Here is a 144,179-nt window from a genome sequence, read left to right as displayed (position 1 = left end):
AATTGCAATCATGAATATTATAAGGATTTGATTCAAGATTTTAACCAAAATCCATCACACATATATATGCAAACTATTTAGACCTGGAAAAAAACGAGGGCAGCCTCCAAACCCTAATCATTCATTCAAAAGAGGCAAGCAAACTAGGGCACTGAGAGATTTCCTCTTGGGTGAATTTCAATCCATTCAAATCGTTCATTCACACCCTTGAGGTTCTAAGGATTCAAATGGAACCCTTGCTCCGGCCAAAGGCGTATCAGAAATCGTGTTTCGCTTAAACTTTGTTGGTAAGTGAGGTAAGTTCGAATCTGTGGCTCTATATGCTCCCAGTCATTGCTAACATTCCAGGTCCAATCAAGTGCATTATTGGAGCGTGATTAACGTTCTACATGGGAGTTTTAACGCAAGAACTCGCGTTCACCATTGTTGAAGCTTCAACCTGTTTGAATCATGTTTTCCAGGACTTTTTAGTAAAAACGAACATCGCCAACAAATCCAGGGCATGATTTAACATAGGACTGGGTTCTTGTTGTTTTGTTTATCGTGTTTTTCTGCAGGCTTGATTGTTCCAGAATTAGCTACGAGAAAGCATGGCAGACATCGTGGCAAAATCAAGGCTTTTTCGTAGCAATTTTTCGAGTTCTAAAAGTGTGAAGATGATGAACGGTACGACCCCACACGCGGAGCTACTCGATTGGATAGTCAATGGTGCTCGTTTCTCTTTCCGTGCGTGGCAAAATCTGGCTAACTGGTCAACTAATTCAGACTCATCTCTCTTACAGCGATTGGACGGTCTTTCATAAAGGGGGGCCCAGTTCGACTTCTATTTTGAATATTATATTTTATTAGTTTTTTATACTTATTGATTCAAGGTATATTTTTAACAGCGAAGACATCCAGCATCAATGGCCAAGAGAATCATGTGTGAAGCGTTAAGACCCAAGTTCAATCTAGGAAGAAGACAAGTTTTTCTCTCAATTAAAACACACAGATCCAGTATGCCCAGGCTGCGCGCGTCTACAACGCACCCTCAGATCAGCACCACGGGATCCTTGCCATCCCAGATCCACGTCTACCATCCAGTGGTACACCATAGATACGCAAACATGATTCACACCATATTGGCACCTGGTTTCTTTACTATTTATTATTATTATTATTACTTATTTTATTTGCTTTTTATTTATGTCTTAAACCTTTTTTTTTATTTAAAAAACCTTGTTATTAATTAAACCTTTTTTGACACACCATTTAAATATCATTTTTTTTAGAAAATTTGTTTTTTTAATTCAATTAATTTAATTAGGTTAGTTTAATAATTAAGTTTAGGTTAAATAATTTTTAGAATAATTTTAGTTAAACAACTTAGGAATAATTTTAGGTTTTTTGTTTAGCCTTTAATCAAAACCATGTGACTATCAGTAATGTAAGGGTTGTCTATCAAACTGTAGATCAAATGGTAGGTTTAGGTTTTTACCCTCTTTTGTTCCACAAGGCTTTTTACCCTTAGGTTTGCCATTAGGTTTGTTAACCCTGGTTTTTTAAAACTTAATTTATTTGCGAATTTCTTTTCTCATCCCACACTCTATGATTGTCGTGTGCCTTTATTTTAATTTCTCTTTATTAAATTTTGGTTTTATTATTTATCCTCTTATTTGCCTCAATACTATTGCTTGCTATTATAAATCATGTAACTGCTCACAGGTTGTATTGCTTGCTTAGAATATTCTCCTTTATTTTTCCTCACATTTTTTTTACCAATTATGTAACTGCATTCGGGTTGTATTGTTGTGGCCATAAGGCTTTATTTTCCGCCTTTTATTTTCTGTTATAATTATAAACTTGTGTTATTTTCTACTATAATCGTGTGGTTAGTAAATAGGGAGTGGCAACTAATAATTGAACGTAGCTCATAAACTGCAAAGATAAATATTCGAACTGAACTCACGTGATTGGTGCACACACTCACCTTTAAGGTAACCACTCTTATGCTGCCTTCTCGATCAAAAATAGCCAAGTCCCTCGGATATAGGGATACCTTAGCTTGCTGCCTTCGATTCAAAATCACAATGTCCCTCCGATAAAAGATCATAGTCCCTTCGAGTTGCCTACGATAAATATGATCTCGTCCCTTGATAAAATGGTGATAGTCCATTCGAATGCTAAGGTATCCTTATTGTTTCCTAAATGACTATTATATCCTTCCTCGGGACTACCTGCCCTCTTTATGGTAGGGAAAGTCTTGTGGCGAACGATTATTCTTGATGACCCTTCGATGACCCGCACATCCAATTGAAAGACTTCCTGCCCTCTCATGGTATGGATAGACCCTTTCGCCCGAAAGACTTAAAGAACAAGAAAGACAATCTTCGGGTAGGTGCTCTTAAATGCTTCCTCAATTCAAACAAATTCAAAATTACTTTTCACACCTCCTTTTCAAAACAATTCAAAAAGGCTACGCTTATTTACAAGCTAAAGTCCTTATTCAATTTTTTTACTATACACACATGAAACTTCTTCAAACAATTCAAACAAACAAGTGAGCTAAGCAATTAAGAGACCGTGGATACAAAGGGAAAAATTTCAGGCATATAAGTCCTCTAGACGTGTGAAACTCATGGCCACAGGCATATAGACCTCCTCGGGGGAGGCTTTTTCTTCTTCTACGTTCTTAGTCTCTCGGGCCTCCTACTGAGCGTCGTCTCCCCGTATTCTCCCTTCTTGGTATATTGCATGAGATGACCATCTTTGGTCAAGATCTCAATGGCATCCTTGAGGTGGATGCAGTCCTCTGTAGTATCCCTTGAGCTGGAAATCGGACCCCAGCCTAGCGAAACTCTACGTTGGCGCATTTAAAAATAATCTTCTCACGCGATGCGACAAGAAGGGTGTAATCGCGTAACTGAACTGTCGGTCATTTGTAGTCCTGGGGGACACGGGACCTGTCTTCCTTTTTACTTTCTCCTCCCAGACGGGATGTCGGAGGGTCTTCAGATTTTGAGGACTTCGCGCTCTCCTGGTGTTGACAGTCTCGGGCAGTGTTGGCCGCCTCCTTTTCCTTGTATTGAATGTAAGCCTGGGATTTAAGGAGGAGGGCATCCAGGGTGGCGGGAGTCTCGATGCCAACCTATTTGGCAAAGTCGCTACAGGGATGTAGATTGTGTTCAAGGAGGTAATTCTTCATGTGGTCAGTCGTAAATACCTGGACAACTTCTTTGTTGAACCTCTCGATAAATGCCTAGAGAGATTCAACATTCCCCTATATGATTGCTTTTAGTGATGCTTTTGACTTCGAGTGACGACAAAAAGTTATGAAGTATCAAGAGAAGACTCTTGATATGATGGATCCGTTGGGAAGACTCTTGTACCAGGCCATGTCTCCCTTCCTTATCGTGGTAGGGAATAGCATTTACTTAATGGCGCCCCTGACGCCACGATAATCGAGCAGACTAACGTACGTGCCCGAAAGGGGAGGCTTATCCAGTCCCTTAGGTATTCAGGTAGCCATGACGTTTTACGTTCCTCGTGGGTCGTCAACCTTGCAGGAACTGGGAGATCGAGCAAGAGATGCACAACTCTACAATCTTGGCGGGGATTTGGGCTTCTAGATCGATCTTTTAGAGTTGTTCGCCGAGTCTCTACTTGTGGATTCTCTTTAATTTTTTGGATGCATGAGAGAGCTAGTTATGTCGGGGAGAGTTGCGATCATGCTTCTTGGCGGCCTAGGACTCTAGCTCTCCTCAGTTTGGGTGGTGCTCCCTAGGTCGCGGAAAGGGACTCTGAGACTGTCTTCGGTGTCTCCACGGGGGAGACTTTGATTGGCGTGATACTTCCAACTCCCTGATTATCTCGTTATGTTGGAGGATCAGAGAGATAATCTTGTTGAGCGCCTCGACCAAGACTGCGAGGACTGGATCAGCATTGGTCGGAAAGGAGATTTGATGAGAAGATTTTGGCGCGTTATCTGGGACTTTGTTGGACTTGCCAGCATTAGTGTTATGGGCTCCAATATCACGAGCATTATTCGAGGAAGGAGATGCAGACTCATCGTCCCTTTTCCGAGGGATTACATCTTCCAGGAAAGGGTTGGCGAGGCCGAGGCTAGATTTGTGCTCAGGAGAGATAATGGTAGTATGAACATTGCGGTCATCGTCGGGACGGGCCATGATATTATTTTTGAAGGTTGCTTTGGTTTTTGTTCCCTGAGGAGTAGGAAGACGGGGAGAGAAATGATTCCCACAGACGACGCCATTGACCTGCAAGGTACTCCGACGATCAAGAAAGTAGGATCACATATGGGTTTGAGTGTTTCTAGGATTTGAAATTGTGTTGCCTGACTCTAGCGCTTGGCCATTGGTCCATGTTTTGAGTTTGTTCGTGGATCTAAGCCAAAACGCGTGACTTCTTGGATTCTATGAGTATATTCAGGAATCTGGGAGGCTGTCCAAAACTATCCGTTGTTCAAACAAAGAGATACTTATGGGCGGCAGGGTGCCTGGCGAGCATAGCTCGATCGCTCGTCCCCGGTGGAGGAGCAGAGCGTATGTCTTGCTGCTGACACAGACGCATGTCTAGTCGAGGACATTAGTGGTGTGTTGTCCTCGGGCAGGTGGAGTCGTGTCCTCGATAGAGAGGCAGGAGGAAAAGGGACTTCCTTTGCCCTTAGCTGACTGGGCCAAGATGATTGAGCCGTTTTAAGTGCATAAGTGGATTGGATCATGTCTATTCATTGGGCCAGTCTGGAACAATAATAATTTGAGAACATATATGATGTTTTGAAAAATAAAAAACAATATGCTATAATATACTAGTATATTAATGTATTATATTACTTATTTATGTTTAATTTTAAATGTGTTAAAATATAGAGGTAGTCCTCCAAAACTATTATCTCTAAAATCAATTCGGAAAAAAATCATAAACGTATTGATCCAATCTAAATTGATTGTGGGAGCCTAGAAAATGGATCCGCAAATGAAATTGCAGATTTTACAATAACCCACATATAGGCTATATCGTCTTCTTCTTTTTTTGAAATAATGAGCTTTTGATTAATTCAAAAAAACAATAATTACAAGCGATTCAATGGAGATCCTGTAACACCTCAAAATTTAGATTTACTTATTTAATGTATTATTTGGTTATTTTGGTGATTATATGAGTCATTGTGATTTATCGATGAGTATATGTAATGTTTATGTGATGTGTGATGCCTAAGTGTGATGCCTAAGTGTGATGTGTGCGGGGTAGTGGAATTAAGTTGTTAGTTAGATTATTAAAATAGATAAAATTCTAATTAGCATTACTATCTCATTAAAATAAAATAAAGGAGATAATCTGGGGCGAATACAGACCTTGCATATTAGTGTGGCTGAAAATAAATAAAAAACAGTATTATTTAATGCAATCATTCATAATAAAATTTGTCTACTAAATAGGATGAATTAGTAAATATAAGTGAGAGAAAATTGTTAATAAATAGGAAGAATTAGTAAATATGAGTGAAGAGAGAAATTGGAGAGGTGGTGACTCTATTTCAAAAATTGAAACAGATCGGTCGACCGAATCAGAAATCGGATGGGCCATTGGTCTCATTTGATTGTTGGACAAAGTAAGCTATTGAATTAGTGAGAATTGGTCATAACCGTCCAAAACAGATAAAAACTAACGAACCGACGATTTTGGGAAATTGACGAGTTAAATGCTTGTTTTTTCTCACACAAAACAATGTCGTTTTGATAATTTATTTTAAGAGAATAAAATTAAATAGAAGCAAACTTGTTCAAAACTTATTTGGAACAACTTCCCCTCTTTAAAATTAAATGTTTTAGACAACGCAAATATTTTGTTATTCAGATTATTTTGTAATTAGAGTTTGTTTAAAGTTTATTTAAATTTATATTTTGAACTATTTTGTTGTATGCAATGATTGTGTTTAGAATTTGAATTTAAATAATCAACTTATTAAATTATGATATTTTAAAAATTAGAAATTTAGTAGGTGTTTCGATTAGTTTTAAAGATTGTATCATTCAATTCAACCGATTTAATAATTATATAAATTTGTTATATAAATCGATTTATTAAATTGAATTATTCAATTTAATCAAGTTAAATCATGTAATTTAATTAGTGATCAAGATAATTTATTCGATTTCAATTAAAAGATTTTATATATATATATATATATATATATATATATATATATATATATATATATATATATATATATATATATATATATATTTATATGGAAAAAACTGGTGTGGCTAAAGCAACACCATGCCTTAATGTACATCCGCCCCTGGAGATAATGTGAGGTGGAGTTAGTAAGGGTAAAATAGGGATACCATATTAGGGGTCCTAAGGCTAACTAAGTAAATAGAGGAAATGGGGAGAATATTCATTCATCATAAAAATTTTGGAGAAGCATGAAAGAAAGAAAGAAAGAAAGAAAGAGAGTTAGGGCAAGAAGAAAAAAAGGAGAATCAACCGTAGAATTTGGGAAGAGAATCAAGCTAGCTAATAATCTAAGGTAATGAGGGTCATCCTAATTATTATATTTGCCTTAAGGGGTTGATAATTGTAGGTTGGGTTGTGTATTTGATGATCATGATGAACTAGAACGGTGATTGTTTGGATTATGTTGTTTGTATGTCATGTGATGTTGTTAATTGAGGAATTGGTGAATGATGAAATGAACTAGAGTCAAATCCACCATGTTTTTGGATTTGAAGTAGGCATGGTAACAAAATCCGTACCCATCCGAACCCGCCCCGAAGTTGACGGGGAAAATTTGCTTTGCTTGGGTTTGGGTTTTTCCCGATTATAAAATATGAGGAATGGAGACATTATTACCCACCCCAAATTCGACCAGAACGTGCTCCGTTTATTTCACTGTGTATATTATTATTTATTTTTTATAATTTAGAATATTAAATATGCAGTTAATGTCTTGATATTTTGATTTGTATTTATTATTTGAAATGTATTTATAAAAAAAATTAATTGCTTTATTTTATTATTTATAATTTAATTTGATTTTGGAAAAAATATGTATTTTTATTTAAAAAATTTGATTTCACTTAATGGATGGTGACAGGGCGGGGATACCCGAACCCGTTTGCTTCGGGTTTGAGTTTTAATTCTACATCCCCGTTTGGGTTCGGGGCAGAGAATGCGGATTGTTTGGGAATTTGTATTTGGATTTGAGGGAGGCAATAACCGGCCCCGATCCGCCCTGTTGTCATGCCTAATTTGAAGGTCTAGGGTTTGATGACAGGTATTGGAGTTGTGATGAAAAAATGTGATTTGATGTTTTTAATGACAAATACATGTTAGAACTAGGTTAATAAGCCTTAAATCACTGGAATATAATGATTAAAACAGGTTTTGGGTGGAAAAATTGGAATGGTATGAGGCTGTTAGCGTATAATTTTTCTGCAAAAGTTGAAGAGCACGCTTAGCACGGTGGAGAATGCTTAGCGCGAAACCAAAAGAAACACAGGGGCCACGCATAATGGAGCGCGTGTAGCGTGGGCAGGGGTCGCTTAGGCCAGGCCAGTGGAACGAAAAATGTTATTTTTGAAAAATGAAATCGGATTATGGAAGCTTATGATTTATACGAATTTTCAAGTAATTTTCCAAAATTTAATAAGTATGTATGGATGGGTTTAGAGAGCCGTTTACATGGAACTTGATTATGCGATTACATGTATGTATATGCTTGTTGTAATTCTATGAAGTTGTGATGATTGAATAACATGACAATTATGAAGTGTGTATTGTTTTGATCGAGATGGATGTGATAATCGTGTAGTTGAGATGATTATGTGATATGATGAATTAATGAATTATGATGTCATTTTGACTACTCGTGGTCGTTGATTATTGTGAAATTGTGCATCATACATTCATAGCATATTATAGGACGATAGTCCAGTGACGTCTGCAGGAAAATGGTCCAGTGGTGGCATCAATCCCAATGTGAAAATTGAGTGCGATATTCTGAAGTATTCTGTTTCCAAGCATGAATCGTCTTATTGGCGGGGATCTTTGGAGAACGGTGACTGAGTCACTAGTGAAGTGTTAGTACAACGTGCATAAGTCTATTGGTGTTGCATTGCATTGTTTGTGACATTGCATGATTGAATGATGTTTAATTATTCGTGATGCAAATGATGAATTAATTGATAAGTGTGATTGAATTATAAGATGGTGTTCAAGTGTAAGTATGTGAAGCATGAGGATACGTTGTATCGGTGTACGGGTCGTTGTTGATTATTTGTGTACCACTACTATATTTATTCCGTATGTCTTATATAATAATTATGAGATACTCACCCTTTATGTTTGAATGTTTCCTCCATGTAGGTAACGCGCAGGTAATCGGGAATAGTCTGCGGAAGTTAGAGGATAGCTTCATGGAGTCATTTTATCGTTTGTTTAGAATAAAACGGGAGTCTTCCCCTGATACGTAACATCGGGGTTGGGATCGTTGTTTTTTTTGGAACTATTATGTTTCTCTTTAATTGTTTTATTATGATGAATTACTTTTCATGGCATTTTGATATTTTGGGTTATGGAACTTGAACGATGAAGTTATAAATGATGTTTTATAAAGATATCTTCAAACTATGAATTTCACTGCGATACAATTGATGTTATTATTATGTTATTAAGAAGTGTTTGAATTACATGGTTTTGAGAACCCATGTTACAGAGCGGGACGATTATTCATGAAGGTGACACCCCCGTGTGGAGGTTTTATTTGATTTAATTTGTATCATATTGCAAATATTTTACGTGGGTTAGAAGGGTGTTACATTAGTGGTATTAGATCAGGTTGGTCCGTCCGACTAGGTTATTGAGTCTAGAGTTTGATAGTTGATTACTGTCGATAGTTATTCTAACCTTGATGCTAATTTTGGTGTGAACTGAGTATGGCTGGGAGAAACGACGTTGCGATTGCTTCTTCCTTGGAGGTTGTGGCTCAGGCTATGCAGAATCAGCCTTATGCTGGAGTGATCAGCGAGTCACAAAGCTTGAGTACCTTCCAGAAGGAGACTCCGCCTACTTTTTGAGGTTTGTATGATCCATATGGAGCACAAGAGTGGCTTAAGTAAATCGAGAGGATCTTTCGAGTGATGGATTTATCTGCAGCATAGAAGGTACGTTATGGTACTCATATGCTGGATGGAGAAGCAAATGACTGGTGGGTTGTTTTAATTATGGTGAATATGGTCATATCAACACCCAGTTCCATACGCAAATGAAGGATGCTAATGCTGCCAAGACCAATGGTAGAGTGTTTGCTTTGAGAGGAACAAAAGACTTCAAGAAGGACAACTTGATTCGAGATACTTGTTTAATTAACAGTGTCGAATTGGTTACTATTGTAGATACTGGTGCTACTCATTCGTTTATTTTGCTTGATTGTGCTACTATGTTGGGATTGGAATTGTATTTTATGGATGGTAGTATGGTAATAGATACTCCTGATAATGGTTTTGTTACTACTACTTTTGTTTGTAAAGGATGTCCTTTGACTATCTTTGATAAGAGTTTTGTGAAGCATTTGGTTTGTCTACCCTTACACCAAATCGATGTGATTCTTAGGATGAACTGGTTGAAGTACAACTATGTTCATATAAATTGTTTCAATAATACGTTGAGGTTTCCAAAGTTTGGTAATGGTGGAGGATTGATGTTGTTGACTTCTAAGCAAGTGAGTGAATGCCTTAGAGACGAGGTCGTGATGTTTGCAATGTTCGCGTCGTTGCAAAGTGACCGTGAAACTGCAAGTGTTGAACTTGTGATTGTCTGTGAATTTCCTGAGGTATTTCCATATTATATAAGTGATTTGCCCCTAGAACATGAATTAGAGTTTTCTATAGAGTTGATGCTAGGTACGAGTTCGGTATCGATGGCTCTTTATAGAATGTTGGCTTTCGAGATGAATGAGCTGAAGAAGCAATTGGAAGAGATGCTCGAGAAAAAGTTTGTTCGACCGAGTGTTTCATAGTGGGGTGCGCCTGTGTTGTTGGTTAATTAGAAAGACGAAAGTACTAGATTGTGTGAGGACTACAGGAAGTTGAACAAAGTGGCTATCAAGAATTAGTATCCACTTCCAAGAATTGACGATTTGGTGGATCAATTAGTGGGTACTAATGTTTTCAGTAAGATTGATTTGAGATTGGGTTATCATCAGATTCGTGTTAAACTGGATGATATTCCGAAGACGGCTTTCCGAACGAGGTATGGTTATTATGAATATATTGTGATACCATTCTAGTGTCGAATGATCCAAGTGTTTTTATGGAATATATGAATCGAAATTTCCATTCCTATTTGGATAAGTTTATGGTGGTGTTCATTCATGATATTTTGATTTATTCCAAATCGGAATATGAACATGTTATGGTGTTGCAAGTATTGAAAGAGAAGAAGTTATATACAAAGTCGTCTAAGTTTGAGTTTTGGGTGAAGAAAGTGAGTTTTCTTGGCCACATGATTTCTAGTGGTGGAATTTATGTGGATCCTTCTAAAGTTGATGTTTTGTTGCAGTGGGAGAATCTAGAGTCTGCGACTGAGATTCGAAGCTTTCTTGGTTTAGTTGGTTACTATCAAAGGTTCAAAGAAGGATTTTCTAAGTTTGTGGTACCATTGACTCAGTTGACTCGAAAGGGTCAAGCTTATGTATGAGATGTTGCGTGTGAAGGGAGTTTTGTGGAAATGAAGAAAAAGTTGGCGACCTCTCCGGTATTAATTTTGCCTAATCTGAGTGAGTCTTTTGTAGTGTATTGTAATGCGTCAAAGATGGGCCTTGGTGGTGTATTGATGCAAAATGGAAAAGTTGTTTCTTATGCTTCTAGACAACTTAAAGTTCATGAGACGAATTATCCTATGCATGACTTAGAGTTGGTCGATATGGTGTTTGTTTTGAAAATTTGGAGACATTATCTTTTTGGCTCTAAGTTTGAAGTGTTTAGCGATCACAAAATTTAGAAGTGCTTATTTGATCAGAAGGACTTAAACATGAGGCACAAAAGATGGATTGAATTGCTGAAGGATTATGATTTTGAATTGAGTTACCATCCTGGTAAAGAAAATGTGGTGGCTGACGCATTAAGTAGAAAGTCTTTGCATATGTTGATAATGATGATGATGGTGCGTGAATTAGAATTAGTTGAACAATTCATAGATATGAGTTTAATGTGTGAATCAACTCCTAATAGTATGAAATTGGGAATGTTAAAATTGACGAGTAGTATCCTTGACAAAATTCGAGAAGGGCAAAAATCCAAATTGAAATTGGTTGAGCAGTTAACATTGATTAACCAAGGTAGACGAGGTGAATTCCGAGTTGATGAGAATGGTGTGATGATATTTGGGAATAGAGTGTGTATTTCAGATGTTTCAGAACTTAAGAAGAGTATTCTTGAAGAAGGACGTAGAAGTGGCTTAAGTATTCATCTAGGTGCTACGAAAATGTACCAGGACTTAAAGAGATTGTTTTGGTGGCCTGGCATGAAGAAAGATGTTGTTGAGTTTATTTATGCTTGCTTAACTTTTCATAATCGAAGGTTGAACATCAGAAACTTTATGGGTTAATGTAACCGTTGAACATTCCAGAGTGGAAGTGGGATAGTATTTCCATGGATTTTGTGACGAGTTTACTGAAGACCGCCAAGGGAAATGATTCTATTTAGGTTATATGGATAGGTTGACTAAGTCTGCTCATTTCTTACCAACGAATATTAACCATCCTATTTCTAAGTTAGCTGAGATTTATATTGAAGTGATTGTCAAATTGCACGGGATACCATCGAGTATTGTGTCTGATAGAGATATGAGGTTTATGTCAAGGTTTTGGAAGATTTTGCAAGATGCGTTGGGTACTACATTAAGATTGAGTTTGGCGTATCATCTGCAGATGGATGGTCACACCAAGAGGACTATTCATTCAAGAATTTTTTTTGAGGTCTTGTGTGTTAGACCAAGGAGGATCTTGGGATAGCCATTTTCCATTGATTGAGTTTACTTACAACAATAGTTTTCATGCGAGTATCGGTATGACACCGTATGATGCATTGTATGGTAGAAAGTGTAGAACTCCGCTGTGTTGGAATGAATCAGGAGAGTTTGATGTACTCGGACATGAGATTGTTGAGGATACCATTAAAAAGATAAGGATGATTCGAGAGAGGGTGAAGACTTCTCAGAGTCGTCAAAATATTTATCATGATAAGAGGAGGAAAGCACTTGAGTTCTAGGTGGATGATCATGTATTTTTTAGAGTTACAGTGGTAACTGGTAGGGGTGGAAAAACGGGCCAGGTCCGCCGGGTCGGTCCGTTTGACTCGCCATTTTGGACGGGTTGGGCTGAGGTTTTCAGCTCGGTACCTTAAGTTGGCCCGCCCCGCCTAACCCGCTTAAAAAAGCGGGGCGGGGCGGGTTTTGCCCGCGGGCTTTTTTTTAAAACTTTTTATTTTATTTTAGAATTAAAATAACTTTAACTATAAAAACAACACTCTTCTCTTAAGATTATGTTGACTGATGATTGAATTATAATTATAATATTATTTCTATAACTTTCTAATACAAGTGTTGATTGAAAATTTTGAAATAAAATAACACTTATATGGTATGCATATTTATTAAATTCTCAATACATTAGCTTACATGTATTTTTTAGAAATAGATGTTGATTTTAAGAACATGAAGGATTTGATTAGTGTATACGTGGGACAAATTTATGATTTAACTATTAAAAAATGGTCAATATTAGAGTCTATATGATATAAAAATTGAGAAAGTTAGGTGCTGATATTTTATGCAATACTATTTTATGCATTGTGATGTATTATGCAATGTAATATTACTGTTTGTCTTGTGTAAATTCTTAATTGAATTCTTTTAGTAGTTACTTTTTATGCATTGTGATGTATTTATTTTTATATTTTTTTTTATTGTGCTTGAGTTTATTTCATTTTTTTTGTTGTAATTGGTCTTTAAGACATGTTGAAGTTATATTGTGTGTTGTTAAGAAAAATCTTTTATCGACCTCTTTGGTAATAATAAGAAATTTATAAATTATTTAGTAAATCAAATTGTAAAATAAATTAATAAAATTGGCGGGCCCGCCCGCCAACCCGCCAACTCGTTAGTAAACGGGGCGGGCTTGACTTTTGATCTCGGACACCTAAGTTAGCCCGCCCCGCCCCACCCCGCTTTTGGACGAGCTTAAACGGGGCGGGCTGCCCGCTTTACCACCCCTAGTAACTGGTTTCGGTAGAGCTTTGAGGTCGCAAAAGTTTACGCCGTGTTTTATTGGTTCGTATCATATTTCATAGAGGATGGGTGAGGTGGTCTATCGGATTGCTTTGTCGCCGTCACTTGTGAATCTTCATGATTTGTTTCATGTGTCTCAATTGAGGAAATACATTTTGCATCCTTCACATGTGATTCAAATGGATGATGTATAAGTGAGAGATAACCTGATTATTTAAGCGTCACCAGTGTGAATAGAAGGACGGGAAGTGAAACAATTGTGAGGTAAAAAGATAGCCTTCGTGAAGGTGTTGCAGGGTGGACCAGTGGGTGAAAGTCTGAAATGGGAGCGAGAAGATCATATGACATATTCTTGTCCGTTCTTGTTTCCGCTAGGTAATTTTCGAGGGAAAAAATTCTTTAAGAGGGGGAGAGTTGTAATACCTCAAAAATTAGATTTAATTATTTAATCTATTATTTGGTTGTTTTTGTGATTATATGAGTCATTGTGATTTATCGATGAGTATATGTGATGTTTATGTGACGTGTGATACCTAAGTGTGATGTGTGTGGGGTAGTGAAATTAAGGTGTTAGTTAGATTAATAAAATAAATATAATTCTAATTAACATTACTATTTAATTAAAATAAAATAAATGAGATAATGTGAGGTGGAGTTAGTAAGGGAACAATAGGGATATCATATTAGGGGTTCTAAGTCTAACTAAGTAAATAGAGAAAAAGGGGAGAATATTCATTCAACGTATACTTTTTGGAGAAGCGTGAAAGAAAGAAAAAGTTAGGGTAAGAAGAAGAGAAGAAGAATCGACCGTAGAATTTAGAAAGAGAATCATGCTAACCTATAATCTAAGGTAAGGGGGTTATCCTAATTATTATATTTTCCTTAAGGAATTGATAATTGTAGGTTGGGTTGTGTATTGGGGTTTTATGATGAATTTGATTATCTTGATGAACTATGACGATGTTTGTTTGGATTATGTTATTTGTATGTTATGGGATGTTGTTAATTGAGGAATTGGTGAATGATGACATGAACTGTAGTCAAATTCACCATGTTTATGGATTTGAAGGTCTAGGGTTTAATGATGGGTATTAAAGTTGTGATGAACAATTGGGGTTTGATGTTTGTAATGATTAATACATGTTAGAACTAGGTTAATATGCCTTAATTTGCAGGGAAATAATGATTAAAATAGGTTTTGGGGTGGAAAACTCTGACTGGTATAAGGCTATTGGCGTAGAATTTTTCTGCAGAAATCATAAAGCGCACTTAGAACGCGCGTAGCGCGGGCAGGGGGAGCTTAGCAAGGGCCACTGGGACGAAAAATGTTATTTTTGAAAAATGATTTCGGATTATGGAAGCTTATGATTTATACTAATTTTCGAGTAATTTTCCAGATTTAATAAGTATGTTTGGATGGATTTAGAGAGCCGTTTATATCGAATTTGATTATGCGATTACATGTATGTATATGCTTGTTATAATTCTATGAAGATGTGATGGTTGAATAACCTGACAATTGGTGTTGTTTTGATTGAGATGGTTGTGTAGTTGAGATGAATATGTGATAAGATATGATGAATGAATTATGATGCCATTTTGACTATTTGTGGTCGTTGATTATTATGAAGTTGTGCATCATATATTCATAGCATATTATAGGATAATAGTCCAATGATGTCTGTAGGACAAATTGTCCAGTGATTGCCTCAATCCCATTGTGCGGATTGAGTGCGATATTGTGAAGTATTCCATTTCCAAGCGAGAATCAATCCTATTGGTGGGGATCTTTAGAGAACGATGAATGAGTCATGAGTGAAGTGTTGGTACCACATGCATGAGTCTTGGTGTTGCATTGCATTGCTTGTGACATTTCATGATTGAATGATTTTTGAGTATTCGTGATGTGAATGATGAATCAATTGATGGGTGTGATTAAATTATATGATGACGTTCAGGTGTAAGTATGTGAAGCATGAGGATACGTTGTATTGGTGTATGTGTGGTTGTTGATTATTTGTGTGCCATTACTGTATTTATTCCTTATGTCTTATAAAATAATTATGAAATACTCACTCTCTTTCTTTTTGAATGTTGCCTCCAGGTGGATAACGTGCAGGTAATCAGGAATAGTCTGCGGAAGTTAGAGGATAACTTCGTGGAGTCCTTTTGTCGTTTATTTAGAATAAAAAGTGAGTCTTGCTCTGATACGTAAAATCTGGGTCAGGATCGTTGTTTTGCTTTTTTGGAACTATTATATTTCTCTTTAATCGTTTTATTATGATGAATTACCTTTCATGGCATTGTGATGTTTTGGGTTATGGAACTTGAACGTTGAAGTTATGAATGATGTTTTATGAAGTTTAATAAAGATATTTTCAAACTATGAATTCTGCTTCGAGATAGTTGACATTATTATTGTGTTATTAAAGAAATGTTTGATTTATATAATTTTTAGAACCCGTGTTACAGAGTGGGACATTTACTTATGAAGGTGACATCCTCGTGTGGTTGTTTTATTTGAATTAATTTGTATTATATTGTGAATATTTTACAAGGGTTAAAAAGATGTTACAGATCCAGCCACTATGAAATTAAGGAAACTATGGAACTTAGAGAAATCTATCATCCTTCTAACATCAGGATAGCTATATACTTCCTTAGCTTCTTATTACTCCAACCTCTATAAACTATAGTGTCTATAATTTTCCTCCCTATTCGCATGGTAGCTTTCTTCTTGCCAAAACTTTTATTATTTATGAGATTCCATATTTCATATATGGCTTCCAATTTGATTACAGCAGCCTTTGCACTCTTTTCCTTAGTGTGATAAATTAACCAATCGACCTCCTTGTGCCAATCTTCAGGTCTATGTTGAACCTGCATCCACTCCTGAATTTCAACCCAAATCTTTTTTGTAATGGGGCATTCGAAGAACAGATGCTTTATTAATTCCCCACCTGAGCAAAAACAACATTTCATATTATCTATCATTCCAAACTTGAGTAATCCATCCTTAGTGGCTAGTCTTTCATGACATACAAGCCACAAGATAAAAACTGCATGGGGTTATGCAATATTGTCAAACATTAAGCCCCTTCATTCAACCTTTTAAGTAACTTTCTGCAATATTCTATAAACTCTGCCCATGTTGAACTTACTCCATTCCATGACTTCGTTCCACTCTCCCATATTCTTTATATCATCTCTTTGCTTAAGAATAACCTTCATAATCCAAGTGTAAGTAGGCTTAATATCAATATCCATCATGTGCTTATGCTTCATATAATAAGCTTGAATTCATCTAACCCAAAGAGAGTCGGATTTATCACTCAAATTCTATAGAAGCTTAATCAAATTGGTTTTGTTCCACATCTCTATGTCAATAATATTCAAACCACCTTGACATTTGGGTTTACATACTTTCTTCCACGCCGCCGATGACTTTCGACTACCTTCAATACCTCATGTCTACAAGAAAATACGACAGATTGATTCTATTTTTTGAATCACACATTTGGGAAATGGGAAGCATTGTAGCCAGTAGTTAGTAAGAGCAAATGTTACACTCTTAATAAGCTGCATTCTCCCTGCGTATGTTAACATCCGAGCAGTCCAATGTTTGATCTTACAGTCAATTGGATCCACTAGCGGCATAAAGTGATTACTAGCAAGATTTTTTTCTAGGTACCGGTACCCCTAAATATTTGAAAGGTAGATGCTCTTCCTGGAATCCTGTTGTGTTAAGAAAATTCGGTTTAGCTTCCAAATCAACTCCAACACAGTATAGTTTGCATTTCACGGGATTTACTACCGGCCCTGTTACCCTTGAAAATCTATTGAATACATTCATCATCATTTGAACCGATATCTTATCACCTCGCGAGAACATCACAAGGTCGTCTGCAAAGCACAGATTTGTAATACTCAATTTTTCACATTTTGGATGGTAATTGTAATTACTATTCTTCTACATTTTGAATAAGTATCTGCTGAGAGATTCCATCACCACAACAAAGAGTACATGCGATATGGGATATCCTTGTCTAAGCCTTGTCTTTATCTCCATAATTTCAGTACACTATCCATTAACATTAAATCTATAAGAAACAAATGTTACCACAACTATTATCCATTCGGTGAATTTTCTTGGGAATCCAACTTCGTTCATGATACTATGTAAGGCATTCCAATCTACCGTATCACATGCCTTCTAAATCATAGCCGATAGCATTTAGCGCCTTGCCCATTCTATTGGCTGTGATTTTGGAGATTATTTTGTAAAGAGTACTACAACAAGCAATCGACCTATAATCCTTTATCCTTTTCACACCACTATGTTTTGGAATTAGAGTGACCATTAAGAAATTAGCAGCCTTATACATTATATTATTGACAAAGAAGTATTTGACAACATTTATTACATCACTACTAATTACTAACCATGATTTCTTGTAAAAATACACCCCATAACCATCACACCTAGTGACTTATCATTGTCAATACCTTTGAGAGCTAACACTATTTCATCTTCTATAACATGCAAAGTAAGTAGGTCCATTTGGTCTACATCTAGCTGGGGGCTTACCCTCGTTGCATTTCTGTCGATCCCCTCGAGGTCTGAAGCAGCCTGGCCCATCAACTTTTTTATAAAACATCACAACTTCATTTTCTAATTCCTTATGGTTATTTGCAAAAGAGCCATCATCTTTTTTAATGTTGCACATACTCTTAAATAGTTGCTTAGCCTTTATGGATGCATGAAAATATTATTTATTTCCATCACCATATCTCAACAATTCTATTTTTTCCCGTTGCTTCAGCATCTTAGATTCCATATCCATCCATTTAATTAAATCGTCAAAGCAACTTTTGACCATTTCAATCTTGGTTGCATTCATCCTATCAATTATAAGATCTTTTTGTGTAGTGGACATAGCATTTCTAGTTGTATCAATGTTTTTTTCCATGTTTGGTAAAGGGTTACTTAATTTTCTGATAGGGATGGGAATAGGCCAGACCGGCCTATAGGGGCCTATAGTCTAGCCTATTTAAGGCCAGGTCAAGTCAGCCCTATTTGATAAAAAGGTCATGCTTAGACTTTTTTAAAAGCCTATTTAATTACATAGACCAAGCTTAGGCTATTAAAAAAGCCTATGAAGCCTTATAGGTCGGTCTATATTTTCATATATATTAAAAATAGTCTAAATAGGCTGGCCATATATATATATATATATATATATATATATATATATATATATATATATATATATATATATATATATATATATATATATATATATATATATATATATATATATATATATATATATATATATATATATATATATATATATATATATATATATATATAGAGAGAGAGAGAGAGAGAGAGAGAGAGAGAGAGAGGGGGATCATTTGACACCGGTGTCAAAGTATTAATTTTGACACCAAATCCTATCTTTTTATTATTATTAATCTAAAGGTTAAGATACATTCACTTTTAACTAACACATGAGTTTTTTAAGGAAATATATCTTAACCTTTGAATTGTTAAGAATAAAGGAGTAGGATTTGGTGTCAATTGATCCCTTCTCATATATATATATATATATATATATATATATATATATATATATATATATATGAAAAGAAGTTAAATAGTCCAGCCTAAATATTCCTATATAGGCCGACGTATAAGGCTTTTTTACGTAGTACGGATTAATTGAAAACCTTAATGAGAAAGAGGCTTTTAAATAAGATTTCAGACCAGGTCGGGCTTTTAAAAACGTCAGACCAGGCTGGAAAAAAAGAGCCTATAGAAGGCCATAGGTCAGGCTCAAGCCTTGTAAATTTATCGTAGGCCAGACCCAGGTCTTAAAAAGCCTAGCCTAACCTACTCCCACCCCTATTTCCTGATACTAGGCTGAAGTATGAGCAGCTTTTTCCATACCACAACCATTGTTCTGCCATTTACAGGAATATTCCAGCTACTCCTTACAATCTCAACAAAATTATCCAAATCAGATGGGCAATTAATGAACCTGAAGGTGTGAGTTTTAGCCTGTATCTGCGTATTATCCATGAGAACCAACATGGAGTGATCCGACGTATTGGACTCCATATTTGTCAAAGTAGCATTCACATATTGTTGCATCCAATCAACATTTCCCAGCACTCTATCTATTCTAGAATAAATAGGGTTATCTTGGTATTTGTTTGACCACATGAAATAATCACCTCTACTCTCAATTTCATATAGATCAGTATTACTTATCATATCAACTATGTCGATGTATTCTCTTTCAGATACCTCATTACCACCCACTAAATCTTCTATTTTAACAACATTGTTAAAATATCCAATAATCATCCATGACCCTTGTTGTTGAGAGTTCAGTCTCTCAATATTATGCTAGAGTTTTTTCCATAGATGAAGGTGGTTATGGGCATATATTGTTGCCAACCAGTGCAGGAAATTCCCATTTGTATCAATTATTCTGCAGTGGATCATTTGGTTTATGCTCTCAACATAGTCTATCTTAATTCGATTGACATCCCAATAGATCCATAGCCCACCATTCTCATGCCTCTCATAATTATCTCTCTCACTTTGCCCGCTTTATTCAGCCCCTGCACATTCCACGATACTATCATGGGACTTCCTCTAAGAACACTAAGGCTGGTCATTTCTTAGTGTCTCCAACAAATTCCCATGATTGACTTTTGATGTGTTAGTTGGGTCCTTACCACTATGATTACTCCAGTTAGTTCGATGTCCTTTCTTTCTAACTTCATACCATGTAGCAGTTGGAGATTCCTCTACTATTTGATTTACTATATGCTGATTATTTATAAGAGTTACGGACTGATCTTGTATACCTTATGGCTGAAGGTACTGGTTATTGTTTCTGTTATCTCCTCTCGCGATGTCTTTTCCTTTGGTGCCCATTGTTTGACAATTTTTTTTTGCTTCCCTCCACACACGTGACCAATCTTGTGACATTTAGTGTAATATGGCGGTCTCCATATTCCACCGATTGTTGCATCTTTTCACCATGTTTGTCTGTGATTGTAATTTCCTTAACAAGCTCTTATGTGATATTGATCTCAACTAAAATTCTCGCTTAAAAAATTCAGTACCAGTTTGCAGTGCATTCATGTGTCATCAAAGGTGTACCTAGTACACTCCCAATCTTTCCTAAACTTGTGGCTCCCCATAGATGTAATGGTAATTGAGGTAGCAGAATCCATATCAGGATGGTACGTAACATATATTTCTTCAAATTAAAGTTCGGTTTCCATTCAGTTAGCAGCATTGGCATGTTTCGTATTGTGTATTGGCCATTCCTCAGTACAGCATCCCCACATAGGCTAGGAGTGTGTTTGGATTGGCGGTGGACAGAATTGATTACGAGAGAATTGAGTTTGGTAGAGTTGATTTCAACAGAATTGAGTTTACAATAATTGAATTGTATAATTACCATAATGGTTCTGCGGTGAAAAAAAATAATTTTGAAAGAATTGATTTTAATTAAAATTGAGTTTAATATAAAGTGATTTATGTTTGGATATATTCACAACAAAAGTGATTTGTATGAAAAATGTTATTTGGATATTTTTATCAAAATGACTTTTGAATGTGTAAATGACGAAAAGGATAAAAAAAATATGGTAAGAATTAAGGATATTGTTCAATTTAAAGGCAAAAAAAGAAAAATTGATGGAAAGGAAGAATTAATTCTTAGACTTGATTTCAAGAAGTTAGGAATTGTAGCTTCATAAAAAAATCAATTTTGAACCACAAAAAACATAGTGGTGGCAGACTGTTTGAGAATGCCAAACACTCCAGAATTGATTTTACAAACCCATAATTGATTTTGATGTTTTCTACCGGACAACCAAACATAGACGAAGTAATTGATGAAATGAAAATTAAAGAGTAAAGAAGAAAAATTTAAAAGAGTTATAATAAATACTAGTAATATATAATAAATCTATAAATGATTCTACTAAACTCAAAAGCTAGGAATTGCAGCTTCTACTAAAATTGTTTTTGAAGGAGGAGAATTGATTTTGGAAAAGTATCCGAACAAGGAAAAAAAACAATTTTCAAATTGAAGTGGACTACAAATGCTTTTGAGGCTTGTAGAAGTCAATCCAAACATACACTATATATCATTCAAGACTAAGATATATTCATAACAATAAGTTTATCCAATTATACAGATAAAGTTAAATAACTAACATTCATGCCATTAGATTGCGTGAAGTGACCCAAAAAGTGAGGTTAAAATTACAAAATGTTGTAGCAAATATAGCATGCACAATCAGTCATTTTTAATTAACTACACCCTGAAGTTATAGTGTCAAATGACACAAGAAAGTGAGGTTAAAATTGCAAAATGTTGTTGTAGCAAATATATCATATATAAACAGCAGTCATATTTAATTAACTACACCCAGAAGTCCAAGCCTACTTTCACCCCCATGTTTCTAACAACTAAAATCAGCAGCAGGTGGGTGCAGTGGACATGAATTCCTGCAAAAGGTAAACATATAGAACATTACTAATTCATGGAGATAGATTTAAAAGTCACATGTACAAGCATGAGTTGCATTGCAAAAACTATGCTTCCAAATTCCAAAATTCGATATACAGTCATTGAAAATAAACCAGTTCTAGTGGATAAGATAAAAAGGAGGTTGAAAGCTCTATGTGAACCTAATCATACAAAAAAACAGTGATCTGTACCAGAAGAAAAAAGGTGTAAAAACTGCATAAGTAAATGCAAAAGGGAACAAAATCCTTGTAATAATTTGTAGATAACATCCGAACACAATGGTTGCATGTACATGACAACAAATCATTCATCAAAGATAAAGAACACAATGGTTGCATGTACATGACAACAAATCATTCATCAAAGATAAACAATAATAGAACTGATTCAAAGGATGCTTCTATCAATATAGTCTTAGGCTAGTTTGAAGAGTGAAGACCAATTCTTCATAATGGCAAAATCAAATATATGTAACATTATTACCATGGTGTGTTAGGTTTTAATGGCGCACGAATAGACCTTGTGTTCTCCCTTCGGTTTTCTTTGTACTTGTGCCTGGAAAGTTGTGGCATTGCTATCGGAAAGATGTGTGGCTTGAAAGGTGATGTAATACATACCACCAGCTCTCCAGGTTGTCCTTAAAATATCAGCCAGCACAAAATTTGAACCCTAGTTATAATCAAGTATACCATATTAGTTGATATATGAATGAATGAATAAACATAATGTAGTATATCCATAAGTAAATATTGGTAGTTTTGAACCTGATTCTCATTATTGTAGTTGTCTAAGGCAGCATTGCATAGGGGAGTGACATTAAGTCGACACTCATCGTCTATGGGAAGGGGAATTACACCGCCACATAGACCTGCAATTTTTGGAGGGGCGATGGCATCGAAGAGCTGTGGAGTCACTCGCAACAAGATCTTCAGGCCGTTTCAATTCCCAATCTTAAATCACCCGCGGTTTCGGCTTTGATCCCGGTTCCGTTTCAGAATCCGAATCCGATTCCGTTTCCGAAACCAATTCTGATTCGGATTCCGATTCCGATTCCAATTTGATCAGTTTACCTCTATCTTCCAAGCTTTCCGATTCCAATTTGATCAGTTTACCTCTATCTTCCAAGCTTTCCGAGGGAGGTCGGTTGACACCGAACACGCTGGTATGGAGTTCCATCGACAATATGCAGAAAGGAAGAATGACAAATCAGATATACCTAAACCTAAACCTAAAGGAAGATCCCATCATCTCTACGGTTTTTTTTTACAGTTTGGGCTGGTTTTAACTTGTTATTACCCCAGGCCCGGTAATAAACTCTAGAATTTAGAAGGAAATTTCTTTGTAGATTTTGTAGTGTTGAAAAAAACTCGATAAAACTTTAAAATGTCTTTATGAGATGTATTTTCGAACACATCTCTTAACGCATCTCAAATTAAATTTTAAAGTGTTTCAAAAATGCATCTTTGAAAAAATTCTGTTTACACATGAACGTTAAATTTAAATATTGAGTGATATTTTCAGAGATTCATTTCTAAAAATATTCTTTTTATACCATCTTATTGCATGAACTATTTCATTCACCCCATTTCATCTCATAACCAAAATCTTCCAAAAACTTCATGTCAAAGAGAGCATAAAAAACTGCAATTTAAGTTAAACTTTCCTCATTTCATCTTTGATTTCATAATATTGAAGAATGCTTTTTGGATGAAAACACTGTTGTGTCTGTTCGAAAATGCGTTTTTGAAACCCACCTAAATATTATTCGAAAATGCATTTTTGAAATTCACCTAAATATTATTTCGGAAATGCATTTTCGAAATTGTCTGTTATAGGAACATAATTCTTAACAGAATTCTGTTTTTGCCAGTTTTAGATACGGTGCATCCCGACATGTTTTCCAAAGTTGTTTCGGACAAGTTGAATGTTGATGCTAAGACGAATCAAGAAAATGTGAGTGTTCATTTAAATCGCACGGATCACGTATGGTGGATGATATGTGGTGGTTTGTGTTATTTCTGGTAAACATAATCATGCGTTAGACACCAAGCTACAAGGTCATTCAATTGTAGGTCGACTTAAGCCGGGGGAGAAAGAGATTATTTCGGAAATAACCATAATCAAAGTTGCGCCAAGAAAACATACTTGCATATTTGAAACGGAAAAGACTACAAAGTGTTTCAAATATCAAGCAGGTACACAATGAAAGTTATAAACGGGACATTACGGGCAGAGATCTGAAATGAAATTTTTTTGAAACTTTTGGACAATAACCAATATGTTTCAACAATATAGTTGAACTCTCGTCGAAATTGCATACAAGGACATTGATGTGAGGGGTATGTGGTGATTTTTACAAGTATTATAAGTTGAGTGCAACTGAGTGATAGGCTTAAGTTTGTGACGAGTGAAGTATATTTTCATATCTGATAAGTTAATTCTTTCCAAAGAATGTATTCATTTTCTATTCATATGTTTTATTTTTCGCTTTAACTTAAAACCCGTTTTTACCCGAGCTCGAAAACATAGAAATCGTTGAATGGCATTATAAAAACTATATGTGGACACGATAAATTCTCTGATAAATATTTCCAAATCTTGTGTTGCTTTCCATCTACCGCTTCAATAGCAGTGAATGAGTTGAAGACCTACATATTGTAGTTGAAGTGTGTTCTAGTATGTGAGTGTCGAAATACAATGGTTGTTAGTATTTCAAATTGGATATGTTTGTTATGTTCAATTGTTTAAGTTAGCTTGTACCCTAAGTTGGCTTGTAATGGATAGTTTTGAAAAAGCTCATTAGTTTAGTATGTTAGGTTTATTATAAATAGCATACTAGTCCCTCCTCATTGCTTACGAAAAATCCTAATTTAGGGTGAGACGGTTATTTTTTATTCTTTTAAAACTTGTAATCTTGTTTCAAATAGAAAGTAAAGAATATCAGTTATAACCAATTCCTTGTTTTTCTTTGGTAAGTGCCACTTTGAAGTGTTTTTGTATATGTAGTTTTATGGCACTTATCGTGTTTTTGTTGTATTACCGTTAAATAATTCCCAACTTAGTGTATAAATATGTTTAGTGTATCAAAAGCATGCTCGAGAGATTATCAAAAGCATAATGGTTTTCCTTGATCAAAAGCATGCTCGTCGGATTTGGAATCTCTCGAGCATGCTTTTCTGGTTTGTCGTGTTTCTGAGTTGCTTTGTAATCTATTTGTGTATGAGTTTCATCTTGTTCTTTTGTAATCGGGATTGAGTACCATTTGTACTCCTATCAATATATCTTGCTTAAAAAATCAAATATACTCATTTTGAATGTATAAACTTATAAGCTTGTATAGGATTAAAATGATATTGCCTAACAAAGGTCTAATCTAATAAAATGCAGTTTTTTTGTTGGTATTTGAAGTAGTAGTGATAGTTTAGAATGTAGTTGGATAGGGTAAAAAGCTTTGGTATATAGTTGAAAGATAGTAGCAAGTAGTGTGAGAGCTAGTATTGGAGCATTTAATATGAAAGAGCACGAGGCAACACATAAATAATCAACTTATTTTAGGAGGAGTAATAGTATGATGAAGCCTTCAATGTTATTAATATTGAACCTTAAAGGCTTGAATACAATTACACATGTGTTGTCTATTTATAGGTGTTTGAGGATGTTTCTATAATAGAACTATCTAGACTTTTGTTTGTCTTTTATACATTACATTAATATAGAATTGTTTAGGCTATAAGTTAATCTAGGATTTATTGGAATAATCTAGAAACATGTAGCAACTTTAGACTATTCTATTTTTCTCTCAACACTCCTCCTTGATGCATATTTTGGTAACTCCAAGTGTAGTTCATAGTTGTTCAAATGTGAATTTGTGAAGCTATCTCCTCCTTCATTGATATTATTATGTAATATATTTATTTTGAAAAGTAATACCTCCATCGTGATTCACTTTTGTCACACTAGTCACAATGATTGTTATTAAACTTAGGGGTGGCAAACGGGCATCCCCGCCCCGTTTAGACCCGTCCCGCAAAAGCCCGCAAAAAACGGGGCGGGCGCGAGCATATTAGAGAGTGCGGGTCTAGAACCTTGTCCCGCCCCACAAAAGTGAGGGAGGAGCGGGGAAAGCACGCGAGCTTTGAACCATTTAGGCCTAAAAATAGTAAATTTGTATGAAAAAGCTAATGCCCGCAAAAGCACGAAAAAAACAGGGCGCGGCGGGCACACTAAAGGGAGCGGGCCTAAAACCTCCTCCGCCCCCGCGAAAAAGTGCGGGTAAAACGGGCTTTCCCCGCGAGCCGTGCCCGTTTTGCCACCCCTAATTAAACTCTTTCTCATCATTGTTGAAGGTTTTTTATGAGAATCGTTATCGCTCCTTAGTTGTGCTTGTGATCCTCTTTATTTGTCTTGTTAAAGACTTATGACAATGATCACATTTGTTGTCTAGTTGCATGTGAATCTCTTTGTCGGTTTTATTGAATAATTCTGACAGAAACTACTCTTGCTTCTTAGTTGGTTATGAGTCTCTTTATCACTCTTGTATAAGACTTTTGAGAGGGACTCATTCTTGCTCTAGTAGTTGCATTTTTTTTCCTATGCTTGTACTCAAGTTGAGCCTCATAGGTCACAAGTCTCAGTTTTCTTTATCGCCTGCATTTGTGCTCTAACAAAACTCGAGCCTTATTTGCGATAGGTTTACAATATTAGTTGGACTTGCAATTAAGAGGGTCGGAATGTTAGGTTACATGAACTCCCCTCTCTCATTTTTAGGTTTGGGTTTGAATTCAAACAGAGTCGGGCCATGTAGCTACATGTACTCCTTTGTACAGTTAAGCCAGAGACCTCATTTTCTAGTTTTAATAAATATTTGGTGACAAGAAGAAATACTTTGCTACGCCCAGTGAGTGACCAAACATAGCTTTGATACCACTATTGGTATTTGAAGTAGTAATGATAGTTTAAAATGTAGTTGGATAGTGTAAAAAGCTCTTGTATATAGTTGAAAGATAGTAGCAATTAGTGTGGGAGCTAGTATTGGAGTATTTAATTTGAAAGAACACGAGGCAACACATAAGTAATCAACTTATTGTAGTAGGAGAGTAATAGAATGGTGAAGCCTTCAATGTTAGTGATATTGAAACTTAAAGGCTTAAAGGCTTGAATACAATTACACATATGTTGTCTATTTATAGGTGCTTGAGGATGTTTCTAGAATAGAACTGTCCAGACTTTTGTTTGTCTTTTATACATTACATTAACATAGAACTTTCTAAACATTGTCATATATTTTTCTAGAATGTTCTAGAAATGTGCATTCATTTCAACAGTTTTAACATGATCCAATTTATTAATTCTTTTTTTGTAATTAATTTATATAATAAAAACTTAATGAACATGCACTTTATACTGTCGTCCAATAATAAATCAACAATACGATATATCTTTTAAATAATTTTAAAATATAAAATTTATTTGACAAGATACATAGTATTTATTGGTTGACATTGTAAAATTACATTACACCGTCAGTGCATGTCCTATTTTCTCTAAAATAAATTAACTTTTATTTAAATAAGTTAATATTTATATAATTGAATGGGGGAGAAAGGTTGAGAGTGGAGATAGAGAAGCTCGGTGTAGTGATGGTGGAATCCCAACCGGAGCTGAAGAAAATTTATAATGATCTTGAGCGTTTTACCAAGGACGGTGGAAAAGGAAGGAAGGTGTTTCATAGTGTGTCAAAATGATTATTGGGTCTCTTAATATTATAGGAGGATGTAGCTTGGTTAAGAGGAGGCGTATTGGGCATATTATTGATAAAGGGAAGGTTGATATCTTTTTCATTCAGGAATCAAAGATCTCTTTGTTTTCTCAACCTCTGATTAGAAGCTTCTGGCCCAAAGAGGTGATAGATTTTTCTATCTCTGATTCTATTGGTTCCTCTGGTGGTTTGTTGATTCTTTGGAAATAGGGAGGGCTGGATGTGTTATGCAGCTTAAGTGCTCAAGGTACTTGGGAATCAAGGTGTCTTGGAAGAATAATATTTAGTATATTGTTAATGTTTATTCTGGTTGTTCGGGTGAGGCTAAGCGTTCATTATGGAGAAGATTGCTAGTGTTGAAATCCAAGTATGTTGATGAGGAATGGATGATTGGTGGGGATTTTAATGTGGTAAAAAATTGCAGGGAGAGAGTTGGGAGATCTGGTTCTGAAAATTCTACAGAGTGGAGGGATTTCTCCGGCTTTTTCGTTGACATTGCTCTTATAGATATCCCTTGTAAAGGGAAAATGTTCAGTTGGTTTAGCAGTGACGGTCGCTCCAAGAGTAAGTTGGACCGTTTATTGGTTTCAGATAATATCATTCGTTGGTGGGGTGTGGCGGGGCATCACATCAAAGAGAGGGACGTGTCAGATCATTTTTCGGTATGGTTAGTTGTGGATAAGGAGGATTGGGGCCCTTAATCATTTAAATGCAACAATGATGGTTTAGGAATAAGGAGTTCGTGAGTGTCGTGGAGAAGGAGTGGGTGGTTATAGTTGTTTCGGGCAGAGGAGAATTTGTGTTGAAGGAAAAATTACGCATCCTTAAAACTAGGCTTTGATGGTGGAATGTTAATGTTTTTGGCAAGATTGATTTGGATGTTGAAACTTAGGTTAAAAGTATGAACATGGTGGATGATTTAGTAGTGGTCAGGGAGAATGAATTGGAAGATTTAAGAAGGGATACTTGTAAGTTTTAGCGGAATTTAAAGATCAAGGAAAATATGTTTATCCAGAGATCTCGTATTCTCTAGTTAAACAATGGGGGTACCAACATTAAATTCTTTCATAGAGTCATGAATCATATGCTTAGAAGAAATCACATTGGTGGTGTTATCCTCGGTTTTTTTGTGGGATGCGAACTGACTCTTCTTTTATTTTTTTGAGTTATGAAAATCAGAGAGTCGCCACCGACTTTTATTTTATCCAATTAAGGAAAGGTTTATAAAAGAAACAGAAAAAGACCTTTAAGAGATTTTGGGTTCGGGGGTAGGTTATACAAAGGGAATGTATTAGCACCCCTTTGTATCCATGGTTATCCATGGGCTCTTAATTGCTTAGCTCACTTGTTTAAATCGTTTGTCTTGCTTTGAAATGCTTGTATGTGGTTTTAAATACTTTTGTAAAGAGTTAACTTTGTAATGATCCTTGTGCGGATGTATACAAAGTGTTTATCTTTCGAAAGATGTTTTGATGGTTTGAAAAAGATTTTTAACTTCGTAATGATCCTTGTTTGGATGTATACAAAGTGTAGTCTTTTGAAAGTTTGTTTTGAAAAAACAGTGATATGTGAAAATGCTTTTGTTGTTTTTTGATTGAGCAAGCAATTAGGAGGTATACCCTAAGTTTACAAGGTTCTTTCCCATTTCTTTTAGAAAATTTTCCTTAACTGGATACAGAAGAAAAACTTGAATTGTATTTGAAACAGTAGAATTGATTTTGAAAAGAGTCACAAAGGGATTACCCTAAGAGGTGCAAGTGTGATTGTGTTTTGTATTCAGATATGTTATCTTTGAGATTAGTGATCTAGCGCCTCAGTTATTATTCTTGACATACACGCAGTTTTATATGTACAGAAATTAAAGTGCAGGGATGTAAAATGCGGAAAGTAAATCTACGTTATTACATCGATTGTGCGAGAAATGTAAACTACGCTATTTACATGAATTTGACAACCTATACACTTATCTATGAATTTAAATTGCAATAAGATAAAGGGAAAATATTTTTGGATTTTTTATAATTGATTTTAATTAGAATTAATGCACGGTTAATTTAATTAAATGAGAAAAAAGTAGAAATAAAATTTAAACCTAAAAATTAAGTCTAAAATATGTTCATATTGCTTGTTAGTTAGTTTTAAAATAAAACTATTTTTTTTGAGATTTTTGAAATTGTTTTTGAGATTATTAAGTTAATTAACACATAATTATACAAATAATTATACACATAATTAAACTTAATGAAAAAAATATTCTAATTATGTACAAAATTAGTTCATAATATACAAACTTAATTTAATAAAAAGAAAATATTTTTTCTGATTTTTTTGATAGGTTAGAAATAATTAAAAGATAAATATATGAATATTATCAAATTAATTAAACAAAATATTTTAATTATGAATAAAAATAACATATTTTTATGTCAAAAAATAATATACTATTTTATCAAACTAAAAATATTTTTTTCATATTTTTCTGATTTTTAAAAATATTTTTAAATAATTTCACAAAGAGAATTAAATAAAATAGAAAATATATTAAATTATGATTCTGTGTGGCAAAGCTTTGAGAGTCCATGGTGCGCTGTAGCTTCTGGCGCGTTGGATGAAACTTTAATGAGATCTGAGGGCTGATGGTGCGAGGGTACACGCTAACGCGTGTTTCATGTCATACGTGATCCATCTGCAAACGAAAATCAAAACACGCGCAAACCAATTTGAATCAGCCAATCAGGAGATGACACCTCGTCGTCTTCTTCCTCTCGCCTCTACTTTTAGCAGCGTTTTTTTTACCAAAAGCGCTGTAATACACCTCCTTCATCCCTGCAAAATAACGAATAGGGGTAAACCTATACAAAAATATTTCGCGACATGTCCATTTGACTCGTCCAGATCCACTGAATTTGAATATGCCTCTGGTTTCTTTTAATTTTGCCTAAATCGAAGGATCCCATTTCGAGCTCCAAGAACCCTAAAATGGTATATGCTTCAAACCTTCATAAAAATTAAATTAAAGCTCCAGAAACGATCAGGGCACAAAACTAAACATAAATATGGGATTACATCTTATTGAATATGCATGAATAATAGTACTTTTGTAAATTTCAGTTTTGGACAAACCGTGAGCTTTTGAGCTCGATTCAGTGAGCTTCAAGGCTTGAAATTGATTTGGAAAGGTTCAATGATGTTCAGGTATCGTGTTTAAGTATTTAATTTGGATTGAATTGAGCTGAAACTTAAAATTCGAATTTCAAATTTCTTGCAAAATTTCAAGTATGATACAAGTGTGTTACAAGCATGGATTTGATTTTGAATTCGTGTGTGTCCTCTTAGTGAAGTATGCTAAGCTATTTATGAGCAATAAGAGTGCTTCAATCTTAAGCTAACAATTATTAATGGTCTTTGAACTTTTGAATTTTTTAATATATAAAGCTTTGAATTCTTTGGCCATGGCTTCATTTTTCTTCATCCTCTTGCTCTAGGCCTGCTGTACCATCTCTATGTTGCAGAAGTTAAGCTATCTTGGTGACTCAAGCTAAGGACAAAAGCTTTGCATGATTATCTTGATCCATTTCTTTTTTACTTTAACTTTAAATGTAATAAAATTAAACTAAAAAAGAAATAAAAATGTTATGGGCCTTAGGTTGGTCGTGGGAGGCCCTTAGCATCATTAGAAACATGTTTGGATCATGAAAACTTGGCCTTTTTTGGAAAAAAAACATTTTTGATCAATGTTGGTTTCATGCATTTTCCCAAAAAATAGCCAACTTCAACAAGGTATATCTCCCTCAATTTTGATCATATGAAGGAGTTCTTATACTTTTTAGAAACCTCAAGATGTCCTCTACAAGCTACTTTGGAAACTTTTTTGCATTTGGAGAATTTATCTTGATGTTATGGGCTTTGACAAAAAACCACTTTTTGTTGACTTTGAAGATGACCTGTAATGTCTTGGCCCATATTTTCCACATGGTAAACTCAATGAACATGAGACCAATTATATTTGAAAGATAATTGAATCCCATTCAAAATGATTCTTTGGTTGGAATTTTTTGGATGAATGAGGAGAGAGTTATGGCCGATCAAAGTTCAGTTGACTTTTTAGGAGAAATCCCTAATTTTGAAACTTAGAGTTTTGCCGATTTCTGAAATTTTCTTGATGAATTATGATCAACCATTGATCAAATGATGAATCTTTTGACAAATTATGGATGTTGACAAAAAAATTCATTTTTGACTGTCTGTTGACTTTTCGGTCAAACTGGTCGTCTGTTGACTGTTTGAGCTATCGATTGTGCGTCCGAGCGAATCGAAGTTTGAAAATTTGTCTGATGGTACTTTGAGACATATGGAGATCCATGAAATCCATTTGAGGTCTCAGAAACTCATTTTCCTGAAGAAAAAAAACAAAACCCTAGTTAGGGTCTGTTTGTGTAGGAGACAGTTGAGCGTACCTGATTTTTGTGCAGTGTTGAGTCATGGCTGATCTTGTGATTATCAGAAGACTTCTAGAACAAAAATCTTGGAATTTTAAAATGTGAAAGATTGATTTGACTGATGATACAAAACACGGAGAATCGTGTTGTCATCGGGTTTGACTGTTAACTGGCTGTCCGGGTATTAATGTAACAGTTAAAGTGAAAACTTAACAGTTAAAGTTAATTTTTTTCTTTTTGTTTTTGTTGTGTTAATGGTGAGAAATTATTTACATGATTTGTTAGAAAACACAAACATAATAAATAATTTTAAAATACACCGTACGCGAACGAAATTACCGTCAATAATAAGATTGAAAAGGATTTAATGCACAGAAAAATAAATATTTAACTAGCAATAAACACACATAATATTATCTTGTTAATTAAACGACGGTATAACAGATAGCACAATATTTAATACTGACAGTACAAATATTACATAAAAAATATAGCGAACAGTACGACAAACATAATGAACGGTACATTATCTGAAAGCGAAAGATACGACAAACTTTAAATATGACGATTAAAAACCCATGCTATAAACAACAGAAAATAGATGCACGGAAGTGTAAGCATCCCAGGTCCGCATTTCTCAGGACTATGCAAACAGAAGAAAGACATGATCACTGTAAAAATAGTGATGACCATAAGAAACAATGTATCCACCCACTTTGCCATTTTTGCCGGGGAAGAAGAGGAAATAAGATGATAGAAACTTGGGAGATGAATGAAATTTGATGTGAGATTTTATGGAAAAAATGAGGGGTATTTATAGAGTGAAAGAAGGATGGAGTCGTTGGGGAATGAAGTGATACCGTACAAAAAAGGAAAGTTTGAATGATAGTAGGTTTTGAAAGAAAGTGTATGGTAGGGTTTGAAAAGAAAGATGTATGGAATAAAGTTAGGATTTGATTTGAAAGAAAGAGATTTGAAAAGAAAGAAAGAGATTTGAAATCAATATAGTACAAAAATTAGTGGAAAACATAAAACCAATAATAATTTAATTGTTACCAGTACAGTCTGAATCCTCGAACTCTGCGCCTGCAAAATTTAATCCTCTACCAATTGCGTTAGTACCATTTATCTGCAAATAAATCTTAAATAAACAGCGTGTGTGAAGTGATAAACAGTACTTAGCGTTTGTGTAAGAATAAATTCAACAGCGAACCAAAATACCGTATAAAAATATTCTAAAAACTGAGTATTCATAAAATCAGGATATATATGAAACTACAAATTTTAGACAGAAGTTCGTTGCCTTCTCCTTGAAAAAAGATGAGGGCAAATTTTGGGGTACAACAGGTGGTATGGTAATGGATAGGGGAATGATGGAGTCGGTAGTGGGCATTAGAAGGGAGGTGTATCAGCATTTTGCTAATAAATATGTGGAGGACGTTCCAATTAGACCAGTGATGGATGGAGCGGTGTTTAAGAGAATTACTGAAGAAGAGGGGGCTTCTCTAGAATTTAGCTTTTCAAAGGAAGAAGTCAAGGAGGCAATTTGGAATTGTGATGGTTCGAAATCTCTGGGACCTGATGGTTATTATATTCTTTTTATTAAGAATTGTTGGTTGTTTCTCAAGGAGGACATTTTGGCTTGTTTTAGAGATTTTCATGCGGGGGTTGTTCTCTCTAAGTCGATTACATCGTCCTTTTTGACTCTTATTCTGAAGAGGGATCATCCTTTGGAATTAAATGATTACATGCCTATTTGTTTGATAGGGTGTATCTATAAAATCTTAGCTAAGGTGTTGGCGGACAGATTGGAGAAGGTTATAGGAGTAATTATATCGGATTGCCAAAGCGCTTTCGTCTTGGGAAGTAAACTTCTTGCCAAAGCGCTTTCGTCTTGGGGGGATTTGGTTGAGTTGGATGGAAACAATGATATGCCCTGGTGATATGTAGGTCATGGTAAATGGGAGTCATACTAAAGAATTCAAGGTGGAGCGTGGTTTGCGTCAAGGAGAACCTATATCTTCGATTCAATTTGTCATTGTGGGGGAAGGTTTGAAGTGCTTGGTTAATAGAGCGTTGGCAAATGGCATGTATACGGGTTGTAATATTTATGGTAAGTGCTTTATCGATGTTCTACAATTCGCAGATGATACTCTCTTGGTGGGGGATGGGAGTTGGAATCACCTTTGGCCTATAAAGTCGGTGTTAAGGAGCTTTCAACTCATTTTGGGTCTTGGAATCAATTTTCACGAAAGCAAGTTAATCGGTTTCAACTTAAGCGACAACTTTTTGGATAATGCTAGAAACTTTCTTTCTTGTAGGAGGGGGGAAAAGAGTTCTTGTTTCTAGGGATTTCAATTGGGTCTAATCCGAGAAAGCTTTCAGCTTGGAGGCCATTAGTTCTTAAAATTAAAAATAAACTTCTCGGATGGAAAGGGCGGTTCCTAAGTTTAGGCGGGAGATTATCTCTATTTTCAAATCGGTTTTGGGAAGTCTTGTAATATTTACTTTATCTTTCTTTAGACCCCCAAAGAAAATTGTTAATGGCATTTGTAAAATTCAAAACAATCTCTTTTGGGGGCGGGGCGGAGGAGAAGCGGTGCATTAATTGGGCTAGTTGAAAAACAGTTTGTTTACTAATTGAGAAAGTCTCATGTACACGGATCTACAATTTTCTAAAATTGTTCTTTCAAAAAATTGAATTTTCAAGAACCTATGAACAATTCAGTTGATTAGGTTGTTTTTTTCTTCATATAGCCCCTTCTTTCACCTGTTAAATTTTTTATGGTTGACCATTTTATAAAGTGGATCAAAGAAATTCTTTGAAAGTCTGAAAGACTGACATTAAGCATCGAGTACATTGAAAATAACAAGATAATAATAATAATAAAATAAAATGAAAAATTGGGTGGCAGAAAAAAATGTGAAATATAGTCAAACTACAATTTGTTTGTTTTATCTTCAAAAGATAGGAGAGATAAACATTTCTCCCAACATGAGAGTGTTGTCTCTTATCATCACAGAGGATTCTTTTTATACTCTCTTTTTTTCTTTTCCAATAAAATCAAAGTTGCTAGAATCGAATTTTTATTTTGATTCATTTTACTTAAATAAAATTGAAACAAAAAATCATAGAGTTTATCTCAAATTAAAATTATATTAAATATATATATATATATATATATATATATATTCTAAATGCATTAATTATTTAAAAAATTTAACTTAATTATAAAAAAAAAATACTATATAATCATAATAAAATGTAATATTCATAAACTTGTATCAAACTACATAAATTGTCCATCAAATCATAAAATGTAACATCCAAAAGATTATAAAAAAAACAATAGTTTCACAAGTTTTTCAAGTTGAAAAAAACAAATCTTTTCATTTTCATCTTCAACTTAATCAAAAGTTTAATCCTTGTACAACATCATCTTCATTAGAACATTCATATTCGACTTGATTAAATTCATCTCCAAATGTTAAAGATTCGTTAATATTATAACTAAGATGTGAACCTGAATAAAATTAAAAATCCATAGAGAAAATTTATAGGTCAAAATATAAAATGTGATTTATAAATTTTGACCAAAAAAAAAGTAAAATCAGGTCAAAGAGTAAAATTCAACGATTTTACATGATTTCACCGATTTCAAAAAAATTTAAATCACTTAATATCGTTTTTTAATATGATTTTACCTAAAAAGATTTTTACCTACGATTTAATACGAAATGCTGAACTAAAAATATAAAATCTATAGAGTTTAAGTTTTAAATCGAGATTTTAACAATAATTGTCCAATTCTAGCTATTAATTTTTTCTTGTTTTTTTATACTTTTATTTAAATAGGTTAAAGTGTGGGAAAATGCCAAGACTTCACGCTGGTAAAGAGATAGCATCTTGATAGGGCAATATTGCAGTTTAGAGCTTAAATTAGTTAAAGAGAAAAATTAAGATAACAATAGTAAAGATCCATTTGTCTGTATTTTTTTTCATTCAATAAGATGTGAATTTGTTCAGACTGTTTTTTTTTTAAAGACTTTTATAGTTGAACATTTTCAGTGAATCAAAGATATGTTTTGAAAGTCTGACATCAAACATTAAAATAGAATGTTTGATTTGCCCTCTAAAGACAAGAGAGAAACTTTTCTCCACATATCAGTCTTGTCTCTTTCTATACATTTTTTTGTTTCGTTTCATATATAGAAATAGAATGATTCTCTTATTTTAACAAATTCACTTTTTCTTGTCTTTTTTTCCTTCTTATTATAAAAATAAAATTAACGAGAACTTTAATCAAAATTACCTTGCTTGATATTTTCTTGATAAGTACAAAAAAAAACGTTACTATTTACGTAACTTCATCGTTATATTTAATGTTTTGAATTCAAAATCACCCGTTAGGTTATTAGCAATTTTTAGATTTAAACTCCCACCTTTTTTAAATTTTAAGAGAAAAAAATCATTTATTATGTTTGGTTTTATTTTAATATAAGGGAAAAAGTGATGCACTGACAGTGTAAAATTATAAAATAAGTTCACACTGTCAATCAAACACAACCATGGATCTAATTACATTACATTTTGATTTTAAAAAAATTTTAATGATATGATATTTTGTTGATTTTTTATTGGTTGAATGTGTAAAATAACTTTACACTGATAATGTATTTAATTTTAAATGTGTAATATTAATTTGGGTTAAGTATGTTATTTGTCACTATAAAATTACCAAATTTTATTTCTAGTCCTATTAAAAAAATGACATACTTTGATCTCCACAAAATTATTATGCATGTAGTTTTAGTGCCTACTGTTAAATCAATATATATTTTTGAATGATTATTTTACAGACATATTTAGAACGTTATAAAAAGTTCATCCAAAAAAAGAAACTCAAAATCTGATTTCCAAGTCGAGATTTACATTACTTAATTATCTTTTGAAATTTAAAAAAATCATATTTAATTTTTTTCATTTTAAAAAAATATATAATTTGATATAAAAATACTTTATAGTATTCCAAACACGTATGAAAAATATTATTCAAAAATTTAAAATTTTAAAGATAATTAAAGAATTTTTAAAATTTTAACAATTAACAAGGACTAAAAATGCATTCATAAAATTTTTATAAGGAGTAAAATATGTCATTTTTTTAATAGCGATTAAAAATAAAATTTAAAATATTTATATGACCGAAAATATACTTAACTCAATTAATTTAATATATTTGAACATATTTAGCTATTTAATTAATTTATTTTTAAAATAGATTCTAACCTCTAATGTTAAAATTAAAAAATTCCTTTTTATCCTTAAGTTACTTTTCAATTCACTTTTATAATAAATTAAGCCACTGCATTTCTAATAAATCAATAAGCAAAATAATTTATTTAGGGTTTATCAGATAACTAAAATAAAAATCAACAATGTTAACTATCAGATAATTCACCAATGTATATTTGCAGTGTAGCTTATTAGATAAAAGAGATCAGTGGATGAAACTTATTTGCTGGAAGAATAAACTAGAAGCTGGTGAATGGGTGGTTGGGGGAGACTTCAACTCAGTCAAAAATAGGGAGGAGAGGAGGGGCAAGGAAAATCACAGCAGAGGGGTTGAAATGGAAGAACTCAAGTGTTTTATTGACAATATGGAGCTTATTAATATGCAAGTAACTGGTAGCTTATTTACTTGGATCCAACCAAATGGTAAGGCAACGAGTAGACTAGATTGTATTCTTTTTTATGATGGATTGATATCTAAATGGGAGATAGTTGCACAAGAGGTAGGGAAGAGGGACGTTTCAGACCATAAACCGGTTTGGACAAGCAAAGTGGATTGGGGGCCTAAAAGTTTTAAAGTGCTTAGGTGTTGGCATGATCATAAGGACTTCAAAACCTTCATTCAGAAGGAGTGGAACTCGACTGTTATTAAAGGAAGCCCAACTTTCATCATAAAGGAGAAATTGAGGTATCTGAGAGGAAGATTAAGATGGTGGAATCTTAATGTGTTTGGAATGGTGGAGCTGAAGATAGAAGAGATTGTGGATGACTTGAATCAGTTGGAAGATAAATGGTTTCATCCAAATGCGAATCTAACAGAAGCGGAATTTGCAAGTAAAAGGATTTACCAAGTGTCTTTTTGGCATAAACTACACATAAAAGAGAGCATCATCAGTCATAAGTCTAGCCACAAGTGAGCAAAGGAAGGTGACAATAATACTAGGCTGTTTCATGCGACAATGAAGGCCAGACATAAGAGAAACTACATTGAATCGATAAAAAATCCTGCAGGGGTGATTGCAGATTCGGTTAAAGAGGTAAAATAAGTTATTAAGGAATTTTTCGCAGCTAAATTCAGGAGCCCAAATTCTCTAAGACCTCGACTGCAAACTGCAATGTTAAACAAGCTAAGTTTGCAAGAGAGTAGGAGCTTGGAAGAGCCATTTACCGATGATGAAATAAAGCAAGCAGTGTTTGAAGGAGATGGAGATAAATGTCCAGGACCTGATGGATTCAACTTAGAACTTCTGAAGAAGTGATGGGACATCATGATGGATCCAATTATGTTGTTCATCCAAGATTTTCACAAAGGAGGTAAGCTTCCAAAAGCTGTAACTGCATCTTTTCTTGCTTTAATTCCTAAATGTGAAAATCCACTAAACCTTGAAGAGTATATGCCAATATGTTTGATAAGTAGGCTCCTTAAAATCATATCACGAATACTAGCTGCGAGAATGAGGAATGTTATAGGCAAATTGATATCCACAAATCAAAAGGAATTTGTACCGGGAAGACAAATCATTGATGGCGTGTTGGTTACAAACGAAATCATAGATTACGCGAAGAGGAACAAGAAGGAGTGTATGATTTTCAAAGCACATTTTGCAGAAGCATATGACTGTGTAGATTGGAATTACCTGAGGTCAATGCTAAGAAGCATGGGATTTAGTGATAGATGGATGAATTGGATGGAAGTAGCGGTCTTTACAAGCTCGATGTCAGTTTTAGTTAACGGGAGTCTAACGGCAGATTTTCAAGTGACAAGAGGCTTAAGGCAGGGAGATCCTCTATCTCCATTTTTGTTTACAATTGTGGCATAAGGGTTGGCAGGTATGATGATGCAAGCTATAGACAGAGAGTTGTAAAAGAGATTCAAGATAAATGACTCAGTGGAGTATAGTTTATTACAATTTGCAGACGACACGATAATGTTTGGAGATGGATCTTGGTCTAATTTGTGGACTCTTAAGGTTGTATTGAGAGGATTCGAAATTGTTTCTGGACTGAGAATCAATTTGAATAAAATAAAATTTTATAACATATTATATTATTAAATATAACTGTATAACATCATCCTAAAAAATTTCAATAAAAATATGAATTTTTATAAAATTATTTTTTACTATTTATTTAGATTTATATAAACTAATAATAAGTTATTATAATTATAATCATGTTAAAAGTATTACAAGATATAATAGGGGTGTTTGTTTGGAAGATTAAAAACAATAGTTTCCAAGAATCTAAGATGGAAATATGAAATAATTATATTTATTATAAAGAAATATATAATTATTACAAAGAAAAAATTGTTACCGAAATTTTTTTATTTCCACAAAGCCATGAACTTTATTTCCACTCGGTTTAGTTTTCTATTATATGATATACTACTGATTAACTATTTCTTATGTTTAATGACTTTTTTTTTATATTTTGGAATCAAAGAATACTTTATTGATAATAACCAAAAAGATGATTTTAAGATCCAGCCAACGAGTGGTGTTCTCAACTATATGGAGGCCTATTAAAGAGCTATCCTTTTTATCCCCAAATTAAACATCACTCCTAAGTTTTCAGCGAGCAAAAGTTATCTCACCAAACATCATTCCTATTATAGAGCTATCTTATTTATCCCCAAACTAAACATCATGGTGGCTGTGTTTCAGTGGCTTAGAGAAATGATGCCAAGCCCTCCTTGCTTTCTTGGGCTACAAACTTTGCTCCATGCAATTGGTGATTTCCTTGTGATAGTTTCATGTCCAAACTAAAGGAAAGAGCGACAAATGACTTCCACTTTTTTTATCACATATTTTGGAACTGAAATACATTGCATTCAGAAGTTAGATACGAAGAAGAAGACACTTTTTATCAGTTGCACACGGCCGGCAAATCTGAGTAATCTCGAGCTTCAATGTTTGGCCCTAGCAACAATTTTTTCAACCGAACATATTGCAATGAAAAGAATAAAAACTCCTAACAGCAGTCAAAAGCATACACAGCACCACACAAACCACCAACCAGTCAGCTACTAGTTAAGAACAGGCAGCCAATATATCCAATTTGAGATACACATGTTAAGGGTTTGGAAGTCCACATTTCCCATATCAAATTCACTTTCCTTCTAAAACTAATATGTATTTGATATGAAAAAGTTCAATATTAAGATTACAAAAAATTTCATATATTTCATGAAGAAATACAACAAGAGACATTTTGAAAAGGACAGAAATTTATTGTGAAGATGATAGCAATAAAATTGAAGAAATGATATTGACATAAACTTGTATTCATTGCAAAAAAAGAGATATACTGCAACATAGAAAGGAGTTTGACTATGATTGATATGATACTAACATTAATTGTCTAGAAAGCAAACATCAAACTCTTCTAAACTATGCACGTGTTCTCAGCTTTTAAAATAACATAATCAAAATACTTATATGTTTCATCATAGTTTAACAATTAATTAAAACAAATACTACGAACCATTGATCACAACTCCTCGTATGGATGTCCCTCTAAATCACAATAGCTTATACCAACAACTGTCCATCCATCATTGATTAGATACCTGTTGTGAATTTTAGCTCGATTGAATTTAGCATATCCATTGTGCCCCCAACCAGATCCATGTGAGTTTTGGATAATCCAAAACTTGATCAGCTCATCTCCCTCCATTTGGGCTCCAAATCCTACAACAAGCACCCCGTGTTTCTCTATTTTGCCATTTTTAAATGTTGATGCACGAAGCGGTCCTGAATATATTCCATCCTATTATTGTAACAAAAAATAAATTATTAAATAAAATACTAAGTTAATCTAACTTTCATTAATATTACATATTTTACCCCTCGAATCAAATCCATTTCCTGAAGCCAATCTATTTCAACGATGACTGGTCCACGATATACTTCATATTCCATGTTCTTACGAAGTACCGGTTTCAAAGTTTTGATCCTCATTTTAACCTACAACAACATAAATAAAAGGTTAAGAGAAATATTTGAATATCCACAACTAAATTAAAAGCTATTTAGATACACTACAAATACGAACTATTGAATTATTTTCAAATTTTATCAAGTGTGGTAAATGATAATAAAAACCCACTTGAAAATTACTAATAATTTAACTTAATTAAAACATTGATGTAACAGATAGATTAATGGTTGATGTAACTTAATTAAACCTCTAATTTGATATACTACTGCTTCTTAGATTGCTATCTATATCATTGTCATAACAAAAGCTAGAATTTAAAAAGTAATGGTTGTGGACTATCACTCCAATAAAAAATGGAATATTTTACCCGGCGATCTTCCAAAGGTATAGGAGGCTGCAATCGTCCTAAATAAGGACAATGCTCTTCCAATACACAACCATTAAAATAAATCCATTTTAAAGTGTCAAGAATGCTACACCCAGGTTCCGTTTGGTCGACTGTTACTAAATTGTTCCACAAGTCTTGACACGATAGCACCACTCTTATTTGAGAGTCAGGGTGCTTGTGGTGCAAAACTTCAACAGCCGCACATGCCGTGAAGGCAAAACAACAATCTACACATTTAAAATTTGATATGAATATAATAACAAAATAAGATATTTCATAGATTGAAATTTGAAAATGACAAAATAATAAACCTCCAGTTTCTTGATTTTTTACTTCATTCAAGTGTCCACTTGTTCTCCAATCTTCAAAGCCCTCTTCCATTCTGAAACTAAACTAGGTGATACAGAAATTTAGAACGAAACAAAAAGTCTCAAACTTTCATCCATTTTAGAGATGTTATAGTAGTAAAAGATTAGAAAAACAAACTAAACTAGGTGATACAAAAATTTAGAACAGAAACAAAAAGTCTCAAACTTTCATCCATTTTAGAGATGTTATAGTAGTAAAAGATTAGAAAAACAAACTAAACTAGGTGATACAAAAATTTAGAACAGAAACAAAAAGTCTCAAACTTTCATCCATTTTAGAGATGTTATAGTAGTAAAAGATTAGAAAAACAAACTAAACTAGGTGATACAAAAATTTAGAACAGAAACAAAAAAGTCTCAAACTTTCATCCATTTTAGAGATGTTATAGTAGTAAAAGATTAGAAAAACTTTATCTTCAAAAGGGTAATGCTATTGAGCAAGAAATGAAACGCAAGAAATAGAAATGCAAGGATGCTATTGAACCTAGAAAGACATACAATGACCATGATTCTTAGACACTGTGTTATGAGATAATAAAATCCATTACTAAAGAGGTTCCATACCTGAACGATGGGACTTAGTGTGGTTGGAGGAGCTCTTGGTGGCACTAACTTTGTATTTCCTCTGCTGGGGAAACGCAACGCAACGCAACATTTGAAGAATCGGGCAACACATTTGTATATCAACACTTCTTTAGTAAGTACTTTAAATTTAATATATTTAATTATTTCAATTAACAATTCTTCCAACATTGTCTTAAAATAAAACGAAAAAACTTTCTATCACATAAAAGAAAACTTTCCCTGCATAAGTAAATATATTTAGATTTTTATTACGTTAATTTCTAGTTTTAGTAAGAAAATTTACTTTATTTTATTAATATTTTTACATTCTTACTTATATTAATTAAAAGTATAATTAGGGGTGTAAATGTGTAATTGTCAATCTGGTGCATTTTATTTTGTAACTCTAACATGGAAGCAACTTAGCTCCGAGGGCCTCGAGAGTGACGACGAGATAGAGATAGAGGGTCTCCTTGTATAATTGGTCAGCTGAGGACCCGGTGGTTTTGATAAAGCATGTTTGATATAGAGGGGGGTTTGTCCGCACTCAACCGTCTACTCGAAAGTTGCCTCCTTGCGGAGAAGTTTGAAAAAGGGGAGAACGTGTTTGGCATAATTTTCTACGAAGCAAGATAGGGATGTGAACATCTCGTTCAGAGTTTGAATTGACTTCTTTGATCTCGGCGGCGGGAGTTCGGACAAAGCTCTACACTTGCTAGAGTTAACTTCGATTCCTTGTATTGTTAGGTAGAATCCGAAGAATTTTTCTGTCCGTACCCTGAAGGTGCACTTTTCCGTGTTGAACCGTATATTGTACTTCCGAGCCTGGTCGAAGACTTTCTTAAGGTGGGCCGCGTGATCGGATTCCTCTTGCGATTTCACGATCATGTCTTCCAAGTATACTTCGAGCATGTCTCTAATTTCTCTTCGACAAACTTTGTTCATCATTCTTTGGTAGGTAGCTCCGGCGTTCTTCAGACTGAAGGGTATTACGTTGTAGTAATAGTTGCCCGACTCGGTCATGAAGGTCGTGTACTTCTTGTTCCCATTTGCCATGGGGATCTGGTTGTAACTAGAGTATGCGTCCATGAAGGACACAAGTTTGAAATCTACAGTATCATCAACAAGTTTATCTATGCTAGGCAAGGGATAAGCATCTTTCGGGAAAGCCTTATTGATATCAATGTAATCAATGCATATACACCATTTTCCATTTTATTTTTTAACAAGTACAACGTTGGACACCCAAGTGGTGTACTTGGCCTTCTATATAACTTTTGCCTCTATGAGGTCCTTTACAGCTTGCTCGGCAGCCTCTATTTTTTTAGGGGACTGTCGACGTCTACGCAGAGCTAGAGCCCTAATGGCTGGATCTGCAGTCGATTGGTGACGTGCGATCTCCGGGTCCAATCTGGGAATCTTTGAAGCGCTCCACGCAAAGAGGTCCGCCTTCTCCCTGAGGCAGGCTTTGAGTTGCTTCCTCATCAAGTCGGGGATGCCTGCTCCAATCTTCAAGTCTTTGCTTGGGTCGTCTCCATTATGGTCGACGAAGCTTTGTCCTTCTTCTAATCTCTCAAGTTATCTATAAAGAACCGATTGTCGAGGTCGATGGAGTCGATGCGTGGCAGTGGTTTGGATTCTTCCGCGTTGCTTGGAAGAATAGGTTTCCTTATGACTGGTGCATTCATATAGTTCATCCCCTTTGAGACGACCTAGAAGCATCTCCTCGCAGCCTCGATGTCCCCGTGTAGGGTGGAAACGACGCCCTTGGAGGTGTATCACTTCATCTTCAGGTGTACCGTGGAGAGTACGACTATCAGTTCAGCGAGGGTGGGTCTCCCGAGGATGCATTGATAGAGTGACAGATAGTCTATCACCAAGAATTATATGTTGATAGATCTGGCCGTTTTTGCTTCCCCAAAGGTGATGATCTTCTCTACATATCCCCAAGGTTTGGTGACTACATCGTTTAAAGCCTGCAGATCGAAGCCTACGCAAGGCGTTAGATGCGTTTCGTCTAGCTGCAGTATTGAAAAGAGTTGGGAATACATAATGTCGTCCAAGCTCCCTGGTCGACTAGGATTCTTTGGTCGTCAAAGGTTTCCATTTGTGCTCTGAAGGGCAGAGGGATGCTCGCTGTCATACCCTAAAATTTGTCCATCATATTTCAAAATATTTTGACTCATATGATCTTCAAATGCTCAAAGATACACAAGAAGGAAGCATGCAACCTGTCTCCTAAGCAACAAGCCTCCAACTAAGGTTTTCTCTTTTCTCAAGGAGAAATCAACTTCTGATGCCTCAAGTGGACTCCATGTCCTATCATATGTTTCAAATGATCCTCATGCCAAGTTTCAAGCTCTGATCCATAAGATTTCTCAGTCAACAGTTCAAATGGTCAACAGTCGACTAATTTGACCTAAAAGTCAACTATGGTCAAAGTACAGTCAAAATTCCTAATTTTTTGGTCAACATCAATATTTTGAAGTCACATTCATCATTTGATCAAAGGGTTGATCATGATTCATCAAGGAAAGTTCAGAAATCAACAAAACTCGAAGTTTCTAAATTAGGGTTCTTGGACTAAAAGTCAACTAAATTTTGACCAGCCATAACTTTCACATGGAACATCATAAATTCTCCATCCAAAGCCTATCTTGAAGGAAATTTAATTCTCTACAATTTTTTCTCTCACATGCCAAGGCTAAAAATGCATCAATTGAGAGATATGAGCCAAAACATTACAGGTCCTTCTAGAAGCTCGCAAAAAGCAGTTTTTTGTCAAGAGCAATATCATCAAGATAAAATCTCCGAATGAAAAATATGTTCCAAAGTGGCTTGTAGAAGACATCTTAGGCTTTCTAAAAAGTCCTAGAAGATCTCCATATGATAAAAATTGAATGAGTTATGACTTGTTGAAGTTGACCAAATTTTAAGAAAGTGCATAAAGTGACTATTGAGCAAAAATGGATTTCTTCCAAATGGGCCCATATTTCTTTGAGCCAAACATGATTCTAATCTTGTTAGAAGTCTCCTGGCCCAATCCCATGCCATTTTTATTATTGATTTAATTTACTTGATTTTTAATTCATTTTAATTCAATTTAGTTAAAATAAATAATGGAAAATCAAAGATTTGATTTTAGGTCTATTATGTGATCAAAATATCAGAGTTATGTCATCATAATTGGATCAAAATTCGTGGCAAAGAAGATTGGAGAGATATGAGCCATATTTAAACTAATTTGGAAATATTTCATAACTTTTTCAATCAAATTGCAATCATGAATATTATAAGGATTTGATTCAAGATTTTAACCAAAATCCATCACACATATATATATGCAAACTATTTAGACCTGGAAAAAAAACGAGGGCAGCCTCCAAACCCTAATCATTCATTCAAAAGAGGCAAGCAAACTAGGGCACTGAGAGATTTCCTCTTGGGTGAATTTCAATCCATTCAAATCGTTCATTCACACCCTTGAGGTTCTAAGGATTCAAATGGAACCCTTGCTCCGGCCAAAGGCGTATCAGAAATCGTGTTTCGCTTAAACTTTGTTGGTAAGTGAGGTAAGTTCGAATCTGTGGCTCTATATGCTCCCAATCATTGCTAACATTCCAGGTCCAATCAAGTGCATTATTGGAGCGTGATTAACGTTCTACATGGGAGTTTTAACGCAAGAACTCGCGTTCACCATTGTTGAAGCTTCAACCTGTTTGAATCATGTTTTCCAGGACTTTTTAGTAAAAACGAACATCGCCAACAAATTCAGGGCATGATTTAACATAGGACTGGGTTCTTGTTGTTTTGTTTATCGTGTTTTTCTGCAGGCTTGATTGTTCCAGAATTAGCTACGAGAAAGCATGGCAGACATCGTGGCAAAATCAAGGCTTTTTCGTAGCAATTTTTCGAGTTCTAAAAGTGTGAAGATGATGAACGGTACGACCCCACACGCGGAGCTACTCGATTGGATAGTCAATGGTGCTCGTTTCTCTTTCCGTGCGTGGCGAAATCTGGCTAACTGGTCAACTAATTCAGACTCATCTCTCTTACAGCGATTGGACGGTCTTTCATAAAGGGGGGCCCAGTTCGACTTCTATTTTGAATATTATATTTTATTAGTTTTTTATTTTTATTGATTCAAGGCCTCGATAGAGAGGCAGGAGGAAAAGGGACTTCCTTTGCCCTTAGCTGACTGGGCCAAGATGATTGAGCCGTTTTAAGTGCATAAGTGGATTGGATCATGTCTATTCATTGGGCCAGTCCGGAACAATAATAATTTGAGAACATATATGATGTTTTGAAAAATAAAAAACAATATGCTATAATATACTAGTATACTAATGTATATTAATGTATTATATTACTTATTTATGTTTAATTTTAAATGTGTTAAAATATAGAGGTAGTCCTCCAAAACTATTATCTCTAAAATCAATTCGGAAAAAAATCATAAACGTATTGATCCAATCTAAATTGATTGTGGGAGCCTAGAAAATGGATCCGCAAATGAAATTGCAGATTTTACAATAACCCACATATAGGCTATATCGTCTTCTTCTTTTTTTTGAAATAATGAGCTTTTGATTAATTCAAAAAATCAATAATTACAAGCGATTCAATGGAGATCCTGTAACACCTCAAAATTTAGATTTACTTATTTAATGTATTATTTGGTTATTTTGGTGATTATATGAGTCATTGTGATTTATCGATGAGTATATGTAATGTTTATGTGATGTGTGATGCTTAAGTGTGATGCCTAAGTGTGATGTGTGCGGGGTAGTGGAATTAAGTTGTTAGTTAGATTATTAAAATAGATAAAATTCTAATTAGCATTACTATCTAATTAAAATAAAATAAAGGAGATAATCTGGGGCGAATACAGACCTTGCATATTAGTGTGGCTGAAAATAAATAAAAAACAATATTATTTAATGCAATCATTCATAATAAAATTTGTCTACTAAATAGGATGAATTAGTAAATATAAGTGAGAGAAAATTGTTAATAAATAGGAAGAATTAGTAAATATGAGTGAAGAGAGAAATTGGAGAGGTGGTGACTCTATTTCAAAAATTGAAACAGATCGGTCGACCGAATCAGAAATCGGATGGGCCATTGGTCTCATTTGATTGTTGGACAAAGTAAGCTATTGAATTAGTGAGAATTGGTCATAACCGTCCAAAACAGATAAAAACTAACGAACCGACGATTTTGGGAAATTGACGAGTTAAATGCTTGTTTTTTCTCACACAAAACAATGTCGTTTTGATAATTTATTTTAAGAGAATAAAATTAAATAGAAGCAAACTTGTTCAAAACTTATTTGGAACAACTTCCCCTCTTTAAAATTAAATGTTTTAGACAACGCAAATATTTTGTTATTCAGATTATTTTGTAATTAGAGTTTGTTTAAAGTTTATTTAAATTTATATTTTGAACTATTTTGTTGTATGATATGATTGTGTTTAGAATTTGAATTTAAATAATCAACTTATTAAATTATGATATTTTAAAAATTAGAAATTTAGTAGGTGTTTCGATTAGTTTTAAAGATTGTATCATTCAATTCAACCGATTTAATAATTATATAAATTTGTTATATAAATCGATTTATTAAATTGAATTATTCAATTTAATCAAGTTAAATCATGTAATTTAATTAGTGATCAAGATAATTTATTCGATTTCAATTAAAAGATTTTATATATATATATATATATATATATATATATATATATATATATATATATATATATATATATGGAAAAAACTGGTGTGGCTAAAGCAACACCATGCCTTAATGTACATCCGCCCCTGGAGATAATGTGAGGTGGAGTTAGTAAGGGTAAAATAGGGATACCATATTAGGGGTCCTAAGGCTAACTAAGTAAATAGAGGAAATGGGGAGAATATTCATTCATCATAAAAATTTTGGAGAAGCATGAAAGAAAGAAAGAAAGAAAGAAAGAGAGTTAGGGCAAGAAGAAAAAAAGGAGAATCAACCGTAGAATTTGGGAAGAGAATCAAGCTAGCTAATAATCTAAGGTAATGAGGGTCATCCTAATTATTATATTTGCCTTAAGGGGTTGATAATTGTAGGTTGGGTTGTGTATTTGATGATCATGATGAACTAGAACGGTGATTGTTTGGATTATGTTGTTTGTATGTCATGTGATGTTGTTAATTGAGGAATTGGTGAATGATGAAATGAACTAGAGTCAAATCCACCATGTTTTTGGAGTTGAAGTAGGCATGGTAGCAAAATCCGTACCCATCCGAACCCGCCCCGAAGTTGACGGGGAAAATTTGCTTTGCTTGGGTTTGGGTTTTTCCCGATTATAAAATATGAGGAATGGAGACATTATTACCCACCCCAAATTCGACCAGAACGTGCTCCGTTTATTTCACTGTGTATATTATTATTTATTTTTTATAATTTAGAATATTAAATATGCAGTTAATGTCTTGATATTTTGATTTGTATTTATTATTTGAAATGTATTTATAAAAAAAATTAATTGTTTTATTTTATTATTTATAATTTAATTTGATTTTGGAAAAAATATATGTATTTTTATTTAAAAAATTTGATTTCACTTAATGGATGGTGACAGGGCGGGGATACCCGAACCCGTTTGCTTCGGGTTTGAGTTTTAATTCTACATCCCCGTTTGGGTTCGGGGCAGAGAATGCGGATTGTTTGGGAATTTGTATTTGGATTTGAGGGAGGCAATAACCGGCCCCGATCCGCCCTGTTGTCATGCCTAATTTGAAGGTCTAGGGTTTGATGACAGGTATTGGAGTTGTGATGAAAAAATGTGATTTGATGTTTTTAATGACAAATACATGTTAGAACTAGGTTAATAAGCCTTAAATCGCTGGGAAATAATGATTAAAACAGGTTTTGGGTGGAAAAATTGGAATGGTATGAGGCTGTTAGCGTATAATTTTTCTGCAAAAGTTGAAGAGCACGCTTAGCACGGTGGAGCATGCTTAGCGCGAAACCAAAAGAAACACAGGGGCCACGCATAATGGAGCGCGTGTAGCGTGGGCAGGGGTCGCTTAGCCCAGGCCAGTGGAACGAAAAATGTTATTTTTGAAAAATGAAATCGGATTATGGAAGCTTATGATTTATACGAATTTTCAAGTAATTTTCCAAAATTTAATAAGTATGTATGGATGGGTTTAGAGAGTCGTTTACATGGAACTTGATTATGCGATTACATGTATGTATATGCTTGTTGTAATTCTATGAAGTTGTGATGATTGAATAACATGACAATTATGAAGTGTGTATTGTTTTGATCGAGATGGATGTGATAATCGTGTAGTTGAGATGATTATGTGATATGATGAATTAATGAATTATGATGTCATTTTGACTACTCGTGGTCGTTGATTATTGTGAAATTGTGCATCATACATTCATAGCATATTATAGGACGATAGTCCAGTGACGTCTGCAGGAAAATGGTCCAGTGGTGGCATCAATCCCAATGTGAAAATTGAGTGCGATATTCTGAAGTATTCTGTTTCCAAGCATGAATCGTCTTATTGGCGGGGATCTTTGGAGAACGGTGACTGAGTCACTAGTGAAGTGTTAGTACAACGTGCATAAGTCTATTGGTGTTGCATTGCATTGTTTGTGACATTGCATGATTGAATGATGTTTAATTATTCGTGATGCAAATGATGAATTAATTGATAAGTGTGATTGAATTATAAGATGGTGTTCAAGTGTAAGTATGTGAAGCATGAGGATACGTTGTATCGGTGTACGGGTCGTTGTTGATTATTTGTGTACCACTACTATATTTATTCCTTATGTCTTATATAATAATTATGAGATACTCACCCTTTATGTTTGAATGTTTCCTCCATGTAGGTAACGCGCAGGTAATCGGGAATAGTCTGCGGAAGTTAGAGGATAGCTTCATGGAGTCATTTTATCGTTTGTTTAGAATAAAACGGGAGTCTTCCCCTGATACGTAACATCGGGGTTGGGATCGTTGTTTTTTTTTGGAACTATTATGTTTCTCTTTAATTGTTTTATTATGATGAATTACTTTTCATGGCATTGTGATATTTTGGGTTATGGAACTTGAACGATGAAGTTATAAATGATGTTTTATAAAGATATTTTCAAACTATGAATTTCACTGCGATACAATTGATGTTATTATTATGTTATTAAGAAGTGTTTGAATTACATAGTTTTGAGAACCCATGTTACAGAGCGGGACGATTATTCATGAAGGTGACACCCCCGTGTGTAGGTTTTATTTGATTTAATTTGTATCATATTGCAAATATTTTACGTGGGTTAGAAGGGTGTTACATTAGTGGTATTAGATCAGGTTGGTCCGTCCGACTAGGTTATTGAGTCTAGAGTTTGATAGTTGATTACTGTCGATAGTTATTCTAACCTTGATGCTAATTTTGGTGTGAACTGAGTATGGCTGGGAGAAACGACGTTGCGATTGCTTCTTCCTTGGAGGTTGTGGCTCAGGCTATGCAGAATCAGCCTTATGATGGAGTGATCAGCGAGTCACAAAGCTTGAGTACCTTCCAGAAGGAGACTCCGCCTACTTTTTGAGGTTTGTATGATCCATATGGAGCACAAGAGTGGCTTAAGTAAATCGAGAGGATCTTTCGAGTGATGGATTTATCTGCAGCATAGAAGGTACGTTATGGTACTCATATGCTGGATGGAGAAGCAAATGACTGGTGGGTTGTTTTAATTGTGGTGAATATGGTCATATCAACACCCAGTTCCATACGCAAATGAAGGATGCTAATGCTGCCAAGACCAATGGTAGAGTGTTTGCTTTGAGAGGAACAAAAGACTTCAAGAAGGACAACTTGATTCGAGATACTTGTTTAATTAACAGTGTCGAATTGGTTACTATTGTAGATACTGGTGCTACTCATTCGTTTATTTTGCTTGATTGTGCTACTATGTTGGGATTGGAGTTGTATTTTATGGATGGTAGTATGGTAATAGATACTCCTGATAATGGTTTTGTTACTACTACTTTTGTTTGTAAAGGATGTCCTTTGACTATCTTTGATAAGAGTTTTGTGAAGCATTTGGTTTGTCTACCCTTACACCAAATCGATGTGATTCTTAGGATGAACTGGTTGAAGTACAACTATGTTCATATAAATTGTTTCAATAATACGTTGAGGTTTCCAAAGTTTGGTAATGGTGGAGGATTGATGTTGTTGACTTCTAAGCAAGTGAGTGAATGCCTTAGAGACGAGGTCGTGATGTTTGCAATGTTCGCGTCGTTGCAAAGTGACCGTGAAACTGCAAGTGTTGAACTTGTGATTGTCTGTGAATTTCCTGAGGTATTTCCATATTATATAAGTGATTTGCCCCTAGAACATGAATTAGAGTTTTCTATAGAGTTGATGCTAGGTACGAGTTCGGTATCGATGGCTCTTTATAGAATGTTGGCTTTCGAGATGAATGAGCTGAAGAAGCAATTGGAAGAGATGCTCGAGAAAAAGTTTGTTCGACCGAGTGTTTCATAGTGGGGTGCGCCTGTGTTGTTGGTTAATAAGAAAGACGAAAGTACTAGATTGTGTGAGGACTACAGGAAGTTGAACAAAGTGGCTATCAAGAATTAGTATCCACTTCCAAGAATTGACGATTTGGTGGATCAATTAGTGGGTACTAATGTTTTCAGTAAGATTGATTTGAGATTGGGTTATCATCAGATTCGTGTTAAACTGGATGATATTCCGAAGACGGCTTTCCGAACGAGGTATGGTTATTATGAATATATGGTGATACCATTCTAGTGTCGAATGATCCAAGTGTTTTTATGGAATATATGAATCGAAATTTCCATTCCTATTTGGATAAGTTTATGGTGGTGTTCATTCATGATATTTTGATTTATTCCAAATCGGAATATGAACATGTTATGGTGTTGCAAGTATTGAAAGAGAAGAAGTTATATACAAAGTCGTCTAAGTTTGAGTTTTGGGTGAAGAAAGTGAGTTTTCTTGGCCACATGATTTCTAGTGGTGGAATTTATGTGGATCCTTCTAAAGTTGATGTTTTGTTGCAGTGGGAGAATCTAGAGTCTGCGACTGAGATTCGAAGCTTTCTTGGTTTAGTTGGTTACTATCAAAGGTTCAAAGAAGGATTTTCTAAGTTTGTGGTACCATTGACTCAGTTGACTCGAAAGGGTCAAGCTTATGTATGAGATGTTGCGTGTGAAGGGAGTTTTGTGGAAATGAAGAAAAAGTTGGCGACCTCTCCGGTATTAATTTTGCCTAATCTGAGTGAGTCTTTTGTAGTGTATTGTAATGCGTCAAAGATGGGCCTTGGTGGTGTATTGATGCAAAATGGAAAAGTTGTTTCTTATGCTTCTAGACAACTTAAAGTTCATGAGACGAATTATCCTATGCATGACTTAGAGTTGGTCGATATGGTGTTTGTTTTGAAAATTTGGAGACATTATCTTTTTGGCTCTAAGTTTGAAGTGTTTAGCGATCACAAAATTTAGAAGTGCTTATTTGATCAAAAGGACTTAAACATGAGGCACAAAAGATGGATTGAATTGCTGAAGGATTATGATTTTGAATTGAGTTACCATCCTGGTAAAGAAAATGTGGTGGTTGACGCATTAAGTAGAAAGTCTTTGCATATGTTGATAATGATGATGATGGTGCGTGAATTAGAATTAGTTGAACAATTCATAGATATGAGTTTAATGTGTGAATCAACTCCTAATAGTATGAAATTGGGAATGTTAAAATTGACGAGTATTATCCTTGACAAAATTCGAGAAGGGCAAAAATCCAAATTGAAATTGGTTGAGCAGTTAACATTGATTAACCAAGGTAGACGAGGTGAATTCCGAGTTGATGAGAATGGTGTGATGATATTTGGGAATAGAGTGTGTATTTCAGATGTTTCAGAACTTAAGAAGAGTATTCTTGAAGAAGGACGTAGAAGTGGCTTAAGTATTCATCTAGGTGCTACGAAAATGTACCAGGACTTAAAGAGATTGTTTTGGTGGCCTGGCATGAAGAAAGATGTTGTTGAGTTTATTTATGCTTGCTTAACTTTTCATAATCGAAGGTTGAACATCAGAAACTTTATGGGTTAATGTAACCGTTGAACATTCCAGAGTGGAAGTGGGATAGTATTTCCATGGATTTTGTGACGGGTTTACTGAAGACCGCCAAGGGAAATGATTCTATTTAGGTTATATGGATAGGTTGACTAAGTCTGCTCATTTCTTACCAACGAATATTAACCATCCTATTTCTAAGTTAGCTGAGATTTATATTGAAGTGATTGTCAAATTGCACGGGATACCATCGAGTATTGTGTCTGATAGAGATATGAGGTTTATGTCAAGGTTTTGGAAGATTTTGCAAGATGCGTTGGGTACTACATTAAGATTGAGTTTGGCGTATCATCTGCAGATGGATGGTCACACCAAGAGGACTATTCATTCAAGAATTTTTTTTGAGGTCTTGTGTGTTAGACCAAGGAGGATCTTGGGATAGCCATTTTCCATTGATTGAGTTTACTTACAACAATAATTTTCATGCGAGTATCGGTATGACACCGTATGATGCATTGTATGGTAGAAAGTGTAGAACTCCGCTGTGTTGGAATGAATCAGGAGAGTTTGATGTACTCGGACATGAGATTGTTGAGGATACCATTAAAAAGATAAGGATGATTCGAGAGAGGGTGAAGACTTCTCAGAGTCGTCAAAATATTTATCATGATAAGAGGAGGAAAGCACTTGAGTTCTAGGTGGATGATCATGTATTTTTTAGAGTTACAGTGGTAACTGGTAGGGGTGGAAAAACGGGCCAGGTCCGCCGGGTCGGTCCGTTTGACTCGCCATTTTGGACGGGTTGGGCTGAGGTTTTCAGCTCGGTACCTTAAGTTGGCCCGCCCCGCCTAACCCGCTTAAAAAAGCGGGGCGGGGCGGATTTTGCCCGCGGGATTTTTTTTAAAACTTTTTATTTTATTTTAGAATTAAAATAACTTTAACTATAAAAACAACACTCTTCTCTTAAGATTATGTTGACTGATGATTGAATTATAATTATAATATTATTTCTATAACTTTCTAATACAAGTGTTGATTGAAAATTTTGAAATAAAATAACACTTATATGGTATGCATATTTATTAAATTCTCAATACATTAGCTTACATGTATTTTTTAGAAATAGATGTTGATTTTAAGAACATGAAGGATTTGATTAGTGTATACGTGGGACAAATTTATGATTTAACTATTAAAAAATGGTCAATATTAGAGTCTATATGATATAAAAATTGAGAAAGTTAGGTGCTGATATTTTATGCAATACTATTTTATGCATTGTGATGTATTATGCAATGTAATATTACTGTTTGTCTTGTGTAAATTCTTAATTGAATTCTTTTAGTAGTTACTTTTTATGCATTGTGATGTATTTATTTTTATATTTTTTTTTATTGTGCTTGAGTTTATTTCATTTTTTTTGTTGTAATTGGTCTTTAAGACATGTTGAAGTTATATTGTGTGTTGTTAAGAAAAATCTTTTATCGACCTCTTTGGTAATAATAAGAAATTTATAAATTATTTAGTAAATCAAATTGTAAAATAAATTAATAAAATTGGCGGGCCCGCCCGCCAACCCGCCAACTCGTTAGTAAACGGGGCGGGCTTGACTTTTGATCTCGGACACCTAAGTTAGCCCGCCCCGCCCCACCCCGCTTTTGGACGAGCTTAAACGGGGCGGGCTGCCCGCTTTACCACCCCTAGTAACTGGTTTCGGTAGAGCTTTGAGGTCGCAAAAGTTTACGCCGTGTTTTATTGGTTCGTATCATATTTCATAGAGGATGGGTGAGGTGGTCTATCGGATTGCTTTGTCGCCGTCACTTGTGAATCTTCATGATTTGTTTCATGTGTCTCAATTGAGGAAATACATTTTGCATCCTTCACATGTGATTCAAATGGATGATGTATAAGTGAGAGATAACCTGATTATTTAAGCGTCACCAGTGTGAATAGAAGGACGGGAAGTGAAACAATTGTGAGGTAAAAAGATAGCCTTCGTGAAGGTGTTGCAGGGTGGACCAGTGGGTGAAAGTCTGAAATGGGAGCGAGAAGATCATATGACATATTCTTGTCCGTTCTTGTTTCCGCTAGGTAATTTTCGAGGGAAAAAATTCTTTAAGAGGGGGAGAGTTGTAATACCTCAAAAATTAGATTTAATTATTTAATCTATTATTTGGTTGTTTTTGTGATTATATGAGTCATTGTGATTTATCGATGAGTATATGTGATGTTTATGTGACGTGTGATACCTAAGTGTGATGTGTGTGGGGTAGTGAAATTAAGGTGTTAGTTAGATTAATAAAATAAATATAATTCTAATTAACATTACTATTTAATTAAAATAAAATAAATGAGATAATGTGAGGTGGAGTTAGTAAGGGAACAATAGGGATATCATATTAGGGGTTCTAAGTCTAACTAAGTAAATAGAGAAAAAGGGGAGAATATTCATTCAACGTATACTTTTTGGAGAAGCGTGAAAGAAAGAAAAAGTTAGGGTAAGAAGAAGAGAAGAAGAATCGACCGTAGAATTTAGAAAGAGAATCATGCTAACCTATAATCTAAGGTAAGGGGGTTATCCTAATTATTATATTTTCCTTAAGGAATTGATAATTGTAGGTTGGGTTGTGTATTGGGGTTTTATGATGAATTTGATTATCTTGATGAACTATGACGATGTTTGTTTGGATTATGTTATTTGTATGTTATGGGATGTTGTTAATTGAGGAATTGGTGAATGATGACATGAACTGTAGTCAAATTCACCATGTTTATGGATTTGAAGGTCTAGGGTTTAATGATGGGTATTAAAGTTGTGATGAACAATTGGGGTTTGATGTTTGTAATGATTAATACATGTTAGAACTAGGTTAATATGCCTTAATTTGCAGGGAAATAATGATTAAAATAGGTTTTGGGGTGGAAAACTCTGACTGGTATAAGGCTATTGGCGTAGAATTTTTCTGCAGAAATCATAAAGCGCACTTAGAACGCGCGTAGCGCGGGCAGGGGGAGCTTAGCAAGGGCCACTGGGACGAAAAATGTTATTTTTGAAAAATGATTTCGGATTATGGAAGCTTATGATTTATACTAATTTTCGAGTAATTTTCCAGATTTAATAAGTATGTTTGGATGGATTTAGAGAGCCGTTTATATCGAATTTGATTATGCGATTACATGTATGTATATGCTTGTTATAATTCTATGAAGATGTGATGGTTGAATAACCTGACAATTGGTGTTGTTTTGATTGAGATGGTTGTGTAGTTGAGATGAATATGTGATAAGATATGATGAATGAATTATGATGCCATTTTGACTATTTGTGGTCGTTGATTATTATGAAGTTGTGCATCATATATTCATAGCATATTATAGGATAATAGTCCAATGATGTCTGTAGGACAAATTGTCCAGTGATTGCCTCAATCCCATTGTGCGGATTGAGTGCGATATTGTGAAGTATTCCATTTCCAAGCGAGAATCAATCCTATTGGTGGGGATCTTTAGAGAACGATGAATGAGTCATGAGTGAAGTGTTGGTACCACATGCATGAGTCTTGGTGTTGCATTGCATTGCTTGTGACATTTCATGATTGAATGATTTTTGAGTATTCGTGATGTGAATGATGAATCAATTGATGGGTGTGATTAAATTATATGATGACGTTCAGGTGTAAGTATGTGAAGCATGAGGATACGTTGTATTGGTGTATGTGTGGTTGTTGATTATTTGTGTGCCATTACTGTATTTATTCCTTATGTCTTATAAAATAATTATGAAATACTCACTCTCTTTCTTTTTGAATGTTGCCTCCAGGTGGATAACGTGCAGGTAATCAGGAATAGTCTGCGGAAGTTAGAGGATAACTTCGTGGAGTCCTTTTGTCGTTTATTTAGAATAAAAAGTGAGTCTTGCTCTGATACGTAAAATCTGGGTCAGGATCGTTGTTTTGCTTTTTTGGAACTATTATATTTCTCTTTAATCGTTTTATTATGATGAATTACCTTTCATGGCATTGTGATGTTTTGGGTTATGGAACTTGAACGTTGAAGTTATGAATGATGTTTTATGAAGTTTAATAAAGATATTTTCAAACTATGAATTCTGCTTCGAGATAGTTGACATTATTATTGTGTTATTAAAGAAATGTTTGATTTATATAATTTTTAGAACCCGTATTACAGAGTGGGACATTTACTTATGAAGGTGACATCCTCGTGTGGTTGTTTTATTTGAATTAATTTGTATTATATTGTGAATATTTTACAAGGGTTAAAAAGATGTTACAGATCCAGCCACTATGAAATTAAGGAAACTATGGAACTTAGAGAAATCTATCATCCTTCTAACATCAGGATAGCTATATACTTCCTTAGCTTCTTATTACTCCAACCTCTATAAACTATAGTGTCTATAATTTTCCTCCCTATTCGCATGGTAGCTTTCTTCTTGCCAAAACTTTTATTATTTATGAGATTCCATATTTCATATATGGCTTCCAATTTGATTACAGCAGCCTTTGCACTCTTTTCCTTAGTGTGATAAATTAACCAATCGACCTCCTTGTGCCAATCTTCAGGTCTATGTTGAACCTGCATCCACTCCTGAATTTCAACCCAAATCTTTTTTGTAATGGGGCATTCGAAGAACAGATGCTTTATTAATTCCCCACCTGAGCAAAAACAACATTTCATATTATCTATCATTCCAAACTTGAGTAATCCATCCTTAGTGGCTAGTCTTTCATGACATACAAGCCACAAGATAAAAACTGCATGGGGTTATGCAATATTGTCAAACATTAAGCCCCTTCATTCAACCTTTTAAGTAACTTTCTGCAATATTCTATAAACTCTGCCCATGTTGAACTTACTCCATTCCATGACTTCGTTCCACTCTCCCATATTCTTTATATCATCTCTTTGCTTAAGAATAACCTTCATAATCCAAGTGTAAGTAGGCTTAATATCAATATCCATCATGTGCTTATGCTTCATATAATAAGCTTGAATTCATCTAACCCAAAGAGAGTCGGATTTATCACTCAAATTCTATAGAAGCTTAATCAAATTGGTTTTGTTCCACATCTCTATGTCAATAATATTCAAACCACCTTGACATTTGGGTTTACATACTTTCTTCCACGCCGCCGATGACTTTCGACTACCTTCAATACCTCATGTCTACAAGAAAATACGACAGATTGATTCTATTTTTTGAATCACACATTTGGGAAATGGGAAGCATTGTAGCCAGTAGTTAGTAAGAGCAAATGTTACACTCTTAATAAGCTGCATTCTCCCTGCGTATGTTAACATCCGAGCAGTCCAATGTTTGATCTTACAGTCAATTGGATCCACTAGCGGCATAAAGTGATTACTAGCAAGATTTTTTTCTAGGTACCGGTACCCCTAAATATTTGAAAGGTAGATGCTCTTCCTGGAATCCTGTTGTGTTAAGAAAATTCGGTTTAGCTTCCAAATCAACTCCAACACAGTATAGTTTGCATTTCACGGGATTTACTACCGGCCCTGTTACCCTTGAAAATCTATTGAATACATTCATCATCATTTGAACCGATATCTTATCACCTCGCGAGAACATCACAAGGTCGTCTGCAAAGCACAGATTTGTAATACTCAATTTTTCACATTTTGGATGGTAATTGTAATTACTATTCTTCTACATTTTGAATAAGTATCTGCTGAGAGATTCCATCACCACAACAAAGAGTACATGCGATATGGGATATCCTTGTCTAAGCCTTGTCTTTATCTCCATAATTTCAGTACACTATCCATTAACATTAAATCTATAAGAAACAAATGTTACCACAACTATTATCCATTCGGTGAATTTTCTTGGGAATCCAACTTCGTTCATGATACTATGTAAGGCATTCCAATCTACCGTATCACATGCCTTCTAAATCATAGCCGATAGCATTTAGCGCCTTGCCCATTCTATTGGCTGTGATTTTGGAGATTATTTTGTAAAGAGTACTACAACAAGCAATCGACCTATAATCCTTTATCCTTTTCACACCACTATGTTTTGGAATTAGAGTGACCATTAAGCAATTAGCAGCCTTATACATTATATTATTGACAAAGAAGTATTTGACAACATTTATTACATCACTACTAATTACTAACCATGATTTCTTGTAAAAATACACCCCATAACCATCACACCTAGTGACTTATCATTGTCAATACCTTTGAGAGCTAACACTATTTCATCTTCTATAACATGCAAAGTAAGTAGGTCCATTTGGTCTACATCTAGCTGGGGGCTTACCCTCGTTGCATTTCTGTCGATCCCCTCGAGGTCTGAAGCAGCCTGGCCCATCAACTTTTTTATAAAACATCACAACTTCATTTTCTAATTCCTTATGGTTATTTGCAAAAGAGCCATCATCTTTTTTAATGTTGCACATACTCTTAAATAGTTGCTTAGCCTTTATGGATGCATGAAAATATTATTTATTTCCATCACCATATCTCAACAATTCTATTTTTTCCCGTTGCTTCAGCATCTTAGATTCCATATCCATCCATTTAATTAAATCGTCAAAGCAACTTTTGACCATTTCAATCTTGGTTGCATTCATCCTATCAATTATAAGATCTTTTTGTGTAGTGGACATAGCATTTCTAGTTGTATCAATGTTTTTTTCCATGTTTGGTAAAGGGTTACTTAATTTTCTGATAGGGATGGGAATAGGCCAGACCGGCCTATAGGGGCCTATAGTCTAGCCTATTTAAGGCCAGGTCAAGTCAGCCCTATTTGATAAAAAGGTCATGCTTAGACTTTTTTAAAAGCCTATTTAATTACATAGACCAAGCTTAGGCTATTAAAAAAGCCTATGAAGCCTTATAGGTCGGTCTATATTTTCATATATATTAAAAATAGTCTAAATAGGCTGGCCATATATATATATATATATATATATATATATATATATATATATATATATATATATATATATATATATATATATATATATATATATATATATATATATATATATATATATATATATATATATATATATATATATATATATATATATATATATATAGAGAGAGAGAGAGAGAGAGAGAGAGAGAGAGAGGGGGATCATTTGACACCGGTGTCAAAGTATTAATTTTGACACCAAATCCTATCTTTTTATTATTATTAATCTAAAGGTTAAGATACATTCACTTTTAACTAACACATGAGTTTTTTAAGGAAATATATCTTAACCTTTGAATTGTTAAGAATAAAGGAGTAGGATTTGGTGTCAATTGATCCCTTCTCATATATATATATATATATATATATATATATATATATATATATATATATATATATATATATATATATATATATATATATATATATATCATATATATATATATATATATATATATATATATATATATATATATATATATGAAAAGAAGTTAAATAGTCCAGCCTAAATATTCCTATATAGGCCGACGTATAAGGCTTTTTTACGTAGTACGGATTAATTGAAAACCTTAATGAGAAAGAGGCTTTTAAATAAGATTTCAGACCAGGTCGGGCTTTTAAAAACGTCAGACCAGGCTGGAAAAAAAGAGCCTATAGAAGGCCATAGGTCAGGCTCAAGCCTTGTAAATTTATCGTAGGCCAGACCCAGGTCTTAAAAAGCCTAGCCTAACCTACTCCCACCCCTATTTCCTGATACTAGGCTGAAGTATGAGCAGCTTTTTCCATACCACAACCATTGTTCTGCCATTTACAGGAATATTCCAGCTACTCCTTACAATCTCAACAAAATTATCCAAATCAGATGGGCAATTAATGAACCTGAAGGTGTGAGTTTTAGCCTGTATCTGCGTATTATCCATGAGAACCAACATGGAGTGATCCGACGTATTGGACTCCATATTTGTCAAAGTAGCATTCACATATTGTTGCATCCAATCAACATTTCCCAGCACTCTATCTATTCTAGAATAAATAGGGTTATCTTGGTATTTGTTTGACCACATGAAATAATCACCTCTACTCTCAATTTCATATAGATCAGTATTACTTATCATATCAACTATGTCGATGTATTCTCTTTCAGATACCTCATTACCACCCACTAAATCTTCTATTTTAACAACATTGTTAAAATATCCAATAATCATCCATGACCCTTGTTGTTGAGAGTTCAGTCTCTCAATATTATGCTAGAGTTTTTTCCATAGATGAAGGTGGTTATGGGCATATATTGTTGCCAACCAGTGCAGGAAATTCCCATTTGTATCAATTATTCTGCAGTGGATCATTTGGTTTATGCTCTCAACATAGTCTATCTTAATTCGATTGACATCCCAATAGATCCATAGCCCACCATTCTCATGCCTCTCATAATTATCTCTCTCACTTTGCCCGCTTTATTCAGCCCCTGCACATTCCACGATACTATCATGGGACTTCCTCTAAGAACACTAAGGCTGGTCATTTCTTAGTGTCTCCAACAAATTCCCATGATTGACTTTTGATGTGTTAGTTGGGTCCTTACCACTATGATTACTCCAGTTAGTTCGATGTCCTTTCTTTCTAACTTCATACCATGTAGCAGTTGGAGATTCCTCTACTATTTGATTTACTATATGCTGATTATTTATAAGAGTTACGGACTGATCTTGTATACCTTATGGCTGAAGGTACTGGTTATTGTTTCTGTTATCTCCTCTCGCGATGTCTTTTCCTTTGGTGCCCATTGTTTGACAATTTTTTTTTGCTTCCCTCCACACACGTGACCAATCTTGTGACATTTAGTGTAATATGGCGGTCTCCATATTCCACCGATTGTTGCATCTTTTCACCATGTTTGTCTGTGATTGTAATTTCCTTAACAAGCTCTTATGTGATATTGATCTCAACTAAAATTCTCGCTTAAAAAATTCAGTACCAGTTTGCAGTGCATTCATGTGTCATCAAAGGTGTACCTAGTACACTCCCAATCTTTCCTAAACTTGTGGCTCCCCATAGATGTAATGGTAATTGAGGTAGCAGAATCCATATCAGGATGGTACGTAACATATATTTCTTCAAATTAAAGTTCGGTTTCCATTCAGTTAGCAGCATTGGCATGTTTCGTATTGTGTATTGGCCATTCCTCAGTACAGCATCCCCACATAGGCTAGGAGTGTGTTTGGATTGGCGGTGGACAGAATTGATTACGAGAGAATTGAGTTTGGTAGAGTTGATTTCAACAGAATTGAGTTTACAATAATTGAATTGTATAATTACCATAATGGTTCTGCGGTGAAAAAAAATAATTTTGAAAGAATTGATTTTAATTAAAATTGAGTTTAATATAAAGTGATTTATGTTTGGATATATTCACAACAAAAGTGATTTGTATGAAAAATGTTATTTGGATATTTTTATCAAAATGACTTTTGAATGTGTAAATGACGAAAAGGATAAAAAAAATATGGTAAGAATTAAGGATATTGTTCAATTTAAAGGCAAAAAAAGAAAAATTGATGGAAAGGAAGAATTAATTCTTAGACTTGATTTCAAGAAGTTAGGAATTGTAGCTTCATAAAAAAATCAATTTTGAACCACAAAAAACATAGTGGTGGCAGACTGTTTGAGAATGCCAAACACTCCAGAATTGATTTTACAAACCCATAATTGATTTTGATGTTTTCTACCGGACAACCAAACATAGACGAAGTAATTGATGAAATGAAAATTAAAGAGTAAAGAAGAAAAATTTAAAAGAGTTATAATAAATACTAGTAATATATAATAAATCTATAAATGATTCTACTAAACTCAAAAGCTAGGAATTGCAGCTTCTACTAAAATTGTTTTTGAAGGAGGAGAATTGATTTTGGAAAAGTATCCGAACAAGGAAAAAAAACAATTTTCAAATTGAAGTGGACTACAAATGCTTTTGAGGCTTGTAGAAGTCAATCCAAACATACACTATATATCATTCAAGACTAAGATATATTCATAACAATAAGTTTATCCAATTATACAGATAAAGTTAAATAACTAACATTCATGCCATTAGATTGCGTGAAGTGACCCAAAAAGTGAGGTTAAAATTACAAAATGTTGTAGCAAATATAGCATGCACAATCAGTCATTTTTAATTAACTACACCCTGAAGTTATAGTGTCAAATGACACAAGAAAGTGAGGTTAAAATTGCAAAATGTTGTTGTAGCAAATATATCATATATAAACAGCAGTCATATTTAATTAACTACACCCAGAAGTCCAAGCCTACTTTCACCCCCATGTTTCTAACAACTAAAATCAGCAGCAGGTGGGTGCAGTGGACATGAATTCCTGCAAAAGGTAAACATATAGAACATTACTAATTCATGGAGATAGATTTAAAAGTCACATGTACAAGCATGAGTTGCATTGCAAAAACTATGCTTCCAAATTCCAAAATTCGATATACAGTCATTGAAAATAAACCAGTTCTAGTGGATAAGATAAAAAGGAGGTTGAAAGCTCTATGTGAACCTAATCATACAAAAAAACAGTGATCTGTACCAGAAGAAAAAAGGTGTAAAAACTGCATAAGTAAATGCAAAAGGGAACAAAATCCTTGTAATAATTTGTAGATAACATCCGAACACAATGGTTGCATGTACATGACAACAAATCATTCATCAAAGATAAAGAACACAATGGTTGCATGTACATGACAACAAATCATTCATCAAAGATAAACAATAATAGAACTGATTCAAAGGATGCTTCTATCAATATAGTCTTAGGCTAGTTTGAAGAGTGAAGACCAATTCTTCATAATGGCAAAATCAAATATATGTAACATTATTACCATGGTGTGTTAGGTTTTAATGGCGCACGAATAGACCTTGTGTTCTCCCTTCGGTTTTCTTTGTACTTGTGCCTGGAAAGTTGTGGCATTGCTATCGGAAAGATGTGTGGCTTGAAAGGTGATGTAATACATACCACCAGCTCTCCAGGTTGTCCTTAAAATATCAGCCAGCACAAAATTTGAACCCTAGTTATAATCAAGTATACCATATTAGTTGATATATGAATGAATGAATAAACATAATGTAGTATATCCATAAGTAAATATTGGTAGTTTTGAACCTGATTCTCATTATTGTAGTTGTCTAAGGCAGCATTGCATAGGGGAGTGACATTAAGTCGACACTCATCGTCTATGGGAAGGGGAATTACACCGCCACATAGACCTGCAATTTTTGGAGGGGCGATGGCATCGAAGAGCTGTGGAGTCACTCGCAACAAGATCTTCAGGCCGTTTCAATTCCCAATCTTAAATCACCCGCGGTTTCGGCTTTGATCCCGGTTCCGTTTCAGAATCCGAATCCGATTCCGTTTCCGAAACCAATTCTGATTCGGATTCCGATTCCGATTCCAATTTGATCAGTTTACCTCTATCTTCCAAGCTTTCCGATTCCAATTTGATCAGTTTACCTCTATCTTCCAAGCTTTCCGAGGGAGGTCGGTTGACACCGAACACGCTGGTATGGAGTTCCATCGACAATATGCAGAAAGGAAGAATGACAAATCAGATATACCTAAACCTAAACCTAAAGGAAGATCCCATCATCTCTACGGTTTTTTTTTACAGTTTGGGCTGGTTTTAACTTGTTATTACCCCAGGCCCGGTAATAAACTCTAGAATTTAGAAGGAAATTTCTTTGTAGATTTTGTAGTGTTTAAAAAAACTCGATAAAACTTTAAAATGTCTTTATGAGATGTATTTTCGAACACATCTCTTAACGCATCTCAAATTAAATTTTAAAGTGTTTCAAAAATGCATCTTTGAAAAAATTCTGTTTACACATGAACGTTAAATTTAAATATTGAGTGATATTTTCAGAGATTCATTTCTAAAAATATTCTTTTTATACCATCTTATTGCATGAACTATTTCATTCACCCCATTTCATCTCATAACCAAAATCTTCCAAAAACTTCATGTCAAAGAGAGCATAAAAAACTGCAATTTAAGTTAAACTTTCCTCATTTCATCTTTGATTTCATAATATTGAAGAATGCTTTTTGGATGAAAACACTGTTGTGTCTGTTCGAAAATGCGTTTTTGAAACCCACCTAAATATTATTCGAAAATGCATTTTTGAAATTCACCTAAATATTATTTCGGAAATGCATTTTCGAAATTGTCTGTTATAGGAACATAATTCTTAACAGAATTCTGTTTTTGCCAGTTTTAGATACGGTGCATCCCGACATGTTTTCCAAAGTTGTTTCGGACAAGTTGAATGTTGATGCTAAGACGAATCAAGAAAATGTGAGTGTTCATTTAAATCGCACGGATCACGTATGGTGGATGATATGTGGTGGTTTGTGTTATTTCTGGTAAACATAATCATGCGTTAGACACCAAGCTACAAGGTCATTCAATTGTAGGTCGACTTAAGCCGGGGGAGAAAGAGATTATTTCGGAAATAACCATAATCAAAGTTGCGCCAAGAAAACATACTTGCATATTTGAAACGGAAAAGACTACAAAGTGTTTCAAATATCAAGCAGGTACACAATGAAAGTTATAAACGGGACATTACGGGCAGAGATCTGAAATGAAATTTTTTTGAAACTTTTGGACAATAACCAATATGTTTCAACAATATAGTTGAACTCTCGTCGAAATTGCATACAAGGACATTGATGTGAGGGGTATGTGGTGATTTTTACAAGTATTATAAGTTGAGTGCAACTGAGTGATAGGCTTAAGTTTGTGACGAGTGAAGTATATTTTCATATCTGATAAGTTAATTCTTTCCAAAGAATGTATTCATTTTCTATTCATATGTTTTATTTTTCGCTTTAACTTAAAACCCGTTTTTACCCGAGCTCGAAAACATAGAAATCGTTGAATGGCATTATAAAAACTATATGTGGACACGATAAATTCTCTGATAAATATTTCCAAATCTTGTGTTGCTTTCCATCTACCGCTTCAATAGCAGTGAATGAGTTGAAGACCTACATATTGTAGTTGAAGTGTGTTCTAGTATGTGAGTGTCGAAATACAATGGTTGTTAGTATTTCAAATTGGATATGTTTGTTATGTTCAATTGTTTAAGTTAGCTTGTACCCTAAGTTGGCTTGTAATGGATAGTTTTGAAAAAGCTCATTAGTTTAGTATGTTAGGTTTATTATAAATAGCATACTAGTCCCTCCTCATTGCTTACGAAAAATCCTAATTTAGGGTGAGACGGTTATTTTTTATTCTTTTAAAACTTGTAATCTTGTTTCAAATAGAAAGTAAAGAATATCAGTTATAACCAATTCCTTGTTTTTCTTTGGTAAGTGCCACTTTGAAGTGTTTTTGTATATGTAGTTTTATGGCACTTATCGTGTTTTTGTTGTATTACCGTTAAATAATTCCCAACTTAGTGTATAAATATGTTTAGTGTATCAAAAGCATGCTCGAGAGATTATCAAAAGCATAATGGTTTTCCTTGATCAAAAGCATGCTCGTCGGATTTGGAATCTCTCGAGCATGCTTTTCTGGTTTGTCGTGTTTCTGAGTTGCTTTGTAATCTATTTGTGTATGAGTTTCATCTTGTTCTTTTGTAATCGGGATTGAGTACCATTTGTACTCCTATCAATATATCTTGCTTAAAAAATCAAATATACTCATTTTGAATGTATAAACTTATAAGCTTGTATAGGATTAAAATGATATTGCCTAACAAAGGTCTAATCTAATAAAATGCAGTTTTTTTGTTGGTATTTGAAGTAGTAGTGATAGTTTAGAATGTAGTTGGATAGGGTAAAAAGCTTTGGTATATAGTTGAAAGATAGTAGCAAGTAGTGTGAGAGCTAGTATTGGAGCATTTAATATGAAAGAGCACGAGGCAACACATAAATAATCAACTTATTTTAGGAGGAGTAATAGTATGATGAAGCCTTCAATGTTATTAATATTGAACCTTAAAGGCTTGAATACAATTACACATGTGTTGTCTATTTATAGGTGTTTGAGGATGTTTCTATAATAGAACTATCTAGACTTTTGTTTGTCTTTTATACATTACATTAATATAGAATTGTTTAGGCTATAAGTTAATCTAGGATTTATTGGAATAATCTAGAAACATGTAGCAACTTTAGACTATTCTATTTTTCTCTCAACACTCCTCCTTGATGCATATTTTGGTAACTCCAAGTGTAGTTCATAGTTGTTCAAATGTGAATTTGTGAAGCTATCTCCTCCTTCATTGATATTATTATGTAATATATTTATTTTGAAAAGTAATACCTCCATCGTGATTCACTTTTGTCACACTAGTCACAATGATTGTTATTAAACTTAGGGGTGGCAAACGGGCATCCCCGCCCCGTTTAGACCCGTCCCGCAAAAGCCCGCAAAAAACGGGGCGGGCGCGAGCATATTAGAGAGTGCGGGTCTAGAACCTTGTCCCGCCCCACAAAAGTGAGGGAGGAGCGGGGAAAGCACGCGAGCTTTGAACCATTTAGGCCTAAAAATAGTAAATTTGTATGAAAAAGCTAATGCCCGCAAAAGCACGAAAAAAACAGGGCGCGGCGGGCACACTAAAGGGAGCGGGCCTAAAACCTCCTCCGCCCCCGCGAAAAAGTGCGGGTAAAACGGGCTTTCCCCGCGAGCCGTGCCCGTTTTGCCACCCCTAATTAAACTCTTTCTCATCATTGTTGAAGGTTTTTTATGAGAATCGTTATCGCTCCTTAGTTGTGCTTGTGATCCTCTTTATTTGTCTTGTTAAAGACTTATGACAATGATCACATTTGTTGTCTAGTTGCATGTGAATCTCTTTGTCGGTTTTATTGAATAATTCTGACAGAAACTACTCTTGCTTCTTAGTTGGTTATGAGTCTCTTTATCACTCTTGTATAAGACTTTTGAGAGGGACTCATTCTTGCTCTAGTAGTTGCATTTTTTTTCCTATGCTTGTACTCAAGTTGAGCCTCATAGGTCACAAGTCTCAGTTTTCTTTATCGCCTGCATTTGTGCTCTAACAAAACTCGAGCCTTATTTGCGATAGGTTTACAATATTAGTTGGACTTGCAATTAAGAGGGTCGGAATGTTAGGTTACATGAACTCCCCTCTCTCATTTTTAGGTTTGGGTTTGAATTCAAACAGAGTCGGGCCATGTAGCTACATGTACTCCTTTGTACAGTTAAGCCAGAGACCTCATTTTCTAGTTTTAATAAATATTTGGTGACAAGAAGAAATACTTTGCTACGCCCAGTGAGTGACCAAACATAGCTTTGATACCACTATTGGTATTTGAAGTAGTAATGATAGTTTAAAATGTAGTTGGATAGTGTAAAAAGCTCTTGTATATAGTTGAAAGATAGTAGCAATTAGTGTGGGAGCTAGTATTGGAGTATTTAATTTGAAAGAACACGAGGCAACACATAAGTAATCAACTTATTGTAGTAGGAGAGTAATAGAATGGTGAAGCCTTCAATGTTAGTGATATTGAAACTTAAAGGCTTAAAGGCTTGAATACAATTACACATATGTTGTCTATTTATAGGTGCTTGAGGATGTTTCTAGAATAGAACTGTCCAGACTTTTGTTTGTCTTTTATACATTACATTAACATAGAACTTTCTAAACATTGTCATATATTTTTCTAGAATGTTCTAGAAATGTGCATTCATTTCAACAGTTTTAACATGATCCAATTTATTAATTCTTTTTTTGTAATTAATTTATATAATAAAAACTTAATGAACATGCACTTTATACTGTCGTCCAATAATAAATCAACAATACGATATATCTTTTAAATAATTTTAAAATATAAAATTTATTTGACAAGATACATAGTATTTATTGGTTGACATTGTAAAATTACATTACACCGTCAGTGCATGTCCTATTTTCTCTAAAATAAATTAACTTTTATTTAAATAAGTTAATATTTATATAATTGAATGGGGGAGAAAGGTTGAGAGTGGAGATAGAGAAGCTCGGTGTAGTGATGGTGGAATCCCAACCGGAGCTGAAGAAAATTTATAATGATCTTGAGCGTTTTACCAAGGACGGTGGAAAAGGAAGGAAGGTGTTTCATAGTGTGTCAAAATGATTATTGGGTCTCTTAATATTATAGGAGGATGTAGCTTGGTTAAGAGGAGGCGTATTGGGCATATTATTGATAAAGGGAAGGTTGATATCTTTTTCATTCAGGAATCAAAGATCTCTTTGTTTTCTCAACCTCTGATTAGAAGCTTCTGGCCCAAAGAGGTGATAGATTTTTCTATCTCTGATTCTATTGGTTCCTCTGGTGGTTTGTTGATTCTTTGGAAATAGGGAGGGCTGGATGTGTTATGCAGCTTAAGTGCTCAAGGTACTTGGGAATCAAGGTGTCTTGGAAGAATAATATTTAGTATATTGTTAATGTTTATTCTGGTTGTTCGGGTGAGGCTAAGCGTTCATTATGGAGAAGATTGCTAGTGTTGAAATCCAAGTATGTTGATGAGGAATGGATGATTGGTGGGGATTTTAATGTGGTAAAAAATTGCAGGGAGAGAGTTGGGAGATCTGGTTCTGAAAATTCTACAGAGTGGAGGGATTTCTCCGGCTTTTTCGTTGACATTGCTCTTATAGATATCCCTTGTAAAGGGAAAATGTTCAGTTGGTTTAGCAGTGACGGTCGCTCCAAGAGTAAGTTGGACCGTTTATTGGTTTCAGATAATATCATTCGTTGGTGGGGTGTGGCGGGGCATCACATCAAAGAGAGGGACGTGTCAGATCATTTTTCGGTATGGTTAGTTGTGGATAAGGAGGATTGGGGCCCTTAATCATTTAAATGCAACAATGATGGTTTAGGAATAAGGAGTTCGTGAGTGTCGTGGAGAAGGAGTGGGTGGTTATAGTTGTTTCGGGCAGAGGAGAATTTGTGTTGAAGGAAAAATTACGCATCCTTAAAACTAGGCTTTGATGGTGGAATGTTAATGTTTTTGGCAAGATTGATTTGGATGTTGAAACTTAGGTTAAAAGTATGAACATGGTGGATGATTTAGTAGTGGTCAGGGAGAATGAATTGGAAGATTTAAGAAGGGATACTTGTAAGTTTTAGCGGAATTTAAAGATCAAGGAAAATATGTTTATCCAGAGATCTCGTATTCTCTAGTTAAACAATGGGGGTACCAACATTAAATTCTTTCATAGAGTCATGAATCATATGCTTAGAAGAAATCACATTGGTGGTGTTATCCTCGGTTTTTTTGTGGGATGCGAACTGACTCTTCTTTTATTTTTTTGAGTTATGAAAATCAGAGAGTCGCCACCGACTTTTATTTTATCCAATTAAGGAAAGGTTTATAAAAGAAACAGAAAAAGACCTTTAAGAGATTTTGGGTTCGGGGGTAGGTTATACAAAGGGAATGTATTAGCACCCCTTTGTATCCATGGTTATCCATGGGCTCTTAATTGCTTAGCTCACTTGTTTAAATCGTTTGTCTTGCTTTGAAATGCTTGTATGTGGTTTTAAATACTTTTGTAAAGAGTTAACTTTGTAATGATCCTTGTGCGGATGTATACAAAGTGTTTATCTTTCGAAAGATGTTTTGATGGTTTGAAAAAGATTTTTAACTTCGTAATGATCCTTGTTTGGATGTATACAAAGTGTAGTCTTTTGAAAGTTTGTTTTGAAAAAACAGTGATATGTGAAAATGCTTTTGTTGTTTTTTGATTGAGCAAGCAATTAGGAGGTATACCCTAAGTTTACAAGGTTCTTTCCCATTTCTTTTAGAAAATTTTCCTTAACTGGATACAGAAGAAAAACTTGAATTGTATTTGAAACAGTAGAATTGATTTTGAAAAGAGTCACAAAGGGATTACCCTAAGAGGTGCAAGTGTGATTGTGTTTTGTATTCAGATATGTTATCTTTGAGATTAGTGATCTAGCGCCTCAGTTATTATTCTTGACATACACGCAGTTTTATATGTACAGAAATTAAAGTGCAGGGATGTAAAATGCGGAAAGTAAATCTACGTTATTACATCGATTGTGCGAGAAATGTAAACTACGCTATTTACATGAATTTGACAACCTATACACTTATCTATGAATTTAAATTGCAATAAGATAAAGGGAAAATATTTTTGGATTTTTTATAATTGATTTTAATTAGAATTAATGCACGGTTAATTTAATTAAATGAGAAAAAAGTAGAAATAAAATTTAAACCTAAAAATTAAGTCTAAAATATGTTCATATTGCTTGTTAGTTAGTTTTAAAATAAAACTATTTTTTTTGAGATTTTTGAAATTGTTTTTGAGATTATTAAGTTAATTAACACATAATTATACAAATAATTATACACATAATTAAACTTAATGAAAAAAATATTCTAATTATGTACAAAATTAGTTCATAATATACAAACTTAATTTAATAAAAAGAAAATATTTTTTCTGATTTTTTTGATAGGTTAGAAATAATTAAAAGATAAATATATGAATATTATCAAATTAATTAAACAAAATATTTTAATTATGAATAAAAATAACATATTTTTATGTCAAAAAATAATATACTATTTTATCAAACTAAAAATATTTTTTTCATATTTTTCTGATTTTTAAAAATATTTTTAAATAATTTCACAAAGAGAATTAAATAAAATAGAAAATATATTAAATTATGATTCTGTGTGGCAAAGCTTTGAGAGTCCATGGTGCGCTGTAGCTTCTGGCGCGTTGGATGAAACTTTAATGAGATCTGAGGGCTGATGGTGCGAGGGTACACGCTAACGCGTGTTTCATGTCATACGTGATCCATCTGCAAACGAAAATCAAAACACGCGCAAACCAATTTGAATCAGCCAATCAGGAGATGACACCTCGTCGTCTTCTTCCTCTCGCCTCTACTTTTAGCAGCGTTTTTTTTACCAAAAGCGCTGTAATACACCTCCTTCATCCCTGCAAAATAACGAATAGGGGTAAACCTATACAAAAATATTTCGCGACATGTCCATTTGACTCGTCCAGATCCACTGAATTTGAATATGCCTCTGGTTTCTTTTAATTTTGCCTAAATCGAAGGATCCCATTTCGAGCTCCAAGAACCCTAAAATGGTATATGCTTCAAACCTTCATAAAAATTAAATTAAAGCTCCAGAAACGATCAGGGCACAAAACTAAACATAAATATGGGATTACATCTTATTGAATATGCATGAATAATAGTACTTTTGTAAATTTCAGTTTTGGACAAACCGTGAGCTTTTGAGCTCGATTCAGTGAGCTTCAAGGCTTGAAATTGATTTGGAAAGGTTCAATGATGTTCAGGTATCGTGTTTAAGTATTTAATTTGGATTGAATTGAGCTGAAACTTAAAATTCGAATTTCAAATTTCTTGCAAAATTTCAAGTATGATACAAGTGTGTTACAAGCATGGATTTGATTTTGAATTCGTGTGTGTCCTCTTAGTGAAGTATGCTAAGCTATTTATGAGCAATAAGAGTGCTTCAATCTTAAGCTAACAATTATTAATGGTCTTTGAACTTTTGAATTTTTTAATATATAAAGCTTTGAATTCTTTGGCCATGGCTTCATTTTTCTTCATCCTCTTGCTCTAGGCCTGCTGTACCATCTCTATGTTGCAGAAGTTAAGCTATCTTGGTGACTCAAGCTAAGGACAAAAGCTTTGCATGATTATCTTGATCCATTTCTTTTTTACTTTAACTTTAAATGTAATAAAATTAAACTAAAAAAGAAATAAAAATGTTATGGGCCTTAGGTTGGTCGTGGGAGGCCCTTAGCATCATTAGAAACATGTTTGGATCATGAAAACTTGGCCTTTTTTGGAAAAAAAACATTTTTGATCAATGTTGGTTTCATGCATTTTCCCAAAAAATAGCCAACTTCAACAAGGTATATCTCCCTCAATTTTGATCATATGAAGGAGTTCTTATACTTTTTAGAAACCTCAAGATGTCCTCTACAAGCTACTTTGGAAACTTTTTTGCATTTGGAGAATTTATCTTGATGTTATGGGCTTTGACAAAAAACCACTTTTTGTTGACTTTGAAGATGACCTGTAATGTCTTGGCCCATATTTTCCACATGGTAAACTCAATGAACATGAGACCAATTATATTTGAAAGATAATTGAATCCCATTCAAAATGATTCTTTGGTTGGAATTTTTTGGATGAATGAGGAGAGAGTTATGGCCGATCAAAGTTCAGTTGACTTTTTAGGAGAAATCCCTAATTTTGAAACTTAGAGTTTTGCCGATTTCTGAAATTTTCTTGATGAATTATGATCAACCATTGATCAAATGATGAATCTTTTGACAAATTATGGATGTTGACAAAAAAATTCATTTTTGACTGTCTGTTGACTTTTCGGTCAAACTGGTCGTCTGTTGACTGTTTGAGCTATCGATTGTGCGTCCGAGCGAATCGAAGTTTGAAAATTTGTCTGATGGTACTTTGAGACATATGGAGATCCATGAAATCCATTTGAGGTCTCAGAAACTCATTTTCCTGAAGAAAAAAAACAAAACCCTAGTTAGGGTCTGTTTGTGTAGGAGACAGTTGAGCGTACCTGATTTTTGTGCAGTGTTGAGTCATGGCTGATCTTGTGATTATCAGAAGACTTCTAGAACAAAAATCTTGGAATTTTAAAATGTGAAAGATTGATTTGACTGATGATACAAAACACGGAGAATCGTGTTGTCATCGGGTTTGACTGTTAACTGGCTGTCCGGGTATTAATGTAACAGTTAAAGTGAAAACTTAACAGTTAAAGTTAATTTTTTTCTTTTTGTTTTTGTTGTGTTAATGGTGAGAAATTATTTACATGATTTGTTAGAAAACACAAACATAATAAATAATTTTAAAATACACCGTACGCGAACGAAATTACCGTCAATAATAAGATTGAAAAGGATTTAATGCACAGAAAAATAAATATTTAACTAGCAATAAACACACATAATATTATCTTGTTAATTAAACGACGGTATAACAGATAGCACAATATTTAATACTGACAGTACAAATATTACATAAAAAATATAGCGAACAGTACGACAAACATAATGAACGGTACATTATCTGAAAGCGAAAGATACGACAAACTTTAAATATGACGATTAAAAACCCATGCTATAAACAACAGAAAATAGATGCACGGAAGTGTAAGCATCCCAGGTCCGCATTTCTCAGGACTATGCAAACAGAAGAAAGACATGATCACTGTAAAAATAGTGATGACCATAAGAAACAATGTATCCACCCACTTTGCCATTTTTGCCGGGGAAGAAGAGGAAATAAGATGATAGAAACTTGGGAGATGAATGAAATTTGATGTGAGATTTTATGGAAAAAATGAGGGGTATTTATAGAGTGAAAGAAGGATGGAGTCGTTGGGGAATGAAGTGATACCGTACAAAAAAGGAAAGTTTGAATGATAGTAGGTTTTGAAAGAAAGTGTATGGTAGGGTTTGAAAAGAAAGATGTATGGAATAAAGTTAGGATTTGATTTGAAAGAAAGAGATTTGAAAAGAAAGAAAGAGATTTGAAATCAATATAGTACAAAAATTAGTGGAAAACATAAAACCAATAATAATTTAATTGTTACCAGTACAGTCTGAATCCTCGAACTCTGCGCCTGCAAAATTTAATCCTCTACCAATTGCGTTAGTACCATTTATCTGCAAATAAATCTTAAATAAACAGCGTGTGTGAAGTGATAAACAGTACTTAGCGTTTGTGTAAGAATAAATTCAACAGCGAACCAAAATACCGTATAAAAATATTCTAAAAACTGAGTATTCATAAAATCAGGATATATATGAAACTACAAATTTTAGACAGAAGTTCGTTGCCTTCTCCTTGAAAAAAGATGAGGGCAAATTTTGGGGTACAACAGGTGGTATGGTAATGGATAGGGGAATGATGGAGTCGGTAGTGGGCATTAGAAGGGAGGTGTATCAGCATTTTGCTAATAAATATGTGGAGGACGTTCCAATTAGACCAGTGATGGATGGAGCGGTGTTTAAGAGAATTACTGAAGAAGAGGGGGCTTCTCTAGAATTTAGCTTTTCAAAGGAAGAAGTCAAGGAGGCAATTTGGAATTGTGATGGTTCGAAATCTCTGGGACCTGATGGTTATTATATTCTTTTTATTAAGAATTGTTGGTTGTTTCTCAAGGAGGACATTTTGGCTTGTTTTAGAGATTTTCATGCGGGGGTTGTTCTCTCTAAGTCGATTACATCGTCCTTTTTGACTCTTATTCTGAAGAGGGATCATCCTTTGGAATTAAATGATTACATGCCTATTTGTTTGATAGGGTGTATCTATAAAATCTTAGCTAAGGTGTTGGCGGACAGATTGGAGAAGGTTATAGGAGTAATTATATCGGATTGCCAAAGCGCTTTCGTCTTGGGAAGTAAACTTCTTGCCAAAGCGCTTTCGTCTTGGGGGGATTTGGTTGAGTTGGATGGAAACAATGATATGCCCTGGTGATATGTAGGTCATGGTAAATGGGAGTCATACTAAAGAATTCAAGGTGGAGCGTGGTTTGCGTCAAGGAGAACCTATATCTTCGATTCAATTTGTCATTGTGGGGGAAGGTTTGAAGTGCTTGGTTAATAGAGCGTTGGCAAATGGCATGTATACGGGTTGTAATATTTATGGTAAGTGCTTTATCGATGTTCTACAATTCGCAGATGATACTCTCTTGGTGGGGGATGGGAGTTGGAATCACCTTTGGCCTATAAAGTCGGTGTTAAGGAGCTTTCAACTCATTTTGGGTCTTGGAATCAATTTTCACGAAAGCAAGTTAATCGGTTTCAACTTAAGCGACAACTTTTTGGATAATGCTAGAAACTTTCTTTCTTGTAGGAGGGGGGAAAAGAGTTCTTGTTTCTAGGGATTTCAATTGGGTCTAATCCGAGAAAGCTTTCAGCTTGGAGGCCATTAGTTCTTAAAATTAAAAATAAACTTCTCGGATGGAAAGGGCGGTTCCTAAGTTTAGGCGGGAGATTATCTCTATTTTCAAATCGGTTTTGGGAAGTCTTGTAATATTTACTTTATCTTTCTTTAGACCCCCAAAGAAAATTGTTAATGGCATTTGTAAAATTCAAAACAATCTCTTTTGGGGGCGGGGCGGAGGAGAAGCGGTGCATTAATTGGGCTAGTTGAAAAACAGTTTGTTTACTAATTGAGAAAGTCTCATGTACACGGATCTACAATTTTCTAAAATTGTTCTTTCAAAAAATTGAATTTTCAAGAACCTATGAACAATTCAGTTGATTAGGTTGTTTTTTTCTTCATATAGCCCCTTCTTTCACCTGTTAAATTTTTTATGGTTGACCATTTTATAAAGTGGATCAAAGAAATTCTTTGAAAGTCTGAAAGACTGACATTAAGCATCGAGTACATTGAAAATAACAAGATAATAATAATAATAAAATAAAATGAAAAATTGGGTGGCAGAAAAAAATGTGAAATATAGTCAAACTACAATTTGATTGTTTTATCTTCAAAAGATAGGAGAGATAAACATTTATCCCAACATGAGAGTGTTGTCTCTTATCATCACAGAGGATTCTTTTTATACTCTCTTTTTTTCTTTTCCAATAAAATCAAAGTTGCTAGAATCGAATTTTTATTTTGATTCATTTTACTTAAATAAAATTGAAACAAAAAATCATAGAGTTTATCTCAAATTAAAATTATATTAAATATATATATATATATATTATATAATATTCTAAATGCATTAATTATTTAAAAAATTTAACTTAATTATAAAAAAAATATACTATATAATCATAATAAAATGTAATATTCATAAACTTGTATCAAACTACATAAATTGTCCATCAAATCATAAAATGTAACATCCAAAAGATTATAAAAAAAACAATAGTTTCACAAGTTTTTCAAGTTGAAAAAAACAAATCTTTTCATTTTCATCTTCAACTTAATCAAAAGTTTAATCCTTGTACAACATCATCTTCATTAGAACATTCATATTCGACTTGATTAAATTCATCTCCAAATGTTAAAGATTCGTTAATATTATAACTAAGATGTGAACCTGAATAAAATTAAAAATCCATAGAGAAAATTTATAGGTCAAAATATAAAATGTGATTTATAAATTTTGACCAAAAAAAAAAGTAAAATCAGGTCAAAGAGTAAAATTCAACGATTTTACATGATTTCACCGATTTCAAAAAAATTTAAATCACTTAATATCGTTTTTTAATATGATTTTACCTAAAAAGATTTTTACCTACGATTTAATACAAAATGCTGAACTAAAAATATAAAATCTATAGAGTTTAAGTTTTAAATCGAGATTTTAACAATAATTGTCCAATTCTAGCTATTAATTTTTTCTTGTCTTTTTATACTTTTATTTAAATAGGTTAAAGTGTGGGAAAATGCCAAGACTTCACGCTGGTAAAGAGATAGCATCTTGATAGGGCAATATTGCAGTTTAGAGCTTAAATTAGTTAAAGAGAAAAATTAAGATAACAATAGTAAAGATCCATTTGTCTGTATTTTTTTTTTCTTTTATAGTTGAACATTTTCAGTGAATCAAAGATATGTTTTGAAAGTCTGACATCAAACATTAAAATAGAATGTTTGATTTGCCCTCTAAAGACAAGAGAGAAACTTTTCTCCACATATCAGTAGGGGTGGCAAAACGGGCCCGGCCCGTTGGGCATGCCCGTTTTACCCGCACTTTAGTGCGGGGCGGGCCAAGGTTTTAGGCCCTCACCCTCTAATGTGACCGCCCCGCCCCGCCCCGTTTTCAACGCGGGCTTTTGCGGGCATGTGCATTTTCATAAATTTTTATGTTTTTAGGCTTAAAAGGTGCAATGCCCGCGGGCTTTGCCCGCCCCGCCCTCACTTTTTTGCGGGGCGGGGCTAGATTTTAGGCCCACATCTTCAACTATGTCCGCCCCGCCCCGCCCCGTTTATTTGCGGGCTTTTGCGGGGCGGGCTAAACGGGCGCGGGCATGCCCGTTTGCCACCCCTACATATCAGTCTTGTCTCTTTCTATACATTTTTTTGTTTCGTTTCATATATAGAAATAGAATGATTCTCTTATTTTAACAAATTCACTTTTTCTTGTCTTTTTTTCCTTCTTATTATAAAAATAAAATTAACGAGAACTTTAATCAAAATTACCTTGCTTGATATTTTCTTGATAAGTACAAAAAAAAACGTTACTATTTACGTAACTTCATCGTTATATTTAATGTTTTGAATTCAAAATCACCCGTTAGGTTATTAGCAATTTTTAGATTTAAACTCCCGCCTTTTTTAAATTTTAAGAGAAAAAAATCATTTATTATGTTTGGTTTTATTTTAATATAAGGGAAAAAGTGATGCACTGACAGTGTAAAATTATAAAATAAGTTCACACTGTCAATCAAACACAACCATGGATCTAATTACATTACATTTTGATTTTAAAAAAATTTTAATGATATGATATTTTGTTGATTTTTTATTGGTTGAATGTGTAAAATAACTTTACACTGATAATGTATTTAATTTTAAATGTGTAATATTAATTTGGGTTAAGTATGTTATTTGTCACTATAAAATTACCAAATTTTATTTCTAGTCCTATTAAAAAAATGACATACTTTGATCTCCACAAAATTATTATGCATGTAGTTTTAGTGCCTACTGTTAAATCAATATATATTTTTGAATGATTATTTTACAGACATATTTAGAACGTTATAAAAAGTTCATCCAAAAAAAGAAACTCAAAATCTGATTTCCAAGTCGAGATTTACATTACTTAATTATCTTTTGAAATTTAAAAAAATCATATTTAATTTTTTTTCATTTTAAAAAAATATATAATTTGATATAAAAATACTTTATAGTATTCCAAACACGTATGAAAAATATTATTCAAAAATTTAAAATTTTAAAGATAATTAAAGAATTTTCAAAATTTTAAAAATTAACAAGGACTAAAAATGCATTCATAAAATTTTTATAAGGAGTAAAATATGTCATTTTTTTAATAGCGATTAAAAATAAAATTTAAAATATTTATATGACCGAAAATATACTTAACTCAATTAATTTAATATATTTGAACATATTTAGCTATTTAATTAATTTATTTTTAAAATAGATTCTAACCTCTAATGTTAAAATTAAAAAATTCCTTTTTATCCTTAAGTTACTTTTCAATTCACTTTTATAATAAATTAAGCCACTGCATTTCTAATAAATCAATAAGCAAAATAATTTATTTAGGGTTTATCAGATAACTAAAATAAAAATCAACAATGTTAACTATCAGATAATTCACCAATGTATATTTGCAGTGTAGCTTATCAGATAAAAGAGATCAGTGGATGAAACTTATTTGCTGGAAGAATAAACTAGAAGCTGGTGAATGGGTGGTTGGGGGAGACTTCAACTCAGTCAAAAATAGGGAGGAGAGGAGGGGCAAGGAAAATCACAGCAGAGGGGTTGAAATGGAAGAACTCAAGTGTTTTATTGACAATATGGAGCTTATTAATATGCAAGTAACTGGTAGCTTATTTACTTGGATCCAACCAAATGGTAAGGCAACGAGTAGACTAGATTGTATTCTTTTTTATGATGGATTGATATCTAAATGGGAGATAGTTGCACAAGAGGTAGGGAAGAGGGACGTTTCAGACCATAAACCGGTTTGGACAAGCAAAGTGGATTGGGGGCCTAAAAGTTTTAAAGTGCTTAGGTGTTGGGATGATCATAAGGACTTCAAAACCTTCATTCAGAAGGAGTGGAACTCGACTGTTATTAAAGGAAGCCCAACTTTCATCATAAAGGAGAAATTGAGGTATCTGAGAGGAAGATTAAGATGGTGGAATCTTAATGTGTTTGGAATGGTGGAGCTGAAGATAGAAGAGATTGTGGATGACTTGAATCAGTTGGAAGATAAATGGTTTCATCCAAATGCGAATCTAACAGAAGCGGAATTTGCAAGTAAAAGGATTTACCAAGTGTCTTTTTGGCATAAACTACACATAAAAGAGAGCATCATCAGTCATAAGTCTAGCCACAAGTGAGCAAAGGAAGGTGACAATAATACTAGGCTGTTTCATGCGACAATGAAGGCCAGACATAAGAGAAACTACATTGAATCGATAAAAAATCCTGCAGGGGTGATTGCAGATTCGGTTAAAGAGGTAAAATAAGTTATTAAGGAATTTTTCGCAGCTAAATTCAGGAGCCCAAATTCTCTAAGACCTCGACTGCAAACTGCAATGTTAAACAAGCTAAGTTTGCAAGAGAGTAGGAGCTTGGAAGAGCCATTTACAGATGATGAAATAAAGCAAGCAGTGTTTGAAGGAGATGGAGATAAATGTCCAGGACCTGATGGATTCAACTTAGAACTTCTGAAGAAGTGATGGGACATCATGGGGGATCCAATTGTATTGTTCATCCAAGATTTTCACAAAGGAGGTAAGCTTCCAAAAGCTGTAACTGCATCTTTTCTTGCTTTAATTCCTAAATGTGAAAATCCACTAAACCTTGAAGAGTATATGCCAATATGTTTGATAAGTAGGCTCCTTAAAATCATATCACGAATACTAGCTGCGAGAATGAGGAATGTTATAGGCAAATTGATATCCACAAATCAAAAGGAATTTGTACCGGGAAGACAAATCATTGATGGCGTGTTGGTTACAAACGAAATCATAGATTACGCGAAGAGGAACAAGAAGGAGTGTATGATTTTCAAAGCACATTTTGCAGAAGCATATGACTGTGTAGATTGGAATTACCTGAGGTCAATGCTAAGAAGCATGGGATTTAGTGATAGATGGATGAATTGGATGGAAGTAGCGGTCTTTACAAGCTCGATGTCAGTTTTAGTTAACGGGAGTCTAACGGCAGATTTTCAAGTGACAAGAGGCTTAAGGCAGGGAGATCCTCTATCTCCATTTTTGTTTACAATTGTGGCATAAGGGTTGGCAGGTATGATGATGCAAGCTATAGACAGAGAGTTGTAAAAGAGATTCAAGATAAATGACTCAGTGGAGTATAGTTTATTACAATTTGCAGACGACACGATAATGTTTGGAGATGGATCTTGGTCTAATTTGTGGACTCTTAAGGTTGTATTGAGAGGATTCGAAATTGTTTCTGGACTGAGAATCAATTTGAATAAAATAAAATTTTATAACATATTATATTATTAAATATAACTGTATAACATCATCCTAAAAAATTTCAATAAAAATATGAATTTTTATAAAATTATTTTTTACTATTTATTTAGATTTATATAAACTAATAATAAGTTATTATAATTATACTCATGTTAAAAGTATTACAAGATATAATAGGGGTGTTTGTTTGGAAGATTAAAAACAATAGTTTCCAAGAATCTAAGATGGAAATATGAAATAATTATATTTATTATAAAGAAATATATAATTATTACAAAGAAAAAATTGTTACCGAAATTTTTTTATTTCCACAAAGCCATGAACTTTATTTCCACTCGGTTTAGTTTTCTATTATATGATATACTACTGATTAACTATTTCTTATGTTTAATGACTTTTTTTTTATATTTTGGAATCAAAGAATACTTTATTGATAATAACCAAAAAGATGATTTTAAGATCCAGCCAACGAGTGGTGTTCTCAACTATATGGAGGCCTATTAAAGAGCTATCCTTTTTATCCCCAAATTAAACATCACTCCTAAGTTTTCAGCGAGCAAAAGTTATCTCACCAAACATCATTCCTATTATAGAGCTATCTTATTTATCCCCAAACTAAACATCATGGTGGCTGTGTTTCAGTGGCTTAGAGAAATGATGCCAAGCCCTCCTTGCTTTCTTGGGCTACAAACTTTGCTCCATGCAATTGGTGATTTCCTTGTGATAGTTTCATGTCCAAACTAAAGGAAAGAGCGACAAATGACTTCCACTTTTTTTATCACATATTTTGGAACTGAAATACATTGCATTCAGAAGTTAGATACGAAGAAGAAGACACTTTTTATCAGTTGCACACGGCCGGCAAATCTGAGTAATCTCGAGCTTCAATGTTTGGCCCTAGCAACAATTTTTTCAACCGAACATATTGCAATGAAAAGAATAAAAACTCCTAACAGCAGTCAAAAGCATACACAGCACCACACAAACCACCAACCAGTCAGCTACTAGTTAAGAACAGGCAGCCAATATATCCAATTTGAGATACACATGTTAAGGGTTTGGAAGTCCACATTTCCCATATCAAATTCACTTTCCTTCTAAAACTAATATGTATTTGATATGAAAAAGTTCAATATTAAGATTACAAAAAATTTCATATATTTCATGAAGAAATACAACAAGAGACATTTTGAAAAGGACAGAAATTTATTGTGAAGATGATAGCAATAAAATTGAAGAAATGATATTGACATAAACTTGTATTCATTGCAAAAAAAGAGATATACTGCAACATAGAAAGGAGTTTGACTATGATTGATATGATACTAACATTAATTGTCTAGAAAGCAAACATCAAACTCTTCTAAACTATGCACGTGTTCTCAGCTTTTAAAATAACATAATCAAAATACTTATATGTTTCATCATAGTTTAACAATTAATTAAAACAAATACTACGAACCATTGATCACAACTCCTCGTATGGATGTCCCTCTAAATCACAATAGCTTATACCAACAACTGTCCATCCATCATTGATTAGATACCTGTTGTGAATTTTAGCTCGATTGAATTTAGCATATCCATTGTGCCCCCAACCAGATCCATGTGAGTTTTGGATAATCCAAAACTTGATCAGCTCATCTCCCTCCATTTGGGCTCCAAATCCTACAACAAGCACCCCGTGTTTCTCTATTTTGCCATTTTTAAATGTTGATGCACGAAGCGGTCCTGAATATATTCCATCCTATTATTGTAACAAAAAATAAATTATTAAATAAAATACTAAGTTAATCTAACTTTCATTAATATTACATATTTTACCCCTCGAATCAAATCCATTTCCTGAAGCCAATCTATTTCAACGATGACTGGTCCACGATATACTTCATATTCCATGTTCTTACGAAGTACCGGTTTCAAAGTTTTGATCCTCATTTTAACCTACAACAACATAAATAAAAGGTTAAGAGAAATATTTGAATATCCACAACTAAATTAAAAGCTATTTAGATACACTACAAATACGAACTATTGAATTATTTTCAAATTTTATCAAGTGTGGTAAATGATAATAAAAACCCACTTGAAAATTACTAATAATTTAACTTAATTAAAACATTGATGTAACAGATAGATTAATGGTTGATGTAACTTAATTAAATCTCTAATTTGATATACTACTGCTTCTTAGATTGCTATCTATATCATTGTCATAACAAAAGCTAGAATTTAAAAAGTAATGGTTGTGGACTATCACTCCAATAAAAAATGGAATATTTTACCCGGCGATCTTCCAAAGGTATAGGAGGCTGCAATCGTCCTAAATAAGGACAATGCTCTTCCAATACACAACCATTAAAATAAATCCATTTTAAAGTGTCAAGAATGCTACACCCAGGTTCCGTTTGGTCGACTGTTACTAAATTGTTCCACAAGTCTTGACACGATAGCACCACTCTTATTTGAGAGTCAGGGTGCTTGTGGTGCAAAACTTCAACAGCCGCACATGCCGTGAAGGCAAAACAACAATCTACACATTTAAAATTTGATATGAATATAATAACAAAATAAGATATTTCATAGATTGAAATTTGAAAATGACAATATAATAAACCTCCAGTTTCTTGATTTTTTACTTCATTCAAGTGTCCACTTGTTCTCCAATCTTCAAAGCCCTCTTCCATTCTGAAACTAAACTAGGTGATACAGAAATTTAGAACGAAACAAAAAGTCTCAAACTTTCATCCATTTTAGAGATGTTATAGTAGTAAAAGATTAGAAAAACAAACTAAACTAGGTGATACAAAAATTTAGAACAGAAACAAAAAGTCTCAAACTTTCATCCATTTTAGAGATGTTATAGTAGTAAAAGATTAGAAAAACAAACTAAACTAGGTGATACAAAAATTTAGAACAGAAACAAAAAGTCTCAAACTTTCATCCATTTTAGAGATGTTATAGTAGTAAAAGATTAGAAAAACAAACTAAACTAGGTGATACAAAAATTTAGAACAGAAACAAAAAAGTCTCAAACTTTCATCCATTTTAGAGATGTTATAGTAGTAAAAGATTAGAAAAACTTTATCTTCAAAAGGGTAATGCTATTGAGCAAGAAATGAAACGCAAGAAATAGAAATGCAAGGATGCTATTGAACCTAGAAAGACATACAATGACCATGATTCTTAGACACTGTGTTATGAGATAATAAAATCCATTACTAAAGAGGTTCCATACCTGAACGATGGGACTTAGTGTGGTTGGAGGAGCTCTTGGTGGCACTAACTTTGTATTTCCTCTGCTGGGGAAACGCAACGCAACGCAACATTTGAAGAATCGGGCAACACATTTGTATATCAACACTTCTTTAGTAAGTACTTTAAATTTAATATATTTAATTATTTCAATTAACAATTCTTCCAACATTGTCTTAAAATAAAACGAAAAAACTTTCTATCACATAAAAGAAAACTTTCCCTGCATAAGTAAATATATTTAGATTTTTATTACGTTAATTTCTAGTTTTAGTAAGAAAATTTACTTTATTTTATTAATATTTTTACATTCTTACTTATATTAATTAAAAGTATAATTAGGGGTGTAAATGTGTAATTGTCAATCTGGTGCATTTTATTTTGTAACTCTAACATGGAAGCAACTTAGCTCCGAGGGCCTCGAGAGTGACGACGAGATAGAGATAGAGGGTCTCCTTGTATAATTGGTCAGCTGAGGACCCGGTGGTTTTGATAAAGCATGTTTGATATAGAGGGGGGTTTGTCCGCACTCAACCGTCTACTCGAAAGTTGCCTCCTTGCGGAGAAGTTTGAAAAAGGGGAGAACGTGTTTGGCATAATTTTCTACGAAGCAAGATAGGGATGTGAGCATCTCGTTCAGAGTTTGAATTGACTTCTTTGATCTCGGCGGCGGGAGTTCGGACAAAGCTCTACACTTGCTAGAGTTAACTTCGATTCCTTGTTTTGTTAGGTAGAATCCGAAGAATTTTTCTGTCCGTACCCTGAAGGTGCACTTTTCCGTGTTGAACCGTATATTGTACTTCCGAGCCTGGTCGAAGACTTTCTTAAGGTGGGCCGCGTGATCGGATTCCTCTTGCGATTTCACGATCATGTCTTCCAAGTATACTTCGAGCATGTCTCTAATTTCTCTTCGACAAACTTTGTTCATCATTCTTTGGTAGGTAGCTCCGGCGTTCTTCAGACTGAAGGGTATTACGTTGTAGTAATAGTTGCCCGACTCGATCATGAAGGTCGTGTACTTCTTGTTCCCATTTGCCATGGGGATCTGGTTGTAACTAGAGTATGCGTCCATGAAGGACACAAGTTTGAAATCTACAGTATCATCAACAAGTTTATCTATGCTAGGCAGGGGATAAGCATCTTTCGGGAAAGCCTTATTGATATCAATGTAATCAATGCATATACACCATTTTCCATTCTATTTTTTAACAAGTACAACGTTGGACACCCAAGTGGTGTACTTGGCCTCCTATATAAATTTTGCCTCTATGAGGTCCTTTACTGCTTGCTCGGCATCCTCTATTTTTTTAGGGGATTGTCGACATCTACGCAGAGCTAGAGCCCTAATGGGTGGATCTGCAGTCGATTGGTGACGTGCGATCTCCAGGTCCAATCTGGGAATCTTTGAAGCGCTCCACGCAAAGAGGTATGCGTTCTCCCTGAGGCAGGCTTTGAGTTGCTTCCTCATCAAGTCGGGGATGCCTGCTCCAATCTTCAAGTCTTTGCTTGGGTCGTCTCCATTATGGTCGACGAAGCTTTGTCCTTCTTCTAATCTCTCAAGTTGTCTCTAAAGAACCGATTGTCGAGGTCGATGGAGTCGACGCGTGACAGTGGTTTGGATTCTTCCGCGTTGCTTGGAAGAACAGGTTTCCTTATGACTGGTGCATTCATATAGTTCATCCCCTTTGAGACGACCTAGAAGCATCTCCTCGCAGCCTCGATGTCCCCGTGTAGGGTGGCAACGACGCCCTTGGAGGTGTAGCACTTCATCTTCAGGTGTACCGTGGAGAGTACGACTATCAGTTCAGCGAGGGTGGGTCTCCCGAGGATGCATTGATAGAGTGACAGATAGTCTATGTCCAAGAATTATATGTTGATAGATCTGGCCGTTTTTGCTTCCCCAAAGGTGATGATCTGCTCTACATATCCCCAAGGTTTGGTGACGACATCGTTGAAAGCCTGCAGATCGAAGCCTACGCAAGGAGTTAGATGCGTTTCGTCTAGCTGCAGTATTGAAAAGAGTTGGGAATACATAATGTCGTCCAAGCTCCCTGGTCGACTAGGATTCTTCGGTCGTCAAAGGTTTCCATTTGTGCTCTGAAGAGCAGAGGGATGCTCGTTGTCATACCCTAAAATTTGTCCATCATATTTCAAAATATTTTGACTCATATGATCTTCAAATGCTCAAAGATACACAAGAAGGAAGCATGCAACCTGTCTCCTAAGCAACAAGCCTCCAACTAAGGTTTTCTCTTTTCTCAAGGAGAAATCAACTTCTGATGCCCCAAGTGGACTCCATGGCCTATCATATGTTTCAAATGATCCTCATGCCAAGTTTCAAGCTCTGATCCATAAGATTTCTCAGTCAATAGTTCAAATGGTCAACAGTCGACTAATTTGACCTAAAAGTCAACTATGGTCAAAGTACAGTCAAAATTCCTAATTTTTTGGTCAACATCAATATTTTGAAGTCACATTCATCATTTGATCAAAGGGTTGATCATGATTCATCAAGGAAAGTTCAGAAATCAACAAAACTCGAAGTTTCTAAATTAGGGTTCTTGGACTAAAAGTCAACTAAATTTTGACCAGCCATAACTTTCACATGGAACATCATAAATTCTCCATCCAAAGCCTATCTTGAAGGAAATTTAATTCTCTACAATTTTTTCTCTCACATGCCAAGGCTAAAAATGCATCAATTGAGAGATATGAGCCAAAACATTACAGGTCCTTCTAGAAGCTCGCAAAAAGCAGTTTTTTGTCAAGAGCAATATCATCAAGATAAAATCTCCGAATGAAAAATATGTTCCAAAGTGGCTTGTAGAAGACATCTTAGGCTTTCTAAAAAGTCCTAGAAGATCTCCATATGATAAAAATTGAATGAGTTATGACTTGTTGAAGTTGACCAGATTTTAAGAAAGTGCATAAAGTGACTATTGAGCAAAAATGGATTTCTTCCAAATGGGCCCATATTTCTTTGAGCCAAACATGATTCTAATCTTGTTAGAAGTCTCCTGGCCCAATCCCATGCCATTTTTATTATTGATTTAATTTACTTGATTTTTAATTCATTTTAATTCAATTTAGTTAAAATAAATAATGGAAAATCAAAGATTTGATTTTAGGTCTATTATGTGATCAAAATATCAGAGTTATGTCATCATAATTGGATCAAAATTCGTGGCAAAGAAGATTGGAGAGATATGAGCCATATTTAAACTAATTTGGAAATATTTCATAACTTTTTCAATCAAATTGCAATCATGAATATTATAAGGATTTGATTCAAGATTTTAACCAAAATCCATCACACATATATATGCAAACTATTTAGACCTGGAAAAAAAACGAGGGCAGCCTCCAAACCCTAATCATTCATTCAAAAGAGGCAAGCAAACTAGGGCACTGAGAGATTTCCTCTTGGGTGAATTTCAATCCATTCAAATCGTTCATTCACACCCTTGAGGTTCTAAGGATTCAAATGGAACCCTTGCTCCGGCCAAAGGCGTATCAGAAATCGTGTTTCGCTTAAACTTTGTTGGTAAGTGAGGTAAGTTCGAATCTGTGGCTCTATTTGCTCCCAATCATTGCTAACATTCCAGGTCCAATCAAGTGCATTATTGGAGCGTGATTAACGTTCTACATGGGAGTTTTAACGCAAGAACTCGCGTTCACCATTGTTGAAGCTTCAACCTGTTTGAATCATGTTTTCCAGGACTTTTTAGTAAAAACGAACATCGCCAACAAATTCAGGGCATGATTTAACATAGGACTGGGTTCTTGTTGTTTTGTTTATCGTGTTTTTCTACAGGCTTGATTGTTCCAGAATTAGCTACGAGAAAGCATGGCAGACATCGTGGCAAAATCAAGGCTTTTTCGTAGCAATTTTTCGAGTTCTAAAAGTGTGAAGATGATGAACGGTACGACCCCACACGCGGAGCTACTCGATTGGATAGTCAATGGTGCTCGTTTCTCTTTCCGTGCGTGGCGAAATCTGGCTAACTGGTCAACTAATTCAGACTCATCTCTCTTACAGCGATTGGACGGTCTTTCATAAAGGGGGGCCCAGTTCGACTTCTATTTTGAATATTATATTTTATTAGTTTTTTATACTTATTGATTCAAGGTATATTTTTAACAGCGAAGACATCCAGCATCAATGGCCAAGAGAAGCATGTGTGAAGCGTTAAGACCCAAGTTCAATCTAGGAAGAAGACAAGTTTTTCTCTCAATTAAAACACACAGATCCAGTATGCCCAGGCTGCGCGCGTCTACAACGCACCCTCAGATCAGCACCACGGGATCCTTGCCATCCCAGATCCACGTCTACCAACCAGTGGTACACCATAGATACGCAAACATGATTCACACCATATTGGCACCAGGTTTCTTTACTATTTATTATTATTATTATTACTTATTTTATTTGCTTTTTATTTATGTCTTAAACCTTTTTTTATTTAAAAAACCTTGTTATTAATTAAAACTTTTTTGACACACCATTTAAATATCATTTTTTTTAGAAAATTTGTTTTTTTAATTCAATTAATTTAATTAGGTTAGTTTAATAATTAAGTTTAGGTTAAATAATTTTTAGAATAATTTTAGTTAAACAACTTAGGAATAATTTTAGGTTTTTTGTTTAGCCTTTAATCAAAACCATGTGACTATCAGTAATGTAAGGGTTGTCTATCAAACTGTAGATCAAATGGTAGGTTTAGGTTTTTACCCTCTTTTGTTCCACAAGGCTTTTTACCCTTATGTTTGCCATTAGGTTTGTTAACCCTGGTTTTTTAAAACTTAATTTATTTGCGAATTTCTTTTCTCATCCCACACTCTATGATTGTCGTGTGCCTTTATTTTAATTTCTCTTTATTAAATTTTGGTTTTATTATTTATCCTCTTATTTGCCTCAATACTATTGCTTGCTATTATAAATCATGTAACTGCTCACAGGTTGTATTGCTTGCTTAGAATATTCTCCTTTATTTTTCCTCGCATTTTTTTTACCAATTATGTAACTGCATTCGGGTTGTATTGTTGTGGCCATAAGGCTTTATTTTCCGCCTTTTATTTTCTGTTATAATTATAAACTTGTGCTATTTTCTACTATAATCGTGTGGTTAGTAAATAGGGAGTGGCAACTAATAATTGAACGTAGCTCATAAACTGCAAAGATAAATATTCGAACTGAACTCACGTGATTGGTGCACACACTCACCTTTAAGGTAACCACTCTTATGCTGCCTTCTCGATCAAAAATAGCCAAGTCCCTCGGATATAGGGATACCTTAGCTTGCTGCCTTCGATTCAAAATCACAATGTCCCTCCGATAAAAGATCATAGTCCCTTCGAGTTGCCTACGATAAATATGATCTCGTCCCTTGATAAAATGGTGATAGTCCATTCGAATGCTAAGGTATCCTTATTGTTTCCTAAATGACTATTATATCCTTCCTCGGGACTACCTGCCCTCTTTATGGTAGGGAAAGTCTTGTGGCGAACGATTATTCTCGATGACCCTTCGATGACCCGCACATCCAATTGAAAGACTTCCTGCCCTCTCATGGTATGGATAGACCCTTTCGCCCGAAAGACTTAAAGAACAAGAAAGACAATCTTCGGGTAGGTGCTCTTAAATGCTTCCTCAATTCAAACAAATTCAAAATTACTTTTCACACCTCCTTTTCAAAACAATTCAAAAAGGCTACGCTTATTTACAAGCTAAAGTCCTTATTCAATTTTTTTACTATACACACATGAAACTTCTTCAAACAATTCAAACAAACAAGTGAGCTAAGCAATTAAGAGACCGTGGATACAAAGGGTACTTTAAACCTTCCCTTTGTATAACTTACCCCCCGGACTCAAAATCTTTCAAAGGTCTTTCTTGTTCTTTTTGCCTTTCCAAATTTGATAAAATAAAAGTCGGTGGAGACTCATGCTATCCGCACATTTCAAAAAATTCAGTTCTCCCACCGTATTACACTCGCGTTGGGAGAACCACCTGGGAATTCCTCTCTCTAGAACGCGATTGGGATAGAGTTTACCTGACTGGTGTCAGGGGTGGAATTTTTATTTGATCTTGCAGCGATGAGTTCCTCGAACGGCCTCTTCACCGAGCCCACATTCATCTTGTTGCCTCCCCCGCCGGATATGGCCATATCAGAGGGAAAAATTTCCCATGGATTGTGCGCAACCAAGTAGGAGGGGAATACAACTTTATCGGGACACATAAGTCCTCTAGACGTGTGAAACTCATGGCCACAGGCATATAGACCTCCTTGGGGGAGGCTTTTTCTTCTTCTACGTTCTTAGTCTCTCGCGCCTCCTACTGAGCGTCGTCTCCCCGTATTCTCCCTTCTTGGTATATTGCATGAGATGACCATCTTTGGTCAAGATCTCAATGGCATCCTTGAGGTGGATGCAGTCCTCTGTAGTATCCCTTGAGCTGGAAATCGAACCCCAGCCTAGCGAAACTCTACATTGGCGCATTTAAAAATAATCTTCTCACGCGATGCGACAAGAAGGGTGTAATCGCGTAACTGAACTGTCGGTCATTTGTAGTCCTGGGGGACACGGGACCTGTCTTCCTTTTTACTTTCTCCTCCCAGACGGGATGTCGGAGGGTCTTCAGATTTTGAGGACTTCGCGCTCTCCTAGTGTTGACAGTCTCGGGCAGTGTTGGCCGCCTCCTTTTCCTTGTATTGAATGTAAGCCTGGGATTTAAGGAGGAGGGCATCCAGGGTGGCGGGAGTCTCGATGCCAACCTATTTGGCAAAGTCGCTACGGGGATGTAGATTGTGTTCAAGGAGGTAATTCTTCATGTGGTCAGTCGTAAATACCTGGACAACTTCTTTGTTGAACCTCTCGATAAATGCCCAGAGAGATTCAACATTCCCCTATATGATTGCTTTTAGTGATGCTTTTGACTTCGAGTGACGATAAAAAGTTATGAAGTATCAAGAGAAGACTCTTGATATGATGGATCCGTTGGGAAGACTCTTGTACCAGGCCATGTCTCCCTTCCTTATCGTGGTAGGGAATAGCATTTACTTAATGGCGCCCCTGACGCCACGATAATCGAGCAGACTGTCGTACGTGCCCGAAAGGGGAGGCTTATCCAGTCCCTTAGGTATTCAGGTAGCCATGACGTTTTACGTTCCTCGTGGGTCGTCAACCTTGCTGGAACTGGGAGATCGAGCAAGAGATGCACAACTCTACAATCTTGGCGGGGATTTGGGCTTCTGGATCGATCTTTTAGAGTTGTTCGCCGAGTCTCTACTTGTGGATTCTCTTTAATTTTTTGGATGCATGAGAGAGCTAGTTATGTCGGGGAGAGTTGCGATCATGCTTCTTGGCGGCCTAGGACTCTAGCTCTCCTCAGTTTGGGTGGTGCTCCCTAGGTCGCGGAAAGGGACTCTGAGACTGTCTTCGGTGTCTCCACGGGGGAGACTTTGATTGGCGTGATACTTCCAACTCCCTAATTATCTCGTTATGTTGGAGGATTAGAGAGATAATCTTGTTGAGCGCCTCGACCAAGACTGCGAGGACTGGATCAGCATTGGTCGGAAAGGAGATTTGATGAGAATATTTTGGCGCGTTATCTGGGACTTTGTTGGACTTGCCAGCATTAGTGTTATGGGCTCCAATATCACGAGCATTATTCGAGGAAGGAGATGCAGACTCATCGTCCCTTTTCCGAGGGATTACATCTTCCAGGAAAGGGTTGGCGAGGCCGAGGCTAGATTTGTGCTCAGGAGAGATAATGGTAGTATGAACATTGCGGTCATCGTCGGGACGGGCCATGATATTATTCTTGAAGGTTGCTTTGGTTTTTGTTCCCTGAGGAGTAGGAAGACGGGGAGAGAAATGATTCCCACAGACGACGCCATTGACCTGCAAGGTACTCCGACGATCAAGAAAGTAGGATCGCATATGGGTTTGAGTGTTTCTAGGATTTGAAATTGTGTTGCCTGACTCTAGCGCTTGGCCATTGGTCCATGTTTTGAGTTTGTTCGTGGATCTAAGCCAAAACGCGTGACTTCTTGGATTCTATGAGTATATTCAGGAATCTGGGAGGCTGTCCAAAACTATCCGTTGTTCAGACAAAGAGATACTTATGGGCGGCAGGGTGCCTGGCGAGCATAGTTCGATCGCTCGTCCCCGGTGGAGGAGCAGAGCGTATGTCTTGCTGCTGACACAGACGCATGTCTAGTCGAGGACATTAGTGGTGTGTTGTCCTCGGGCAGGTGGAGTCGTGTCCTCGACAGAGAGGCGGGAGGAAAAGGGACTTCCTTTGCCCTTAGCTGATTGGGCCAAGATGATTGAGTCGTTTTAAGTGCATAAGTGGATTGGATCATGTCTATTCATTGGGCCAGTCCGGAACAATAATAATTTGAGAACATATATGATGTTTTGAAAAATAAAAAACAATATGATATAATATACTAGTATACTAATGTATATTAATGTATTATATTACTTATTTATGTTTAATTTTAAATGTGTTAAAATATAGAGGTAGTCCTCCAAAACTATTATCTCTAAAATCAATTCGGAAAAAAAATCATAAACGTATTGATCCAATCTAAATTGATTGTGGGATCCTAGAAAATGGATCCGCAAATGAAATTGCAGATTTTACAATAACCCACATATAGGCTATATCGTCTTCTTCTTTTTTTGAAATAATGAGCTTTTGATTAATTCAAAAAAACAATAATTACAAGCGATTCAATGGAGATCCTGTAACACCTCAAAATTTAGATTTACTTATTTAATGTATTATTTGGTTATTTTGGTGATTATATGAGTCATTGTGATTTATCGATGAGTATATGTAATGTTTATGTGATGTGTGATGCCTAAGTGTGATGTGTGCGGGGTAGTGGAATTAAGTTGTTAGTTAGATTATTAAAATAGATAAAATTCTAATTAGCATTACTATCTAATTAAAATAAAATAAAGGAGATAATCTGGGGCGAATACAGACCTTGCATATTAGTGTGGCTGAAAATAAATAAAAAACAGTATTATTTAATGCAATCATTCAAAATAAAATTTGTCTACTAAATAGGATGAATTAGTAAATATAAGTGAGAGAAAATTGTTAATAAATAGGAAGAATTAGTAAATATGAGTGAAGAGAGAAATTGGAGAGGTGGTTACTCTATTTCAAAAATTGAAACAGATCGGTCGATCGAATCAGAAATCGGATGGGCCATTGGTCTCATTTGATTGTTGGACAAAATAAGCTATTGAATTAGTGAGAATTGGTCATAACAGTCCAAAACTGATAAAAACTAACGAACCGACGATTTTGGGAAATTGACGAGTTAAATGCTTGTTTTTTCTCACACAAAACAATGTCGTTTTGATAATTTATTTTAAGAGAATAAAATTAAATAGAAGCAAACTTGTTCAAAACTTATTTGGAACAACTTCCCCTCTTTAAAATTAAATGTTTTAGACAACGCAAATATTTTGTTATTCAGATTATTTTGTAATCAGAGTTTGTTTAAAGTTTATTTAAATTTACATTTTGAACTATTTTGTTGTATGCAATGATTGTGTTTAGAATTTGAATTTAAATAATCAACTTATTAAATTATGATATTTTAAAAATTAGAAATTTAGTAGGTGTTTCGATTAGTTTTAAAGATTGTATCATTCAATTCAACCGATTTAATAATTATATAAATTTGTTATATAAATCGATTTATTAAATTGAATTATTCAATTTAATCAAGTTAAATCATGTAATTTAATTAGTGATCAAGATAATTTATTCGATTTCAATTAAAAGATTATATATATATATATATATATATATATATATATATATATATTTATATGGAAAAAACTGGTGTGGCTAAAGCAACACCATGCCTTAATGTACATCCGCCCCTGGAGATAATGTGAGGTGGAGTTAGTAAGGGTAAAATAGGGATACCATATTAGGGGTCCTAAGGCTAACTAAGTAAATAGAGGAAATGGGGAGAATATTCATTCATCATAAAATTTTTGGAGAAGCATGAAAGAAAGAAAGAAAGAAAGAAAGAGAGTTAGGGCAAGAAGAAAAAAAGGAGAATCAACCGTAGAATTTGGGAAGAGAATCAAGCTAGCTAATAATCTAAGGTAATGAGGGTCATCCTAATTATTATATTTGCCTTAAGGGGTTGATAATTGTAGGTTGGGTTGTGTATTTGATGATCATGATGAACTAGAACGGTGATTGTTTGGATTATGTTGTTTGTATGTCATGTGATGTTGTTAATTGAGGAATTGGTGAATGATGAAATGAACTAGAGTCAAATCCACCATGTTTTTGGATTTGAAGTAGGCATGGTAACAAAATCCGTACCCATCCGAACCCGCCCCGAAGTTGACGGGGAAAATTTGCTTTGCTTGGGTTTGGGTTTTTCCCGATTATAAAATATGAGGAATGGAGACATTATTACCCACCCCAAATTCGACCAGAACGTGCTCCGTTTATTTCACTGTGTATATTATTATTTATTTTTTATAATTTAGAATATTAAATATGTAGTTAATGTCTTGATATTTTGATTTGTATTTATTATTTGAATGTATTTATAAAAAAAATTAATTGCTTTATTTTATTATTTATAATTTAATTTGATTTTGGAAAAAATATGTATTTTTTATTTAAAAAATTTGATTTCACTTAATGGATGGTGACAGGGCGGGGATACCCGAACCCGTTTGCTTCGGGTTTGAGTTTTAATTCTACATCCCCGTTTGGGTTTGGGGCAGAGAATGCGGATTGTTTGGGAATTTGTATTTGGATCTGAGGGAGGCAATAACCGGCCCCGATCCGCCCTGTTGTCATGCCTAATTTGAAGGTCTAGGGTTTTATGACAGGTATTGGAGTTGTGATGAAAAAATGTGATTTGATGTTTTTAATGACAAATACATGTTAGAACTAGGTTAATAAGCCTTAAATCGCTGGGAAATAATGATTAAAACAGGTTTTGGGTGGAAAAATTGGAATGGTATGAGGCTATTAGCGCATAATTTTTCTGCAAAAGTTGAAGAGCACGCTTAGCACGGTGGAGCATGCTTAGCGCGAAACCAAAAGAAACACAGGGGCCACGCATAATGGAGCGCGTGTAGCATGGGCAGGGGTCGCTTAGCGCAGGCCAGTGGAACGAAAAATGTTATTTTTGAAAAATGAAATCGGATTATGGAAGCTTATGATTTATACGAATTTTCAAGTAATTTTCCAAAATTTAATAAGTATGTATGGATGGGTTTAGAGAGCCGTTTACATGGAACTTGATTATGCGATTACATGTATGTATATGCTTGTTGTAATTCTATGAAGTTGTGATGATTGAATAACATGACAATTATGAAGTGTGTATTGTTTTGATCGAGATGGATGTGATAATCGTGTAGTTGAGATGATTATGTGATATGATGAATTAATGAATTATGATGTCATTTTGACTACTCGTGGTCGTTGATTATTGTGAAATTGTGCATCATACATTCATAGCATATTATAGGACGATAGTCCAGTGATGTCTGCAGGAAAATGGTCCAGTGGTGGCATCAATTCCAATGTGAAAATTGAGTGCGATATTCTGAAGTATTCTGTTTCCAAGCATGAATCGTCTTATTGGCGGGGATCTTTGGAGAACGGTGACTGAGTCACTAGTGAAGTGTTAGTACAACGTGCATAAGTCTATTGGTGTTGCATTGCATTGTTTGTGACATTGCATGATTGAATGATGTTTAATTATTCGTGATGCAAATGATGAATTAATTGATAAGTGTGATTGAATTATAAGATGGTGTTCAAGTGTAAGTATGTGAAGCATGAGGATACGTTGTATCGGTGTACGGGTCGTTGTTGATTATTTGTGTACCACTACTATATTTATTCCTTATGTCTTATATAATAATTATGAGATACTCACCCTTTATGTTTGAATGTTTCCTCCATGTAGGTAACGCGCAGGTAATCGGGAATAGTCTGCGGAAGTTAGAGGATAGCTTCATGGAGTCATTTTATCGTTTGTTTAGAATAAAACGGGAATCTTCCCCTGATACGTAACATCGGGGTTGGGATCGTTGTTTTTTTTTTTGGAACTATTATGTTTCTCTTTAATTGTTTTATTATGATGAATTACTTTTCATGGCATTGTGATATTTTGGGTTATGGAACTTGAACGATGAAGTTATAAATGATGTTTTATGAAGTTTTATAAAGATATTTTCAAACTATGAATTTCACTGCGATACAATTGATGTTATTATTATGTTATTAAGAAGTGTTTGAATTACATAGTTTTGAGAACCCATGTTACAGAGCGGGACGATTATTCATGAAGGTGACACCCCCGTGTGGAGGTTTTATTTGATTTAATTTGTATCATATTGCAAATATTTTACGTGGGTTAGAAGGGTGTTACATTAGTGGTATTAGATCAGGTTGGTCCGTCCGACTAGGTTATTGAGTCTAGAGTTTGATAGTTGATTACTGTCGATAGTTATTCTAACCTTGATGCTAATTTTGGTGTGAACTGAGTATGGCTGGGAGAAACGACGTTGCGATTGCTTCTTCCTTGGAGGTTGTGGCTCAGGCTATGCAGAATCAGCCTTATGCTAGAGTGATCAGCGAGTCACAAAGCTTGAGTACCTTCCAGAAGGAGACTCCGCCTACTTTTTGAGGTTTGTATGATCCATATGGAGCACAAGAGTGGCTTAAGTAAATCGAGAGGATCTTTCGAGTGATGGATTTATCTGCAGCATAGAAGGTACGTTATGGTACTCATATGCTGGATGGAGAAGCAAATGACTGGTGGGTTGTTTTAATTGTGGTGAATATGGTCATATCAACACCCAGTTCCATACACAAATGAAGGATGCTAGTGCTGCCAAGACCAATGGTAAAGTGTTTGCTTTGAGAGGAACAAAAGACTTCAAGAAGGACAACTTGATTTGAGGTACTTGTTTAATTAACAGTGTCGAATTGGTTACTATTGTAGATACTGGTGCTACTCATTCGTTTATTTTGCTTGATTGTGCTACTATGTTGGGATTGGAATTGTATTTTATGGATGGTAGTATGGTAATAGATACTCCTGATAATGGTTTTGTTACTACTACTTTTGTTTGTAAAGGATGTCCTTTGACTATCTTTGACAAGAGTTTTGTGAAGCATTTGGTTTGTCTACCCTTACACCAAATCGATGTGATTCTTAGGATGAACTGGTTGAAGTACAACTATGTTCATATAAATTGTTTCAATAATACGTTGAGGTTTCCAAAGTTTGGTAATGGTGGAGGATTGATGTTGTTGACTGTTAAGCAAGTGAGTGAATGCCTTAGAGACGAGGTCGTGATGTTTGCAATGTTCGCGTCGTTGCAAAGTGACCGTGAAACTGCAAGTGTTGAACTTGTGATTGTCTGTGAATTTCCTGAGGTATTTCCATATTATATAAGTGATTTGCCCCTAGAACATGAATTAGAGTTTTCTATAGAGTTGATGCTAGGTACGAGTTCGGTATCGATGGCTCTTTATAGAATGTTGGCTTTCGAGATGAATGAGCTGAAGAAGCAATTGGAAGAGATGCTCGAGAAAAAGTTTGTTCGACCGAGTGTTTCATAGTGGGGTGCGCCTGTGTTGTTGGTTAATAAGAAAGACGAAAGTACTAGATTGTGTGAGGACTACAGGAAGTTGAACAAAGTGGCTATCAAGAATTAGTATCCACTTCCAAGAATTGACGATTTGGTGGATCAATTAGTGGGTACTAATGTTTTCAGTAAGATTGATTTGAGATTGGGTTATCATCAGATTCGTGTTAAACTGGATGATATTCCGAAGACGGCTTTCCGAACGAGGTATGGTTATTATGAATATATTGTGATACCATTCTAGTGTCGAATGATCCAAGTGTTTTTATGGAATATATGAATCGAAATTTCCATTCCTATTTGGATAAGTTTATGGTGGTGTTCATTCATGATATTTTGATTTATTCCAAATCGGAATATGAACATGTTATGGTGTTGCAAGTATTGAAAGAGAAGAAGTTATATACAAAGTCGTCTAAGTTTGAGTTTTGGGTGAAGAAAGTGAGTTTTCTTGGCCACATGATTTCTAGTGGTGGAATTTATGTGGATCCTTCTAAAGTTGATGTTTTGTTGCAGTGGGAGAATCTAGAGTCTGCGACTGAGATTCGAAGCTTTCTTGGTTTAGTTGGTTACTATCAAAGGTTCAAAGAAGGATTTTCTAAGTTTGTGGTACCATTGACTCAGTTGACTCGAAAGGGTCAAGCTTATGTATGAGATGTTGCGTGTGAAGGGAGTTTTGTGGAAATGAAGAAAAAGTTGACGACCTCTCCGGTATTAATTTTGCCTAATCTGAGTGAGTCTTTTGTAGTGTATTGTAATGCGTCAAAGATGGGCCTTGGTGGTGTATTGATGCAAAATGGAAAAGTTGTTTCTTATGCTTCTAGACAACTTAAAGTTCATGAGACGAATTATCCTACGCATGACTTAGAGTTGGTCGATATGGTGTTTGTTTTGAAAATTTGGAGACATTATCTTTTTGGCTCTAAGTTTGAAGTGTTTAGCGATCACAAAATTTAGAAGTGCTTATTTGATCAGAAGGACTTAAACATGAGGCACAAAAGATGGATTGAATTGCTGAAGGATTATGATTTTGAATTGAGTTACCATCCTGGTAAAGAAAATGTGGTGGCTGACGCATTAAGTAGAAAGTCTTTGCATATGTTGATAATGATGATGATGGTGCGTGAATTAGAATTAGTTGAACAATTCATAGATATGAGTTTAATGTGTGAATCAACTCCTAATAGTATGAAATTGGGAATGTTAAAATTGACGAGTAGTATCCTTGACAAAATTCGAGAAGGGCAAAAATCCAAATTGAAATTGGTTGAGCAGTTAACATTGATTGACCAAGGTAGAGGAGGTGAATTCCGAGTTGATGAGAATGGTGTGATGATATTTGGGAATAGAGTGTGTATTTCAGATGTTTCAGAACTTAAGAAGAGTATTCTTGAAGAAGGACGTAGAAGTGGTTTAAGTATTCATCTAGGTGCTACGAAAATGTACCAGGACTTAAAGAGATTGTTTTGGTGGCCTGGCATGAAGAAAGATGTTGTTGAGTTTATTTATGCTTGCTTAACTTTTCATAATCGAAGGTTGAACATCAGAAACTTTATGGGTTAATGTAACCGTTGAACATTCCAGAGTGGAAGTGGGATAGTATTTCCATGGATTTTGTGACGGGTTTACTGAAGACCGCCAAGGGAAATGATTCTATTTAGGTTATATGGATAGGTTGACTAAGTCTTCTCATTTCTTACCAACGAATATTAACCATCCTATTTCTAAGTTAGCTGAGATTTATATTGAAGTGATTGTCAAATTGCACGGGATACCATCGAGTATTGTGTCTGATAGAGATATGAGGTTTATGTCAAGGTTTTGGAAGATTTTGCAAGATGCGTTGGTGTAATACGGTGAACTGACTTTTATATCGAAATGTCGCGGTTAAGCATGAGTCGCCACCGACTTTTATTTTATCCAAACAAATTCGGAAAGGCAAAAAGAAACAGAAAAAAACCTTTAAAGAAATCTAAGTTCGGGGGGTAATTTATGCAAAGGGAAGGTGTAAGGCACCCTTTGCATCCATGGTTATCCATGGGCTCTTAATTGCTTTGCTTGCTCGTTTGTTTTTAGAAAAAGGTAGATGAAAGAAAAAGTGGACTTTAGCTCGTAAATGAGCGTAGCCAGTTTTCGAAGAATTGTGAGAAAGAATATTAAAGATGAGCATTGCAAGGCAATTAGGGGCAATTACCTTAAACTCAGATGATAGGTCTCTTTTTAGCCTTTCAGAATGAAAGGGTCTATCCTTGCCATAAGAGGGAAGGAAGCCTTTCGTTTGGAGGTTGAAGGGTCATCGTGTTATCATTCGCGTTATCATTCGTCCTAAGACTGACCCATGCCATAGAGAGGCAGGTAGTCTAAGGGGAAGGATCAGAATAGCCTTTCGTAGGCAACCAGAGGATACCTCAGCCTTTTTCCGAGGGTCGAGGTCATGTTCGTGTATCGAAGGCAGCATCATTTTAGGGTCTCATGACCTTTTATCGAGGCAACATGGCTGAGGTATCCTCATATTCGAGGGACTGGTTATTCTGCAAAAAACACAAGGCAACAAGGCAACAGGCAACAAGGCAACATAGAGGGTTACCCAAAAGCGTGCGTGTGTGCACCAATCACGTGATTTGATTCAGTTATTTATCTTGTAATTAATCATTCTAGGTTCAATTCGAGGTTATCACTCCCTAAATTACTAGCCACGCAGATAACATAAAGGCAAGAAACAGTAATACGGGGGAGGGGACAATGAAACCAGTGGATCCCTTAATCAGGGTTTGACACAAGTAATAATAAAGCAGGAAAATATAAGGCTAGGGTTCAGGGTTACCAAACTCGTAGCTTTGGCAATCAACAACCCTGAAAATGCAAACCAATAAATAAATAGTGAGTGTATGGCTAATTCAAAGGCGAACGGGATTAACCCTAAAATAAAGAATCAAGAAATTAAAAGAAAATAAATAAAATTATACAAGAAAATACTTAGCTTTGCATTTGATCTGATATGGTCAGAGTCGGAGGTTGCCTCTGAGGTAAACCTGAACAATGGCAAAGGCAGAAGAAAAATAGAAGGAGTGAATGTATGCACAGTTCAGAAAATATAAGGGCAAACCCTAAAAATCAGCAAGGAAACAAAAAAAAACTTTGGATAAATAAAATACTTAGCTTTTGTATTTTGATTGGGCGCACAGTCGGAGCGTATTTGAAGAGTCAACCCTGAAAAGACACAAAATAAATATTCAGTGTAGTGGGATGTTCGTAAATCCTGGTTAGAGTACGATTTAAATAAGAAAATAATTTAATTAATTATTGGTCGAACGACCTAATTAACTAAATCGAATCGAGAAAAATAAAATTGAGTATGAAATATATTTTTTAGGATTTTTTGGAGTTAAAACAAAGTAAATATGAGATTTCGAAATAATTGAATAATTAAATGTAATATAAGAAGTAAAAATAAAAATAAATAAATGAATTATTAATTAAAATAGAAAAAAGTTTTGAAAGTAAAACATAATGGTTTTTATAATAAAAAAAAACAGTTAATATATATATTAAATAAGTTTTATTAAAAAATTGAAAATTTCTTATCTCTTGATTGTGCGTAGCATGGCTGAGGGCGCATATGATGGAGCTTCGTCCAGATATCCTTGGATCTGACCTTAAATCGAATCCAGTGGTTGATGGCTGATGGTGCACCACGCGTGTGTATGCCTTCATCACACTGGATCTGCAAATGATCAACTAAAAAAAATAGCGTAAAAAAAATAGCGTGCAAAATTGACATCCCCACGGGGAATCGAACCTACTCCCTGCTGATACACCCTCATACGCCTCAGCCAACTGTACCAGTGACACTGGTTGCAAATTAACTGAAACAATAAGAATATATAGAAAAAACATTTTTTCAAATATACCCAACGCGCGCTTCCCAACTCGTCTTCCTCGTTGGATTTTTTGGAAACGCAGACATTATAGGCAACGGTTTTCAAATGTTTCCTCAGCCCTGCAACATCATAAAACACTATGCAAGCAACAAAAATCGAAACCAAATCCATGGATCAATTTGTTTTGGTTTCCTGAACATGATGATACTATTAACTCGGTCCAATTAAGCCTAGCACGGGAACCCCTGATTCGGAGCTTCTGAACCCTAGTCATGGCGGAATCTCAAACCTACACTTAAACTTCAATTGAAACATATGGAAAGCCTCGAAATCATATCAATAACACAAATATGCACTCAAATTTCATTCATTATGCGCGATTTATCGAGAACGATTCTAAGTTAGGGGAGCCAAACCGTGAACGTACCTGCGATTGTTCTGAGTGATTCTCTCGTGGGTAAGGATTGGACTCGCTCCAGAAAACACCAAGGAGTTGATTGGGAACCTTCGCTAGGCCTAAATCATAAGGCAATGTAGAATCCGAATGTCTTTTTTTTCTCTGAAACCTTGAGTTTTTGTTTTTGTTTTATGGACTGCAAATCCTTGTGATTTCGACCCCCATACCTCAGAGTATGATCCTGTACTTATAGTGGACTGATTTAGGGCAACAATTGTAGAAAAAATATTGATGAATCAATCTTTGTAAATTTGATGGGAAATTGATTTTGAAAGTTCCTAAATATGCTCCTATCTCAATCTTTTCCTTCCAATCCCTTCTTGAACGAAATTATATTGGTAATACCACTTTAATAATGATTGAATTTGATCCATATAGTATCTCTAATCAAATATTTGATTTTTCTTTTTGATTTACATGATTTACACCACATTTAAATGAATAAAAATTCATATAAAATTTAATTAAATCATATAATTTCGTGGGAATTGGATTGGATGTCTTGGATATCTTGAGTAACAAGATTGGATCATAAAATCATGGGCCTCTTTGTAAAGAAATCAATTTTGAAGCTTTTTTGTTCACATTTTTTCCTTCAAAATTAGCCAACTTTGACAAGGCACATCTCCCTCAATTTTTTAGGTATGGAGGTGTTCTAGGACTTTTTAGAAACCTCAGAGAGTCCTCTAACCAATGCTTTTGGTCTCATATCAAAATCATTTTCCATGCTCCTTGTGTGTCCTTTTGAAAAAAGTGGCTTTTTGTTGACTCTTGAAAAGGACCTGTAATGTTTTGGTCCATATCTCTCAAATGAAGCATTTTTAGACTTGGCATGTGAGACACAAATTTGTAGAGAATCAAATTTCCTTCAATGTGAGCTTTGGATGGAGATTTTCTGATGCTGGTCAAAGTTCAGTTGACTTTTCCTATACAAAACCCTAATTTAGAAACTTTTTGATTTGTTGGTTTTTTGATCTTTCCTTGATGAACCATGATCAATTCTTGATCAAATGGTGAATTATACTTCAATATGAGGATTTTGACAAAAAATCAAGAGTTTTGACTTTACTATGACCATAATTGACTTTATAGGTCACCCAGTCGACTGTTGACCTTCTGAACTTTTGAATGACCAGAACTTTGAGATAGACCTTGATACTTGTCATAGAGGTAGTGTGAAGTGTATTTAGCCATGTGAGATGCTTTGGGACCATTGATTCACTGATTTTCCCTTGAATAAGTCAAACCCTAGTTTCAGAGCCTTGTGTAGGAGAATATGTTTAGGAGCTTTGCATATGGATTTGAAACTTGAATAGGAGAAATAATGTGGGCAAATTTTGGGGTATGACAGCTGCCCCTGTTCAATTATCTTAAACCTGAAGATGTAGAGTGGTTTGTGTGCCAGTCGGTATCTGAAGGTGGAAGATGATTGAACACTAGAATACCCAGGAATTTGCCCTAGCTGATGATGAAGGGACTTTTGTCGGGGATGGGCTTGAAGATGCCATCCAGGTGGGAGTATGAAGTGAGTTAATCGTAATGACTCTATTGTCATGATTGTTTCTGAACTGAATACTGGGATTAGATGTGTGACTTACTCGTTGTGACTCCATTGTTGTCGTGATTCCATTATCGTGACTCAGTTGTCGGGATTCCATTGTCTTGACTCAGTTGTCGTGATTCCATTATCGTGACTCAGTTGTCGTGATTCCTTTATCGTGACTCAGTTGTCGTGATTCCTTTATCGTGACTCAGTTGTCGGGATTCCATTATCTTGACTCAGTTGTCGTGATTCCTTTATCGTGACTCAGTTGTCGGGATTCCATTATCTTGACTCAGTTGTCGTGATTCCTTTATCTTGACTCAGTTGTCGTGATTCATTTATCGTGACTCAGTTGTCGGGATTCCATTATCTTGACTCAGTTGTCGTGATTCCATTATCTTGACTCAGTTGTCGTGATTCCTTTATCGTGACTCAGCTGTCGGGATTCCATTATCTTGACTCAGTTGTCGTGATTCCTTTATCTTGACTCAGTTGTCGTGATTCCTTTATCGTGACTCAGTTGTCGTGATTCCTTTATCTTGACTCAGTTGTCGTGATTCCTTTATCTTGACTCAGTTGTCGTGATTCATTTATCGTGACTCAGTTGTCGGGATTCCATTATCTTGACTCAGTTGTCGTGATTCCTTTATCGTGACTCAGTTGTCGTGATTTTTTCTGAATTGCGTGTCGTGATTAAGTCTGTTTCTTTCTTTGATTGTGTCAGCACCATTCGTGGTGGCCGAATTAGGTCTTGGAGAGATGATCGTGTCAGTACCGTTCATAGTATCTGAATTAGATCGTAAATATTGTTTATCTGCTTGCACTTGTGTCCTGAAAAAAAGTAGAGTTAGTCTTTATGCAATGTTATGATGCATGTATTATGAGTTTCTCAAAATAAATGAGAAACTTGCATGTGAGGTAATGTATGCAATGTATGAATATGTTTATGATATATGATGTCAGAATATGATTTGTCCTTGATTGAGAAAATAAATCGTTGTATCATTGTGATTTTGATATCTGATCTTATTTTTGAAGATGCTCAGCTGAGGGATTTTTGATTTTGCTTGGGGATGACCAGTAACTTGATGTACCCTAATTGGGGATTAGAGATATTAATACACCATGTTGGAGAAGAGCAAAGTGTTGGAGAAACGGTAGTGTTGAATATGTAAACTCTGTTTGGGAGCCATGTCTTTAAAGATATCTTCTTGAGAATTGCTCTGTGGGGATATGACCTTGTGAAATCGGAGTTGTGGGAAGGCATGGATGCCTTGAACATTGCCCCCGGTATTATAGTAATTACCATTCCTGGATTTGATTAGGACACACCGCTGAGTATTGATCAAGATGTCAAACTGGACTTGCATAGATTTGCCCCTGCTAGTAGGGATTTTGGAAATATTTGCCTCGCGAGGACTTTATGAGATGTGCACTATGGGTGACATGCCCCTACTTAGTATGATGCCCCTGACTGATCGGGAAGTAGCTTCAAACCCACTTGGGTGCATGTCCCTGATTGTTTGATATTTCTGAGAGATTTTTGAAACTTGACCTGATTGCCCCCAGGTTGATTGGGTAAACGTGCCATGCCCCTTGTATACATAGGAGACATTGCTTCTTTGGAGTAATCTTGTCTGTCGGGATAATTTTCAGTCATTAGTTGTACCCTGTTACAAGTTCTTTCTGATGCTAGCATTTGAAATTATGTAGCAGAATAGGTTTAATAATGAATTCATGAGATGCAATGCATACGTCTGTCTTGAGTTTTTGGAAAACATTAAAACAAAAGATGTAAAAGCGTGATATTTGTAAAAACATGCTATTTGTAACAATGTGATGTTTGTGAAAACAAGATATCAACTTAACATTTGTAGTAAACCTTAAGGAGTCGGGATACCTTTTTGGTGACAGTATGCTTTCGAACTAACCATGCTTCAGTTAGGACTTTCAAGGGTTGTAACGTGGCTTGGTTAACGGTTTAAGAAACAAAGGATAAAGGCTCAAAGTTTGATTGTACCCACCCCTCTTCGTGATGATCTTCAGTCCTAAGCTCAGTTAATTCAGATTATGCATTCGGGTTCCAAGAGACTTTTGGGTTTGCACCTTTGATAATGATGGTGGTTCACAAGCAAAGAGAACTTTTGAGATGGCAGTCACTTCTTCCTTTTGGTAGTCACAACATTGTGTTGTTCAGGAATTTATTGACTTTTCTTTTTTCATTTTTTTTGATATCCCTAACTTTTGCCTGAACTGTCTATTTTGAGATTACAGTCAGCGGGATGCCTTGATTTTTGCCTAAGTCATCTTTTTCGATTTTTGACTTAGCAGGCTTTTCTTTGTATATATGTTTTTTCATTTTTTTTTGAAAGATATTGACTGCCTTGCTTGATGATTGATGAACCATCATTGGCTTTTTGATTGAAACCTTTGTTGAAAGGTGTGCTAAATGATTCTCTTGAAATAAAATGCACAGCTAAATTAAACTGAGAACTACCCTGCCCCAGGTTATGATCAAGGGTTTTAAATTGTGCAAGAAAGAAAACTTCTACTCCTTAGGCTCAAAGGGGTTGACGAGGGATTAACATCCTTATATCTCCACTGTTTAGGAATTGAAATAATGCATGTACATCGTCAGCATAGTCCGCTCAAAAGCATACTGTATGAGGTTGCGGTATCGTTTTCGTCATCCTCCCTCAAAAGGCTTACAGCTTTAGCAGGAGTTGAGTATCATAAAAACATATGCAAAGTAAAGACATAATTTTAAAATGAGTGATAACGAAATAAATTATTCAAGACAAACATATGCAATGCACTGATGATGATTATTAAAAAGAGATAATGTCTATCATAATTCGAATGTTTACACAAACAGAATAGAAATTTGCAAACGAAAGTAAAACTAATGATTAAAAGTTTATCCTTCTAGCCATCCACATTATTAGCAGCTACATTAGGAGTCTCAGGAGGATCAAACTCGACTTCTCCAGCATCGATCATATCTTGGATTCTGTTCCTCAACGTCCAGCAGCTATTCGTATCATGACCAGGACTATCAGAGTGGTATGCACACCTCATTTTAGGATTATAGCTTCGAGCAGAAGTGCTAGGATTCTTAGGGGGATCCTTTAGAGTGATCAACTTTAACTTCAACAAGTATTGTAGTGCTTGAGCTGGTGACATATTGATCTTTGTGAACTGACGCCTAGGCGTGTCTTGCATGTTTTGACGACTTCTCTGAGGTGTCAGTGTGGAGATCAAAACTGCCCCAACAGATTGGCCATGGTTATTATTTGAATCTGACTTCCCACTGAGAGGCTTCTTTGTAACACCTGAGGATGTAGCAGCTTGAATCTTACCACTTCGGATGCCATTCTCAACGCGTTCCCCAGTCAGTATAAGCTCAGTGAATCCAGATGACGAACTTCCCAGCAAATGACTATAGAAAGGGCCAGTCAGTGTATTCATAAACATATCTACCAACTCTCTGTCGGATAAGGAGGGTTTGACTCTTCCAGCTAGATCTCTCCATTTTGGAGCATACTCCTTAAAACTTTCTTTAGGTCCCATTGACATGCTTTGTAATTGTATGCGAGTTGGTGCAAGATCAGAGTTGTATTGATATTGTTGATAAAAGGCAACAACCAAATCTTCCCATGTACGGATGTTGGTACTTTCCAGTTGGTAATACCATTCGAGTTGAGTTCCAGATAAACTCTCTTGAAAGAAATGGATCCAGAGCCTCTTATCAGCAGTGTGAGGCTGAATCTTCCTCACATAAGACCTCAGGTGCATCTTGGGACAGGAAATTCCATCATACTTAGCAAAAGCGGGAGCCTTGAACTTCAGAGGAATAACGACCCCAGGAACGAGTCCTAACTCTTCAAAATCCATCCCGGGTATCTTCTGAATTTCCACGCTTCTCAGACGCTCTTCCAGCAACTTATATTTGTCATCAGGATGTTCATCCTCAGGGTGATAGTCCTCTTCTTCGTCAGAGTGCTTGGAAGAATCATGGTTACTTTTTGTCTCAGTTTTGATACTAGCATCATCATCTTGCTCATCTTCGTCACTGTCTTCAGAGGTTTCAGCATCTCTGAGTTGCAAGATTGGTCTAAGCTTTTTCACCTTAGTCTTCTTACCCTTTTTCTTCTTCTTTTTAGTCAACATGGCTTTCAGCTCTTCTTGCCCTTTGGACAAATTCAGAATCAAGGCTTGGAACTCGGTGTTTTGAGCTTGAAGATCCTTAACTGATTGTTCGAGATTCATGATGCTGAAATAAACAGCGAGGAAGGATGAGAAACCCATCATAGGAAACCTGTTATGCAATGTTATGAATGCAAATGAAATGTTTTCAAGGATCTTTAAGGAATTTAGTTAGCAACTTTAGAAATTTAATAAGTCACAGCTTCGTCTGAAGAACCTTGGCTTTCATTTTTAAGCGTCCTTCTTTAAGAATCAAGCTCACCATATCGAGTGGGTCATCGCCTCTGATTCAGGATACTTATGAATTTGAAGATACGTGGCCAGAGGAAAATAAATCCTCTTGCCCCTTGATAGGTACTGGATCTCTGAATTGGAAGGTATGTGGCCAGAGGAAAATAAATCCTCTTGCCCCTTGATTAGGAGATCAACCTTTGATAAGGGCACCTGAAATTGTGCGCCCTAAATCCCTAAGATCCTTGAAAGGGTTAGTTAAATCATGTTATGCTTATGATGTCATGATGTCATGAATGTTATGCGAATGCAATTCATTAGGCATAGTGTGAGATAGTAAGGGCAAACACGTCCTTTTAACAAAACCTGCGAGGAAATGAAGGTTAGTAGCAAACACAAACAAGTCACACAAGTCACACAATTTTCGGCTTAAGGCTTGCATGGAGTCTGATCAGGTGCCCTTCCCAAGGGTATTTCTATGGATAAGGAGATTTCAGAAACGGGTTCTACCAAGTGACTCAGAATTGTCAGCCCCCTCTAAAGCACCCTCGAACATGGTACATGCATACCACGCAATGATACTTTAGGAAGAAACCTATCTGAGCTGTAGTATCGGGTAGCGACCATAACTTGGCATGCACCAAGAATAGCCCCCCACTACATTCCTAAAAGTTAGGATGGGTTAAGGGTTACTAAAGGTCCTTGAGCTCCGACGCACCCAAAGATACATGCATAAACCTCTCTCATGCAAAAGAGGTACACAATAACCAGTGGAGGCCTAACTCAAGTGTGAACTTCATTTTGACCAACCCCAAGCATGCACAAGGGGGGTCTCCATGACTATGCCACTCCTAATCTTAGGTGTTCTTGAATCCGGGAATAGGATTCGTCCTTCAGTTTTCCCAAAACAGCCCTGAAAAATAAAACAAGCAAAGCAAACAATAGAAAACATTTAAGGTGAATCCTAAACTTTTAAGGTAACCCCTATTTTATCGAAATTTTATCCCCAGCAGAGTCGCCAGTTCTGTAATACGGTGAACTGACTTTTATATCGAAATGTCGCGGTTAAGCATGAGTCGCCACCGACTTTTATTTTATCCAAACAAATTCGGAAAGGCAAAAAGAAACAGAAAAAAACCTTTAAAGAAATCTAAGTTCGGGGGGTAATTTATGCAAAGGGAAGGTGTAAGGCACCCTTTGCATCCATGGTTATCCATGGGCTCTTAATTGCTTTGCTTGCTCGTTTGTTTTTAGAAAAAGGTAGATGAAAGAAAAAATGGACTTTAGCTCGTAAATGAGCGTAGCCAGTTTTCGAAGAATTGTGAGAAAGAATATTAAAGATGAGCATTGCAAGGCAATTAGGGGCAATTACCTTAAACTCAGATGATAGGTCTCTTTTTAGCCTTTCAGAATGAAAGGGTCTATCCTTGCCATAAGAGGGAAGGAAGCCTTTCGTTTGGAGGTTGAAGGGTCATCGTGTTATCATTCGCGTTATCATTCGTCCTAAGACTGACCCATGCCATAGAGAGGCAGGTAGTCTAAGGGGAAGGATCAGAATAGCCTTTCGTAGGCAACCAGAGGATACCTCAGCCTTTTTCCGAGGGTCGAGGTCATGTTCGTGTATCGAAGGCAGCATCATTTTAGGGTCTCATGACCTTTTATCGAGGCAACATGGCTGAGGTATCCTCATATTCGAGGGACTGGTTATTCTGCAAAAAACACAAGGCAACAAGGCAACAGGCAACAAGGCAACAGAGAGGGTTACCCAAAAGCGTGCGTGTGTGCACCAATCACGTGATTTGATTCAGTTATTTATCTTGTAATTAATCATTCTAGGTTCAATTCGAGGTTATCACTCCCTAAATTACTAGCCACGCAGATAACATAAAGGCAAGAAACAGTAATACGGGGGAGGGGACAATGAAACCAGTGGATCCCTTAATCAGGGTTTGACACAAGTAATAATAAAGCAGGAAAATATAAGGCTAGGGTTCAGGGTTACCAAACTCGTAGCTTTGGCAATCAACAACCCTGAAAATGCAAACCAATAAATAAATAGTGAGTGTATGGCTAATTCAAAGGCGAACGGGATTAACCCTAAAATAAAGAATCAAGAAATTAAAAGAAAATAAATAAAATTATACAAGAAAATACTTAGCTTTGCATTTGATCTGATATGGTCAGAGTCGGAGGTTGCCTCTGAGGTAAACCTGAACAATGGCAAAGGCAGAAGAAAAATAGAAGGAGTGAATGTATGCACAGTTCAGAAAATATAAGGGCAAACCCTAAAAATCAGCAAGGAAGCAAAAAAAAACTTTGGATAAATAAAATACTTAGCTTTTGTATTTTGATTGGGCGCACAGTCGGAGCGTATTTGAAGAGTCAACCCTGAAAAGACACAAAATAAATATTCAGTGTAGTGGGATGTTCGTAAATCCTGGTTAGAGTACGATTTAAATAAGAAAATAATTTAATTAATTATTGGTCGAACGACCTAATTAACTAAATCGAATCGAGAAAAATAAAATTGAGTATGAAATATATTTTTTAGGATTTTTTGGAGTTAAAACAAAGTAAATATGAGATTTCGAAATAATTGAATAATTAAATGTAATATAAGAAGTAAAAATAAAAATAAATAAATGAATTATTAATTAAAATAGAAAAAAGTTTTGAAAGTAAAACATAATGGTTTTTATAATAAAAAAAAAACAGTTAATATATATATTAAATAAGTTTTATTAAAAAATTGAAAATTTCTTATCTCTTGATTGTGCGTAGCATGGCTGAGGGCGCATATGATGGAGCTTCGTCCAGATATCCTTGGATCTGACCTTAAATCGAATCCAGTGGTTGATGGCTGATGGTGCACCACGCGTGTGTATGCCTTCATCACACTGGATCTGCAAATGATCAACTAAAAAAAATAGCGTAAAAAAAATAGCGTGCAAAATTGACATCCCCACGGGGAATCGAACCTACTCCCTGCTGATACACCCTCATACGCCTCAGCCAACTGTACCAGTGACACTGGTTGCAAATTAATTGAAACAATAAGAATATATAGAAAAAACATTTTTTCAAATATACCCAACGCGCGCTTCCCAACTCGTCTTCCTCGTTGGATTTTTTGGAAACGCAGACATTATAGGCAACGGTTTTCAAATGTTTCCTCAGCCCTGCAACATCATAAAACACTATGCAAGCAACAAAAATCGAAACCAAATCCATGGATCAATTTGTTTTGGTTTCCTGAACATGATGATACTATTAACTCGGTCCAATTAAGCCTAGCACGGGAACCCCTGATTCGGAGCTTCTGAACCCTAGTCATGGCGGAATCTCAAACCTACACTTAAACTTCAATTGAAACATATGGAAAGCCTCGAAATCATATCAATAACACAAATATGCACTCAAATTTCATTCATTATGCGCGATTTATCGAGAACGATTCTAAGTTAGGGGAGCCAAACCGTGAACGTACCTGCGATTGTTCTGAGTGATTCTCTCGTGGGTAAGGATTGGACTCGCTCCAGAAAACACCAAGGAGTTGATTGGGAACCTTCGCTAGGCCTAAATCATAAGGCAATGTAGAATCCGAATGTCTTTTTTTTCTCTGAAACCTTGAGTTTTTGTTTTTGTTTTATGGACTGCAAATCCTTGTGATTTCGACCCCCATACCTCAGAGTATGATCCTGTACTTATAGTGGACTGATTTAGGGCAACAATTGTAGAAAAAATATTGATGAATCAATCTTTGTAAATTTGATGGGAAATTGATTTTGAAAGTTCCTAAATATGCTCCTATCTCAATCTTTTCCTTCCAATCCCTTCTTGAACGAAATTATATTGGTAATACCACTTTAATAATGATTGAATTTGATCCATATAGTATCTCTAATCAAATATTTGATTTTTCTTTTTGATTTACATGATTTACACCACATTTAAATGAATAAAAATTCATATAAAATTTAATTAAATCATATAATTTCGTGGGAATTGGATTGGATGTCTTGGATATCTTGAGTAACAAGATTGGATCATAAAATCATGGGCCTCTTTGTAAAGAAATCAATTTTGAAGCTTTTTTGTTCACATTTTTTCCTTCAAAATTAGCCAACTTTGACAAGGCACATCTCCCTCAATTTTTTAGGTATGGAGGTGTTCTAGGACTTTTTAGAAACCTCAGAGAGTCCTCTAACCAATGCTTTTGGTCTCATATCAAAATCATTTTCCATGCTCCTTGTGTGTCCTTTTGAAAAAAGTGGCTTTTTGTTGACTCTTGAAAAGGACCTGTAATGTTTTGGTCCATATCTCTCAAATGAAGCATTTTTAGACTTGGCATGTGAGACACAAATTTGTAGAGAATCAAATTTCCTTCAATGTGAGCTTTGGATGGAGATTTTCTGATGCTGGTCAAAGTTCAGTTGACTTTTCCTATACAAAACCCTAATTTAGAAACTTTTTGATTTGTTGGTTTTTTGATCTTTCCTTGATGAACCATGATCAATTCTTGATCAAATGGTGAATTATACTTCAATATGAGGATTTTGACAAAAAATCAAGAGTTTTGACTTTACTATGACCATAATTGACTTTATAGGTCACCCAGTCGACTGTTGACCTTCTGAACTTTTGAATGACCAGAACTTTGAGATAGACCTTGATACTTGTCATAGAGGTAGTGTGAAGTGTATTTAGCCATGTGAGATGCTTTGGGACCATTGATTCACTGATTTTCCCTTGAATAAGTCAAACCCTAGTTTCAGAGCCTTGTGTAGGAGAATATGTTTAGGAGCTTTGCATATGGATTTGAAACTTGAATAGGAGAAATAATGTGGGCAAATTTTGGGGTATGACAGTTGGGTACTACATTAAGATTGAGTTTGGCGTATCATCTGCAGATGGATGGTCACACCAAGAGGACTATTCATTCAAGAATTTTTTTTGAGGTCTTGTGTGTTAGACCAAGGAGGATCTTGGGATAGCCATTTTCCATTGATTGAGTTTACTTACAACAATAGTTTTCATGCGAGTATCGGTATGACACCGTATGAAGCATTGTATGGTAGAAAGTGTAGAACTCCGCTGTGTTGGAATGAATCAGGAGAGTTTGATGTACTCGAACATGAGATTGTTGAGGATACCATTAAAAAGATAAGGATGATTCGAGAGAGGGTGAAGACTTCTCAGAGTCGTCAAAATATTTATCATGATAAGAGGAGGAAAGCACTTGAGTTCTAGGTGGATGATCATGTATTTTTTAGAGTTACTATGGTAACTGGTAGGGGTGGCAAAACGGGCCAGGCCCGCCGGGTCGGTCCGTTTGACTCGCCATTTTGGACGGGTTGGGCTGAGGTTTTCAGCTCGGTACCTTAAGTTGGCCCGCCCCGCCTAACCCGCTTAAAAAAGCGGGGCGAGCGGGTTTTGCCCGCGGGCTTTTCGTTAAAACTTTTTATTTTATTTTAGAACTAAAATAACTTTAACTATAAAAACAACACTCTTCTCTTAAGATTATGTTGACTGATGATTGAATTATAATTATAATATTATTTCTATAACTTTCTAATACAAGTGTTGATTGAAAATTTTGAAATAAAATAACACTTATATGGTATGCATATTTATTAAATTCTCAATACATTAGCTTACATGTATTTTTTAGAAATAGATGTTGATTTTAAGAACAGGAAGGATTTGATTAGTGTATACGTGGGACAAATTTATGATTTAACTATTAAAAAATCGGTCAATATTAGAGTCTATATGATATAAAAATTGAGAAAGTTAGGTGCTGATATTTTATGCAATACTATTTTATGCATTGTGATGTATTATGCAATGTAATATTACTGTTTGTCTTGTGTAAATTCTTAATTGAATTCTTTTAGTAGTTACTTTTTATGCATTGTGATGTATTTATTTTTATATTTTTTTTTATTGTGCTTGAGTTTATTTCATTTTTTTTGTTGTAATTGGTCTTTAAGACATGTTGAAGTTATATTGTGTGTTGTTAAGAAAAATCTTTTATCGACCTCTTTGGTAATAATAAGAAATTTATAAATTATTTAGTAAATCAAATTGTAAAATAAATTAATAAAATTGGCGGGCCCGCCCGCCAACCCGCCAACTCGTTAGTAAACGGGGCGGGCTTGACTTTTGATCTCGGACACCTAAGTTAGCCCGCCCCGCCCCACCCCGCTTTTGGACGAGCTTAAACGGGGCGGGTTGCCCGCTTTACCACCCCTAGTAACTGGTTTCGGTAGAGCTTTGAGGTCGCGAAAGTTTACGCCGTGTTTTATTGGTTCGTATCATATTTCATAGAGGATGGGTGAGGTGGTCTATCGGATTGCTTTGTCGCCGTCACTTGTGAATCTTCATGATTTGTTTCATGTGTCTCAATTGAGGAAATACATTTTGCATCCTTCACATGTGATTCAAATGGATGATGTATAAGTGAGAGATAACCTGATTATTTAAGCGTCACCAGTGTGAATAGAAGGACGGGAAGTGAAACAATTGAGAGGTAAAAAGATAGCCTTCGTGAAGGTGTTGCAGGGTGGACCAGTGGGTGAAAGTCTGAAATGGGAGCGAGAAGATCATATGACATATTCTTGTCCGTTCTTGTTTCCGCTAGGTAATTTTCGAGGGAAAAAATTCTTTAAGAGGGGGAGAGTTGTAATACCTCAAAAATTAGATTTAATTATTTAATCTATTATTTGGTTGTTTTTGTGATTATATGAGTCATTATGATTTATCGATGAGTATATGTGATGTTTATGTGACGTGTGATACCTAAGTGTGATGTGTGTGGGGTAGTGAAATTAAGGTGTTAGTTAGATTAATAAAATAAATATAATTCTAATTAACATTACTATTTAATTAAAATAAAATAAATGAGATAATGTGAGGTGGAGTTAGTAAGGGAACAATAGGGATATCATATTAGGGGTTCTAAGTCTAACTAAGTAAATAGAGAAAAAGGGGAGAATATTCATTCAACGTATACTTTTTGGAGAAGCGTGAAAGAAAGAAAAAGTTAGGGTAAGAAGAAGAGAAGAAGAATCGACCGTAGAATTTAGAAAGAGAATCATGCTAACCTATAATCTAAGGTAAGGGGGTTATCCTAATTATTATATTTTCCTTAAGGAATTGATAATTGTAGGTTGGGTTGTGTATTGGGGTTTTATGATGAATTTGATTATCTTGATGAACTATGACGATGTTTGTTTGGATTATGTTATTTGTATGTTATGGGATGTTGTTAATTGAGGAATTGGTGAATGATGACATGAACTGTAGTCAAATTCACCATGTTTATGGATTTGAAGGTCTAGGGTTTAATGATGGGTATTAAAGTTGTGATGAACAATTGGGGTTTGATGTTTGTAATGATTAATACATGTTAGAACTAGGTTAATATGCCTTAATTTGCAGGGAAATAATGATTAAAATAGGTTTTGGGGTGGAAAACTCTGACTGGTATAAGGCTATTGGCGCAGAATTTTTCTGCAGAAATCATAAAGCGCACTTAGAACGCGCGTAGCGCGGGCAGGGGGAGCTTAGCAAGGGCCACTGGGACGAAAAATGTTATTTTTGAAAAATGATTTCGGATTATGGAAGCTTATGATTTATACTAATTTTCGAGTAATTTTCCAGATTTAATAAGTATGTTTGGATGGATTTAGAGAGCCGTTTATATCGAATTTGATTATGCGATTACATGTATGTATATGCTTGTTATAATTCTATGAAGATGTGATGGTTGAATAACCTGACAATTGGTGTTGTTTTGATTGAGATGGTTGTGTAGTTGAGATGAATATGTGATAAGATATGATGAATGAATTATGATGCCATTTTGACTATTTGTGGTCGTTGATTATTATGAAGTTGTGCATCATATATTCATAGCATATTATAGGATAATAGTCCAATGATGTCTGTAGGACAAATTGTCCAGTGATTGCCTCAATCCCATTGTGCGGATTGAGTGCGATATTGTGAAGTATTCCATTTCCAAGCGAGAATCAATCCTATTGGTGGGGATCTTTAGAGAACGATGAATGAGTCATGAGTGAAGTGTTGGTACCACATGCATGAGTCTTGGTGTTGCATTGCATTGCTTGTGACATTTCATGATTGAATGATTTTTGAGTATTCGTGATGTGAATGATGAATCAATTGATGGGTGTGATTAAATTATATGATGACGTTCAGGTGTAAGTATGTGAAGCATGAGGATACGTTGTATTGGTGTATGTGTGGTTGTTGATTATTTGTGTACCATTACTGTATTTATTCCTTATGTCTTATAAAATAATTATGAAATACTCACTCTCTTTCTTTTTGAATGTTGCCTCCAGGTGGATAACGTGCAGGTAATCAGGAATAGTCTGCGGAAGTTAGAGGATAACTTCGTGGAGTCCTTTTGTCGTTTATTTAGAATAAAAAGTGAGTCTTGCTCTGATACGTAAAATCTGGGTCAGGATCGTTGTTTTGCTTTTTTGGAACTATTATATTTCTCTTTAATCGTTTTATTATGATGAATTACCTTTCATGGCATTGTGATGTTTTGGATTATGGAACTTGAACGTTGAAGTTATGAATGATGTTTTATGAAGTTTAATAAAGATATTTTCAAACTATGAATTCTGCTTCGAGATAGTTGACATTATTATTGTGTTATTAAAGAAATGTTTGATTTATATAATTTTTAGAACCCGTGTTACAGAGTGGGACATTTACTTATGAAGGTGACATCCTCGTGTGGTTGTTTTATTTGAATTAATTTGTATTATATTGTGAATATTTTACAAGGGTTAAAAAGATGTTACAGATCCAGCCACTATGAAATTAAGGAAACTATGGAACTTAGAGAAATCTATCATCCTTCTAACATCAGGATAGCTATATACTTCCTTAGCTTCTTATTACTCCAACCTCTATAAACTATAGTGTCTATAATTTTCCTCCCTATTTGCATGGTAGCTTTCTCCTTGCCAAAACTTTTATTATTTCTGAGATTCCATATTTCATATATGGCTTCCAATTTGATTACAGCAGCCTTTGCACTCTTTTCCTTAGGGTGATAAATTAACCAATCGACCTCCTTGTGCCAATCTTCAGGTCTATGTTGAACCTGCATCCACTCCTGAATTTCAACCCAAATCTTTTTTGTAATGGGGCATTCGAAGAACAGATGCTTTATTAATTCCCCACATGAGCAAAAACAACATTTCATATTATCTATCATTCCAAACTTGAGTAATCCATCCTTAGTGGCTAGTCTTTCATGACATACAAGCCACAAGATAAAAACTGCATGGGGTTATGCAATATTGTCAAACATTAAGCCCCTTCATTCAACCTTTTAAGTAACTTTATGCAATATTCTATAAACTCTGCCCATGTTGAACTTACTCCATTCCATGACTTCGTTCCACTCTCCCATATTCTTTATATCATCTCTTTGCTTAAGAATAACCTTCATAATCCAAGTGTAAGTAGGCTTAATATCAATATCCATCATGTGCTTATGCTTCATATAATAAGCTTGAATTCATCTAACCCAAAGAGAGTCGGATTTATCACTCAAATTCTATAGAAGCTTAATCAAATTGGTTTTGTTCCACATCTCTATGTCAATAATATTCAAACCACCTTGACATTTGGGTTTACATACTTTCTTCCACGCCACCGATGACTTTCGACTACCTTCAATACCTCATGTCCACAAGAAAATACGACAGATTGATTCTATTTTTTGAATCACACATTTGGGAAATGGGAAGCATTGTAGCCAGTAGTTAGTAAGAGCAAATGTTACACTCTTAATAAGCTGCATTCTCCCTGCGTATGTTAACATCCGAGCAGTCCAATGTTTGATCTTACAGTCAATTGGATCCACTAGCGGCATAAAGTGATTACTAGCAAGATTTTTTTTCTAGGTACCGGTACCCCTAAATATTTGAAAGGTAGATGCTCTTCCTGGAATCCTGTTGTGTTAAGAAAATTCGGTTTAGCTTCCAAATCAACTCCAACACAGTATAGTTTGCATTTCACGGGATTTACTACCGGCCATGTTACCCTTGAAAATCTATTGAATACATTCATCATCATTTGAACCGATATCTTATCACCTCGCGAGAACATCACAAGGTCGTCTGCAAAGCACAGATTTGTAATACTCAATTTTTCACATTTTGGATGGTAATTGTAATTACTATTCTTCTACATTTTGAATAAGTATCTGCTGAGAAATTCCATCGCCACAACAAAGAGTACATGCGATATGGGATATCCTTGTCTAAGCCTTGTCTTTATCTCCATAATTTCAGTACACTATCCATTAACATTAAATCTATAAGAAACAAATGTTACCACAACTATTATCCATACGGTGAATTTTCTTGGGAATCCAACTTCGTTCATGATACTATGTAAGGCATTCCAATCTAACGTATCACATGCCTTCTAAATCATAGCCGATAGCATTTAGCGCCTTGCCCATTCTATTGGCTGTGATTTTGGAGATTATTTTGTAAAGAGTACTACAACAAGCAATCGACCTATAATCCTTTATCCTTTTCACACCACTATGTTTTGGAATTAGAGTGACCATTAAGCAATTAGAAGCCTTATACATTATATTATTGACAAAGAAGTATTTGACAACATTTATTACATCACTACTAATTACTAACCATGATTTCTTGTAAAAATACACCCCATAACCATCACACCTAGTGACTTATCATTGTCAATACCTTTGAGAGCTAACACTATTTCATCTTCTATAACATGCAAAGTAAGAAGGTCCATTTGGTCTACATCTAGCTGGGGCTTACCCTCGTTGCATTTCTGTCGATCCCCTCGAGGTCTGAAGCAGCCTGGCCCATCAACTTTTTTATAAAACATCACAACTTCATTTTCTAATTCCTTATGGTTATTTGCAAAAGAGCCATCATCTTTTTTAATGTTGCACATACTCTTAAATAGTTGCTTAGCCTTTATGGATGCATGAAAATATTATTTATTTCCATCACCATATCTCAACAATTCTATTTTTTCCCGTTGCTTCAGCATCTTAGATTCCATATCCATCCATTTAATTAAATCGTCAAAGCAACTTTTGACCATTTCAATCTTGGTTGCATTCATCCTATCAATTATAAGATCTTTTTGTGTAGTGGACATAGCATTTCTAGTTGTATCAATGTTTTTTTTCCATGTTTGGTAAAGGGTTACTTAATTTTCTGATAGGGATGGGAATAGGCCAGACCGGCCTATAGGGGCCTATAGTCTAGCCTATTTAAGGCCAGGTCAAGTCAGACCTATTTGATAAAAAGGTCATGCTTAGACTTTTTTAAAAGCCTATTTAATTACATAGACCAAGCTTAGGCTATTAAAAAAGCCTATGAAGCCTTATAGGTCGGTCTATATTTTCATATATATTAAAAATAGTCTAAATAGGCTGGCCATATATATATATATATATATATATATATATATATATATATATATATATATATATATATATATATATATATATATATATATATATATATATATATATATATATATATATATATATATATATATATATATATATATATATATATATATATAGAGAGAGAGAGAGAGAGAGGGATCATTTGACACCGGTGTCAAAGTATTAATTTTGACACCAAATCCTATCTGTTTATTATTATTAATCTAAAGGTTAAGATACATTCACTTATAACTAACACATGAGTTTTTTAAGGAAATATATCTTAACCTTTGAATTGTTAAGAATAAAGGAGTAGGATTTGGTGTCAATTGATCCCTTCTCATATATATATATATATATATATATATATATATATATATATATATATATATATATATATATATATATATATATATATATATATATATATTTACACCAACCTATTTAGATTTTTTTCTTCCAATATATATATATATATATATATATCTATCTGTTTATTATTATTAATCTAAAGGTTAAGATACATTCACTTATAACTAACACATGAGTTTTTTAAGGAAATATATCTTAACCTTTGAATTGTTAAGAATAAAGGAGTAGGATTTGGTGTCAATTGATCCCTTCTCATATATATATATATATATATATATATATATATATATATATATATATATATATATATATATATATATATATATATATATATATATATATATATATATATATATATATATATATATATATATATATATATATATATATGAAAAAAAGTTAAATAGTCCAGCCTAAATATTCCTATATAGGCCGACGTATAAGGCTTTTTTACGTAGTACGGATTAATTGAAAACCTTATTGAGAAAGAGGCTTTTAAATAAGATTTCAGACCAGGTCGGGCTTTTAAAAACGTCAGACCAGACTAGAAAAAAAGAGCCTATAGAAGGCCATAGGTCAGGCTCAAGCCTTGTAAATTTATCGTAGGCCAGACCCATGTCTTAAAAAGCCTAGCCTAACCTACTCCCACCCCTATTTCCTGATACTAGGCTGAAGTATGAGCAGCTTTTTCCATACCACAACCATTGTTCTGCCATTTACAGGAATATTCCAGCTACTCCTTACAATCTCAACAAAATTATCCAAATCAGATGGGCAATTAATGAACCTGAAGGTGTGAGTTTTAGCCTGTATCTGCGTATTATCCATGAGAACCAACATGGAGTGATCCGACGTATTGGACTCCATATTTGTCAAAGTAGCATTCACATATTGTTGCATCCAATCAACATTTCCCAGCACTCTATCTATTCTAGAATAAATAGGGTTATCTTGGTATTTGTTTGACCACATGAAATAATCACCTCTACTCTCAATTTCATATAGATCAGTATTACTTATCATATCAACTATGTCGATGTATTCTCTTTCAGATACCTCATTACCACCCACTAAATCTTCTATTTTAACAACATTGTTAAAATATCCAATAATCATCCATGACCCTTGTTGTTGAGAGTTCAGTCTCTCAATATTATGCTAGAGTTTTTTCCATAGATGAAGGTGGTTATGGGCATATATTGTTGCCAACCAGTGCAGGAAATTCCCATTTGTATCAATTATTCTGCAGTGGATCATTTGGTTTATGCTCTCAACATAGTCTATCTTAATTCGATTGACATCCCAATAGATCCATAGCCCACCATTCTCATGCCTCTCATAATTATCTCTCTCACTTTGCCCGCTTTATTCAGCCCCTGCACATTCCATGATACTATCATGGGACTTCCTCTAAGAACACTAAGGCTGGTCATTTCTTAGTGTCTCCAACAAATTCCCATGATTGACTTTTGATGTGTTAGTTGGGTCCTTACCACTATGATTACTCCAGTTAGTTCGATGTCCTTTCTTTCTAACTTCATACCATGTAGCAGTTGGAGATTCCTCTACTCTTTGATTTACTATATGCTGATTATTTATAAGAGTTACGGACTGATCTTGTATACCTTATGGCTGAAGGTACTGGTTATTGTTTCTGTTATCTCCTCTCGCGATGTCTTCTCCTTTGGTGCCCATTGTTTGACAATTTTTTTTTGCTTCCCTCCACACACGTGACCAATCTTGTGACATTTAGTGTAATATGGCGGTCTCCATATTCCACCGATTGTTGCATCTTTTCACCATGTTTGTCTGTGATTGTAATTTCCTTAACAAGCTCTTATGTGATATTGATCTCAACTAAAATTCTCGCTTAAAAAATTCAGTACCAGTTTGCAGTGCATTCATGTGTCATCAAAGGTGTACCTAGTACACTCCCAATCTTTCCTAAACTTGTGGCTCCCCATAGATGTAATGGTAATTGAGGTAGCAGAATCCATATCAGGATGGTACGTAACATATATTTCTTCAAATTAAAGTTCGGTTTCCATTCAGTTAGCAGCATTGGCATGTTTCGTATTGTGTATTGGCCATTCCTCAGTACAGCATCCCCACATAGGCTAGGAGTGTGTTTGGATTGGCGGTGGACAGAATTGATTACGAGAGAATTGAGTTTGGTAGAGTTGATTTCAACAGAATTGAGTTTACAATAATTGAATTGTATAATTACCATAATGGTTCTGCGGTGAAAAAAAATAATTTTGAAAGAATTGATTTTAATTAAAATTGAGTTTAATATAAAGTGATTTATGTTTGGATATATTCACAACAAAAGTGATTTGTATGAAAAATGTTATTTGGATATTTTTATCAAAATGACTTTTGAATGTGTAAATGACGAAAAGGGTAAAAAAAACATGGTAAGAATTAAGGATATTGTTCAATTTAAAGGCAAAAAAAGAAAAATTGATGGAAAGGAAGAATTAATTCTTAGACTTGATTTCAAGAAGTTAGGAATTGTAGCTTCATAAAAAAATCAATTTTGAACCACAAAAAACATAGTGGTGGCAGACTGTTTGAGAATGCCAAACACTCCAGAATTGATTTTACAAACCCATAATTGATTTTGATGTTTTCTACCGGACAACCAAACATAGACGAAGTAATTGATGAAATGAAAATTAAAGAGTAAAGAAGAAAAATTTAAAAGAGTTATAATAAATACTAGTAATATATAATAAATCTATAAATGATTCTACTAAACTCAAAAGCTAAGAATTGCAGCTTCTACTAAAATTGTTTTTGAAGGAGGAGAATTGATTTTGGAAAAGTATCCGAACAAGGAAAAAAAACAATTTTCAAATTGAAGTGGACTACAAATGCTTTTGAGGCTTGTAGAAGTCAATCCAAACATACACTATATATCATTCAAGACTAAGATATATTCATAACAATAAGTTTATCCAATTATACAGATAAAGTTAAATAACTAACATTCATGCCATTAGATTGCGTGAAGTGACCCAAAAAGTGAGGTTAAAATTACAAAATGTTGTAGCAAATATAGCATGCACAATCAGTCATTTTTAATTAACTACACCCTGAAGTTATAGTGTCAAATGACACAAGAAAGTGAGGTTAAAATTGCAAAATGTTGTTGTAGCAAATATATCATATATAAACAGCAGTCATATTTAATTAACTACACCCAGAAGTCCAAGCCTACTTTCACCCCCATGTTTCTAACAACTAAAATCAGCAGCAGGTGGGTGCAGTGGACATGAATTCCTGCAAAAGGTAAACATATAGAACATTACTAATTCATGGAGATAGATTTAAAAGTCACATGTACAAGCATGAGTTGCATTGCAAAAACTATGCTTCCAAATTCCAAAATTCGATATACAGTCATTGAAAATAAACCAGTTCTAGTGGATAAGATAAAAAGGAGGTTGAAAGCTCTATTTGAACCTAATCATACAAAAAACCAGTGATCTGTACCAGAAGAAAAAAGGTGTAAAAACTGCATAAGTAAATGCAAAAGGGAACAAAATCCTTGTAATAATTTGTAGATAACATCCGAACACAATGGTTGCATGTACATGACAACAAATCATTCATCAAAGATAAAGAACACAATGGTTGCATGTACATGACAACAAATCATTCATCAAAGATAAACAATAATAGAACTGATTCAAAGGATGCTTCTATCAATATAGTCTTAGGCTAGTTTGAAGAGTGAAGACCAATTCTTCATAATGGCAAAATCAAATATATGTAACATTATTACCATGGTGTGTTAGGTTTTAATGGCGCACGAATAGACCTTGTGTTCTCCCTTCGGTTTTCTTTGTACTTGTGCCTGGAAAGTTGTGGCATTGCTATCGGAAAGATGTGTGGCTTGAAAGGTGATGTAATACATACCACCAGCTCTCCAGGTTGTCCTTAAAATATCAGCCAGCACAAAATTTGAACCCTAGTTATAATCAAGTATACCATATTAGTTGATATATGAATGAATGAATAAACATAATGTAGTATATCCATAAGTAAATATTGGTAGTTTTGAACCTGATTCTCATTATTGTAGTTGTCTAAGGCAGCATTGCATAGGGGAGTGACATTAAGTCGACACTCATCGTCTATGGGAAGGGGAATTACACCGCCACATAGACCTGCAATTTTTGGAGGGGCGATGGCATCGAAGATCTGTGGAGTCCAGAGTCAAAATTAAGATAGTGAAATTGAGAGGAAAACGAGATAGATAGATAGATGCTTACACTTAGGTTGCGAGAGCGCTCTCTATAGTCAGCCATGGCGACTTCAATTTTCTTCTCTCTTTCAATCCAGGCCTTGTTCTTATACTCAAAGCGTCCAGAACACATTGTAAAAGGTTTAGGGTCATCCTCATACATCGAGAAGTCACTCGCAACAAGATCTTCAGGCCGTTTCAATTCCCAATCATAAATCACCCGCGGTTTCGGCTTTGATCCCGGTTCCGTTTCAGAATCCGAATCCGATTCCGTTTCCGAAACCAATTCTGATTCGGATTCCGATTCCGATTCCAATTTGATCAGTTTACCTCTATCTTCCAAGCTTTCCGATTCCAATTTGATCAGTTTACCTCTATCTTCCAAGCTTTCCGAGGGAGGTCGGTTGACACCGAACACGCTGGTATGGAGTTCCATCGACAATATGCAGAAAGGAAGAATGACAAATCAGATATACCTAAACCTAAACCTAAAGGAAGATCCCATCATCTCTACGGTTTTTTTTTACAGTTTGGGCTGGTTTTAACTTGTTATTACCCCAGGCCCGGTAATAAACTCTAGGGAATTTAAAAGGGAATTTCTTTCTAGATTTTGTAGTGGGTGAAAAAAACTCCAGAAAATTTTATAATGTTTTTCTGAAATGAATTTTTGAACACGTCTATGAATGCATCTTAAATTAAAATGTATGTTTGAAAAAAATAGTATTTACACGTGAACGTTAAATTTAAATATTCATTGATATTTTCGGAGATTTATTTTCAAAAATATTCTTTTTATACCACTTTATTTATTGCATGAACTATTTCATTCACCTCATTTCATCCCATAACCAAAAAAATTTATGCATTCTCAATCGATTTTTCGTCTTCAAACTAAGTTTCAAGTGTTTTATCATATCAAAGAGAGCATACAAAACTGCAATTTAAGGTCAACTTTTCTCATTTCATCTCTGACTTCATAACATTGAAGAATGCTTTTTGGATGAAAACAATGTGTCTTCAGAAATGCATTTTTGAAACCCACCTAAATATTATTTCGAAAATGCATTTTTAAAATCCACCTAAATATTATTTCGAAAATGCATTTCTGAAACTGTCTGTTATAGGAACAGAATTCTTAACAGATTTCTATTTTTCCTAGTTTTAGATACGATGCATCCCGACATGTTTTCCAAAGTTGTTTCGGACAAGTTGAATGTTGATGCTAAGACGGATCAAGAAAATGTCAGTGTTCGTTTAAATTGCACGGATCAAGTAACGTGGATGATACGTGGTGGTTTTGTGTCATTTCTGGTAAACATAATCATGTGTTGGAAACCAAGCTACAAGGTCATCCAATTGTAGGTCGACTTAAGCCGGGGGAGAAAGAGATTATTTCAGAAATCTCCATAATCAAAGTTGCGCCGAGAAAACATACTAGCATATTTGAAACGAAAAAGACTACAAAGTGTTTCAAATATCAAGCAGGTATACAATGAAAGCTATAAACGGAACATTACGAGCTAAGGTCTGAGATCTAAAATGAAACAACTTTTGAAACTTTTGGACAATAACCATTCAAGAGTGTGATGATAAAGTCAGTGTTTTTGGACTCATGCAGAAAGTATCAAATTGTTCAACATATTTCCAACTGTCCTTATAAATGATTCAACGTACAAGACCAACAAGTATAGACTTCCGCTTCTCGAAATTGTTGGTGTCAATTCTACGGAGAAGACATTTTCGGTTGGATTTTCATTTATCGAATGTGAGAAATAGGACAACGTTTACATGGGCATTGGACATATTCAAAAGTTTGTTGAAGGATCCACAAAATATGCCTAGTGTCATTGTAACCAACTGAGACACCGCCCTAGTGAATGCAGTTGGTAGTTTGTTTCCTACATCATACACATTACTTTATCGATATCATATAACAAAAAAAGTGAGAGCTAAGCTCAAACATGCGGTTGACACCAAAGATTTAAAGGGTGAAGACAGAAACATGGTCAAATTTAGTGTTGTGGTGGAGAATATAATGGATACATGGACAAATATTTTAAAATCTTCTACAGAAGTGTTGTATGTTGAGAATGTGGTACATTACAGAAGCATGTGTGTCAATTATCCAAATTTTCTAAAATATGTTCTAAAATATGTTGAATATACTATTCTTGATTGGGGGAAAGAGAAAGTTGTGTGTGCTTGGACGGACCGAGTTAGACATTTGAGAAACACAATAACTAATATAGTCAAATATGCACATGTTGCATTGAAGAAATGGTTAGGTGGTAACAAGGGAGACTTTTGTAGAGAATGGAACACGATGAACCAAATGCTTCAAAACCAACTTAATGAAATTCAAACAACTTTTGGTCAGAGCATAACTGTGATAGAACACCGATGCAAAGATAACACTTTATACTTACAACTGGTTCTTAACATATCACGAGCGGGATTGAACTTTATTTTTCATGAAACGAAGCATGTAGATACAACGGGCTGCATCATTTGTATTGGTATCTTAGATCGCTCAATTTTGTTCAGATTTATTTGAAATCGGGTGTCATATTTCGGCTACGTCAATGGAGTGGATGACACATTCTGCAAAAGAGGTGGAAACTTGGCAGAATCATTTTGGAAAGGATGGCAGAATTCACCAAGTTGACGGAGCTTGAAAGAGAAACAAATAAGGAGAAGTCAAAGAAAGAACTGGTTTTTAAGCGGTTTCGTTTGGAATATTTTAGAATGTAATCAAATCATTTTTTATTTATATTGTCGTGCACAATATAAATTCTATACAATTCAATACATATATTTATTCAACATTTTACCGATGTTTACTTTCACCGATTTAATTATTTTTGTGTTTCTATGGTAATGATTCTGCCTAAATATTGTATGTTTTTTTGCATAAATACACATCTGAAATGTTTTAAAAAAACCCACCAGGGTATGTTTCAGGTATGCATATCCGAAAACCTCATGTTTTCGTTAAAAAATAAGGGGTGTATTCAGAAGTGTATATTTGAAACATATCTTGAGACATGATAAGAATTCTTTAGACTAAATTGCTCCAAATCTTATATAAATAGGGTCTGCAAACCATTTCTTCAACACACCTCAAATCAGAGAAGACACAAATATATCCCCATTTTGCTTTTGTTTACTTCAATGATGCAAAGCCTCCACTTCAATTTAGGTTCTCCAAGGACGCGTCTATAGTCGAGCTGATTACCATACTCAATTATATCATGCAATATCTAGAAAATCGGAAGGTAATCAAGCTCGAGTCTCGTTCACCATCACTCGACCCTGAAGAAAGGTATAATTCACCCAATTTGCACTAAACATGGATGACAATTTAAAGGTTATGTGAAGTACTTTTCACTGATACTCTACTAAAGATCCGATTGAAATGGATGTGAAGATTCAGAGATCGGGAGAAGATGTTATCAAAATGTTGCAACATCCTCAGTTACCCATTAAAAATATGTAACATTCAATTTTTGTTTCAATATGTATGCTAAATTTTTGTTTCAATATCTATGCTAAATTTCTGTTTCAATATCTATGTTAAATTTCAGACATGTAATTTTGACTATCTATGTTAAATTTATGTTAAGCTTATCTGGTTTTTAGGTTATGGTAAATTCTTATTCAGTATTTATTTCGGATATGTACTTCCGAAACCCACCAATGGGTAAATTCATAAATACATCTTCGAAAATACTCCTAAAAAAATAAACTATGGTGCGTTTGAAGATGTATCTCCGAAATCATGGGGTAAAACTGGAATTTTTCCAGAGGTTTCTAAGAAGGCTAAGGGGTGTACGAAGAAATTCCCATTTAAGAATTTCTCCTCCCACCTTAGGTATGACTCATACCTAAAATTCAAATTTTCTTCCAGGTAGTTTTGGAGATATATCTATAAACGTACCTTAAATCACCTCATCCTTCGTAATTTAAGCAGTCAGTTTATTTTTTTAAAAAAATTAATATAGAGACACATGTTAAATGATAATGTTTTTTTTTTGACAAATGATAATGTATTGAAGAATGGAAATAGTGTAAAAGTAAGAATAATGCATGGTTAAGTGATAACACCGGTTTATGTTGGACACATTTTCATAGTAGTTAGTTAGTTACACTATTGTAACTTTCATAATAGATTTTCTGTTATAGATAATCACATGCATGCTAGTGTAGAATAAGTAGTATGTATCTGCATAACTTGTATATAAACTTTCCATGCACCATTTGAACCTCTAAGCGAATCAATAATATATTGACTTCTTCTAGTTTCAATGTTTCAAGCTTTCATGGAGTTTTTCTTTCATTAACATGATATCATGAGTCTCTCGATCTAAGAGTACATCGTTTTCACATCTCATGGCTTAATGCAATTGTTGTGAATTCAATGCCAAGAACAAAGTATAAACCAAAGAAGAATAAAGGACAAGGAAGAAGAAGAACACACGAATTGGTTATAACTGTTATTCTTTCACTTTCTCTTATAAACAGGATTACAAATTTACAAGAATAACAAATAACCTCTCTCACCCTAAATTTTTGCAGCTTAGCAATGATGAGAGACTAGTATGCTATTTATAATAAAACCTAACATACTAACTAATGGGCTTTTTCCACAAGGCCCATTACACAAGCCAACTTAATAAACAAGCTAACTTAACAAATTATGGTTTAAACACTAGAACCTAATTTAACATGCTAACAACCCTAGCATCTTCGACACAAGCATGTGAACAACCTTCGACATCATGCTTAACCTTGTCGAACCAAGAAGCTACCCTTCGGCCATACTAGAGTTCGATCCAATATCTCACAAATCTCCACCTTGGATCTAACTCTACAACATCAAGGGAACACACTAGCTTTCTTCATGCAGCTTTATCAACTGCATACAGTGGAAAAACTTGCAACTCGGCAATGTCTTGGTGATCATATCAGCAGCATTGTCTTCAGTCGAAACCTTCAGCACTTGGATTTCTCCACGCTCGATTACTCCTCTGACGAAATGCAGCCTCACATCAATGTGCTTAGTTCGCTCATGATAGGCTGAATTCTTCGACAGGTGTATTGCACTCTGACTATCACATTTAACAGTGATACTTCGACCTTGAAGTTTCAGCTCCTTTGCAAAACCTTCAAGCCACAATGCTTCTTTCACAGCTTCAGTTAAGGCAATATACTCCGCTTCAGTGGTTGATAGAGCAACAACCTTCTGAAGTGTTGCTTTCCAACTAATTGCTGTGCCAAACATAGTGAAAACATATCCAGAAATAGATTTTCTGGAATCCATACAACCTGCATAATCAGAGTCGACATATCCTTCGATTACTGCTTTACTATCTTCACCTAAGGCTCCACCATAAATTAGGACTCTATTCAGAGACCCATTTATGTACCTTAAAATCCACTTCAATGCTTGCCAGTGAGCCTTTCCAGGATTCGCCATGTACCTGCTTACAAGACTTACTGCATATGCTATGTCGGGTCTAGTACAGACCATAGCATACATCAAAGAACCAACTATATTAGCATATGGGATGCTATTCATATAGGCTCTTTCGACATCAGTATTGGGACACTGATCAATACTCAACTTAAATTGAGGGTTTGTTGGAGTCACAACTGGCTTCGAATTCGACATACCAAACTTTTCAAGAATCTTCCGTAGATATGCCTCTTGAGATAGGCATAACTTCGACTTCTTTCTATCTCTTCGAATGTCAATTCCAAGAATCCTGGAAGCAGCTCCCAGATCCTTCATATCGAACTCCTTATTGAGTTCAGCCTTTACCCTCGTCACATCTTCAACATTGTTGCTTGCTATGAGAATATCATCCACATAAAGCAACAAAATAACAAATGAATTACCAGGTCGAAATCTGAAGTAAACACAGTGGTCGAACTGACTTCTAATGAAACTTATGCGTGCCATGAACTTGTCGAATCTCCTATTCCACTGTCGAGGAGATTGTTTCAGCCCATACAAAGATCTCTTTAACTTGCACACATAATCTTCCTTCCCCTTTTCGACATACCCTTCAGGTTGTCTCATCAGGATCGTTTCATCTAGGTCGCCATACAAGAACGCAGTCTTCACATCCATCTGTTCCAGTTCAAGATCGAACTGTGCTACCATGGCAAGTAACATTCGAATGGACCTATGCTTCACAACAGGAGAGAACACATCATTGAAGTCGACACCTTCTTTCTGAGTGAAACCCCTTGCAACTAACCTTGCCTTGTATCTTTTCGACGTCACTCCTTCAATTCCTTCTTTAACTTTGAAAATCCATTTACAGCTGACTACCCTTGCCCCAGCAGGTTTCTTGATCAGTTCCCAAGTATGATTATCATGAAGAGATTTCATCTCATCATCCATGGCCTTCAGCCATTCAGTCTTATTTCGACTCCTCATAACTTCCTTGTAGTCTCTAGGTTCTTCGTCTAGAACCTCACTTGCAGAGATTAAGGCATAAGCTATAAGATCTGCATACCCAAGCCTCTGAGGTGCCTTTATGACTCTTCTCGACCTATCTCTTGACAATAGGTAGTCATCGTCAGTTTCCTCAACTTCCTCAGCATCTTCTGCTTCTTCTTCGACTTCATCAGGGATATGCAATTCAGTATCAACATGCTCCACCTCAACAGGAATCTCTACCTGTTCCAGCTCTTCGTCAGATGTTTCTGTACTTCGACCAACATCATCAGTTTTCTTAAAAGCCATTTCAGCTTCATTGAAAACAACATCTCGACTGGTGATACACCTCCTGTGACCTGGCTCTAGGCACCATAGCCTATAAGCTTTGACTCCTTCAGGGTATCCCATGAACATGCATTTCAGAGCTCTAGGTTCGACCTTGTCTTGCCTAATGTGAGCATAGGCTATGCAGCCAAATACTCTCAGTTTGTCGAGATCTGGTGGATGTCCTGACCAAACCTCTTCAGGTGTCTTCATATCTAACGCTGTCGAAGGACATCTGTTTATCAGATATGTTGCTGTCGAAACAGCCTCAGCCCAGAACACCTTCTTTAAACCGGCACTAGTCAACATGCATCTGACTCTTTCCAAAATAGTTCGATTAAACCTTTCAGCCAAACCATTTTGCCGTGGAGTACCTGCAGTAGTTCTATGCCTTGCAATACCAGAGGCAACACAAAAGTTGTCGAATGCCTCATTGCAAAATTCAAGGCCATTGTCGGTTCTCAACCTCTTGACCTTTCTGCCAGTCTGATTTTCAACCAGAGTCTTCCAGCTTTTGAAATTCTCAAAAGTTTCATCCTTAGTCTTCTGGATGAATACCCATAATTTTCTGGAATAATCATCTACTATGGATAGGAAATACCTTGCCCCAGAATGTGATGTACACCTTGCAGACCCCCAAAGATCAGCATGGATGTAATCAAGGGATCCATGTGTTCTATGTTTGCCTTTGTTGAACTTCACTCTACAAGATTTTCCAAGTACACAGGATTCACAAAATTTCAGCTTTTCGACTTTGTCTCCACCAAGCAGATTTTGTTTCCCTAATTCGACCAGACCACTTACAACTTCAGCCTCAAGGGTATACAAGCCTTGTTTCTTCACGCCTCTCAAGACTTCCTTCGAACCCTTCATGACTCTTAGGATACTTTTCTCTCCTTGGAAAACATATCTTTTCTTGTCGAATTCACCAAGAGAAAGCAGATTTCTCTTCAAATCAGGAACATACCTGACTTCAGTCAACATCCTTATTGACTCATCATGGAGCTTGAATCTAACAGATCCAATACCTGCAATCTTGCAAGCCTTATTGTTTCCCAGCAATACTGATCCACCATCTTGATCACATAATTCCTCGAACAAGTCTTTGTTTGGAGTCATGTGCCAAGTGCAACCTGAATCCATAATCCACTCCTTCTTAGAGTCACTACTTGAAACCACAAGAACATCATATGATTCGAAATCATCTTGAACAATGGCAGCGTTGCCATTATCCTTCCCTCCATGATATTTCAGGCGTTCAGGGCACACCTTTCTTGTGTGACCCTCCTTCTTACAATGGTAGCATCGAATGCCAGATGCTTCGCCACTGTAAGACTTCGACTGGCTTTTGCCTTTCTTCTTGTCGAACTTACCATCCTTTCGTATGAGTTTTCCTTTAACGGCCAAACCTTCGCCAACAGTCGAAGGTTTATGCTCCTTAAGTTCATTCAAGTCCTTAGAGTACAAGGCTGATTGAACTTCTTCAAACGTCAGGGACTCCCTTCCATACAAGAGAGTTTCTTTGAAGTGAGCATGTGATCGAGGCAAAGCGCACAATAGTAACAGCGCTTGATCTTCATCATCAATCTTTACATCGATATTTTCAAGATCAAGAATCAGCTTGTTGAACATATCCAACTGCTCAGCCAACACTTTGTCTTCAACCATCTTGAATGAATACAAAGCCTGCTTCAGGTAGAGTCGATTTACCAGCGATTTGGTCATATACAAACTTTCAAGTTTCACCCATAACCCTGATGCCGTCGTCTCTTTTGATACCTGCCGAAGAACCTTATCACCAAGGCTCAACAAAATTGCGCTGTGTGCTTTCTCGATCATATTTGTCTTCTCCGCCGCCGTTAATGCAGCATTCATGGCTGCCTCTCCCTTCAATGCTTCCAAACAACCCTGCTGAACCAGTAGGGCTTTCATCTTCGAGCGCCACAGACCAAAGTCATTCACTCCGGTGAACTTTTCAATCTCATACTTTGTTGAAGGCATCTTCTCCACGCTCACCGCACCAATTTGTTGTGAATTAGATGCCAAGAACAAAGTATAATGCAAGGGAAGAAAAAAGAACAAGGAAGAAGAAGAACACACGAATTGGTTATAACTGCTATTCTTTCACTTTCTCTTATAAACAGGATTACAAGTTTACAAGAATAACAAATAACCTCTCTCACCCTAAATTAGGATTTGCAACTTAGCAATGATGAGAGACTAGTATGCTATTTATAATAAAACCTAACATACTAACTAATGGGCTTTTTCCACAAGGCCCATTACACAAGCCAACTTAATAAACAAGCTAACTTAATAAATTAGGGTTTAAACACTAAAAACTAATTTAACATGCTAACAACCCTAGCATCTTCGACACAAGCATGTGAACAACCTTCGACATCATGCTTAACCTTGTCGAACCAAGAAGCTACCCTTCGGCCATACTAGAGTTCGATTCAATATCTCACAGCAATCAATCGGTTGATCCTCAGTCGTTCATCCTAGTGATGGACCTTCGTCTGCACCATTCTATTTTCGTTTTTGTATAGGTATTTTCGGAGATGTATTTTTTAATTCACCCATTGATGGATTTCAAAAATAATATCCGTTTCTAGTTCTTATAATTTTTTTGTTAATATCATATTATAAATTTGTCTTTTTTTTTCTAACTTTATCATAGAAATTTTGTCAAAGTACTCAAGTGTTTTTTTTTATCAATTCTTTATGCTAATCATCTTTTATTCATTTTTAAAATAGAGATGAAGACATTATACATAAAAAATGTCATAAAATCATATAACTATTATTTAGAATTATTTATATTAATAAATAAAAAGTAAAATAATTAAATTAAAATTAAAAAATAATTCAACATGAAATGTAATAACAAAATATATGTATTGAGAAGAAATGAAAAGAGGAAGAGAAAGATAAGTAGACTAAAAATAAAATATTTTTTCTTTATAATTAAAAGTAATATTTATCTATACCAATATTTTAGATTTTAAAATAGAGAAAATGGATGATACCCTGACATTGTAAAATATTTTTACATTGTCAATCAATCACCATTCATGTATCCAATTAAACTATTTTTTTATTTAAAAAAGTTTAATAACATGACACATTTATGATTTTCTATTGGATGACAGTGTGAAACTATTTTACATGTCAATCCACTACCTTTTAACTCTTAAAAATAACAAATAGAAATATAATGCAAACAAATCATTTTTAACCAATTATATATCAAAATAAAAATAGAACTGTCATACATAAATAAATAAAATAAAAAGCTAATTTTTGCACCCAAAAAAAATTAAATAAATAGAAGAAAAATTAAACTCAATTTATTAACGAAAATGCAAAGAAAATAAATAAAATAAAATAGATCTCACATCACCATAAAAACATAAGTAAATTTTTTATTTAATATAAGATTATATTATAGAGTAATTTTAGAGAGGCTTTTCCGAAATATCTTAAATTTATGATATTTTGAGGTTTTCATGAATTTTTTTCACCCCTATTAAGATATATAAAACATGTTCATGTAATTTTATCTTTTCAATCCATCCTTGCAAAGGCACCGCTTAACAATTTGACACACTTTTCATGAGTTTTTTTTAATGGTTTTAGGAGAAATAATTCGTTGTCATGCGCTGATTTTTTAAACTTTTTTTCCTATTGCAACTTTATGTTAAAAATATAAATCCTAAGAAAGGTTTTCTTTTAATTGTTTTTTCTAACTTCTTATTCAAATGCATCTCTTTTTCTTATTACTAATTAAAAAAAAATAACAATGCTTTTGAGAAATGTTAATTTTACAACAAAAAGCTAAAACCACGCCTTATTTATATACGGTTACCAGTACTTTTATTTATGTCATTTATTAGTAAAATTCCATAAATAATACGTATAAAATCACATAAGCACGTATAAATACACTTAATCTACATAATTTACAAATAATAAAATAAAATACGAAATAATAAATACGGGTGTTACACATGGGTGTATAAGCATTTTTTTTAAATAATAAAAAAAATTAAAAATAAAACTAAAATAATTACTAACATTAATTTAAATAAACGATTACATAGTGAGAATTTAAATTACAGCACTTGCTGACGGAGCGGGTGTAGGTTATTGGTCTGGTGTTCGATCCTTGGCAACAACAAATGTAGTATTTTCTTTGTAAATAAGTTTGTGGTACTTATAAACCATCAACTTTTTGACAAAAAAATCCCCGTCCTCATCCTCTCCTAGTAACACACCCTTTAAAAATTTCTTGTTGCACTTGGGTCGAGGGCCCCGCAAAGTCAATGTGATATGAGTCCATGAAATTCGTCAGGTTAGCATATCGAAAAGATCCGTTTTTGAAAAGCCTGTTATCCGTGTTCTCAAAGCTTGGTCATATTGGTGGGGGTATGGGCTCGATGGGTGGTCGGTAGCATTGGTCGTTTGAAAAAGTGGGATAAAAAGGGAATTTGGTCTTGTGGAGTTTGGTAGCCATATGTGTGTTGGATGTTACGGTGATGGGATAGTTGCGTGTATGTTGGGTTGGTTGGGGAATATTCTGCATCTTCGCCTATGTCGGGGCTAAGGTGAGTGGTGGATGGACCCACATGGGATTGCTGGTTGCATGATATATATTCTTGGTATTGAGTTTGAGTATGTGAAATTTGCTGGTCTTGGTATTGGTCATGGTGATGTGGTTGGATGCTTGTGGATCGATGTTGTCGTTGTGTTGGTTGAGTGGTTGAAGTGTGTCAGGTTTTTTGTTGGGGTGTATGTTTATTGGTAATGTTGTTGTGTATTTGATGACGACACAACTCGAGCGTGTGGGTCGATCAAATACCTCGGGTCGAACACAAACATCTGAGGTGTGGTAATTGATCTGTACCAACTTATATATTCAACTGTATGTCGCATTATTTGGTTCTCGGGTGCGACAAGAAATTGTAGGACATAAAGTTCACGTCTCTTCCACATCTGACGCCATTCTGAAGTGTATTTTTTCCAATTGGCATAAGCCCATTGGGCATCGACTCTAAGGAGGTTCCATGGTGACAAACACATTGGGTTGGTGGGGATTCCTTGGTGCATGCCAAACTGCATTTTGACCCGATCAATGTGGTGCATCTCCATAACATTGAATCGAATGATTGTTGTTTTTACATTCCAAATTACTGCATCCTCGGGGTTGTGTTGATGGTTCAATTCCATATATGGTCTCCAAATAAACTGCATAGGAAACATATTGTAAGAATGATAACTTTAAAAATAAATTATTTATAAGATGTATAGTTTAATGGTAATACATCATCTGGTCCAAGGTGATCCAAAAATTTGTGATAGAGGCCCACATTTCGTCCAGGATTCTTGTTGTAATCCATCCCTAATACATAAATGAAGGATAGAAAAACACTTAGAAAGGGGGGGTTTGAATAAGTGTAGCTTTAAAAAACTTGACAGATAAAAATAAATTGCACAGTTATTTTTATCCTGGTTCGTTGTTAACTAAACTACTCCAGTCCACCCCCGCAGAGATGATTTACCTCAACTGAGGATTTAATCCACTAATCGCACGGATTACAATGGTTCTCCACTTAGTCAGCAACTAAGTCTTCCAGAGTCTTCTGATCACACACTGATCACTCCAGGAACAACTGCTTAGATACCCTCTAAGACTTTCTAGAGTATTTTGATCCACACGATCACTCTAGTTACAACCTGCTTAGATAACCTCTAAGACTTCCTAGAGTATTCTGATCCACACGATCACTCTAGTTCCTTACAACTTAATGTAATCAATTCTAAGAGTATTACAATTGCTTCTTGAAAGCTATAATCACAAACTGTGATATTTCTCTTAACGTTTAAGCTTAATCTCACTAATATATTACAACAGCAATGTAGTGAGCTTTGATGAAGATGAAGATTCTGAGCTTTTAATTGAACAGCGTTTCAGCAAGTCTTTTAGAATAATTTCGTTCAGAGTTCGTGTGTGTACTTGCTTCTCATCAGAACTTCATATTTATAGGCATTTGAGAAGATGACCGTTGAGTGCATTTAATGCTTTGCGTGTTCCGTACAGCATCGCATTTAATGTTATACGCTTTTGTCAACTACCTCGAGCCTTGTTCACGCTGTGTCTACTGACGTTGCCTTTAATAGCTTTTAACGTTCCTTTTGTCAGTCAGCGTAGCTTGCCACTTGTACTTCCTTCTGATCTGATGTTTGTGAATACAACGTTTGAATATCATCAGAGTCAAACAGCTTGGTGCAAAGCATCTTCTGATCTTCTGACCTTGAAGTGCTTCTGTGCGTGATACCATCAGAACTTCAGTGCTTCTGATCTCATGTTCTTCTGATGCTTCCATAGACCCATGTTCTGATTCTGCTTCGACCATCTTCTGATGTCTTGCCAGACCATGTTCTGATGTTGCATGCTGAACCCTTTGAGACAAAGCTTCTGAGCGCTGAATTATGCATACTCTTTATATATTTCCTGAAAAGGAAATTGCATTGGATTAGAGTACCATATTATCTTAAGCAAAATTCATATTATTGTTATCATCAAAACTAAGATAATTGATCAGAACAAATCTTGTTCTAACAATCTCCCCCTTTTTGATGATGACAAAAACATATATAAATTATATGAATTTGCGATCAGAAAGAGCAGACGGCAAAAGACAAATTACACAGCTATAGCATAAGCATATGAATATGTCTCCCCCTGAGATTAACAATCTCCCCCTGAGATAAATAATCTCCCCCTGAAATAAATACTCGAAGAACTTTAATAAAAGACTTCCCTGATTATTTCGGTAGAGACGATCACATAAGCTTCTGTCTTCAGAGAATTCATAGCTTCTGACTTCTGCTTCCATTGGACAGCTTCAGAACTAGAATTTTTTTAGATCCTTAGAACACTCACAGCTTCTGATTCCTGCTTCCATCTAGGACAGCTTCAGAACTTGAATTTCTTTGATCTTCAGAACATTCACAGCTTCTGATTTCTGCTTCCATTTAGGACAGCTTCAGAACTTGAGTTTTCTAGATCTTTAGAACATTCACAGCTTCTGATTTCTGCTTCCCTCGGATAGCTTTAGAGCTTTGAATTTCTACCAACATCACTTCATGCTAGATTTGTATCAGAACATTGTTGAATGTACCAGAGCATCATCAGAGCATCTCTACATCCTGAAATGTTACAGAACAAAAACTAAACGACAAAAGTCAGCATGAACGAGTCAGAACATAAAATGTATATTAGAACACATGATATGTATCAGAGCCATATAGGCTAAAATAATGTATCAGAGCAAATAGAATTTTGTCAGAGCAAATAGACAAATATGGATCAAATTCTATTATCAGTGCTTCTGATTTATTCTTCTTTCTTGCTTCTGATTTCTGAAGCTTGACAGCACTCAGCTTGCTTCAGTTTCCATGAGCTTATTCTTTTTACAGAATAACACTTCTTATGGTTTTGCTTCTTGTGTTTGCTTTGAATATTCTCTTCACTTCTTTATACTTGCAAAACACTTAAACCATATAGAACTTGCAGTTCTTGTTAGTAAATGTGTGGGAGCTTTTCCCAGCAACTGATAGATTAATCAAATCATTTATCATTTATCATCTCCCCCTTTTTGTCATAACATCAAAAAGAATATTTCAAAAGATTCAGATGAATAAAACGACAAATAAAATCACTGGAATGTAAAAACAAAGAAACTTTTCATTGATAATCAAAAAGAAAGATTACAAAAGGTTCTTATGTTTAACAAGATGAGAAACATTCCTAGCAAATACATAAAAAGTCATCCCAAGAGGAAATGACTACAAGAAAGAACTTGATGAGGAATGCAAAGAGATAGAGAAGGAAAAACATTTGAAGAAAATTTAAAAGAAAATAAAATGAAACAAATGATTGATAGCATTTAATGTTACATGACATGAGGAGAGATAATGAAGACAAATGAGGTGACTAGCACAGTTACCTATGGTCGGCGTCCCTCCAACTGCACGCGCACTTATCCATGAACAGTAACGACAGGTTTACCATCCCGAGATAAAACGTTACAGCTGTTTTGCTTTAAAAGAGGTTCTGAATCAACTTAGACAATGAAACGTTAGTAATAACCGAATCATAATTTCTAAAAAATTTCAATCAGAACTTCTGATTAAAAAAATCTACATTCATTTCAGAAGATACTCATACGTAAGAACTTCTCATCTTCTCATTCTGGGCATAAATCCATACTGATGTTCTTCAGAATGAACTTAAACCTATCTTCAGCCAGGGGTTTTGTAAAGATATCAGCCCATTGATGGTCTGTATCCACAAAGTTTAAAGATATAACACCCTTCTGAACATAGTCCCTTATGAAATGATGTTTAATCTCAATGTGTTTAGCCTTTGAATGAAGAATAGGATTCTTAGATAAACATATAGCAGAAGTATTATCACAGAATATAGGAATGTTACTCTCATATATCTGATAATCTTCTAACTGACTCTTCATCCAGAGCATCTGTGTACTGCAACCAGCAGCAGCGACATATTCTGCTTCTGTTGTTGATAGAGCAATAGTTGCTTGCTTCTTGCTATACCAGGAGATCAAATGACTTCCAAGAAATTGGCAACTTCCTGAAGTACTCTTTCTTTCAATTCTGTCTCCAGCATAGTCAGCATCGCAGAATCCTACTAAGTTGTATTCTTTAGATTTTCTGTAAACTAAGCCAACATTAGTAGTACCTTTCAGATACCTTAGAATTCTCTTAACAGCAGTTAAATGAGATTCTCTAGGATCTGATTGGAATCTAGCACACAAACAAACACTGAACAGAATGTCAGGTCTAGAAGCAGTCAAATATAGAAGAGATCCAATCATACCTCTGTATAACTTCTGATCTACCTTCTTACTTACCTCATCCTTACCTAGGATGCATGTTGGATGCATAGGAGTTTTGGCTTCTTTGCAGTCTAGAAGATTAAACTTCTTCAGAAGTTCCTTCACATACTTGGTTTGGTGAACATACGTTCCTTCTGATGTTTGATTTATTTGTATTCCAAGGAAATACTTGAGTTCTCCCATCATGCTCATTTCAAACTCAGCCTGCATAGACTCAGCAAACTCCTTTCCAAGTGTAGCATTAGATGTTCCAAAAATAATATCATCTACATATATTTGACAAATTAAAATATCCCTTTTAAAGGTTTTACAAAAGAGAGTAGTGTCCACTTTTCCTCTAGTGAAACCATTATCCAGAAGGAAAGAACTTAAGCGTTCATACCAAGCTCTGGGGGCTTGTTTCAATCCATACAACGATTTCTTTAGTTTAAAAACATGATTATGAGACATAGAGTCTTCAAAACCAGGAGGTTGATGGACATAAACTTCTTCATCTATATAACCGTTTAAGAAGGCACTCTTAACATCCATCTGATAGAGAGTGATGTTATGTTGAGTGGCAAATGAAATTAATAGACGAATAGATTCTAACCTGGCCACTGGTGCAAAGGTTTCTGTATAGTCAATCCCTTCTTGCTGACTATAACCCTGAGCCACCAGTCTGGCTTTGTTCCTTATCACCTCACCTTTCTCACTGAGCTTGTTTCTGAAGACCCATTTTGTACCGATTATATTGAATCCATCTGGTCTAGGAACAAGATCCCAAACATCATTCCTTGTAAACTGATTCAGTTCTTCTTGCATAGCAATTATCCAGTCTGGATCTTCTAGAGCATGATCAACAGAAGTTGGCTCGATCAAAGATACAAGACCTAATTGACAGTCTGCATTGTTCTTAAGGAATGCTCTTGTTCTGATTGGATCATCCTTCTTTCCAAGAATGACATCTTCTGAATGACCAAAAATGAGTCTGGATGATCTTCTGACAGATGGTTCTTCAGAAATGCTTAGATTGTCCAGAGAAGCTGATATTTGATCTTCAGATTCTTTGCTTCTGAGAAGCTCTGCTTCTGATGCGTTGCTTCTTGGCTCAACAACTTCTGATATATCAATATCACAATCTGCAAAATTATCAAACTGCTTTGGTTTTTCAGAACCAAGCTTATCATCAAACATGATATTGATTGATTCTTCCACAATCAATGTTTCAGTATTGTATACTCTGTAGCCTTTTGAGCGTTCAGAATATCCAAGAAGGAAACATTTTTGTGCTTTGGAATCAAACTTACCAAGATGATCTTTAGTGTTCAGAATAAAGCATACACATCCAAAAGGATGGAAATATGAAATGTTGGGCTTTTTATTCTTCCACAATTCATAAGGAGTCTTATTTAGAATAGGTCTGATAGAGATTCTATTCTGAATATAGCATGCAGTGTTTATTGCTTCTGCCCAAAAATGCTTAGCCATATTGGTTTCATTGATCATGGTTCTGGCCATTTCTTGCAGAGTCCTATTCTTTCGCTCTACAACTCCATTTTGCTGTGGAGTTCTAGGACAAGAGAAATCATGGGCAATACCATTTTCTTTGAAGAATTCTTCAAAGGATCTGTTCTCAAATTCACCACCATGATCACTTCTGACCTTTATGATTTTACACTCTTTTTCAGATTGAATCTGAATGCAGAACTCAAAGAACACTGAATGAGTCTCATCCTTGTGTTTCAAGAATTTTACCCACGTCCAGCGACTATAATCATCTACGATGACTAATCCATATTTCTTCCCTCTGACAGATGCTGTTTTGACTGGGCCAAACAGATCAATGTGCAGGAGTTCTAATGGCCTTGAGGTAGAAACAACATTCTTGGACTTGAATGCAGGTTTGGAGAACTTGCCCTTCTGACATGCTTCACAAAGAGCATCTGATTTGAATTTCAGATTAGGGAGTCCTCTGACAAGATCCAGTTTGTTAATCTGAGAAATCTTTCTCAAACTAGCATGACCTAATCTTTTGTGCCAGACCCACTGCTCTTCAGAAACAGACATAAGACAAGTCACCTTCTGACTCATAAGATCTTGCAGATCTGTCTTATAAATGTTATTCTTCCTCTTGCCTGTAAATAGGATTGAGCCATCCTTCTGATTTACAGCCTTGCAAGACTTTTGATTAAAGATTATATCATAACCATTGTCACTCAATTGACTGATAGATAAGAGGTTATGTGTTAATCCTTCTACAAGAAGTACATTAGAAATGGAAGGAGAGTTACCAGACTTTATAGTTCCAGAGCCAATTATCTTGCCCTTCTGATCTCCTCCAAACTTGACTTCTCCTCCAGACTTAAGCACCAGGTCTTGGAACATAGACCTTCTTCCTGTCATGTGTCGTGAGCATCCAGAGTCCAGGTACCACGACATGTTGTGCTTTGTCCTTTTTGCAGCCAAGGATATCTGCAATAGGAATAATCTTATCCTTAGGTACCCACATTTTCTTGGGTCCTTTCTTGTTAGATTTTCTCAAGTTCTGATTGAACTTGGGTTTAACATTGTAAGCAATAGGAGGAACAGCATGATAATTCTTAATGTGAGTTTCATGATATTTCCTAGGTTGTGTCACATGCTTTTTGGTGTGTGTTATGTGAAAACTTTGAGCATGTGAAGTGTGCCTAATATCATGGGAGTGGCCATACTTGAACTGATCATACAATGGCTTGTATGTGAATTTCATTTCATCAACAGGTTCAAGTTTGTATGGGGTTTCACCCTCAAAACCAATGCCAACTCTTTTGTTTCCAGACACAGCATATATCATAGAAGCTAGCTGACTTCTGCCAATACTTCTAGATAAGAACTTCCTGAAACTTAAATCATATTCTTTCAGAATATGGTTTAGACTAGGAGTGGATTTTTCTGAATCAGAAGGAGATCCAACATTATTGGATAATTTTAAAAGTTTTTCTTTTAATTCAGAATTTTCCAATTCAAGCTTCTTTGTTTCAAATTCAAATAGCTTTTTCAGCTTTTTGTATTTGAGACTAATCTGAGACTTGAATTCCAGAAGTTCAGTTAACCCGGAAACTAACTCATCTCTAGTAAGTTCAGAAAATACCTCTTCAGAATCTGATTCTGATGTAGATTCTGATCCGTCATCTTCTGTCGCCATCAGCGCACAGTTAGCCTGCTCATCTTCAGAGTCTGAATCATCTTC

The 144,179-nt window shown here is 35.0% G+C and overlaps 6 protein-coding genes and 1 long non-coding RNA gene across 9 annotated transcripts; 3 read left to right on the top strand and 4 right to left on the bottom strand.

Annotated features, from left to right (window-relative positions):
* The first annotated feature begins 9,271 nt into the window (after positions 1-9,271).
* Positions 9,272-10,024, top strand: LOC131658163 (uncharacterized). Its single transcript, XM_058927492.1, has one exon. The coding sequence runs from the start codon at positions 9,272-9,274 to the stop codon at positions 10,022-10,024; it is 753 nt and encodes a 250-aa protein (XP_058783475.1).
* Positions 10,025-21,528: 11,504 nt separating this feature from the next.
* LOC131655876 (uncharacterized) lies at positions 21,529-23,170 on the bottom strand. Its single transcript, XR_009299911.1, has 4 exons — positions 22,970-23,170; positions 22,622-22,927; positions 22,341-22,526; positions 21,529-21,835 (listed from the first exon to the last, which is right to left on the bottom strand). It is a non-coding gene; the product is annotated as an uncharacterized LOC131655876 (long non-coding RNA).
* A 10,242-nt stretch (positions 23,171-33,412) lies between these two features.
* LOC131658162 (uncharacterized) lies at positions 33,413-33,997 on the top strand. The gene has a single exon (XM_058927491.1). The coding sequence runs from the start codon at positions 33,413-33,415 to the stop codon at positions 33,995-33,997; it is 585 nt and encodes a 194-aa protein (XP_058783474.1).
* Positions 33,998-40,784: 6,787 nt separating this feature from the next.
* On the bottom strand, positions 40,785-42,064 carry LOC131655875 (ervatamin-B-like). The gene is made up of 4 exons (XM_058925674.1): positions 41,989-42,064; positions 41,657-41,904; positions 41,196-41,315; positions 40,785-41,118 (listed from the first exon to the last, which is right to left on the bottom strand). The coding sequence occupies exons 1-4, from the start codon at positions 42,056-42,058 to the stop codon at positions 40,840-40,842; spliced, it is 717 nt and encodes a 238-aa protein (XP_058781657.1). The 5' UTR covers positions 42,059-42,064; the 3' UTR covers positions 40,785-40,839.
* A 9,338-nt stretch (positions 42,065-51,402) lies between these two features.
* LOC131658161 (uncharacterized) lies at positions 51,403-52,155 on the top strand. Its single transcript, XM_058927490.1, has one exon. It carries the CDS (start codon positions 51,403-51,405, stop codon positions 52,153-52,155), a length of 753 nt encoding a protein of 250 aa, XP_058783473.1.
* Positions 52,156-63,742: 11,587 nt separating this feature from the next.
* On the bottom strand, positions 63,743-125,877 carry LOC131661612 (uncharacterized). Of its 3 annotated transcripts, XM_058931210.1 has the most exons (5): positions 125,639-125,866; positions 125,295-125,596; positions 125,086-125,223; positions 124,805-124,990; positions 123,993-124,299 (listed from the first exon to the last, which is right to left on the bottom strand). In XM_058931210.1, exons 1-4 carry the CDS (start codon positions 125,700-125,702, stop codon positions 124,814-124,816), a joined length of 681 nt encoding a protein of 226 aa, XP_058787193.1. In that variant the 5' UTR covers positions 125,703-125,866; the 3' UTR covers positions 123,993-124,299; positions 124,805-124,813. The 3 variants fall into 3 exon arrangements, with proteins under 3 accessions (XP_058787192.1, XP_058787193.1, XP_058787191.1); XM_058931209.1 differs by lacking the exons at positions 123,993-124,299; positions 124,805-124,990; positions 125,086-125,223 and adding exons at positions 63,743-64,049; positions 64,555-64,740; positions 64,836-64,973 and having other exon boundaries at positions 125,295-125,877; XM_058931208.1 differs by having other exon boundaries at positions 125,295-125,864.
* Positions 83,312-84,591, bottom strand: LOC131661613 (ervatamin-B-like). Its single transcript, XM_058931211.1, has 4 exons — positions 84,516-84,591; positions 84,184-84,431; positions 83,723-83,842; positions 83,312-83,645 (listed from the first exon to the last, which is right to left on the bottom strand). Exons 1-4 carry the CDS (start codon positions 84,583-84,585, stop codon positions 83,367-83,369), a joined length of 717 nt encoding a protein of 238 aa, XP_058787194.1. The 5' UTR covers positions 84,586-84,591; the 3' UTR covers positions 83,312-83,366.
* Positions 125,878-144,179: the final 18,302 nt, after the last annotated feature.

This window comes from Vicia villosa, linkage group LG3, assembly GCF_029867415.1.
Source record: "Vicia villosa cultivar HV-30 ecotype Madison, WI linkage group LG3, Vvil1.0, whole genome shotgun sequence".
NCBI lineage: Eukaryota > Viridiplantae > Streptophyta > Magnoliopsida > Fabales > Fabaceae > Vicia > Vicia villosa.
This window is presented reverse-complemented; position numbering and strand designations above follow the sequence as displayed.

What these genes read in the sequence shown, in the direction of transcription:
- LOC131658163 (XM_058927492.1), top strand. Translation starts at nt 9,272, where the DNA reads ATGAAGGATGCTAATGCTGCCAAGACCAATGGTAGAGTGTTTGCTTTG.
- LOC131658162 (XM_058927491.1), top strand. Translation starts at nt 33,413, where the DNA reads ATGGATAGGGGAATGATGGAGTCGGTAGTGGGCATTAGAAGGGAGGTG.
- LOC131655875 (XM_058925674.1), bottom strand. Translation starts at nt 42,058, where the DNA reads ATGGAAGAGGGCTTTGAAGATTGGAGAACAAGTGGACACTTGAATGAA. An exon ending in AAAAAATCAAGAAACTGGAG is followed by an intron (nt 41,905 to 41,988) that starts GTTTATTATTTT and finishes TTAAATGTGTAG; the next exon opens with ATTGTTGTTTTGCCTTCACG. An exon ending in AAATGGATTTGATTCGAGGG is followed by an intron (nt 41,119 to 41,195) that starts GTAAAATATGTA and finishes TTACAATAATAG; the next exon opens with GATGGAATATATTCAGGACC.
- LOC131658161 (XM_058927490.1), top strand. Translation starts at nt 51,403, where the DNA reads ATGAAGGATGCTAATGCTGCCAAGACCAATGGTAGAGTGTTTGCTTTG.
- LOC131661613 (XM_058931211.1), bottom strand. Translation starts at nt 84,585, where the DNA reads ATGGAAGAGGGCTTTGAAGATTGGAGAACAAGTGGACACTTGAATGAA. An exon ending in AAAAAATCAAGAAACTGGAG is followed by an intron (nt 84,432 to 84,515) that starts GTTTATTATATT and finishes TTAAATGTGTAG; the next exon opens with ATTGTTGTTTTGCCTTCACG. An exon ending in AAATGGATTTGATTCGAGGG is followed by an intron (nt 83,646 to 83,722) that starts GTAAAATATGTA and finishes TTACAATAATAG; the next exon opens with GATGGAATATATTCAGGACC.
- LOC131661612 (XM_058931209.1), bottom strand. Translation starts at nt 125,702, where the DNA reads ATGGAACTCCATACCAGCGTGTTCGGTGTCAACCGACCTCCCTCGGAA. An exon ending in AGCGCTCTCGCAACCTAAGT is followed by an intron (nt 64,974 to 125,294) that starts GTAAGCATCTAT and finishes GTGACTCCACAG; the next exon opens with CTCTTCGATGCCATCGCCCC. An exon ending in ACTACAATAATGAGAATCAG is followed by an intron (nt 64,741 to 64,835) that starts GTTCAAAACTAC and finishes GATTATAACTAG; the next exon opens with GGTTCAAATTTTGTGCTGGC.